At 38.4% G+C, this 144,179-nt stretch overlaps 2 protein-coding genes and 1 long non-coding RNA gene across 4 annotated transcripts in view; all 3 read right to left on the reverse strand.

Annotated features, from left to right (window-relative positions):
* Positions 1–31,204: 31,204 nt before the first annotated feature.
* LOC129057980 (uncharacterized) lies at positions 31,205–101,918 on the reverse strand. Its single transcript, XR_008522765.2, has 5 exons — positions 99,441–101,918; positions 45,604–45,671; positions 36,102–36,224; positions 31,998–32,046; positions 31,205–31,611 (listed from the first exon to the last, which is right to left on the reverse strand). It is a non-coding gene; the product is annotated as an uncharacterized LOC129057980 (long non-coding RNA).
* A 34,129-nt stretch (positions 101,919–136,047) lies between these two features.
* GTDC1 (glycosyltransferase like domain containing 1) overlaps positions 136,048–144,179 on the reverse strand; it is a gene marked incomplete at its 5' end in the record, with an annotated part of 284,050 nt that continues 275,918 nt past the window's right edge. Inside the window, 3 exon segments of the mRNA NM_001133298.1 lie at positions 136,048–137,169; positions 142,020–142,111; positions 142,812–142,882.
* Positions 136,048–144,179, reverse strand: part of LOC134759345 (glycosyltransferase-like domain-containing protein 1) — a 190,449-nt gene continuing 182,317 nt past the window's right edge. For both annotated transcript variants that reach the window (XM_063712772.1, XM_063712771.1), the window contains 3 exons: positions 142,812–142,882; positions 142,020–142,111; positions 136,048–137,169 (listed from right to left, as the gene is read on the reverse strand). In XM_063712772.1, the coding sequence (XP_063568842.1) occupies positions 137,086–137,169; positions 142,020–142,111; positions 142,812–142,882 (247 nt within the window). In that variant the 3' untranslated portion in view covers positions 136,048–137,085. The remainder of the gene's footprint in view (positions 137,170–142,019; positions 142,112–142,811; positions 142,883–144,179) is intronic.

Raw genomic sequence — 144,179 nt, forward strand, 5'->3', positions numbered from 1 at the left:
CACCTACTTGGAAAGGCAGCTATGCTCCTTGCTTCCCTATACTAACTGTCATCGTAATCATTCAAGCCTACCTAACATTTTCTTTATTGCACTTATTGCCAGTGGGATGCTACATCCAAAGAAGGTGCTAAAAGTTGGTTAGTGCTCAAACACAAATCTCCAACTCAGAGCTACTAGAAATTACATTTATGATTCAATAAATGGGTTTTTGTTGTTTTTAACTATTGCCCAAACTGTGCCCCAGCATGACCTGGCTGGACTAATCCTGATAGAGGTACTATTTTGGGATGCCATCAATATAAGCTTCTGGCTATTTCTAGTCACTAAACATCTCATGGAACTTTTCATAACACTAAGGTTTTTAATCCTCAGCTTCTGGCCAAATTCCAACTGGAAACATTATGTTCTGCTTACTGTACCTAAACCGTCTCATATGGAAGCATGAGGGAGCTCTTTTATTGTATCATCTCCACAATTAAACTGCAATCTATAGATGTCTGTGTCGTTTTTTAACATGGTAGAATGCAAGTTTATATAATTCCATAAGTTGCATTCCTGATCAAACTCAATTCAGTCATTACATTTCTTCAGGGTCTTTGGCATAATTTGTGTGCTAACATGCATTTGATAAGTGCTAAATGTTATGTCGTCTGGAATCACAGGGAGTAGAACCCAGGAGTTCACCATAAAAGTCTCTTTTCTAACAACAGGAAAATAGAACCTTTCTGCCTGAATTTCATTATTGCTCACATAGTTGTTTAGGAATTTGGTTTCAACTCAGAAACACACAAAATGTTACAGGCAACTTGAATTCATTAGGTTCTTTTGATTGTATGGGAAGTTCAGAAGAATGAAAGCCTGGTCTTCCAATACACCATACCAAAATGAGTGGAGTTTCCAGTTTATAGTTATAAGGGGAAAAGAATATCAGTTTTTCAAAAGGTCTGGTCACCTAACAATCAAAAGTTAAGCAAAATTATCTCACTGAGGAGTTCCTAAAACCTAAAAGCCCTTTACATGGGCCCAAAGTAATAGCTGTTCTCACCAGAGAATGGATTTGGCAGGCATCTAGTCTCGAGCCTGGGATGGGAACTAGAAACACTGGCACCAAACTAGGGCATGAGTGGAGGGCACTGTGATGGAGCCTGCCAACTTTTGCCAGTCTCAGCTTCATGGATGAAAAGGGCTCAAGTTGTCCCCATAAGAGAGCAATGAAGGTGAGTGAGCCAGGTAGGTGGCCTTTTGTTCCATTTCTGTTCAAGTACTCTGACATCTCTTGGGCAGTATGGGACGGGTAATGAATCATTTTACAGCTGAGGCATAGAAAATTTTCTTTGCAAAACACCTAGACTTATTCTTTCCTTGTGATTCCCACTCAAATGATTTCAGGAGGTTCATGTGTCTATAGCTGTCACAGGTGAGGTCTGCATCTGCGTGATCCCACAAGGACAGAGCAGCCAAACTCATAGAAAAGCTTCTCCAGGACAAAATTCAATGGTGTCTCTTTGTAACCCTTTTTAAACTCTTAAGAATACAGAATTCATATATCCAACCTGCAATCCCTCAACACATTTGGAGCCCTGATTCCCTTTTTCCCTGTACAGGGACAATGAGGAACAGCAATCCTGCAGCTTCAAGATCCAGTTCATTTACAAAGACATTTTTCTCCTATGTAACTTTGTTTTATTACTATCAAAATAGCACTTTTACATGACTGAACAGATCTTCAAATGGAATAGAGCTTCAAGTATTAGATGGATTTCCTTCTGGTCAATAGGACAGTAAATAGTGTGGCTTGCCAAATTCAGATGCAAGACAGACTTGATCTAAACTAAGATAGCTTAGAAAAAATAGAGATACAAAGCTTTAAAGAACTAGTATATATGTGGTATTTTATTGTACATTTAATTCCAAGAATTTTCACTCCTTCTCAAGAAGATATAACAAACTGGAAAACTATGAAAATGTATTTGGTGAAAGCCTAGGAGTGATATTCTCATTTAAGCTGTTTCCACTTTTTTCCCTCTTCAGATTTTGAAGCACTGTCTTTAAAACTGTAACATACCCAGAAGGGTTGGCAGAATTGGGACTGGAATAAAATAGGATACAATTTGTAAAATCATCTTCATATATTTGAATAAGGTATGCTTCCCCCTCTCAAACTTACTCTGTAAAATGGCTCTTATAGCAGTTGTTAACACCATAGTGTGAATATGAGGCAATGTGCTATCTCTCTGAGTAATATTTGCATTTTGGATCTCATTTCTAATTGTGGAATGAAATAATCTGTTCCAGATAAAAGAATTTTAAGTTTAAGCCCAGAAATTATTTTTAAGCTCTACTTGATCACCTTTTTTTGGTAGCTTGAAGGGAAGACTCACAGAAAAGTATTTTTTCTTGAGAGAATATTCTCTTCCTGCCAATTTTGCTTTACAAAACTACATTGTTTTACATTATGTATGTTAATCAATGCACTTGGAGACTGTAGGGAGCTGGAAGGACTTAGAGCTGGAAGGACTTTAAAGTTTATCGAATCCAATAACCTCATCCAGAGTTTTTAAAATAATAAATCTACAGCTGTCTTTAAACTAATCTTTGATACAAACTGCTGTTTCATAATGGTGTTTCCCCAGACGAATCTCCATCAGTGACATGATTAGTAACCGTCTCTGGTGTGCATGTCTTTACATCCAGACATGTCCATTTTGCACAACCACAGATACAGTCCTTGAGGTGATGTTACAGAACCACCCTCCATGGGTTATGTGCTATGAGTTGTTTTCCTCAATGTGATGATGCTTTTGCTTTAAGCAATGCATGATCTCTAGTCACATCTCCTTATTGGCCAGTAGTGAACATGTGTGTGACAGCAGGTTGGGGTCAGATATGAAACTCATAACCCATAAAAGACAGATGTTGACAGGGCCCCATGAGGAGCACCTAATATGGGTTTCATTAACCAGGTGTTCTAACCAAGGAGTTAACCAGCTGCAGATACAGACAAATAGACACATACCCTTTATTTTTATTTTTTTTTTTTTTGAGATGGAGTCTCGCTCTGTTGCCCAGGCTGGAGTACAGTGGTGCAGTCTCAGCCTCCCAAGTTCAAGCGATTCTTCTGCCTCAGCCTCCTGAGTAGCTGGGACTACAAGCGCATGCCACTACGCCTGGCTAATTTTTGTATTTTTAGTAGAGACAGGGTTTCAGCATATTGGCCAGGCTGGTCTCGAACTCTTGACCTCACGATTCATCTGATTTGGCCTCCCAAAGTGCTGGGATTACAAGCATGAACCACCACGTGCGGCTGCACATACCCATTTTAAGATGAAATCGTTTTACCATCATTGGCCCACTTTTCAGCAAATGAATGCTAACACATTATCAAGTTTCCAAGCAATTATTCAAATCAGTGGAATATACAAGATTTCTATTTTTCTATTACTAAAGATTGTGTTGAGTTGTTAACTGGTGATGTGAATGAACAACCTAAGGAGTAGGGTAGAATTTATTCTTATGATTAATAACATATCACGTGGGCCCTGGCATGCTCTGCAAGGCTTCACATTCCAAAGCAAGAGATCACAAGTTATCCATGACATGATGGCATTTGGTTTTTAATGAGTGTATTTCATCTTAACTCATGTTGTCATGTGAAGCCATGATGTCACCTAAATGTAGTTAAGTCAGAAAAGGTGTCCTATTCTCCTAGTAAAATATCATTAGCATTTTACTAGTCTCTTGTATCCTACAATACAAGGCAAAGAGGGAATCCAAATGTCTATGTTTTATGAACTTAGCATATTTTCAAGAAAAGACTACAGCTGTATGATTATATAACAAAGGCAATATTGTTCAGGATTTAGAATGAAGGAATTCAGAAAATAAAATGCAACCAATACATAAATGTCTATATCTTAGAGAGTTTAAAACTTACCTAGTTTATGTGTAAATCAAATGTATCCAGTAATACTGTGTCTTGAGGAAGTACATGAAAGGTTATCCCCAACCCTGAGGAACACTGGTGTCCCAACCTTGTTTTCAACTGCAGCCTAACAGGGACATATTATGCAACATTGCACATAACACAGAAGGAGGATGCCAGTAGCTTGCCAGAGGTCCAGAGCCCACCCCCTTTCACAAGGTCTGATCCAAAGCAACACTGAACAGAGTACAGTGTCATTTGAGGGGAATAGGGCTGATCTAAGACCTTCAGTAAGCTTCAAATCCACAGAAAAGTGACCCAGATCTTCACTGCAGTGTATCTGTTTAGAGGGAATGTGATGCCAATGAACCATTCTAGAGGATAATTTCCATGCTCCAGAATTTCCATGTGTTCCCTACGTCACCGGTGACAGCAGGTATCATAGTGTAGTACCGCATGTTACCACAGGGTCTAGACCATGACCTTACATGAGGTAGGTGCCTGACAAAGTTTATTTACAAATTTTGCATGTATAGCAACTTGTTGACATTATCACCATCTTCATTCACTTTTATTCCAACTGCAGCCAAGAACCCAGCAGGAGCTGAATGGGAGGGGGACACTTTTGCAACAAAGTGCTTAATTAGTTCCCTCAGTTAAGAAATACAGTGAGTCACAGGGTAGGATTAGAAAGAGAATGCAGATCTGTTTGGGCTAGTATGCTAAATTTAGCTAATGGTTAATTTGGTCCATCCTCAAGATAAGATGGAAGAGAGAGATATTAATAAGTTGAACAGGTATGAAAAAATGGGCTAGGGACACTCAACAGCTTTTAAGTTCTCTTGAAATTCCCTTCCATAAAAACAGTTTCATTGTTTATAACTATTTGACAGAAGATTCCCTAGCTCCAAAAGGACCAATTTTTAGTGAAAGCAAAATACTAACATACATTAATGCAGATAACTAAAATCCAACCACTATGCAAATGATGGTGTTTAATTTATCTGCCATGCCCAATTTTTGCTGAAATTATTCTGTCCACAGTTCCCTGCATGAGAACTAGCACTAGGCTGCTTTGTGCATAAGGACGTCCACTGATTCAACCAGCAATGAAGACAACAGGCCCACCAGGAACCAGGGAGCTCCTTTCTGAGACAGGTGGTTGCGATCCCTCGTGGATCATAAATAGAGTCAGAATCAGGGACCATGTTGGATCATGCCCAGAACTGCTCAGCTGAGAAAGCCTCTCAAGTAAGAGCCTGCCCTACTTTGAGTGGATGTTTTCATGAAGTCAAAATGCCTTGATGAGAGAAGAGCATGCTCTATAGTTTCCAGTGTTCAATCCTCAAAGTGCCTAAACTTTTAAAGAAAATGTTTCCGGCTAAGGAAATGATAAAAGGCCTTAGGTGTGGAGAGATAAAGATGAATTTTGAAATTCAGAAATAAATTAAGTCAAAAAAATTGAAAAAAATCAAATTTATTTTGTGTGTGTTTGCCCTAAACACATGAATAGATATAATCTGATGAAAGTAGTGCAAGTACTCCAGCGATAGCACCACCACCAAAAAGAAATGACATCTAATTCTGTAAGTTATTTGGGTTTTTAATTTACGTAAACACTGTTAGTACACTTCACCTTGAACTATAATTTATTGAACAATGAAACTTCAATGCCAAGATACTAGTCAAGGAGATCTGGAGTAGAAGTTCTAGTAGACCCCTCTAGCTATGCTGGAGATAGTTGCAATGCCATTGAAATGATGTGCACATGATTTTGCAGAAGTAGCATCAGCACCAGGCATTTGCAAATGTGCTAAATTCTCCAGAACTTCAATGCAGGCAAAATGTTTAAGGACAGAAATAGAAAACTATGCTATAAACTAAAAGCAGCCTTGCAAGTAATTACATGCCCACTTCTCAGGGTGATAAATTACACTTGCTCATGCTTTTTATACTTTTTCTATGATTTATGAGAAGATTATAGGTAATCTTTTTCTTTCCATTGATACTAGTAAAGTTGCATCAAGGCCATACATGTCAGTCTGGAATAAAAAAACTTTGAGTATGATCTGTAGCCAAAACAGGTGGTGAAAGAATGTAGCAGCTAGGATGTGAGACTGAAAAATAAGCAGGGTGGGGGGGAGTAGCAAATCATTGAACACCAGTTTATGCCACTGGTAGTGCAGCTGTGAGAAATAAAACTCAACTGTGTTCACAATTGCAATTGACAACCTGAAGAGAAATGGAAGACCAGAGACAGACAGCTCCTAGAGATGGCTTGGCACCCACGAGTTTAGCCAGAACACTGTGCAAGGAAAATAGAATGCAGATGGGGAGAGAGGCAGCTGAGACATGATAAGGGAAGAGACTATAGGTATCAAGTCCATTAGGTGAACTTCAAGGCCAGGTGGTGGGCACGGGGCTGTGTCTGCTGTAGATGCTCAGAAATGGTCTCCTGGGAATTAAACACGACCATGACTTTCTCCCATAGCTACAGAATTTCCATGCCTGTAATATTTTCACCACTTTCCCAGGTGAATTGCAGTTTACTTCGAGACAACTCATCCCAGTCCAAAGTTTTTCTGTGGTCATGTGCTCTTTCATAGTGACCATGCCACCGTGAACTTTCCAGGCAAATGATCACTTTTGCCAAGTCACCCAAATATGAACTTCATTGATATTTCTCTCACAATTCACAATTTTTTGAAGGGGAGTGGGGGGGGCTGTCTTTTCATTGCCAGGACCTCTACCTTAGTCCATACCTTTTTAACATAAAGTTATTCCAATGACTTCTCAGAGGTTTTTTTGTTTTTATTTTTTTTCCATTTCAGAATCTTAAATTTTAAAGAGTTGTTTGTGTTCAACCTCCTTCTGCTGTAGGAAATCCTTCTAAAGCAATCTTGGTCACTCAGACTCTATTTACTGTCCTCTGAAAGAGAGAGTTCTTGCTAGAAAGTTTTTAAAATATTGATTCACAAATAGTTCTAATTGTCCTACTTCTATTTGTTGACTGAACAAACATATGCCTTTTCTTTATAATAGCCTTACATACATATAAAGATGACATTTATTTCTCTAATCATCTCCTCTACAGGTTAAATCATCCTGGTTCCTTCTCTCATTTAATTCATAAAATAATTTCTGTATTTCACCATCCTGGCCATCTTTTTCTGTGCAGACTCCATTCTGCCATGCTTCTCTTCAAATGGGTACCCAGACATAATATTCTGGCATAGTCCAAGCCATACTAAGAACCAGGGCATTGTAATTTCTCATAAGATAATTTCAAACTATGCAGCCTAAGATATTTCTAGCTTTTTAATTGCTACTTTATGCTCTTGGCTTAAATTTAGTATGTCATCAATGAAACCCTCCAACTCCTTTATCTTTGCTACATGATCAATAGTATTACTTTTCATCTTCTGAAGATATCCATGTGGATGAAGGATTACTACTTAATGTTCAAACATGACCCAAAAAAGAAGTACAAAACTAACAGATGGAGCAATGCTGAACCTAAAAATTTAATGATAGCCATCCTTTGCCAAAGAATGCTAGATATTTGTTCAGCTTATTTCCCTCTCACTAGGGCAGAGATAGTCTGGGGTTGGGTGGGGGGGGGGTGGGTAGAATGGCATGAACCCGAGTTCAAGTAAACAAAGAAATTGAATGTGTCCAACACATGGCAAGGCTTTCAGCTAGATAGAATGTAATCCACTGGGATTAGTAGAAAATAAATCTAGAAAGGCAAACTTAGAAAATATTACAGAGGATCTTAAAAGCTAGACAGTGACATTTTGTCTTTATTCAGTAGGCATTGGGGAGAACTTAAAGATACTTGACCAAGTCAGTGACAAAATAAGATGAACTACTAATATCCATATAGAAACCAGATATTATAAAGTAATTCTTGCAGACATCATCTCATGAATTAGAACCCCACTCTAGAAAGGTTGGTCCAATGGTGACATGGAAGATGGAGTCAAAGCAGGTACAGGAAGAACTCAGAGCCAGGAGAAACCATGCAAGCCAATGTGGCTTTCAACTAAGAGTATGAAGTCTTTAACCAGAATAAAGGAAAGCCAAGATACAATTGACAATGAAAAGGAAGTGACTGGGTGTGGTGACTGATTGGATGTAGAAAGCAGCAAAAATCAATCAATCATGACCACAAAATTTTAACTAGAAAAATGGTAGTTTTTAGAATAGTAGGGAGACAATAGCAAGAGAAACTGGTTTTTCATGGTTTTGGAAAATGGTGGATTGATTGGGTGAATTAATATGTATGTGTCTCTTGGACATCTATTTAAAAAAGCTCAAGAGTAGAGAGTTGTAAATGTATGTATAGCCCTTGGCAGTCATATCGACATTAGTGGTACTGGACATATGAAATATCTAGATAAGTTACAGGAATAAATGAGAATTCCAAACAAGAGAAAGTAAAAAGAGAAGAGAGAATATTAAGAACAACCAAAGAAATAAGACCACCACCAGGAAGACAGGCAGAGAACTTACATTGGGTTGTCATTCAAGGCAATGAGGGAGAAAAGACGGGTGGGGGCAGAGTGTGGGAGTAGCAGCAGGATTTAATGCTTACAAGTCTGCAATTGATAAAGCTCATGATGGGCCCAGGCATGGATCAGTTAAACACATTAGCATAAGCCATCTAGAAGAAACTGGGATCTGGAATTTGACCTCTCCCTAGCACTAGAAGGACAAACCTATTTGCTGGGAGGAAGTTTACTAGAGCAACAGAACATTGGTGTGGTTCAGAGATGTAGCTGGCATTCTTCAGAATTAAGTGTCCTGCTGGAGAACCAAGAGCAAGTGATAATGAGAGACTCAAAAAGGTAGAGCTAGTGGAGGCACATCCCAGTTATTCATCAACCAGGGGTTAGGAGAATCTCAGTCACCAGGCTGGAATGCAGGGGTGGGATTCTGCTTTCTAGTGACAGTGGCAATGTCCCAGGAAACTAGATGATATGGGATTCTAGGCAGATTCCAAAACATATATTCCAGTACAAGAACTAAAACTGGGAGGCAGAAATTGGACAATATAAGAATTTGGAAGAAAGTCAAGGCAAAAAGGACAACATGGATAACTAGTTGTATAGTCTCAGAGCATGGGGCTAGAGACCCAAAAATTTCTGCCTAAGGTTAGGAATCTGAGTTTAAACCTGCAGGGGCTTCTAGCAGCTGCAGCTGTGAAGACTTTTTGAACTGTAGAGACTGAATTTGACAAACAGACTGTATCTTTAAGAATGAGTTTCAACTAGGATATATGGAAGCTGGTGTGAAAGTCAAATTGCAAGATGTGAAGGGATGAGTGAGTGAAAAAGAATGCAATGCATGGAGGCTGGCCGTGGTGGCTCAAGCCTATAATCCCAGCACTTTGGGAGGCCAAGGCAGACGGATCACGAGGTCAGGAGTTAAGAGACAAGCCTGGCCAATATGGTGAAACCCTGTCTCTACTAAAAACACAAAAATTAACTGGGCATGGTGGCACGCACCTGTAGTCCCAGCTACTCGGGAGGCTGAGGCAGAAGAATCGCTTTAACCCAGGAGGCAGAGGTTGCAGTGAACCGAGATCATGCCATTGCACTCCAGCCTGGGCGACAGAGCAAGACTCCATCTCAAAAAAAAAAAAAAAAAAAAAAGTAGTGCATGGAAACAACTAACTGATGAAATTTTGCACTGAGAGAGGGAGAAAGAGAGGCAGAAAATTAGCAAAGTCCAGAGAGAGCTTTCTGTTTTTATCTCTTGGTAATGAAAATAAAAACTTCTGTAAACAGGTTGGGCGGGGTGGCTCTCCCATTTAATCCAGCACTTTGGGAGGCATAGGCAGGTGGGTCTCCTGAGGCCAGGAGTTTGATACCAGCCTGGCCAACATGGTGAAACCCCGTCTCTATTAAAAAAAAATACAAAAAATTAGCCAGGCATGGTGGCACCTGCCTGTAATCCCAGCTACTCAGGAGGCTGAGGCAGGAGAACTGCTTGAACCCAGGTGGTGGAGGCTGCAGTGAGTCAAGATTGCAACATTGCACTCTGGCCTGGGTGACAAGAGTGAAATTCCATCTCAAAAAAAAAAAAAAAAAAAAACTTCTGTAAACAGAGAGAAGGAACGAATGGAAAAAGGAATCATTCATTAAACTACGGGACTGGAAGATAGAAGGAAGAGAAGGGCAAAGGAGTACACAAAGGGTATCTTGGCCAAGAGCCCATTTGAAAGTGCAGCCTCTAGGAAGCAGCTCTGGGCAGTAAGAGCACTAGACGGAGGATCCAAGGCCTGTGGTTTAGTCCTCATTTAGCTTCTACTCCACCATGGAAGCCTGGACAAGTGCTTCTTCTCTCTGGGTCTCTATGTGCTCAGGAATAAGGGAGACAGCCTAGGTCTTCTGGCTTATAACTCATTACAAACAGGTAGATCACAGATGTGTGGAAGGGAAGAAGAAGGGCGATTGGAAAGGAAGATGTGAGCAGCTTCAGTGTTCTCAGTAAGTTAGGAAGCAGCATAACCTGGTGATGGCTATGACTGGTGGTGGAGGGTGTCACCTGGACTACTAGAATCAGATGAGAATCAGCTCAAGGGATGGCAGAGAACAGAAAGGCCACGAGAGACTGCAGGGCACAGTGGCTGAACTCTTAGCCAGGCCACTTCTGAATGCTTGCTCAGTTACTCACACAAGTCTAAGTTATGAGACCTTAGACAAACTACTTAATTTCTCTAGACATGTTTCCTCATCTGTAAAATGGGAGTAATGGTTCCCTCATTATTTTCTTAAGGAATAATGAACACATTCAATAAGATAATGCATGTATAGCATTTCATATATTGCCAGACCTATCAGTGTGCTCACACAAGCTAATGGTAGTTGAGACCAAAAAGAGGAAGACAAAGCCGATAGGAAATAATAGAAATTCATAGTGATTTCCAAGATTAGAGTTTTGTAACTTGCCCTTCTACTACCACTGTCTTGAAGTGAGCGTAGACAAGCAGTTAATGAAAAGAATTCATAGCATGGCGGAAGAGGAGGAGGAAGTGAAGTGTTTCTGGAGGGCAGGTAGATGGGTGACTGAAGGACTGACCAGACAGGCAGAGAAGAAAAATGGAAGTGCCATTTGATGACTAAGAACAGAGAGGGTGACAGTCCCAGGGCCAAAGGCCTGGGGAATGTGGTTCTAGGTCAGAAGGAATTGGGTGAAGCAGGAGCTTTGGACCATGTGGTCAAAGAAATGAAACACAAACCTTAAAGAATTGAAAGGAGTCATAGAGAAAAGTTTTTTTTAGAAGAGAAAAAAATGAAAAGCAAGAGGCAAAGAAAATTTCTAGAATGAGGGACAAAATGCTGTGTTTTCTGGCAAAGAAGGAATTGGGGGTGGGGAGAGACAATGTCATTATATATTTTATATTTACTATTTTGCCACCTATATATCTTATTAGTTTAATCAAGACATTGAATAAAAAGGAAGTAGTAATAAAACAAAAACAAATAGAGACCCTGGAAAGGAAATGGCTCAAAGGATGGCTTGGCCCTCTGAATCGTACTAATGGTTGAAGAGCAGGGGAAGTCAAGGTCACTAGAGACTCAGAAGCTAAGGTTCTGAACCCTGCACTGGGTGTTTTTGTCTTCCTTGTAAAGTTATAGAGGCATTTCACAAGTATTTATAGTGAGGATGTTAGGCTAACCATAGAACTAAGCCTAGTGAAAAATCACCATCAAGATTCATGAGCAATTGCCTTAATTATCATAACTTACAGGGTGCTTACTCAAGTGCCAGGCACTGTTCAACACAATCTTATTTAATCCCCACCATAAGACCCTATGAGACTATAGTTTTGCACATCTTACAGATAAACTGAAGCTCAGAGATGTGATTTCACTTACCTAAGGTCACTGTATTAGTCTGTTTTCATGCTGCTGATAAAGACATACCTGAGACAGGGAAGAAAAAGAGGTTTAATTGGACTTACAGTTCCACATGGCTGAGGAGGCCTCAGAATCTTGGTGGGAGGCAAAAGGCACTTCCTACATGATGACGGCAAGAGAAAAATGAGGAAGAAGCAGAAGTGGAAACCCCTGATAAATCATCAGATCTCCTGAAACTTATTCACTATCACGAGAACAGCACGGGAAAGACCGGCCCCCCCACCGTGATTCAATTGCCTTCCCCTGGGTCCCTCCCACAACACGTGGGAATTAAGGGAAATACAATTGAAGTTGAGATTTGGGTGGGAACACAGTCAAACCGTCACACCGTATCAGTCACTGAGGTGGTCAGTGGCAGAGTCAGGATTTAACTCCTCAAGCACTTTCTCATATTATAGATAAATTTCAAAGTGGAGGCAAATTGTCAGACAATAGTTTATATTTTTCATTCAAAAGAAGATGCATGAATCACAATTATTTTTCTCTTAGTAATCCACTTTGTGAACTTCTATAATCCATTCTCCCCTGAATAACTTCCTATATTAGCTTGCCATTTTAGAATGTTCTCTGGAAACATGTGTTTGGAGGTCCAATGTGGGAAAATTAAAATGGTAATTTTAAAGTATGGAACAAAAGTTGTACAAAATCTGTTTTCTGAGCATAGCAAGTATTAAAAACCTTAGCAATAAAGTCCTAAAAAATGTAATTGTTGCTTGGTGGCACTGTTAAATATGTATACTGTGGTCTTTTTGACAATTGTATTAATCCCTTTACAAAGCCTTCAGAATTTCCATCACAGAAGCATGAATGCCGTTTTGATCTATTTATTACTCTTAAGTGTTCAGAGGACTGTCCCTATTTTCTAATTAACACTTTTAAAGATAAAAAGCCATGTATTAAATCAATCTGAATGATGGTTGTTTGTGAATCCCACAAGATAAGGCAATTTGCATGTTCACTTTGTACTTCCAAACTAAATCTGCACATCTCCAAAGCAGCCCCTTATAATGTAAACCTTTTGTGAGTATTTGTAACTTGAAAGAAAGTTTGGCCTACTACAGAAGCAGTGCCAATTATCTAAAGGGCTTCATTACCAAACGTGATTAAGATACAAATATATTGGGTTGTTATTTTATATTGTTTGCTGTGGAGTTCGAGGAAACAACTTTTAAAGCATCCAGGATTACAGATTATTACCTTTTTATAGAGGACTAACACAACTCATTTCCCCCAACAGTTAACAGCTTTCAAAAGTAGCCAGTTGCCACTCATTTGGGGCAGAATTCCTTTGATATGAATTAAATTGCTTGCTGATGAAATGCACCTTTCAGCGACCTGTTTGAGTTTCAGCTGATGCTGTAGCATGCTTCGTGATCTGAATTCTAGCATCAGTGCTAAATCACGGTGGTGATTTATTATTGGATTTTCAGGACTGATGAGTCAGCACTGTAAGATGTTTACAAAATTAGACTTTCAAGAACAATGGCACTTCTCTCATTAAATAGAAACCTTTGTTGTCCATATAGGCTATTGTTTCCACATGGTTGTGGTGTGATGTGTTCACACTTGGGGTTCACATCAGCTAGGGTTTCTTTGCGTTTGCAGAATCTGTCTTCATTGGACTTAAAGTGCTCAATCGACTTTGAAACCATGTGTAAAGGCTCCAGTCCTCCAAATTCAAGAAAGAATCCATTATCTTTTCTAAACAGTTCAACCTGTGCTTTCCCTTTGCCAAATAATTCAAGAAACCAGAAATATCACGTTGGCTAGTGAAGTTGTATTAGATTTTTCTTTTTTTTTCTAAAGAAATAAAAAGCAATGCCTTATATCTATTGATCTCTTGTGAATGGCTCTGTAAAAGTTAAGACCTGGAAAAGCTGTGAGGCAGTGGATGAGATGGCAGAAATGTGATGCTGACTTTTTCTGGGGGAAATGCAGAGGGGTTTTTTGTTTTGTTTTGTTTTTTCTTCATTCAACAAATGTTTGTTGACCTTCTGTTGAGTAACAGGTGCTGATATATTATTATAGGTGCTATCAAAATGAACATAAACATGACATTCTTGTCTTCATGGAGTTTACTTTCTAGAAAAGAAGATGGACATAAAACAAACTCAAAAACACATAAAATAATATCAGCTCATAATTTTTATAAGCATTAGATACATCCCCTAAAATTGAAATACTTTAAACTTCAGCAAATGCAAGCAAGCTAAGGCCTGCTTATTCCCAAACCAATTTTGAGCTTATTTTAATAAGCAGCAGCTTCCTGGCCAGGCACTGTGGCTCACACCTGTAATCCCAGCACTTTGGGAGGCCAAGGCGGGCGGATCACCTGAGGTCAGGAGTTCAAGATCAGCCTGGCCAACATGGTGGAACCCCGTCTCTACTAAAAATACAAAAAATTAGCCGGGCGTGGTGGTGGCCACCTGTAATCCCAGCTACTCAAGCTACTCAGGAGGCTGAGGCTACTCAGGAGTAGCTGTAAACTCAGCTACTCAGGAGGCTGAGGCAGGAGAACTGCTTGAACCTGGGAGGTGCAGTGAGTCAAGATCACACCATTGCACTCCAGCCTGGGTGACAAAGTGAAACTCTATCTCAAAAAAAAAAAAAAAAAAAAAACCAGCTCCCTTTATAACACAGTTTTTATACAGCAACTGCTTCTTAAGAGCCCATGCACAGTTTTCATACTTTAGGTTCCATTGCTGACTCTTCTGGGCATGTTTAGTATGACCCAACCTACAGAAAGAACAACTCGACAATCTTTTGATGCCTCCTCTATCACTATTATTAGATAATTAACATGATCATAATTTTTGCTGTATTGTGTATTGATTATAATGAGACTAAGTATAGACAAATAAAACATTATCAACTCAAATCCCAAAGCAATGGATTTCAGCGTTTGGCTCTCATTCCTACGACAAAACACATGGCAAATGATGTTCACACGTGGGACATAGTTCCGTGGACGTGTCAGGATGTGTGCAATCCTCAGGAAGTTAGCGATACCTCCAGCCTTTTCTCATTCACTCAAGAATGCAAAAGGGAATATCAGTGAGTGAGAATGAAATCATTGTAGGAATAACCTTGACTCCTCTGCTCCAATTTATTTTTGAGTAAATCAGTTGAAAACTATTCTTTTCTTTTTTTTTTTTTTCTTTTTGAGACAGGGTCTTGTTCTGTCACCCAGGCTGGAGTGCAGTGGCATGATCTAGGCTCACCGCAAGCTCTGCCTCTCAGGTTCATGCCGTTCTCCTGCCTCAGCCTCCCAAGTAGCTGGGACTACAGGCGCCCGCCACCACGCCCGGCTAATTTTTTGTATTTTTAGTAGAGACAGGGTTTCACCATGTTAGCCAGGATGGTCTCGATCTCCTGACCTCGTGATCCACCCGCCTCAACCTCCCAAAGTGCTGGGATTACAGGCGTGAGCCACCACGCCCCCGGCTGAAAACTATTCTTAATCCCAAATTACTTGTGAACCTCCTACAAAGAATCACAACAAATGTATGTGCCACAACAGTGCACTTAGAACCACTGACCACAAGGAACTAAATTGTTCTAAAATTAGATAATCATATGTGCTCTTTTTAGAAATTCATTATATAATTATAAAAAAAATCTTAGAAATTCATTATATAGTTACCAATAACCAAAGCCAATCACTGCCCTAATTGAAACACTTAATTTGCTTTATAACTATAAACTTCTCCTTTCTCTCTTCAGTACTAAAGATTTGGTGGTAGAAGGGGGAGGGAGCTCTTAGCTCTTCCTAAAGCAGGTACTTCCTTTTCTCTACAGCCTGTGTGTCTTTCAGATCTCCACTGACAAGGTGTTGATATGTGGAAGTAGTTACCTCAGGTCAAGTGTTCCTGAAGCCAGGCTGCAAGTACTCACTTCAATGGAAAGCTCTGAGGTCCCTGCCAGCCCCTCTGGTCTACAGATGTCTTGGGATGCAGCCCCACCCTTTCTTAGTCACAGCAGTGGGATTTGCAAATGAGCAACACACCAGAGTTGTAACTAACCTTAAGGTGGACTTCAGCAGAAGGTAGGAAACTTGTTGGCTTCATAAAAGTACTTTTTAATGTTTGATATACCTCAAACAAAATTTACAAGAATTCCTTCATTGTCAGTTCAGGTGGGACATTTTGTTCTTTCTGTGAATGAGTCCTTTGCTTATTTTTGGGAAAATGTGGTTTTACATATCCTAAGTTTAACCATAAATCCTTCTGAAATGCAAACTGAAAGCACACTTTCCGTCTCATTAAATTCCATTATACCAAAAAAAAGATCTAAGTATAACTGTAACAGCATCTACGCAGGGCTGTAAACCAGAAGTACAGGACTGCCTTGTAAACAGTGCTACATAGGAAACTTGGGAAGGTCTGCCTCTCCGTTGTGACTCGACAGGCAATCGTTATGTGAAGGCAGATTTATGCATTAGACTAGATTCTTAAACCCAAATTTTATGACTGTTTAGCCTTGTAGGAGTTTTATTTTTATCATCGTGGAACAGGAAACATGTCTGATAGAAAATGAAATCAATAAATATCATTTCTATAGAATAATGTGACTGCTTTTTGATAGGCAGCATCCTTGGAGTTTTGTTTTTCTGCATTTTAGTGAATGAATGAAAACTTTGTCAAATTTAGGACTTCCATGGGCATGGTAAAAAAGGCAGATTTTAAAAATTCAACAAGGAGAAGGAAAATATAAGATAAGAAAAGGAAAAATGAAAAATAAAGGAAAAGAAGGGAGGACAAAGACATCAGGTGGAAGAGGCAAAAACTGAACAAGGAGAGAAGAAAGGAAGGAAAGAGTAAGGAATGAAAAGAGAAAGGAAAGAAGGGGGAGTAAGGGAAGGATAAAATAAAATATGGCACTTAGGTACACTAGCAATATGGTTATTTAAACACACTGAATTATCAGAGTGGATCAGCAAAAAGTTAGAAAGCACAGGTGTCTCTGTAATTGTGATACATTGGGAAAATTCACACTGTTAAATGAGCCTCAAATTCTCACTTGTACCTGCGTGATACAGAAATACACTGTGAGTACACTGGGCCATAATCCAAAAGATGCCAAAACCAGTGCGTGAGGATGGAAGACTTGAAAAATTCTTCTGTCTTGTGCTCCCCTAGTATCAAATCAGAATTTGTACGTTTATGTTTTATATGCTCCTTAGTAAGGCACATTTGTTGCATGTTTGGATTGAATAATTTTAAGAACACGCCACTATTTTTATAAGAAAAATATCCTTAAAACATGATCAAGATTCAGTGTTAATTTTTTTCATAGAGACATGGTTTAAATCAAGTTCACAATCCTGGGGGTTGGAAGTCAGCAAAATGCTGAGAAAATGATGCAGAACTAGTAAAAAGGAAACGATTTGCATGAAGGCTAAAATACAGCCCTTGGAAGGACAGCCTAGGATACTAAAGAAGAAGATATAAAACAAAAGAAGATATTTGGTCTCCCTTTTCCAACATAGATGTAAAACAACAAACCTAACATCATGCTTCAGATTAACTCTATTATAGAAGCATTTGCTGTATGAAATTTCTGTTTACAAAAAGACATGCTATATCTGAATGCACAAATCATTCTATTAATTACCAACTTACTTTGTACTGAAAAATTTTCATTCTGCTGTAAATGTTTTTGTTAATGGAGATAACATCAGTGAAAACTTTTCCATCTCCATAGTACTTGTTTAAATTGACCACATGGCTAGAAATTAGAAATCTAAGATTTTTGTCAAACACATATACAAATTTCAGTTTCTACAACTATCAAGTATTTATTCTTTTGGTTCTCCATTCATCAATCTCTAAATGCAGAAAATGTATATATTATGGATTTGCTTGCCTGCACTCTATTATGGAGCAATCCTTGCCCACATTTAAAGATGTATTTAAAGAGAATTTAAATTTAAACAGATTCATATGCACGTGCATACATAATGAAAGAAAGGAAAAGGGAGGAAATGTTATGGAATTTCCTTTCTATTTTTTTCTGCAAAACACCATTTCTTACATGTGTAGGTTTTGGGGTATTCTTTCTTAAGCAGATATTCTTTCTTTCCTCTTATCGGGGTAGGGTACTGAGAGCAAATGATGTGGTATTTATAATATTTAGGACTTTTTTTCTTGGTTTTATTCCTGCTCAACCACAAAGTTACTATTGTAGCAACATGTTGGCTGATCACACTGTCCAAAAGTAGTTAAGTCTAAATTTCCAAAGGAAATATAAATTTAAGACACAGATGGATGTTTTTGTATGAGGGGCCCTGGTCTGTGTTTCCAGGGTGGTAGGGAGAGAGAGAGGGAAGTGATGCTTTGTCTCTTTTAACCTGGTTTGTTAATGCATCTTTGCACAATTAATTCATGTCTAATATTTAAATGCATTAATAAATTCTCTGAGGGTTAAGTAATGTCATTATTGCTTTGTGGTACATTACTGTTGTGCATCTATACGAGTTTTGCCCCGAATTTCTCATTACTCTCCTTCATTAAATAACAACAAATGGTGAAGGTTAGTTCTGCATCAGCATTTCAATTTCCTCACGAAAAATTGGCCTTCTTTCTTTTTGGTTTGTGAGCACCCGGGCTGATATCACTCATGCCACGTTATATAACAAAAGGCAAAAAGGCAACTTGAGCAATCGTCTGGTATCACTTGCTTATTTTGGATGCCATTTTGATCCACACAACTCAGACTATGGGCATTGTTTCCTTGTGCCCCTGTAAATGGCAGAACAAGGCAACCAAATACACCAATCTCCTAGTTCTAGCTCTTTGCCAAGTCCACTCTGAGATTTAGGCAAATATCCTCATCAGTTTATAGTATGACATATTCCCTTGCTAAGAAAATTCTTACTGCCCCATCGAGTTTCATTCTCTTTTAAACCAATATACAAATCACAGCCAGCTAATGGACATAGTAAGGGTTTTCTTGTGGGTGTCAAAGATCAGTGGGTTTGCGGTTGCTTCTCTGAAGGGCATCACTGGCATCCCAGGTACTTCCCTGGGGAGAGTTATGGAAGTCTGGCTACAATCAGCACCGTGTCCTAATCCTGCATATGAGTATCATATCTCTCGAACAGGTGCTGAACCAAAGACCGAGACCAGCTATAACTCCAGCAGCCTTTTTCATGAGATAATAAGATTTTAGGCAGGTTTCGCAAAAATGTTGAGATTCACTGAATCGATAAATGTCAAATAAATAGGGAAAGTAACTGAGTGGTATACGCGTTGATCTGTCATCAATAGAGCTGTAGATCAGATGGCGATGTGATCATTTTTAGCGCAGCTCTTCCCATCCTCTGCTCAAATGCACCAAATGAAGCGCCCATTTGCTGACTAGAAATTCACAGTTGAGGTCGACTGATGATGCAGTGCAAAGAAGCCTGTTCTGTTCCTCTGCTCACAAATAAGCCATGCCAACCTTCACCTTTAAATAGCTATGTATTTAATTATGTGATATTTAGAAATAAAGTTCAGTCACAGTTCACTAATAATTTGTACCCGCTTAAGAGAGAAAGAGTTAGCAATCAGCAACTCAAAAAAAAAAAAAAAGACAGCTCAATGCCAGGTTGCAATATAAAATAAAGCATTTATTTAAGGGCAAATTATAATAAATTAAACTGGACTATAACAAAAATACCCTGGATTTTTTAAAGGGTGATATTATTTTTCTATTTCACCATAAAACCTTAGGAAGTTATGAATTAACTTAAGCAAACTGAACAATAACTGAACCCAAGAAAGGTATAAGAGCTACTTTCTTGAAAACAAAACAAATCTTTTCATTCCTGCCATTTGTCGGAATTCTTCCTCCGGGCAAGCTGGACAGCTGCACTAGTAGGTTTTTTAGTCATGGGTTGTAAGCCCCACCTGGCTAGATTTGTTTAGCAGACAGCTGGCAGAATTAAATAAAAAGAATGGGACACAAAATGCTTCCAAAAAAAAAAGCTGAGCGAATACTTTTTGGATGTTTTAGCCTTTTGGAGGTTTATGGTTTCCCTTTCTACTTTTTCTTGCCTATATCCATGTACTACTATATGTGAACATATCTCGTGGATATTTTCTCCCAATTATAACTCCATAGCTGAGGTAAGAATGCAGCATAAATGAAAACATCAAGTAAGCATGTCTTAAATGACTTTTTTTTTTAGTTAGAAATACCAATTTGCAGTTTATAAGTCCCCAAGAATGACATCAGTTTTAAATTACCATTTTTTATTTCCGCATTTTCTTTGCTATTTTTTAAAGCCAATGAAATAGATTTTCTTCATCTGGAATGTTCTTTCTAGCTTAAAGATAAGAAGGAGTCTAAATTGTGGGAATGGCATCCTTCTGCATCTGTTTCTCTCACAAACCTATCAAATATCTAATTTTTGGCATGACTGCTGACTCCGACAGGGGGATGACATAAACCAGCTTTGTGGTTACATGTTTCACTTTTAATCTCATGGAAATAAAGATCAGCACTGAAGTGTCCCTTTACATGTGACAATTTGGGACTCTTTTCCAAAAGCCCAGGCAGAGGGGCGTTAACCTGGTTAAATTTAACACACAGCATATGCAGAAGTGTCATGGATTTTTATGCTGAGGCACAAGGCAAACCTGCCTTCAGCAGAGCCTTGTTCCCCTCTGAAGCACAAGCCACAAACAATGGGAACTGTATAACTCAGTGGCAGCAGGGTACCAAAGAATGATGGAAAATGCATACAAGAATGGGGAGATGAAGTAGCTCACTCAAGAGCCACACATTTTCTGTTTATTTTATCTCTTTCCATAAATGCGATGGACTAGTGGAAGATTTCATCCATCCTAGATTCACTACTTAGCATGGGGAGAATCCAGACTTTTCATTAAACACTGTAAATATAGTACGGAAGGTTCAAAAAAACCAAAATGGTTTGGATATGATCCTGATTGGAAGAACTCCATGAAAATAGATTCCAACTGCTTATAAATGAGCAAGGGGGAAGGGCATGCTTATTTTAAAGGCAGCATGGCAGAGAAACATTAATGCTGATAGCCCAGCTAGCATCTATGAGATGACCATGAACGGCCTTGACAGCCAGTGTAGAACTACTCAGAAGTTCATCACATTTCCATAGCCCATGGAAATGTATCGAATATTAAGGGCCAAGCTAGGAAACAAACTCTTTAGTTCATTACCTAATACTTGCTTTCCAGAGCAAAGGCCTGACTTGGCCCTTCTCCACCCAGCCTATACATCTCTCCATGCAATGTAGACTTTATGGAGCCAGGCATGATCTGCTCATTGCAGAGGCCTGATTCTCTCTAAGCACTGATATCAATATCATACATTTCAAATACAAGGGAGGCCTGGGCAGGCTTAATCCCCCGAGCCCAAGTAAACTGAACGTGGTCTCTAGGGAGGCTGTTGGCATAGAACAAAAAGACAGTGTTACTGTTTATGCTTTTACATGGTTAGCAGAATGGGTTGCCATCAAAGACTAAGAAAACAGGCATGGTGAGAAGGGAGGAGTGAGGTCACTCTAGGTTTCTGTCTGACCCTTATGTACAATCTAATCTTGGCTGTCATCTAACAGTGTTGTATTTAGTTTGATAGATACAATTACATCTATCTAGCCAGATAATTACAGTACTGTGCATCTTCCATGCATTCGTGGCTTAGCTGAATTAAAAACTAGAAAATCTTTTTGTATGTGCTATGGGCTTTCCTCTTCTTCCTTAATACAGATTTCCTTTCCTCCTCTCCCTCCTGCCCAAGAAAAAGAAAAGGAAAAGAATTCCCTGTAAATTGTGTATTCTGATTCTGAATTATTTTGTTAATGTTTCATATGAATCCATCAAGTCTACCCTAGATCAACTTGCATCTCAGCCAACTTCTTTACTAAAGAAAATTGATTCTTGTTTACTTCTTTCAGGAAGGAGAATCATGATGAATTTTAATAGGATAACTCCCTACTATTAGAAAATCTCCCTCCGTTGGCTACAGGAGCTTTGAAATTCGAAAGTCAGAAGTAAGCCTGGATTTTTTAAAAATATTTTTTTAGACAAGAAAAAAGATTTCTACAAGTTTCAAGCTCAACCTTAATAATTGCTCAACAGCCATATTTTTTCCTGTTTTCATCACCCCAATGAGCAGGACGTTATTCTGATACTTTGTTAAAAGACCCTTTAATTGCAAATTGACCTTCAATTTTTAACAGAATCACCCACCACCAAGCAGTATTTTATTTCTGGATGAAAATTAATATCATTCCTTTCTATTTTAGCACACATAAGCATTTAATTGGGGATGGTGTAGACTACTTATCACAGTAAATATTCCTAGGAGAAAAAAAGTAGTTTTCTAAATGTTAATTCTACTCATTGAAATCTACTAGAGAAAGAATTTATTATTTTGGATAGAGGTAAACATATCGCTATAAATATATAGCAAAAAGCCCATAGACATCATTGAATACATCATCACAGAATCTCATATTTGGCAACAGAAAATGTACTCTATTATTTGTTGGGTCAAAAGAAACTACATATCCTTGAGAAGATTTTTTTTTAATTTTTAGAGTTAAATTTATAGCATAACAGAAAATTGCTAACTTCTTCCACTACCTAGAGTTTCAAGTCACTAATTTTACTAATCCATTAAATGTATGTTTTCTACGCTTAAGAAACCAAAGAAACCTGCAGATTCTGTATATTTACCCAGGGATCACTTTCCTGGTGGTGAAATGTAACCAGCTCTTTTGCAGAATGGAACAATCACTGGGTGCCAGTAACACTATGCTACGATGTGCAGAGAGGGAAATGAAGGCTAGCTCATCCGAAGGAAACTACAGGGGAATTTTAGATCAGCAGAATGCAATTATCCAAGTTGGAATTGTTCCAGAACACCAAAGAGAACTCTAAAGGTGGACAAATTGAATAGCATTTCTCCTCAATTGCAGGACAAACAACTCCATCTCACAAGACTGGTGCTTGTTCTGTTTATTTGTCTTTATGTTGTGAGTACTACTGGACACGTGCTGGCCACCGTCACAGGAGATGAAGGGTGTAGAACACTTGATCAGAATCAGGGGCATCAGATCACTAATAGGCACCCTATACTCTTCTGCTATCCAAAAAGTGAAAGATGTTTTTAGAATCTGTTTCAACATACAATTTATTTATCAACTGGGTACTCAGGGAGACTCTATTTTCCAGTTCCTCTTCCATCTACGTGTGACCACATGACTGAGTTCTGGCCAATGGAATGTGGGTGGAAATATATACTTGACTTTGAGCTTGGTCATAAAATAAATACACCACTTGGCCCCCTTCTCTGCCTTTCTCTCTCTCTGTCTCTCCACACACACACACACACACGCACACTTATGCATCCAGAAATGCAGCACTCAGAGATCTCAGAGATGGTCGATTAAAAGAGTTCAAATCCCCGAGTCCCTGCTTAGAGGGTTGCTATCCAGAAGAGTGGCTTGAGCTACATCAGACCATGACATGAACAACAACAACAAAAAAACTTTACTGTGTTAAGATTTGGAACTTTTTGTTCCAGCAGCTAGACAGATCTTGACTAATGTGATGTCCACAATAGAAATGAAATTCCTTCAAATTCCAGAATTGAGAAAGTTGAAAAAAGTTACTACATAAAGCAAGGACAAGTTACTACATAAAGCAATGCCCATTCATTGCTTATGGGAGTGTAAAACTTTTACTAGTGTTCTAAAGGGAAAAAATGGGCAAAAAATATTAAGCTGTAATGGCTTTGTATCTTGTTATGCTTCATCCTAGTAAACTCTACATCTAGACTCTATCTTGAAGGAAAAATCAAAACTAGTGACCAAGATCTTTGTTCCTCAGAACACTGGTTATGTTAATAAAAATATTATCTCACATTAGCATTAAAAGGGATAGTTAACTAAACTCTGGTTACACCTCTATTAGGAAATACTATTCAGTCATCAAAAAGTATATACCCAGTGGATATTTTAGTCATTTATTTATTCAATAAACTAATGTTTATTTAGTATCTATTATGGCCAGGACTTATTCTAGATGCTGGGGATATAACAATGAACAACAATAAAATGTGTCTGTTCTGATGATGTGTATTTTGTGGTGGATAAGACAAACAATATACAACAAACAAATACATCAATAAATGGATACTCACAATGAACTCACAATGAACTGGAAAAATGCTCCACTGAGAATATGTAAGAATATAACATGCAGGAACTGTATATACATTGTACATACACAGGCATACAAACACACACATAAAACACCCCACATACAGAGTTAGAGAGAAAAAGGCTAGACAGAAAAATAATAATATTCTAACATATGCATATGTAACTTTTCTAATCATGAGCAACTCAAAGTTCATAAAACATACAAATTAGTTGCACTGCTGATGTATGAATTTGAGATGTTAAATGTGTAGCTCTGGTGTGGAGGGATGATCAATTTACATAGAGTAACAGGGCAGCCAATGAGCAGCCACTTGTAAGAAGGATTTTATTATTACAAAATCAAGTAACACTCTGCAAAGTGATTTAAATTATTTAAAAGAAAACATGATATCTTTTTCAAAAAAATCTTAAAAAGAAAAAAAAGAGGGTGATGAGTTTGGATAGAACCCAACCAGCCAGTGCTGATCATGGAAGTGGAGAGACTGTGGCAGGAGCAGAACAGCGATGGAGGATGGTTCTTGTGGAAGTTGGGAACCTGATGAATGAGTTCACCATTTTTTCAACCCTGAAAGTGACAAAAACTAACTCATGAAACTTTTTCTGCCTGTATTCCAGAGAATGCAAAAATTACTCATCAAGTAAAAAATTAGAAGGAATTTTTAGTGCTCTGAAGTGGGCACTTAAATTTTCCACTATAATTTACTCTATTTTCAGAGGAGACTTATTTGCTGTGGTGGGATGGGTGAATGTGTCCATTTTTCATGTGCTCAGTATGTCCACTTACAAGTTTCAAGTGTCTGCTGTATGCCACAGTGTTAGCAGTGAATGTTTCTAGGCTGGGGGATTTAGAATTATTTTTGTTTCAGTTTTCATATATTTCTACTTTCCTAAAATTTTTCTAAAGAGTATATGGCTTGCTTTAAAACTTAAATAAAAACAAAAATAAATATGTGCATATATAAAAACAAAAGTGTATGGCTGTCTCTTTACTCATCAGGCTTGTAAACAGGACTTTTTAGCCATGAATGGGGTACCCACTTCCGTTATAAACTTACATTGCATCTGCACAGGTGTAACTGCCATCAACAGCGTCCAGTTGTTGGCCCATGTCCATGATGATCCCACTGGGCCATCACCTGGCAGGGGAGCTTAGGTAATGCCTTTGGGCTCTGTGCCACACCCCTTAAAGATGCATAAATCAAGATGCTTAGCCCCCTGAAAGAGTGACCTCTCCAAAAAATCCATTAGTGTTCATCCATTCATCATTTCTGATTAGACCCACATCCTCAAATGAAGTCTGCAAATAGCATTTCAGAAGCAGCCTATATCCATACAGATGGAAAAGGGAGCTTATTCTTCACTAAACTCAACAAAAAATCTTGGGGCATTATGCACACATGCAGAAGGGGCTGCAGTCCTGGACGTATCCCACCAAAACTCACTCTGTTGGCAACAGAGGAGGGCTCTGAATCAGAGGGTTGGAAGGAATCTAAGTAAGACATCTAGTCCATCACCCTGCCTCCAGGCAATTTTCCAGGCAGATGGGTATTTATCCTGTTCTTAAAGCTCTCCACTGATCTGAGGGAAAAAGACAAGGGTATTTATATCCATGATGTTTTCTAACCAAATGTGTAATATTTGCCACCTACACCATCTGCAGCAGTTCAAAATGTAGTAAGATTGAAAGTTAAACTCATTGATCTCAGCAAAGATAATGAAATAAAAATGTTTTGTATTATATACTATAATTTTTCCCAAAGCTTTTGATGAAGAATTCATAAAATGGCATCAGTAGTTTAGGGCAAAGAAGAAAGAATTTGTTTGACGATTGACAATCAGTACAGTTTCCAGAAATCAATAGGAAAAACTCAGTTGCTAGTTATTGCTCTTAGCACAGCTGTGTGCAAACTAACACCATGGTCCTAGACTTACTCTCTGGGGAATTCATTTAGCTGTGTTTTGTTCCATGACTTTTCACCACAGCTCACCTGTCTCTCAAATGTATATCCTTAATCCCAAATAGTTTAAGAGAAAATAAATTATCAAAAATTCATGTTTTGCAGTGGGGGCAAGGACATCCTTTCTCTGCCCCTCCAATTATAAGCACAATTATTTTTAACATAAAATAAACATAATTCTTTGTTTAGTGTTTGGATACAGAAATGAAATTTGAAGATCTGGCCAGATTTTATGAAGAACTGCCCAAACTCCAATCCCTTAATCCTCTTATTCACAGAACCTGCTTCTTCAGATTTTGGAACCTGAGCTATTTAAGATTCAGTAGGTCACTTTCTCTGATGCCTGATATACTGATGATGGTGCTTAGCAACCTCTAGTGATTTTGTTGCTGCTTGGCCAATCCTAGGTTTACTCATCAAGTATCCTAGTTCTTTAACTGGCCTCAGCATACCAAGCCAATATTCAGGTATTTATCGTTGACATTTGCTGGTGAGCAATGATATGATCTCCACCCAGACAGGGTTCAGAGCCCCCAGAGATCACAGTTAGCCCCAGTTTCTGTGCAGGAGCATGGTCAAGCCAATCAATGTGAGGTACATCTGTGAGAAACCCCACTATATGGACAAGCCTACAGGCAAACCAGAGAAAACCCTGTCTCCAGCATCTAGCCCTTAGTTCCAGGTGTCATATAACCGGCCTAGAATGGTCCTTACATTTTCTCTGGGCTCATTGCTAGAGGCATTAGAGACAACAAAGTCTCTTTATTTAGGAAAACTCTTTCTCAAAAGCTCTTCCTTACTGGGAGTGAGTCTGGCATTCAGAGGTTACCCTAGAAAACTTCAGCCTACATTTTATTGAAGGAACCATGATTTCAGACATGAGTCACTGAGAAGAGTCAGTTTTATAGGATTTAGTCTCCCTAATACACAGAGTTGGTGAAAACGGCCAAACTTAGTTATACACTTAGTGTGCATAAAATGGCCAGAAAAAACCTATGGCAAAACTTTTCCGTATGAGTTATCTTTCCTTCCCAGTAAGCAAGACAGAAATGTAATAATTGTGTATCGAGTATAGTAGCATAGTGGAAAGCGAATCACCCTGGTAGTCTAGAGACCAGAGTTCTAGGCATCTCCTGCCACTTGACACTGATATAAGTATGTATAAATTTATTCATATATAAGACACAGTTCTGGAATATTTCCAAGATAATCAAAATGCAAGGAGCCCTGGCCATGTAGCAAACCAGGAGTTCCTATCTGGCAGCATAGAGTGAACCAAGACAGACGAGGTAGTAGCTGGGACATTCTACACCCAGTTGACTGAGATAGTAAATGCAAGGCCAGATCAAGCCAGCATGAATATCTAAAAGTTATTATCAAAGAGTGAGACACAGTAGCACCTTTTCTAGGGGAAAGTGGTTTTCAACATCTAGCAGTACCTGAGTTGTCACTCGAAGAGGATGATGGACAAAGTAGTAGAAGTAGGACCAGGCCTAGCCCACTGGCTGGCAGGGCCTAAGGAAAGAGGAAAGAGCATGGCCCAGCTGATGGGCGTGGAAGGCAAGCTGGCCTCTAGCTCCAGAGAGGATTGACTAAGGGAACCAGAGCCAAGGAACCAACCCAGGTCACAGCCAGATTAGAAAGCAAGTCACCCTTGGAGGGTGATAGGTAGAGAGGCTGAGGCCTGCCTGCTTCCTATGTGTTGTTAGAGAACACCAGTTGCTGTATCCCCACTGGACACCCACTATGCTAGGCAGTAGCACCAGCACACCCCATTTGTTTGTTATAATAACTCTTAGAGGTAGCCTTTGCTGTACACACTAGAGGAAAACAATTAGCAAGTATAACATTTCCCAAAAAATGCTCCATGGACTAAGAGCTCTAAGGCTAAACAGATAGCTTGGGAAATGTATGCTTTAGCCTTTCCTTTATACTTTTAGAGAATCACAGTGTACATTAAAAGCTCTAAGATGTCCTGTATGAAAGAAATCATTTTTTATTAGCCCAGAATTTCCAATAAAACCACCTGTCTACCACCCCAACAAATAGGCACACATACTTGTTCTTTCAGAAACATTTACATCTTTCTGACCTAGTGTTTTAAGGAATAGACTCTGAAAATGTATGAGAAACGTGTGTGCTTTGTAATGCAAAGCATTAAACAAGTGTAAATCTAAGTGCCGTGGTCGATTTATGCTGATGGAAATGAGGAAAGTGGTGGTATTAGAAGCCATGAATGAAGTAGCCGCTCTTGAGATACTGGTTCGGTGTACATCCACCAAGACATTCATCTTGTGTAGCTGAACATCTAAATTTCTGGCATGATACAGACCACAGATGGGGGATATATTTGGGTTTATAAAAAATATACAAAATGAATGAATGAATGGGAAAAAGTAGAAACAATATCATATTCCATCCGTGTAGAATAAATTTTATTTGGGCGGGGGGACAATAAACTCTTCCCATACTACACTCAAAGAGTGGTACAGTTGTACCAGAATGGATCTCCCATCATAATCATGTGCTCACAGAGTTCTCTGCCAGCCCCTTCCAAGCTGACAATGCCTCCTTACAGGGACTCACTGATTTTCTCTTTTCTACCCATCTCCAAATCAGTAATTGCTCTGGGGCTATTGCCTCTGCAGGAGACTTAGCTCCTAGGCAGCTGGGTGTATGCATTTGTTGGGGTGAAGGAGGAGGGAAGGTGGTCTCAAAGGAAATTCTGGATTAAAAAATAAATAAATAAAAAGGTTGTTTTAATAAGGAGCTTCTCAGAGCCTTTAATGTGCTAATGTGCACTGTGGTTTTCTAAGAACTGACTGAGGAGGACAGGACATACTGTATAGAATCTTCTAAGCTATATATTTTTCCATAAAACTCTTTGTCCATGAAGCATTTGTTGGGGGTGGGGGGAGCTGCACTGGCTTCTTTAACTTTCCTTAGTGTTCTTAGCCATAGCTACCTCTAAGGGTTATTTTAAGGAATGAATGAGACAATGGGAATGATATTGCCCGGCACAATCATACATAGCACAGTGTCAACAAATAACCTTCCTTAATAACTTGCAGGTATTGGGAGGCATTATTATCCCCATTTTGTGAGTGGGGAAACTGAGGTTCACAAGAGTTTAGTGACATGACTTCTTCAGTAAACAGCCAGGCCTAGGGCTTCTGCCTTCAAATCCTAAAATCATTCTCCTTGCCACTCCTTGTGGCCCCGAGCAGCTTTTACCTTGTAACTATATCTTTACCTTTCAGGATGTCACATCCACCCAGAAATCGACTTCCCATGAAGCACTCTGAGTAAAGCCAGTGGGAGCCTCGCATCTGTGGATTCTATTCTTTTGAAGGCGTGTGATCAGCAGACATATGCTGTCCAATGCTTCCCACACATGCCACTTCTGAGCTGGCCTATCACTGGGGGCCTGTGCAGTGTGGTCTGTTTGAGGCCAATAATCATATCACCATTGTAATGAGTGGCAAATCCTATGTAATTTACACATTAAAAGGAGGCTGAGATGCATGGAAAAACCCAGCCCCCATTTGTCTAATGAAATTAAAGCTCTTAGCCAAATACTGGTACTGAAAAGAGATGTTTGGGAAGGGCTCTCCCGCCCCTGCCTCTGAAGAAGAGGGTGAGTGTTCTTTATTCATGATCCTGCCTCTACCTAAATCACTTCCACAATGGGACCTCTAAACCAAGGGGCCCTGTCTGGGAGCATGATTTACGCATAGCTGAGACCAGGCAAGGCTTACAAAGGCATTATGACTAGTTATTTTCAATGACAATTGAAGGAAAAAATAAAGCAGCAAAGATATTCTGTGGTTTGGAAGGCAAAGCACTAAACTGCCCTCTGCCTCCTCCACCAACTGACACAAAAGAAGGTTTTGAGCCATACCTGATAAAGCAATTATTTTAAGATATTTTCATATTCAGTGGTAACTGGACAGTATCATGAAACAAGTATGAATGATACAGCCTTGGAGCAACTGGGCTGAGCATAAACTCTGGAATAACCATTGGTCCCATGATAAGGTAAGAAGAGGTGACAGGCTCTTGCCTTCAATGGCTGCCCGAATACTTATGCGTTCCTCCTTGGCTTTGAAACTGCCTGAAGTCATGTTGAGTGAGATAAACCAAAACACACCAAATATAATTGGATTTAAGTGTGAAAATCAAGAATCTACCATGATTAAGCCAGTTAGCATATAGGATGCTCTTGTTTCATCCATGAATGGCAAATACATAGACATACTGTGAAGTATTTGGGTCTAAGAATATGAGTGGAGGCATTGAGGCAATAATCTGTGTATAGGAATAGCCAAAGCATATAGAAAAATAACTAAGAGCCTTTATCCCTGGGTTAAACAACTCCTCAAAGGCAAACACATTTGAAAAATATAATGCAGTGTGCACACACATACTCACACCCACACCCCTGAACCAGAAAAAGAAGGGTGTGTTGAGAAGTATCTTTGTCCATTTTCCTTACACTGTGTAAAACTTTGCACAATCCAGTCACTGCCTGATTTCAACCTCGTTTCCTACCAGTCTCCCTCACTCTCTCCTTATTCACTGGCCGCATCTTTCTTTTTCTTCCTCAGTCACATGGAATTCATTTTTCTGTTTCAAGGCATTCTCTGCTTGTAATATTCCTCCCCAAGATTTTCACACAACTAGCTCTTTCCCATCTAACAAGATTCTTGTGGGTTCTAAGCGCATCAGATCAAACATATTAAAATATACTCACATTGCATATTGAGTAGAATTTATATAAAATGATAACAGTTGAGTTGCAGTTGATTAGTTACAATTGACATTTTGTATGCATTTAAATAAATATTGTTGATTTCAATTTTGCTGTATTCTTTTCATAAATTAATGCCAGTAATATTTTTCCAGGCCTGAAACACTTTCCCAGGCGCTGAAAAACTCTTAGTCACAGGCATTATGCTTATAATTCCTAGTAGATAAAATAGTCCTGCTTTCATCATTCCAGTTCTGGTCAAATGTCATCAGTTGCTCAGAAAAGGTATTTTCTAATTATCTGTTACCAAAAAAAAAATCACACACACACAAAGAAAACCGCTCATTCCATGCTCAATCACTCTTTACCATCACTTTATCTCTTTCCTGCTGTTCGTCATTCATTCAACTGATATTTATAGAATGCCTACTATATGTCAACTCATTCATTCATTCAACTGATTTTTATTGAATATCTACTATGCTAGGTCATTCATTTATTCAACTGATATCTATTGACTGTCTTCTGTACGCCAGGCACTCTTCTAGGCAATGGGGATGCGATAGTGAAAAAAACAGCTATTTGTGTCTCTGTTCTCACTAAGCTTACCTTCTAGCAGCAGGAAACTCATGGTAAACATTCAATACAGGATAGCTTCAGATTATGAAAAGTATTTTTTAAAAAATAATGGTAGACAATAACAGCATGCAATGAGTGGTTATTTTGGACAGAGTCCAAACTTAGTAACAAAAGCTTTTAAGTATAAATTAGATGCCTTGATGCAGATCATGGGACAGAAGAATTTGGAATTCACCCATGAAGCTCCGGATGAGAGAAGTGTGTGAGTATCACCAGCCCTGAGGAAGAGAAACAGGAGACCCATATGACAGCCTATCATGGCAACTCATTTTTACATTCAACTTACATGCAACTCTCATTATAGAGCATGAGCTTTAATCACTCTCAAGAAATCATTTCGTCTTTCTAAAATCTTTAAACAACATCTCCTTGTGTTATGATAGAGAGAGAGATACCTGGGCCAAATGAATCTTATGATATTGTGAATTATAATTCTTGAATCCAGAATAGTTCAACTCAGCCATTGCATAACTGTGACTTACATAGTTTGTGTGTGATATGTTAGTTATCTTCACTGATTTTCTCAGGAACTTCATTATGTAAGTAAGAAATATATTATCCCTGTTTTGTGATGAAGAAACGGATACTCAGAGAGATTACTTACCTATTTTAGATAGGCTTGGTTAGACTCATGGTACAGTAGCAAGCAACTCCTAAAGAAAGAAACAAATTTTGTTTCTGTATCACACAAAGTTCACCACAGGTTAGGTACCTTCCAAGGCAGTTGTTTTCCTTGCAGTGTGTGTGATGGTTAATTTTGTGTCAACTTGACTGGATTAAGTCAACTTGACTCACATAGCTGGTAGAAATTATTTCTAAGCATGTCTTTGAGGGTGTTTCTGGAAGAGATTAGCATTTGAATAAGCAGAACCAATAAAGAAAAGAAGATCCAAACTCTCTCTCTCTCTCTCTCTCTATCGCTGGGACATCCATCTTCTCTTGCCCTCAGACATGGGAGCTCCTGTCTCTCAGCTTTTGGACTCCAGACTTACACCAGCAGCCCCAACCTGGTTCTCAAGACTCAGCTGTGGACTGGGACTTACAGTGTCAGCTCCCCTGGTTCTAAGGTCTTCGGTTGGAATTACACCACTGGCTTTCCTGGTTCTCCAGCTTGCAGACAACAGATCATAAAACTTCTTGGCTTCTATAATTATATGAGCCAATTCCCACGTTAAATCTCTTATTTTATGTCATCTTTTATATCCTCTTGGTTGTGTTTCTCTGAAGAACCCTGACTAATACACAGGGACTCAGCAATCCAGGCTGTTTCTATCTTATGGCTCTACCACCCCAACATGAGGCCGCCTTGTGGGCAAGACAGGACTGAAGTAGTACATAGGAAGTTTCACTGGCTTAGCCCAGAAATGACACACATAATTTCTACACACAATTCATTGTCCAGGACTACTCATACAGCCCTATTTAAACGCAAGGGATTTGGGAAGTATAGCTGTCCATGTTCCCAAGAAGAAAAGATCTGAAATGAAATTTGCCTCTGCCACTGTGCCCAAAATCAAATAACAAAGAAAATTTGAAAACTAAGATTTACTTCAACCTGATGTCAACCCCAGTACTTTTTTTTTTTTTTTTTAATAGAATCAGGGTCCATTTATGTTGCCTAGACTAGTCTTCAACTCCTTGCCTCAAGTGAATCCTCCTGCCCTGGCCTCTGTAAGTGCTGAAATTACTGGCTTGAGCGTCACGCCTGACCAAGCCCAGTACTCTTTTCATGATTCTATCTAAGCTAGAAGGTAAGGATTAATATTTTTTGTTCTTATTTCCAGGGCCCAGGCCACAATATCACTGACATATGGAAGATGTTCAAACAGGGAGAGAGGGAGAGAGGCAGAGAGGGACAGAGAAGGAAGGAAGGAAGGAAGGAAGGAAGGAAGGAAGGAAGGAAGGAAGGAAGGAAGGAAGGAAGGCAGGGAGGGAGGGGAGAGAAATGGAGGAAGTTATTACTTCTTAACTTCAGGATTGACTGATTCTTTAATGCACAGTAGAGGATAGATTTAATAGAGTCATTAGTTCCCATCCACACAGTGTCTTTTGGCATTATTAAAATGAAAAAGTGAAAATGTAAAGACCAGTGTAGCCATCTTCTAGTCTTTAACCCTATACATACTACAAATATCTTTATCTATGAAAGAGGAAAGAAGATTCAGAAAAGATTACATGGTTCTCATGAAGAGAAAATAGAGACAAAAAGGAATCCATTTGGAACTAGATTGGTGTGTATAATTTGCCATGAGATCTTTGGCAGAGGTGATATGCAAAGTAAATGCTACAGCAAAATCATTGAATAATAAGAGTACTGTATTTCTTTCTCTCTACACAATTTACAGTAGAATCAAAGCAGTATGCTTTACACAGCCCTTACAGGAAAACCAAGACAGAGACAAGCAGAAATAAATTAAGTATCTGCCATTGATTGTCAGGGATAGCACCAGCTTATTGAGCTAAAACTTTATTAGTGTGCTATAGTTGGGATGATGATGGTCTTTTTATTGTTTTTGTGGTAACTCTTTATTTTAAGTATCTTATCATTATGAATTCATTTAGTATTGATTGCAATAGCACTGATCATAAAGAATTAATTTGGCATTACCATGGATGTCATATGCACTTATACAAGACTTCGGCTGTAATTCAAAATTAATTAATATGGTAAAGTGTTATTACTTTTGCAATTTTGCAATTCTTATAATGTATCTAAGGTATTTTTTTTCTAGCAGGTGGATCCTAGCAGAAAATCTATGCAGGCATTCTCCTTTGGAGGGGAATTTCATTTAGTGATAAACAGGAAATTTCCTTTTGTTTAAAAAAAAAATATTTTCATGTCAAAACATTTGGGATTCCAGTCCCAGCATTCAGGGTTATGGAAAACCAAAAGCCTTGAGTCCTGGAAAATGATCTTGTGTACTGGGTGTTCCCACTTGCTTGGCACAGCTGGGATGAGCTGCATAATTGAGAGTTCATCTTCCTCGACATCTTCTGTCTCTCACTAAGAATGATTTGTCCCTGTTAGAGCAAAAGGCCTCCAGCAAAGGAACTCCATTTACTTATAATGATGTGGAATTACCAGAAGGTACAATTCAGGACACACTTCCAGCAAGTTGAGATTGTTCAACATAGGCATTAGTGGGAATCCAGCAAGAAGAATCGGGGTCTAAATCAAATGGCACGTGTCTGGAATGCCCGTCTGTCATCTTTAGTTAAAATCCACTCTGCCATCCCCTGCTGCTGCTGCCATTCTGCCCTACACGGGGGGCATGCACAGACACATTGGGATATCATGCTGTAGATAGATAGCTGATCCTACACATATCTGGATGAGGGTATTTCTCAAGGGATGCTACAAAAAACACCAGTGTCTAAATGTCCTCCCTTGATCCCCAGTATAGAGAAAATCTTTGCAGCTTCTCAACATTCCTATTATAAGATGCAAATGTTATGTAGTTGCAATAGAATAATTCATTAATTCACCAGGGATCCATCATCGTTAAGCAATCCAACACATAGAATTGCTCTGACTGAATAATATTGGAGCTTTAATAGAGAGGTGGGTTCTAAGGGACAATCTGGAACATGGGATTGCCCAATGCCAGTATGGGAGGTTCCAGAATCCCGGGAACCATGGCGGTGACTGACAGGAGGCAGAAGAGCACATATAACTGAAATGGAATCTGGAAAAAAAAAAACAATTGACCAAGGACAGTGGAAGATCAGCCAAAGAAGCAGGCCAGAGACCAGCTAAGGCGGGTTAGCCCAGGTGGAGTCAACAAAGAGTAGCTGGGTGCTAGGAAATTCACAGGACCCTGACAACAACCGACAGCTACCTATTCTTAGTGGCGATTCTTACCAAAAATGAAATTAGAATACAAAGTAGAAGGTTGGCAGCAAAAATCGATAGGCCTTTGCCTTCTAATGACTTAGCTAGTATCTAGGCAGCCAGGAAGGCCCCTGGTCAGAGCCCAGAGCCAGGTCAGCAGATATGGGCAAGGCAAGATGGTCAGAAACTCACAGTTGAGCTGTTTATGGCATCCTCAAAATAAGGGGCCCTGTCATGAAGTGAGCTGGGGATATCAGATATAAAGAGACCAGTTCCAGAGTGGTCAGGGATTTCTGGGCTATTACAAAGAAATTTTTCTTAGGATACCTAAATTTGCTTTATTAAAAGCACCTTTAGAAATATTAGAAGTCAGTTTCCTCATGTCAAATACGTACCACTTGTAGTTTTAAAGGTATCCCTCAAGGAAACCCAGGCTCAGAGTCAAAGCCAGTTTCAGACAGCTCCTCCAAGCTGTCATCCCTCTGTCCTAACTTCCACTGTGCTTTGTCCTGGGGAAGTCAGAAAAATAGAGAGAAGCCACAGCATTCACTGGCCAAACCCTTTTTCACGGTTGTGTGGAAATGCTATTATCACCCTTGTCTTAAGTAGTAAATACCAGAAATTTTTTAGTTGGTATAAACAACAAAGATTGTTCTACTGTTTCTGTCTGATACCAAAAGGGTATCTAAAAGTCTATTCTTATCTTTCTAATTACTGATATTTTCTTTGTGACAGTTAATAACACGCTGGAAATCAGATCCCACAGCTGCAGAACAGAAAAATCTAAAGTCCAGAATTCGCCTGTCCCACCAATTGGTTAAAGACTTCAGAAAAAGAGAAGACTAAAGCTCACTGAAGTAATTTGGTTCTTAATACCTGAAATTAGCCTGTTCCTTGATTATAGGTGTTTCAGGGTGTCTTCAGTGTCAGCGACACTCCACTTGCTGACAAACACGAGTTCAGCAGCTCGCAGCGCCAGTGGGAGAATATGCATCCACCCTTTAAAATGAGCAGAGGATGTCATGGAGGTAAGAGGGTATTCTTTATCTGTGCTGTGGGAAGCAATAATGGAGATTTACAGTTCTCCAATATAGCATAGGATTTCCCAGAATGCTGACTAACGGAACCACTCGGAGGTTTATTGATGTAATGCCATGTTGAAAACACAGGGTTATTAAAAAATAGCTTCATGAGAGTGGAAGAAGCAAAAGCAGGTAGCAAACGACTAGCTGGCCTGCAAAACAGGAAGACCATGTGAAAAAGCATGTGGCTTGAGGCACGGGACCAGGAGATTAACTGTAGGGATCACCTAAGAAACTTAAGCATTCAGGGAAAACATTCAAGTGGAATCTATGCGAACAGAGCCTTTTCCTTCTGTTTGCAGGTTTTAATAGCCACAAATGTCTCTCAGCATTTCCCTCCCTTAGGAAGACAATATCAGAGTGCTGGCATCGATTTCTCAACATTATACTGGCAAAAGATAAACAAAGCTTAAGATATAGAAATATATTTTACACCAAAAAAAAGGAAAAAAGAAAAACACACTGAAACCAAATCCTCATATTTCTTGGCTCACAGTAGCAGACTGACTAGTTACCCAAAATGAGCTTACTGCAAAATCACTCTGTTCTCACCACAGGCACAATTTACCAACTGGGTGCAGCAGACACCGGGCTGGCTCCTGAACTTCTCTCCTCCAATTAAGCTGCACAACCTGTTACCATTTTGCCAATGGATTCTATTTACTTAGGTTCTGCGTAACTTGCCAAGTGCTCACTCTGTGGAATTCCCAGCAAAGAGAAAGGAACAATTGGGGGAAATTTTTGTTAACATCCTTTCTTTTAACTTTCCATAGCAGAGGGGAATGCATCAACATGGAGCAGATGCGCTGAGACCAAATGCTCTCTTCCTCATGATTACAGTTGGTTATACCTGTGGATAGGCAAGCTAATTCCACTGCAAATGTGCAAGAGAGGGTAGTACTAACGTACAATGTGGGGTCCTGGAGGCTTTGTTCCCACGTGATATGGTGCTTCGTTTCACAAGACCTGGCACACAGAGAAGAACACTGAAGCAGACAGCCTCGTGCAGTTGAAACCGTGGTCTCTCTGTACTGCTTAGAGAATGCCCTGGTTCTCAGCATTGTTGACACAAATATTGTGGAATGCCTTTGTTGGAGTTGGAAAGTAATGATTCTTTCTGCTTAGTGTGTTCAGTGACTCCTTACCCTATTGCTTTCTGCCACTTGAAAATGCCCGAGGATGTCATTATAACTACATGTATCAATATTAAACCTTTACAAACGGTTGACTAAATGAGCATTATTATCTTTGTTTCTGAAAATAGTGTACCTTTTTACTTCATTTATCAGTAACTAGGTGTAGTCGATTGCACTCTGGTATTGATCCCAATATCTATACCCGTCACAGACTACCTTTCCTCAAGGTCATTGCGAGGTCAGCTTATGATCAATATGAATTGACTGTCTGCAAATAAATTTATATAGCTGACATAATGGCAAGTAATACCTTTTTCAAATTAAGGTGGACCATTTTATGAAGCATATGTGTTTGAAACATTAGCTGCAACATCATCCAACTCTGCATAATGAACCAATCTCACTAGAATTTACAAGTCCTCTTTGTGTAACTGAAAGCTGTGTAAGCTCCCCGATAACCATTTCTAAATAACACCTGCAGAGTTTCAAGCTTTGGGTTTAGCATAGATGCTAATTATGTTTTCCAAGCAATGGCATTTTCCTATGTAGCCCTTACATGCAATTTTATTTCCAATTTTCAAGTCTCATTTCTATCAATGTTATTTCAAAGTTCAGGGTGGAATGTTTAGTCAACCTAATCAGAGGGCCACATTTGGTAAAACCAACTTTCTTGAGTAGAAACAACAATTATCAAATGCAGAGCGGTTTCCAGTGCCATCTCTATCTCTGTACCATGGGCTCCTCACACTGCAGGGAGATGCACTTGTGATCAGCCTGCTAGCCACTGGATGTCACTGACGCTTACATAAATGGAGCTTAAGGGGCATTTATCTGACTGTAAAAATCATGACTTCAGTAGAAAGCAGTTTAGCTAGAAACATTTCACTCAGGCAATTTCTAATTTCAGAAAAATAGGCTCATAAAGCTCACACAGGCGATACCCAACTTCAAGCGTGATTAGTTTCAGTTGTTTGTTTCAGCTTTAACTGGGATATGAATAAACAGCAAGTTTTGGGGGTGCATTCCATTTTGACAGCAGCTGCCAGTCTGATTTTAAAGGGACACTACCCAATCAGGTTTGCAATGTCCTGAAATGCTTATCGGCAAGTTCAAATCATAAAACAATAACGTAGAATATCTTTTTAATTCTACAATTATTCTTTTTTGTTTAACAGCATTTAACTGTTTTCATGAAAACATACTCTTAACCAAAAAAATCCAAGGTTATTTCAAGCATTTAACATGCACATCTTTTGGTACAAATAATTCAGATTCAGATTTTAAATAAGAAGTGGGACTTTGTGTAGCATAATTAATGATGACAAGTGTCAGAAAAACACCATTGAATGTACTGTAAAATGGCTTCCACCATAAAATTCATTCTCAAATCAGATTATGGCAGAAGAATATAATTTTCCTTGACAATTTCATGAATTCTTTTTCCAGGACTTATCAGGGAAACCAATCAGACCTATCAGTACATAGTGCAGTGTAAATATGAAAAGATGCAATAGATTGGAAAGTTCAAACAAAATGAGGATTTATCTTTTGTCTTGAATATAGACACAAAGCAAATGTAGTATGTGAGTGGCTTGGAGAAAAGGCACTATATAAGAGCAAAGAATTATGACAAATGACATTGCAACAGACATGCTGCCATCCCAGAGCTTGAGCCATTTGAGAAGCTATTTTGAATTAATAACGCATGCCATCGTGATTACATTTGCTTAGCAGAAACATTTTAAAAAATAACAGTCTGCAAAAGGAAACTGAAACAATGGTTCTCTATCCTGATATAACATAAAATTGCCATGCTTCTTCAGAGAGAAAAGATTCAAAATTCTTAGTAACCAAAGCCCATACATATTCTTGTTTTTAAGTGACTATATATGCGTATATGCAGCAAAATCAACTTAATATGCCCCCCGAAATAAAGTATTATATGACTGGAAATATACATTTATGGGAACTAGATCCACCACTGGTATCTTACATTGTTAGAACTGAAGTTGCTCTAGGGGAAGTGAAGTAATTAAATTCAATCAACTTTTTGTCCAAGTTACCCAGAGAAGGCTAAAGCAGCAATCCTATCCAACTCATCATTCCCCTTCTCTCCTCCCAAAAAAGCCAAAGTCATGAAAATGCATTATGTGCATTTAGGAAATGTTATCTGTTGCTAAGTTGATTAAAAAGCAAAGCTCTCTACTCAAATAGTGAAGGCCAAGCAAGTATGACGCAAATTGCTCACAGTTCAGGTAGCTGGGAACAGCTGGAATCCCACCTTTAGGCAATTTGGTGCTTGGCAAAAGACAGAAGGTAACATTGTAAGGAGTTCCCTCACTGTCTCTTAAACTATATTTCCACCTTAAATAAATTAAAGTATGCAGCAGCAGTAGGTAAGGTGGTCAATGCAATTAAATTCAAAACCTGAATGTATTGAACTTTCTGCAATTATACATGGGTCATCTCTGGACAATATGTTGGCCATCTGGTAGCATCTGTGCCGTTCCCTCTAATAGAGTTCCTGCTGTGGCTCGAGGCCATGGCAGGCAGCGCTAAGCAGGTCACATGTTGTGTCTTTCAGCCATATTTAGGTCACAATTTGGGGTGGGAGGAGGCAGGAATTATCTTTTTGCACAAAGGCAATAAAAATGAATAATCCCTTGTAGGTATCTTGTGTTTTGTTAAATAGATAGGGGGTAGATTTTACAGTTTCATTCCATGCTTCCCAAGTTGTACAAAAGATAAAGAAAAATATCATATGCTGAATACTAAATGTTTGTCTATCAGTTTCCTTTTCCCAAAAAAAGAAATGTATCTTTTTAAATAGTGGTATATCTGTTGTTGTTGTGGTTGTTGTTGTGGTTGTTTTAACCAAAGGGAGGGATGGAAGAGGAAGTTGGAAATCTATTAATTAGACTTTAGATAATGGAGGGTCCTGAAGAGCCTAGAAAGCTGGGTATATTATAGAAAAGTTTTTTGGGGGAGGGAAGGTGATAAAAATATCAAAAATATATAAAAATATCTATGCTTGTCTTTCAAATAGGGGTCGTTGCAAAGTATATACACATATTTTACCTTCCTCTAGATAGCTATTGAAAGCTTACATCCTTATATTAGGCGACTCACAAAATGTTAAAAGTGATATATGCAAGCCTTAAACGTGCACAAAAACTTCAGCAACACTGAGACAGAATGCTTTTTTTCCAAAGTAAAATCATTCTGGATATATGAATATAAAACTACAAGTCCTGTTACTTGTGACATCAGCATAAAGTTTCAACCTGGCATATTTACCGATTATCCCCACAAAAAACAATTACAACGAGGCACATTTTAAAAGTGTGAACCTTACATGTATTATCCGAGTTTGCTTGATATAGATTTTAAAATGCAATATGGACAAGACTCAAGTACGACATAAGCAATTCCAGTTTGACATCAATTAGTGAGTAGCTTTTACTCTTATAGACATATTTATAATGGAAAGGAGTGCATTTAGACTTTAAGGTCCTGCCAACTAATCAATTTGATGAACTAATTGATAATAAATGTTAATTGACAACTAACAGCAGTCAATTAATTGCATTTCAAATGGAGCTCCAGGAAGCTGAGTTGAACATTATTCTACCTCAAGCTACTCAAATAATAGCTCAGCAATGACTTTGCAACAGGCTATAAAGGTCAAAATGGGCTAGCCTTTTCCTTATTATGGGCTCAAGGATCCCAGGGCATTGGTTTACAAAAACAGCAGCAGCTCATGACCAAGTCTCCTCTGACTGCGTCAGTCCTGAGTCTCGTTCTGTGAGACTGTTTGCCAGCTTCATAAAGATCTCCTGTGGCATTCCCTTTGGGTTGCAATGCGGAAAGTCAGCACTGAGCTCCAAAGAACAGTTGGTTCTGCTGGTTACATAAACTTCGTCTATGACAGAACCACTTAACTAAAAGCTAAACCTAGATTTTTAGGATGGTTCTGTTTAGTTATGAAATTTCCACATTCAAATATGATTCTCTCTACTGTGTCTTTGTAGCAAGAAGGCTATGCCCCACTTCCTAGATTTTTTATAATGAAAGCCAATGAACAAGTGAAAGGTAAAACTAGTGAATCTGGCACAAACCAGTCCTAAAAGTGTTGTCTGTTAGAATTCAAGTGTTCTTGATTTTAGTTAGTTGATACATAGTTGACACACAGTTGAAAAAAAAAAAACAAAAAAAAAAAACCTCACAGCGTAATCCGAAAGCTATGCCTGTATTCTCAAAATGAAACTCATTTGTATTCCCACCCACTTGAGGCTCTTTGCGTTTTCTGTTCACTTTGCCTGGAATGTTCTTTCCTAGATGATCGCATGGGTCACTCCTTTAGTTCATTCAGACCTCTGCTCAAATGTTACCTCCTCAAAGAGGTCCACCCTGGCCATTCTACCTCGAACCCACATACGCGTGACAGTTAACTTTAGGCGTCAACTTGACTGGATTAAAGAATACCTAAAGAACTGGTCAAGCATTATTTCTGGGTATGTCTGTGAAGGTGTTTCCAAAGGAGATCGGCGTATGACTCAAAGGACTGAGGAGGGAAGACCATCTCAATGGGACTGGGCACCATCTGACAGGCTAAGGGCCCAGATGGGGGGAAGAAAAGGCAAAGAAAGGCAATTTCCTTTCTCTCTGCTGGAGCTGAGATATTATTCTTTTGCCCTTGAACAGCAGAACTCCAGGTTCTCCAGCCTTTGGACTCCAGGACTTACACTTTTTGCTCCCCTGGTTCTGAGGCTTTCAGGCTTGGACTGAACCGCACTACGGGCATCCCATTGTCTGAAGCTTGCAGGCAGCCTGGGGTGGAACTTCTCAGCCACCATAGTCAAATGAGCCAATTCCTGTCATATCTCTCTCTCTCTGTCTCTATCTATCTCTCTCTCTCTCTCTGTGTATATATAAATATATATATACACATATATATATCTCATCTGTATATATATATCTGTATATATATATCTATATATATCTGTATATATATATCTATATATATATCTGTATATATATATCTGTATATATATGTATCTGTATATATATATATATCTGTGTGTATATATATATCTGTATATATATATATCTGTGTATATATATATCTGTATATATATATATCTGTGTATATATATATATATCTGTATATATATATATATATACACAGAGAGAGAGAGAGAGAGAGATCCTATTGGTTCTGTCTCTCTGGAGAACCCTGACTAATATACAGAACCCTGACTAATATACAGAACCCTGACTAATATACACCCACCCAGTTGTTCACTCTCTATTCTATTCCATCTCTTATATCTCTTCATTTGTCCTCACAGCTCATACCACTACCTGGCATTCCAGATTCCCTTGTTTATTTGTCATTGATCTCCTTCACTTTAATGTAAGCTCCATGAGAGAGGGACATGGGACTATTTAATGAGCATCCCTAGTGCCTAACAAGTGGCCATAGTGGGTCCCATTAATAGCTATTGAATGAATGAAATCATTCCAGAAACCATTCCAAGTGAACTGCTATGTCTCATCACTTCTGGTTCAAAGCAAACATCTAGGAAAAGCAGTATGGTGGAATGGAAAGAAAACTGGAAAGTGAGTGAGAAAATCCAACTCCAGCCTCAGCTGCATGACGTATGTCACTTTGGAAAAATAACTCCAACTCCCTGGGATTCAGTTTCCTCATTATCAAATGACGGTCTTTGACAAGATGATTTTTAAAAATTCCTTCTCACTCTAAGATGTCTATGTTTTTGTTATTAATTTGTCCTATTTGAAATAAAACAGTTCTTCATTGTTCTTTCTGGCTGTGTTCTCCTTTGGAAAAAAAATAATAATACAATAGAATCATGTGTGTTTCATAAAAGATTGTTACCTCAGAAGACTTTATGGCGTCAGAAAATGTCACTAAAAGTTAAATAAATGGCAGCCAAGGGAGAAATGAGTAGGGAGAAGCTAGAGATTTTAAATGAAATTTCAAGTGAGATGTGAGATTTGAGGAGACAGCTGGAGCAAAGAAGACCTCTGACAAGGATGAGGGGAATTTGGGGTCAAAGTACTGACGGGGAAAATATAAAGGTAAAATGGGCAAAATATTGGGGAACTTCTTAAAATTTTGGATTGCAAGCAACTCAATGTAAAGAAGTGGTTTAATTTTAAGTAAAGGGAAACAACCATAATTCTGAAAGAGATGGTGAAATGGTCCCCTGTGGGAGTGTGGGGTGAACTGCAGAGGTGACGTGAGTGGTGTGAACAATAATCCCACGATCTCAGACAACTGTGAGCTCTTCCAGTGCATCAGAGAATAAATAAATGTAGCTGAAATCAAAGCTTCTGGCTATGATGACATGGATTTTTATGTCCTTGTTGCTCTTTCTTGGATCAGACCCAAGCCAAACTCCCTAAATCCCTAATATTCTGACCAGAAAAGATGTGGTGCCTTTCAAAAATGACTATGAGGTATAAAACTCACATTCTTCCCCAAAACAGGTTAATCAAAAAGCTTAAACTTACTTGCCTTAGAAGGCAGTTCACTCAGCTCTTCCCAAATTTTTTTTACCAGTTCCCTTCACTTGCTTTCAACTGTGTTTTTGTTTTTGAGAAAAAAAATCATTGCGAGAGAAGCTGGTATAGTGACCAAAAGTCCCGCTTTCATTTCTTCTGAATGTTGAAATGATACACAGATACCCTGGGGTAAGGTGGGAAATCCTGTTCCCCATGGGATAGAGCCATAAACTCATGGAATGTCACTGTCATGGACAAATTCAGATATTATTTCAATAAACTCCTTTGAGCAACCTAATCTATGAGTTTATTAAAAGACCCTCGGGTTTATTTGGTGGACTATAAATAATCTATATGCTCTTTCAAACAAAAACATTCAAATGGCACAGCAAAGGCATTAAGTTTTCCCATCAAGTACATTAGGAGTGGATCCGTTTGCTGCCAACGCAGCCTCCTGATACGTTAGCAGGGGCTGGATCAGGTCCTAATGGAGCTCTAAGAGAACAACAACTGCATCTGGATTTCCCACAGCCTCTGAATTAGTGGAGGGTGCACCAAGGTTCAGAAGCACACAAATAAGCTGAGGCTATTTGTTTTCACCTCATCAAAGGGAGCAAGTGAATTTCATTTGCTCCTCCTTCATGCTCCTCCACAGAACTCTTCCTGACCTTCTCAAGTTCCACTTGCTACTGAACAACTTGGATTTTCTTCCAGTCTCTACTTCAGCTCTACCCACCCCCCTCACTCTCTCTCTTGCTCCCTCTTTCCCTCTGTCATTCTCTCTCTGCATCCTCCCTCCGTCTTTCCTCACTCACACACCTTTAGATTCTAGCAAATTGAATAATTATTAGGCCAAGTGCGGTGGGCCCAGGCCGGCACTTTGGGAGGTGGCGGTGGGAGGATGGCTTGAGGCCAGGAGTTTGAGACCAGCCTGGGCAACATAGCAAATCCCCATTTCTACCAAAAAAATAAAAATAAAAATTAGCCAGGTGTGGTGTCTGGAACATACCTCTAGCCCCAGCTATCTGGGAGGCTCCTGTAAGCCCAGGAGTTCAAGGCTGAGAGCTATGATAGTACCACTACACTCCAGCCTGGGCAATTCAGTGAGACTCTGTCTCTAAAATAATAATAATAATAATAATCAATAAAATCTGCTAATTTCCCACTAGAATGCAGGACAATATATTTATCCTCTATGGAATTTTTAATATACTCTAAGACACATTCTAGCCTTCCCCTAAAAATCTGAGATTTCATTCAAAAGCCAGCCCAGATTCAAAGAAGATGTTTCCTCAAAAATGTTCTCTGATGAAATGTTTTGGAAAACAGGAATCTGACTCATTTATCTTCACATTTTTTACCTAGCCTAACCTATATTTTACATCAGCACAGATTGAAGCAAGTGAATGAATAAACTCAATGTGTGTCTTTGGGGATAATTTGAGTGTAATGACAGAACATAAATACATTAGTAAATAATGTAGGGGTAACATCAGTATATAAGTAAGTGAATAAAAACTAAAAACAATACATTCAAAAAGTAGTTAATTATAAGCAATAAAGAAAACACTTGGTACTAAAAGTCTAGAAGTCTTTGGGGAAGAGGAGTGACATATGGCAACAACTTACCCAAGTCAACTCTATTAGAAAGGACGATGCAGCAGAGGAGGAGACAGTTGAAGCAGATATCCAGAGTACTAAATAAAAAGAGATGGAGAATTCAAACAGAGGGCCATTAGAAAAATATTAACTTTGAAAATAACATAATTGCATAGCAAAAGAAAGATTTAGACCTACTTTTTCCCAAAGCAGTTTGTCCTTTTCTAATTAGGATCCAGTGCAGTTACTGCTAATGTATCCTAATTCATTAGTAGTAAATGGGCCTGATTTTAAAGTAACTCTTCTCAATAGCATTGGAATAGAATTCTTGAGGCAGAATAGGATATTCTAAGATGAAAGCTAAGAGTCTACTTCTGAAAAACTAAGGAGTTAAATGTTGGTGAATATAAATTCACCAGCATTAATATACATGTATCTGCATGTGTTTAGGCCCACGGCCAACTACAGAACACCTTCGTTGTACTCTGGCTTTAGGTGTTTTTTGGTTTTTTTTGTTTGTTTGTTTTTGGTTTTTTTAGTATTACTTATCCCAAGTATAATTTACGGGAGCTCTTGTTTTCATTGTCAACCTATTTTTTTCCCCACAAAATTTGATTAAAGAAAATGCTATATCTTTCATGAACTTCTTTTATAAATCTAACTAACAACAGATCAATACCTGTTAAAGACAATCTCAAATATCAGTCTCTTTTAAAGGAATTACTCAATTTATAGGACTGATTTTTAGATGATACTGAGCCGAGTCCTTCAAATGATAAGAAAAGGGGACACATAAAAAATGAAAAACAAGGTATTTGCCTAGTCCCAAAGTATTATTGATTACTATGGAAAAAAAAAAAACAGTAAATTTACCATGGAAAAACCCAGAAAAATACTATTCTAACCAAGTGATTAAGGTTAACACCATGAGTAATGAGTCATATCAACATCAAGTACCCCCCACTGTGATAACTGAGGATACACCATTACTCCTGTGGTATTCTTACCAAAATGCATAATTTCAATCTAATCATTGCAAAATATTAGTAAAATCCAAATTGAGAGACATTCTACAATACAACTGCTCATCGAAATGTTTTTTTTTTAAATGTCAACATCACAGAACACATACACTGAAGAACTGTCACAGACTGAAAAACCTAAGATGACACAGCAGTTAAACACAGTGTAGGATCTTGGACCAGATCAGGAAACAGAAAAAGAACAGTTGTGGAAAAACTGGTGATATGCAAATATGAACTATAATTCAGAAAAAAGTATCAATGTTAATTTCCTCATTTTAATCATTGTACTTTGATTATGTTACATTGTTAACATTGGAGGAAGCTGAATAAAAAGTGAACTCTTTTATTTTCATTTTTGCAATTTTTCTGCACACTTAAAATCATTTCAAAATAAGAAGTTTTAAAAAGGAGTATAAGGTCTAATGCAGGTAAACTTGCATAAATGTTTTGAAAGGAGTAATTGGGAAGGCACACAAAAAAGGTGCATGTGAGCAAGAATTTTAAAACCCACTGAATTTTTTTATTAAGGAAAACTTTGCTTTGGGATATAGAATGGTATTAATAAATATTTGTCATTAATCTCCATCTCTGCTGGGAGACAAATTAAGAAGTAGGTTTTAATTGAAGAGAGTAACAATATAGACACTGTTATAGGTTTTGGAAAGAAGTTGTCAGATTCCCTTCTTTCTCAAGCTTTAATGGAAAACACTTCTTGCATGGCAGTTTGAGAAGCGAATCTTTCTGTCACTAGTTCAGATTTGTATTCCTTGTGCTCAGAGCAGTGACTGGCAAACAGGGGATGTTCTGTGAATGTCTGTTGTGTAAAGAAAGGAATTAATATTTTCAGAACGAATTCTGAAATTTTTATCTTACATACCTGCCAAATCATTGGGACCTATCCATATATCAGTCCAATCTTCAACACTCCCCTGCCCTAAACAAATGATTTTTTCTCCATTAATTACAGACTATAAGCTGTTCCCCCACAAACTAATATGCCAGAAGTCCAAAAGTCTTTTCAGTAATAGTAAAAATTATCCTGATAAAATGAGTCTATTCATAAAAAAAGCATCAAACAAATCCCCATCGAAGGACACTCTACAAAATACTTAACCAGTACTTCTTAAAACTGTCTAGATTGTCAAAAACGAGGAAAATCTGAGAAACTGTAACAGCCAAGAGGAACTTAAGTAGACGTGACAACTAAATATCGTGGTATTTTAATAAGATCCACAGAAAAAAAGACAGCAGGAAAAAACTGGGGAAATCTGAATAAGCTATGGACTTTAATAATGTATTAATATTGTTTCATTAACTATAGCAAATGTGCCATAGTAGTGTAAGATGTTAATAATAGGTGAAACTGAGTATGGGGGATATGGCAACTTTTTATACTCTCTTTGCAATATTTTTGTAGATCTACAACTGTTCTAAAAACTAAATTTCCCTTTGAAAATTTCAATGTCAATAAAAATGTTTATATATAATTCAGTTTTGTTATATTTTGTTTATTTATTTATTAGAGACAGGGTCTCACTCTGTCACTCAGGCTGAAGTGCAGTGGAGCCATCATAGCTTACTGCAACATCGAACCCCTGGGTTCAAGCGATCCTCCCACCTCAGCCTCCCAAGAAACTGGGACTACAGACATGCACCACCACGCCTGGCTAATTTTTTTATTTTTTGTAGGGATGGAGTCCCACTTATGTTGCCCAGGCTCATAATTCAATCTCATAGAAACCTTTTAAAGTCTGTAACAAATATCTCTACTTTATTAAACAATACTTTCAAGCATAATTTCATTTTTTCTGTAAAACTAAAGTACATTATGAACACGTTTTCAACCCTTGTAAGTATACAATTATTCTTCTTCTCTGACAATCTGATGTCAGTATGCATTTTAGCAAAACCTTCCTTTAGCAAAATCTCCTCTGTTAGTACATAGGAAGCCTTTAGAACCATGCCTGGAAAATAGAATGTTTATGGAAACATGAATATTATTATATGAAGACAACTGTCACTCACTCACTGTAAACATATTATAAGGCTTGGATAGTTCTAGTAACAATGATGAACTAACTGTAGTCCATCTCCGCTTGTTCACTTGTTGCTGTTATGACCAAATATGAAAACTGTTAAATGGTCATCCAAGGTCATGAATCAGGTCTTTGACCATGGAAGGTGCTAAATGACCCACCCAGCAATGGACTGTACCTCTGTTTTAGATCCCACTGACTCCACCAAACAAGCATGGAGGCTCCCATATGTCCCTTCCCCACCGTATCACATATACACCATCTTCTGTCTCTCAACTCTCTATTGGCTTGCCTCCATCCTCCAGATCAAAATTGACCTACGATACTAAAGAAGACAGACACCCAGTGGCAAAGTACTAAAGTGAGCTAACAGCTTGTTTGGGAAGGTGACTGTACACTTCCACCTTCCCACAGTCTGTTTCCAGCTTTCAAATGTCATGACCTAAAGCCCTTGAGCATGGAACATGGAGGAAGCCACGGGTGACTGGTCCGGGTCACTCTCAGACAGCATTGTACTTGGAAAATTCTTGCAACGCACTTACGGCAACCCTCTGCCTGGCTCTAGTCCTGCCAATCAAAACCGAGGCAGGCATCCCCTTTTGGCAAGTGGCCAGAGGAGGGTGCTCTATTGTTAGAAGAAGACCCTGCAGGAAGACAGAAACAAACAGGGATTCTCTTTCTTTTCCATCTCCCTTCAAACCTGTAAGTGAAGCTGTGGTGGTGTTTCTTCTTTTTTGTCTCATCCTGTCACTCTCTAGTCTTTGAACAATAGAGGCAACAATGGTCTTGTCTAAATGATTTCACAGGCTATTATTCAGACACTCAACTTTTAACATTTCAATTTTGTCATTCTGTTTCCACACAAAAGGTGCACTTCTACAATATAATGTTCTCAGAATTATGTCAATGAGCAGTAATGGCTTTCAACATTAAGTTGATCATTAACAACTACATTATCTGAGGCATAATCAGTACTTCAGTCTTTTGTGCGATTATGACACTACAGAATTGAAGCTAATAGGAGGATTCACTCATAACAACATAGGAAAATATTTGTACAGTAATAAAAGGTTAGTGAAAAGCAAACAGTCTTAAACAATAAAATGAATAAAAATACTAACATTTTATTTACAAAAAGTGGGCTTCTAAAGGAGAAAAATAGGTAAACAATATTGCTATGATCAAATTTCTTTGTCATAAAGGTCTTCATATTGGATCCAAACTTTCTATATAGAAGTCACTATAAGCTTTATAAGGGCATATTCCAAAAAGTGTATATTTTAGGAACAGAAAATAAAATAGCAGATTCTGTGTCCTAACTGTTATTGTATCTCCTTACATTTTCAAGCTATTGGCAAAGAATATTGATTGCTAATCTTGGATATTGCTTTAAAATTGTTTTACTCTGCCCCTCCCACCTCTTGAGTGGGAAATGACTCAGGAAAAAACTGTGTCTATTTGCTCATAATCCAATGGTTGCAACCCACAATACTTGCAATGGCTTTCAGGATGCAGATCCATCAACGTGGTGACACCAAGTTCAGAAGTCTGGAGAGAAGCTCAAGTCTTTTTTGTTTGTCTGTTTGTTTTGAGACATGCTCTCATTATGTCACCTAGACTGAGTGCAGTGGCACAATCACAGTTCACTGCAGTTTTAACCTTCCGGGCTCAATCCATCCTCTAGCCTCAACCTTCTGAGTAGCTGGGACTACAGGTATGCACCACCACGCCTAGCTAATTTTTGTATTTTTTGTAGTGATGGGGTTTCACCATGTTGCCCAGGCTGGTCTCGAACTCCTGGGCTCAAGAAATCCACCTAGCTTGGTCTCCCAAAGTACTGGGATTATAGGCATGAGCCACCACACACAACCTAAACCAGAGTCTTACCAGACCATGTCTTTTATATGATTTTAGATCTTGATTAGAGTATATGAATTGTAAACAGGAAATATACCTCATCAAAGAATCAAGTCAATGCTCATATAATCATACTATTCCTATCCTTTGATGAAATAATCAAATGTCCAGAAATGTATCCTTTAAGAAAATCCTAAATTCAGAAAAAACATGGAGAAATTAATCATGTTATTAATAGCAGTGAATATCAGATCATTCTAAATACCCAAAATGACAGAGATGGTTAAGTAACCAAGGGCTACATTTTCATACACAATGAGAGATAGCATAGCCATTTTTTGTGATGTTTACAAAAAAATTAATAAATAATATAATGTTAAGTGGAAAAAAGAAAAATTCAAAATCACTTGGAGTATTTGTGCTTTGTTGTGTGTGTGTTGCATGTAAAGACCAACGCACAGAAAATAAGGGAGTGGGGGCTGGAAGAAGAAAATACGTCAAATCAATAATCTGGTTTTGTTCGGCATTTTTTTTCTTCTTATTTTTACTTCTTACTTTTCTGTTTTTCCAAATTTTCTTCAAAGGGGATACATTATTTTACAGTTTTAAAAAGGATGCCTATTAAATTCTGTCATTCAATTCTCCTTACTGGAAGATACTGAAGCAAATACACATATAACAAGGACAATCTGCCACTCACCATGGTTTCTACTCTTCAAACACCGAAAGGTACTCCTTTGATTGGAAAATACAGAAACTTTGTGCAGAACCCATGGGCCATTGGTGTGACTTCATCCTGGCCCCAAATCTTCTATCCTCTGATTAGCCCCGCCCACACTGATAAACCACTATTATTTCCAGGTGTGCCTCACCGTGACCAGAGTTTTGCCTCAGTGCCCTCTGTTAGGAGCTTCCTCAGCATAGTTTGCACGTATCTTTTCCAATTCTACCTCCCAATATCAATCCGAGAGGTTTTATGTAGGGAATGGACGCAGTACATTTTAAGGACGGGTGGAAGGCTTCTATTGCCTCATTCCAGGAAGCAGGGGAAACATGTAAAAGAATGCATGGAGTCTCATTTGGGGAGTGAAGCTGACAGGACAACCTGCGGCATGAGAAGGCGTATGGGCGAGTGGTGATTGTTCAGCACACTCTGTGCTCCAGTCAAAGAAATCGACTTGCTGACCTTTGAAAGTGTCTCGTTCTGTCTGTCCCACTTTCCTTGACACTTCATATGTTATTTGTCCTTCTTGGAGTACTCTCACTAATGCTGTCTATTCTTCCTCAAACTATGCTTCTATTTCTTTCTAAATTAGCCCATTTAAAAACAATACATATGAACTTAAGACACACAGCTTACTTAAAATTCTGCTTTTGATCACAAAGCATTCTTCCAAAATGTTCCAACTAGAGACCACTTCAACTCTGTAATTTTTCTTGTTATTTTCCATTCCACAATTATATATTGGAAAAAATACTGATCTATAGAAGCATGATGCCAAAATTGTATTAATAAAATATGGTTAAGGTTCATTCTGTTGGATATCTTTTTTAATACCTCAAAGATACAGGGAAATATTGTGAACTATAAAACACAGGACAGCAATTTGAGTTTATGACTAATTTTGAATTTGCTAAGAGTTTCTCATGTGAGTGCTCTTTTCTGATTTCCACTGGTATTTCTTTAAAATACTTAGGAAAAAAAGTAGGCGTATCTTTGATTTGAAGAAAGAATAAATGTACTGAGAAGATACAAGAACAAATTAGCCCTGAATCCATGGGTAGCCATCCTAGCAGAACACAAGTCACTGAGCAGAGACCGGGGCTTTCTTTGAAGAGCAAATCAGTTTTCCTGCAGACCAGTTTAATCGCTTTATATGAAAGAAGAAAAAACAATGTGCACAAATAGGAAGTCTTTGATACAGTCTTTGTAGTCTTCAGGATGCTTTTGGTTTCTCAATTCTCCAGTACAGGTCAGGGTTGTCAATGGTCTTGTCACATTGTCAAAAGGTGACCATCTACACTGTTGGAGTGGTCTGTCTTTGCTTGAAGACCATGCTGCTTTTGCACCTGGCATCCCACCCCCACTACATCATGCTTCCTGGCACTCGGGATGTTTGTTCAACCTCCATTCCAAGAAGCCATGAAATGACAAGGCTCTTCAATGACTATGACATCATGGCCTTCTTTCTTTCATGTATTACTGAACTGTGAGTCAGGTACTATACTGCGTGAGATGCATTAGTGAAACAGACATAAACACTGCCCTCAGGTTACCTCCAGCATTGCCTCTGTATTATTTATCTATTGCTATGTAACAAATGACCACAAAACTTGACAGCTTCAAACAATAATAAATATTTTTTAAATCTCACAGTTCCTGTGAGGCAGGAATCAGGAACCACTTGGATGGTTTAAGCCTGAGGTCTCTCATGAGGCTGCAGTCGTCTGAAGGCTTGATTAGGGCTGGAGAAGCCACTTCCACAGGGGCTCACTCACAGGGGTGGCAAGTTGGTGCTGGCCTCGGTTTCTCTCCACTTGGGCCTCTTCAGAAGGCTGGTCAGCATGGAGGCCAACTGTCTCCAAAAGAGTGATCTGAGAGAACAAAGTAGAAGCTGCAATGCCTCTTATGACCTCGCCTGGGAAGTCACGGGCCCTTGTATTGGTTATACAGGTCAGACCTGTGGAAGGGGACTCTACATGGCATGCTCACAGAAGGTAAAGATCACAAGAGGCCATCTGGGTCATCTTGCCATTGTGTGTGACACCCTCCACCACGATGCAGAATTCACTCTTAAACAAATTTGAATCCACACTGGCCTGTGACTGCTTTGACCAATTTAATACAGTAGAAATGATACTATGCTAGTTCCAACTGAAGAGTCCTTCAAGAGGACTGAAAGTTTTGATTTCCTGTCTTTTAAAGCCCTGAGCCACTGTGTAAGACGTCCAGGCTGCTGTGCTGAAAGGAATGTGTGCTACATGGAGGTGTGTTGACATATCAGGCCTGTGTGCAAAACAGGCCATGTTGGTGGATGATTCAGATGACTTCAGTATCTGCTACTGCAACCACATGAGAGATTCTGAGAGAATCCCCAAGTGAGCCCAGCCAACTCTTAAAACCAGGAGACATAATAAATTATCGTCTTTAGCCACTAAATTTTGAGCTGGTTTGCTATGCAATGTCAGAAAAATAGGATGATAGTTATGCAAACTTTTTTAGGTATTCTTGGTACTTTATGTATAACTTTTGCATTACAACATAGGTTCCACAAGTGCAGGGATTTCTATACCAAAGGCCTAGAACAGTACCTGGATCACTACAATGGCCTCCTAACCAGTTCTTCACATTCCTTTTCCCTCCTACCTTCCATTGTCCAAATAGCAGTCAGAATGACTATCGTCAAAACTTGTATCAAAGTCTTCCCTTATCCTGACTAGGCTCTATCTGTATTATGCATTATCATTGCAGTATACATATCTTTTCCATAGCACTTATTGAACTGGATATTTATATTGAAATGGATATTTAATCATAATTTGTAGAAATTATTAATTAATTAATTAATTTATTTTTTGAGATGGAGTCTCACTGTGTCACTCAGGGTGGAGTGCAGTGGCGTGATCTCAGCTCACTGCAAGCTCCGCCTCCCAGGTTCACACCATTCTCCTGCCTCAGCCTCCCGAGTAGCTGGGACTACAGGTGCCCGCCACCACGCCTGGCTAATTTTTTGTATTTTTAGTAGAGATGGGGTTTCACCATGTTAGCCAGGATGTTCTCGATCTCCTGACCTCATGATCCACCCACCTCGGCCTCCCAAAGTGCTGGGATTACAGGCGTGAGCCACCACGCCCAGCCAGAAATTACTTTGTAATGTGTGTCTCTCTGACTAGATCCTAATCTCCAATGGGCAAGGCATATCTTCTTCATTGGCCTATCCCCAGTTTCAAATACAGAACCTGGTGCATGGTAGGTGTTCAATAAATATTTGGTCAGGAATAACTTCTCAAAATGTCTAGTGCATTTCACTTGATTTTGTAATAGAAACTTATTTCTTACTGCTTTTAGTCTGCCTCTTTGGGCTATTTCCAGTTGCAAAGAAAAAGTAAAACCAATTAATGTTTTAGCTCATTTTTCACAGGCTTCTGGAAATTAGCTGTGAAAATACACATCAAAATGTGACATATACTCATCTCTTTCAGCCTTTAGATTAACTTTGGATTCTCTTATAAAAAGCAAAGATTTATTGAGAATAGACCCTCAGATTTTAACTTGTTCATCAACGCAAGATAAAAAGCAATAATTATACTCCTCCCCTTTCTCAGTTCTCATTTTACTTTTTTAGAGATGAGGTCTTGCTTTGTTGCCCAGACTGGTCTCAAACCCCTGGGTTCAAGCGATCTTCCCCCCTCAGCCTCCAAGTAACTAGGACTATAAGCGAGCACCACCACACCTAACTTACTTTCTAAATTTACTGTAATACTAGGTTTTATTTAAAAACTGACTGCATTCTCTGTCATGTATGTATTAACTTATTTATACTATGAATAAAAGTTTCTCCAACTCCCTCTTTTAGAGACCTTGGAAAGCATAAAGCCATGGTTAATGTAATAATACCAATCCTTGAAAAACAAAATCACTACCACAAACTCTTCTACACTAACAAAAAAATGGAGCCAGACAGGCTGTTAGGTAAAGCATATGCTAATAAAGCACAGAAGTGGTTAAACACAAGGACATTTTTCTTATATAGGAGACCAAAGGCCCAAATATTCAATAACAAAAATTTTAGCCATATGTGCACTTATGTAGAACAGATTATTAACTGTTCTCCTTCATAAATATAAGAACTCAATTACAATAAATCTGAATAATTTTAAATTATTTTTTCTGAAATCACAGGCATTAAGCAGTGATGATCATTCAGTGGAAATACTCATCAAGATACATGTATGACAGAAATATCAAGTTCATTTTGCAGTGTCAAATGGAGGCAAATTCTGCAAATGCTTATATTCAAAAACATTTTTAGAGTAATTACTTTTTTTGGACAACACTTTCAGTATTCTTTTTCTTTTTTTTTCTTACATATGCTTCTAAATCTGTGTTTGGAATCCAAATTTTAAATTTAATTACAAGCAGAGGAATATGCCTACTTAACATCCATGTAGGCCTAGATTACTCTAACATTCATAGATACTCATGTAAGTTTCCAGTTAGAAGTTTTCTAAAGTTTATTAATGTATATTAGATTCACCTAAAGAGCTTACGAAAATACAGATTGCTGAGTTCCACTTTCAGAGCTTCGGAGTTGGGCTGAGGCCCAAGAATTTGCTTCTTAATGAGTTCTCAGATCATATTAATGTTACTGGTCCAGGGACCAGACTTGGAGGATCACTTATCTAACCTACCACCTACTTACGTTTTACAGACAAAGAAATAAAGGCCCAGAAATATTGAAAGACTGATCCAATGTTTCTGCCACAGTCAATGGCAAAAATGACAAGACAAGGTAGGACTAGAATCAAGCTTTTCTGATTCTAAGCAGCATTTTCTTTGACTCGACTGTCCCTGTCTGAGGTGTATTCAGTACCATATGAGGTGTTAATGAATAAGCTATAGGAAAAAATAAGTCACAGCCGGGGGAAAGAGATGGCAACATAAACATCCTCTCTCCCAGTTGACAAAATTAAAGACATGCAGAACCACACCAAAAATTGTATGATTCAGGTATTTCTTTGTGGCCACTACCCCTTTTGAAGTTTATTTCCCTCTAAACATCTAAGGACTTACTTTGCATTCTTACATTGCAACGTCTTTGTTGATAACTTTTCAGTAATTCCATTACAGCAAATCACAGGGTTGTCAAATCTTCAAGGATCAGAAGATCATGAGTTGACAAGTAGCAGATGCACAGAAAGAAGTTTTAAATAAAGTGTATTCATTCCCCATGTGGAGCAAAGTAGAATACCTATTACTCGATGATAGTAAAACCAGCCGGCAAGTAACAAAGAATGTAGTTATGCCACGATATTTACCGTTTTTACCACTTTTATTCAGTAAAGAATCAAAGAATTCAGAAGAAAGAAAACTCTTAGCTTTTCAAACAAGCTGTTTCTGTTTAAGGACAGAAGTTTCTGTTAAAATTTAGTATAATTTTGATGTCATTGAGCACAGTGAAAGCTGCAGGCAAACAGAACATTCTCATTGTAATACCATGACTGTAGGCATACTTGAAACACTATCACTTCTTCAGACTATAATTATAACTGTTTGTTGCTTCTGTGGTTTCAAAGATAATAGAAGTTGTTCACAAAATTTACACAACACTGATGTGTTGCATATAAAATATAGACAATCACGTGCAAAATATCCCATTATACATTTTCTCATAGAGAGAAACAGCTGAGAAACCTACAGACCATCAAATTATGACTCCAGTGTTTCATTACAAGCAATTAGACTCCGGAACTCAAAGGTACAACCAAAATGCTCGATGTAATTTGGTTAATACCATTTAAGAGCTGGGCCACAGGTGCTTAAATCTACAGAAAAGAAAAATTCTAGTGACTATATAGGGTCCTATTACTTTATGGGTAATTTCTTGTATAGCCAGAGCCTCAAAGGTGGACTCAGGAGAAAATAAATGTGAAGTGAGGAGAAAGACTGAAAATTACACATTCATTCCACAAGTGATGACTGTGGAATGGCTACCCTGTGTCAGGCACAGTTCCTCTCCTCAAGGAACTCAAACCCCGACAGGAAAGGTGGGCATAAATTCTTTCCTTCAGCAAACACTGAATAGTGCTGTAAGAAAGAAATATCTATATGACCTGTTAGTAACGTTGTAGAACAGAGTGCTTATGTATTCAAACACTTAGGAAGTTATCACTAATAAATGACATTGATCTGTGTCTAGAATTAAAAGGAAGTTTCCAAATGGAAAAGGGCATCACCTGACAGGAAAGACAGCCAGGAAAGGCAAGCTGAGGTGAGAGCCCTTAAAAATTATGGAATTTGGACATGGTTTCTAGATACTAAGAGTCATGGAGATTATTTGAGGGTCACCAGGCAGGGTCATTTCTGAGAAACCTCTTCTGGGAAGCACATCCAAAAACGGTAGGTAAAATATAAAAGACGCCATTTTGCAATGCCTAGATGAGGTTCTGTAATCATAAATGAGTCTCTAGAAACCAAAGACAAAAAACTCAAGAAGTTAAAGAGATTTGGAATGGACTTTTGCCTTGCAGTATCTACTAATTCGTGGTGGCCTAGAATGTCAATTTCATAGTCATGCTTTAGTGACAGGACACAAACCTAAGGCCAAGGCAGAAATGGGATCAACACAACAAGGCAAATGGAAGTAAACGGTGAAGTGCAAGGATAAAATAACTAAATGAAAATTAAAGATACAAGACAGAGCATCAATATAGCTAAAAGTTGGTTCTATGATGAAACTAATAAAGAATATATCGCTGACAAAAATAAGAAGAGAGTGAGAAAGCAAAATATACAATGTGAGGAATGAAAGGGGTACTTAATTAGTGATGCAACACATACTAAAGAGATGGTAGGACAATATTACATCAACTTAAAAACAGTACATGTGAATGATTCACTGAAATGAACACATTTCTAGAAAAATATGTTATTAAAACATACAAAAACCTAGAAAATCTAAACCGCCTTAGAACTCACTCAAGAAACTAAAAGCATGGATTGAAATTTTCTACAAAGAAAAACAACTTATTGAAATATTTCTTTTGATGCATTCTATCAAGCAGTTAAGGATCAAATTATTTCATTCTTTTAGAAAAGGGAAAAAGAGGACTTGCTCTCTAATATATTGGATGAGGCTGGCACATCCTTTAAACCAAAACCACACAGAGTCAGTTTGAAACATAATTATGAGTCAATTTCACAGGATAAATGAAAAATGCTAACCTACATTAACAAAGTAAATCCAGGGATATATGAAAAAGATAATACATTATCACCAAATGGTGATTATTCCAGAAATGCAAAGTTGATTCAACATTAGAAAATTACAAAATTAATTCATTACATTAAAAGATTAAAGGAGAAAATTAAAATCACCCCCATAGATGCAGTAAGAGCATTCAATAAAACTCAATACCCATTTAATAAAACTCTGCAAACTAGGAATAGAAGAAATTTTCTTTATTCTGGTAAAGAATAACTGCCAAAGCACATACAGCAATCATAAGATTATCTTTAAGTTCAAGAATGTGACCAAATTGCTTTCTGTCACTACTTCTATTCAGCATTGCACTGAAGAGTCTTACAATAAGACAAGATAGAGTAATAAAAGTTATACGAAAGGAAATAAAAGGAAAAAATACCATTATCATGATTCAAAAACAATATTACTGTCTACATTTTAAAAGTCTAAAGACAAATTGTTAGAACATATAAGAAAATGTAATGAAGTTAGTATATACAAGTGGAACATGAATTAAACTACAATCTATACATCCCAACACAAGATAATTTTTAAAATACTATTGACAATAACATCTGAAAACATAAAGTACCTAAGGAATAAATCCAACAAGATATATAAGACATTCGAGTAGGATATTATAAAACTTTATTGAAGAAATATAATAAAGGCTTAAATGCAAAGGCATACTATGTTCATGGTTAATCATCAAGATTTTTATTCTCCCAAATTGATTTTTAGATTCATTATGATTCACAACAAACCCCAACCAGAACATATTTCTGCTTTTGGTAAAATAGAGTGGCTGTACTTTTTGCTCTAAATGCAGTACAACTAAAAACCCTAAACACACACACACACATGCACACACACACACCAGAACACTCTAGGGGTGGAGAGAAGAAGGCAGACTGGCCAAGAAACACAGGACCTGAGGTATAATATGGTGATAAGATCCTTGGGTTTTCTTTTTGCTCATATATCCCAAACTTGGAACTGAAGAAGCCAACAAAACAGTAAAGTCAGTGGCCACAGTCCAAAAATGTCTCCAAAATGCCTACTGGTCCAAGGACAAAGGAGCAGCCTAGCAAGACAGAAAACTTTTGAACATTAACCACTGTACTTCCAACAAACAATACAGAAAAATTGGTAACCCCACACCCACCCCACCAGCAAAGACCAAGCTAATAACTTGAACTTCTACTTTTGCCAAGCTGTAAATAGGTACTTAACATCCTGCTGGGTTAACGTCAGAGAAGAACAAGTAGGCCTTCATAGAAGGCCACAACATTTTTCCCACTGGCTGGATTAGATTTCCCCAATGTGCTGACAGTAAAGACTACATGGGGGGAGCCTGGACTTGTATCCCTACCATTCTCTCCCCACTGAGGTGGTATCTGAAGATGTCCACTGGAAATTCAGAACTTTCACCATTGCCCCACTCTGGACAGTTTGGCAGTTTCTTAAGAAACTAAGTGATGGTATGCAGTTACCATACAACCCAGCAATTTCTCTGCTGAGCATTTATCTGGTCATAAATGAAGACATATGTTCACACAAAAACCTGCACACAAGTGTTTACAACAGTGTTATTTGTAGTAGACCCAAACTAGAAACAACCCACATGTCCTTCAAAGGATGAATGTTAAACAAACTATGATACATCTGTACCAATAAATAAATAATTCAACAATAAAAAAATTGTTATACCTGGAACAACTTCAATAAATTCCCAGACAATTATGCTGAGTTAAAAAAGAAATCCCAAAATGTTATATACTGTATGATTCCATTTGTATAACACTCTTGAAATAACAAGATTATAGAAATGGAAAACAGACTAGTGGTTATCAAGGGTTAAGGAAAGGGTGGAAGTAAGAGGGAAGTGGGTATGACTATAAAATGGAAATATGAGTGATCTTTGTGTTAGGGGAATGCTTTGTGTCTTGAATATCGTGTCAATATCCTAGTTGTGATATCTACTATATTTTTACGAGATGTTTTCTTTGGGGAAAACTGGGTAAACGGTATATGGGATCTATGTATTATCCCTGCATGTAAATCTACAATTATCTCAAAATAAAAAGTTTAATTGAAAAAAAGCAGGTTTTTCATGAAACTTGACAAACTGATTTTAAATGAATATAGAAAAGCAAAATAATAGTATAAAGGAGCAATGCCAGGGAAATGTCAGACTAGGAAACCACAGGGCTTCATCCTTTTCTAAAAGCAACTAATAAGCTAGCAAAAACTGTCAGAATCAACTTTTAAAGAACTTGGAAAACTAGTAAAAAAAACTTACAACAACCAAGGGATGACTTGATAAAGAAAGAAGCTTCTATATGTGGTAGGAGAGTGGTACAAGAGTGGTGTGGCATTTTAAAGTGCTTGTGTACCATCCTTCACACCCCAAACTGCAGCAGCCATGAGAACAGCAGCCTGTACTCCTGATGCAGGTTGCTAGTGCCAGAGGGAGCAATACAAACTGTATTATTAAAGAATTATGGTGTGGGTTTCACCCTGTCTGGTAGTTTCATCAAAGACCAGCACAAAAGCTTCCTTGTGTTTCACCCAACTCAAGTGTCCCCAGAGCTGGGATGCATACTAGAAAAGGTGTCAGAAAACCTAAGCTTTCACCTCTGAGTACCCTTTGATCTCCATTCATGTAGGAAGTGAATGCTAAGGCAGAGTTTTAAACAGCCTGGCTAAGGATTGAAGAAGTGCCCAAACAAAAAGCAAATGTACAAAGACTGAGAGAATTTTATCTTTTTATTTTTCTTCTCCCTCTCCTCTTCTCCTTTTTTACCTCCTCCTCCTTCTTCTTCTTCCTTTTTTTTTCAGTGCCAAGTGTCTAAGTTACCTCTGTGAAAACACAAGCTGACCACTAAGCTAGAAGAACATAGACTTCAATGGCTACATGTGATTAGAAAAAGAAAAAAGAAAACACTCAGAGAGACTTAAAACTAGTTTAGAAAATTCACGGAACAAGCAAACAACCACAACCCACACCAAGCAGGAAAAATAAGCCTCAAGGAAGAGGAAAGCATCTGATTTTCAGACTTGCCACATTTTAATATTCAAAATATCTAGTACTCAACAAAATTAATTATGAAGCATGAAAAGAAATAAGAGAGTATGGCCCATTCACAGGGCCATTTCCATTAATTAAAAAATTAATAGAAACTGTTCATGGAGATACCCAGCCATTAGACCTATTGGAAGAAGGCTTTAAATAAACTGTATTACATAAAGTTAAAGAAGTAAAGAAAGCATAAAAATTAACTTAAGGAAATGAGATAAATGCTGTCTCAACAAATAGAGAATAGCATGACATACAGCTGTAGTCCCAGCTACTTAGGAGACTGAGGCAGGAGGACTGCTTGAGACCAGGAGTTTGAGGCTGCAGTGCACTATAATCATGCCTGTGAATAGCCACTGCATTCCAACCTGGACAACATAGTGAGGCCTCATCTCAAAAAAAAGAGAGAGAGAGAATGTGTCAATAAAGATATAAAAAATGTAAAAGGAAATCACATAGAGATTCTGGAGTTGAAAAATTCACTAGAGGTTTTCAACAACAGATATGAGCAGCCAGAAGAATTGATTAACTTAAATATAAGTCAACTGAGATGATCCAATAAGAGAACCAGAAAGAATGAAGGAAAATGAGCACAGCCTAACAAACTATGGGGCACCAACAAGAAACTAACTACACATAATGGTAATCCCAGAGGGCAGGGGAAGAGAGAAAGGGGCAGAGAGAACTCTCGAAGAAAGTGTGGCTGAATATATTCCAAATTTAATGAAAGACATGAACCTACACATCCAAGAAGCTCAATGAACTCTATGCCTATGGAAAATAAATGCAAAGAGATTCACACCAAGGCATATGATAGCTAATATTTCAAAAGATGAAGGCAGAATTTTGGACCAGCAAAAGAGAAGCAACTCATCCCACACAAGGAATCCTTCATAAGACCATAAGCTGATTTCTCTTCAAAAGTCAGTGAGGCCAGAAGGAATGGGATAACATGGTTACATATTTAAAGTGCTGAAAGAAAAAAAAAATCTGTCAACCAAGAATTCAATACCTGGTAAAACCATCCTTTAAAAATGAAGGGAAAATCAAGATATCAGATTTTAAAAACCTGACAGAATTTGTCACTAGACTTGCCCTACAAGAAATGCTAAAGGAAGTTCTCTAAGCTGAAATGAAAGGACACTAGAAAGTAACTTGAAACCATATGAAAAAATAAAGAACAACAGTAAAGAAAGCCATATAGTAAACACAAAAGCCAGCAGTGTGGAGATAAACCCTAGACCAGTGGAACAGGACAGAGATCCCAGAATCAGATCTATGCACCTAGACGGAAAACTGATAAATGAAAGAACTAGCATTACAAATCAGTGGCAATGGGACAAATTTATCAATAAACTATGCTGGGACAATTGATCATACGTATGGAAAAAAATGTAGTAGTATCTTCCACCCTGTAAACAATTAATTCTAGATGGATCGATAAATAAGAAAAGAAAGATTTTAACTTTAAAAGGGAACATAAGAAAACATATCTTTCACTTCAGGGTAATAAATAATTTTAAAGTAAACAAAAAGCATAAACCAAAACAGAAAAGATTGATAAGGGATTACTATCTGAAATCAGTTTTTAAATCCCGTGAATTAAAATTTAAAAGTAAACAGCCTGCCAGATGCAGTGGCTCATGCCTGTAATCCTAGCATTTGGGGAGGTAAAAGCAGGCAGATCGCTTGAGTTCAGGAGTTCAAGACCAGCTAGGCCAACATGGGGAAAACCTGTCTCTACAAAAAGTACAAAAATTAGCCAGGAAAAAAAAATTCAAACATTTTTCTTACTAAAAATGAAAAAAAGATACAATGAATAGTTTTTCACAGGAGATGAATAGACAGTAAACATGAGAAATTTCTCAATGCCAATTGTGATCAAGGAAATGTGTATTAATTCTACCATGAAATACAATGTCACATCCAAATAGACCGCAAAAAATAAAGTCTAAAAATGCCAGGTATTGGTAAGGTTGGTAGGTTGGTGCAAAAGTCATTGCAGTTTTTAACCATTACTTTTAATGTCAAAAACCACAATTAGCTTTGCACCAACCTAATATATAGACCAAGGAAAACTCCCATACACTGCTTGTATAGAGTAAATTGGTAAAATCACTTTGGAAAACAAGTTGGAATTATTTGGAAACTGTGAATTTGTGCATACCCAGCAATACCGCTTCTAGGTATACATCTTAGAAAAACACTTAAATACATGAACATGAGGAAACCTATGCAAGAACATTTATAGTAACATGTTTGTGATAATAAATCAAGCCAAACACCCAATAAAAGAAGAATAAAAAAATTAATTGGGATGCATTCTTGAAATAGAATACTATGCAAAAGTGAAAATACACAAATTACTGACATATGCATCAAGATAAATAAATTCTCGAAAACATATGAGTGAAAATAGCAAGTTGTAGAATAATACAAAGTTCAAAAACAGGCAAAATGAAACAACACTGTAACACATATTTTTATTTAAAAATATGCATATCATCTCTACATAGATTAATATATACACATATATGGTAAACTTTAAGGCAAATAAGGAAATAAACCTAACTCCAGATGCTGATTACCTTTAGGTAAAGGAGAGAGGATGTAATGGGATAGAGGAAGGGGGTGCAATTGGGCAGGACCTCACAAAACAAAGGCTTTCAAAAGTAAAAGTAGTATTTTATTTCTTAAGCTGAATTGTGAGCACTGATCATTTTATTATGTTTAGATGCTACTTACATATCATATATGTATTCTTCCAGTATGCTGTATTTCACAAAAGAAATTATTATATTCACAATAAAATATTAAGCATTTTATTTATAATAAAAAGTGAAAACAAAATCTGAGTCGGGAAAATTGATCAAGTCTATGTTTTAGAAAGATTATTCTGATTGACATAAAGAAGAGAGACTACTATCTAGAAGGGAGAAAATAAGATTCTAATCTGGGCAATGCCAAACACAGATTTAAAGAGAAACCTGCAAACATGTAATTGACAGAATTGCTGATAGAATGGATGCAATGACACTGATGTAATTTGTGCCTGGCATGATGTAATTTGTGCCTGGTTATGATGACCAAAGAGAACTGTAGGAAAGTCCCTAATTGAGAGGTGGGAAGAGAAATAGGAGCAAGCAATGGAAAGGTAGAAAGATACCCACAAGAGAACAGCATCCCAAAAGCCAAGTGAAGATTAAGAAGCTAGAGTTTGGACTGGATAACTTCAATCACTGAGAAGTATGTTTTGAGGTCTTCTGCTGATACAAAATGTACAGGAATAGTTTTCTGAAGTTGAGGACAATGGAAAAGGTTTGGAATAGCAGCTGTGGGAAATACAGTAGGGAAAAAAACAGAGACTAAAAGACTGTCCCATAGCAAGGAGGGTCCATAGCTGAGGTCGGATGGCATGAATTTGTAGAAGAAGCCGGCTGGCAGCATTCATGACCTACTCCAACAACCTTGGCTACCATGAAGCAGCTATCAAGGTTGTAAACGTCATCACATCTAAGACCTACAGACACACAGGTTTAGGCTAACTAGTCAGAAGTCTATTAAAAACCTTAGGCAAAATAAACGCATGAAGGTAAAATCCTTTATACCAGGAAATATCATTTCTATGGATAACTAAATATTTCCACTTAGGCATAGCTTTTTCAGGATTCTGGTTGGTCGGCATTTTCAGGAAAACTTTGCAAGAGGAAGGTTACATGGGACAGACTACAGCCCCCACTGCAGCAGTTGACGTCAAGGCAATAGCTGACATTCATCCTCTCTCCTTAAAATCACCCATCTCAGTCCATTTTGCATTGCTATGAAGGAATATTTCAGGCTGGGTAATTTATAAAGAATAGAGGTTTATTTGGCTCGTGGTTCTGCAGGCTGCACAGGAAGCATAGCACAAGCATCTGCTTCTGCTGAGGGCCTCAGGCTGCTTGCACTCATGGTGGAAAGCAAGGGGAGCAGATGCTACATGACAAGAGAGAAGGGAGGCAGGTGCCAGGCTCTTTTTAACAATCAGTTGTCATGGGAACAAATGGAGTGAGAACTCACTCATTACCATGAGGATGACACTAAGCCATTCATAAGGGATCCACCCCCATGACAGACACCTCCAACTAGGCCCCATCTCCAGCATCTCCAGCACTGGGGATCAAATGATATTTGGAGGGGATAAATACCCAAACCATAGCACCACTCATGGTAGAGTCTCTCTTTCGGTTAGCACTTTTGCTGGTAGGTGCTACTTGCCTGGTGCGTTGACCCAGGTTCTCATCTCTAGGATCTGTTTCCATGTCCTTCTCAGACCTAGTTACTGTGATTGCTCTTTTACAGTCACAATGGGCCTGAGAAGCAACATATTCCACATTCTGTAGCAGCAGCCCTGCTTCTAAGATTATTCTGTTCAATTACACCTGCCAAACAGAGAAGATTGACGTACCTCAGGGCAACTGCTGCTGCAGGGGCTGCAGTCTCCTCTGCCTGCCATTATGACCTTGTTACCCAGTGTGGTAATTCTGTACTTTGCTTCTGACACTTAATTGCTGCCACCTGACTTCTGCTCTTCAAGGATCCAATCATCCCCATTGCTAGTAGGGAGCTCAGTTCTCTTACAGAATCTCCTACCATTAGCCCCCGCCTACAAAGAACATTCCACCACTGAGCTTCTTGAAAACTCTGGTATCTTAAAAAGCAATGCATCCCTGTTATTTTGACAAGCAATTTTAAAAATATGATCAGAATTCTTCTGGCCCTGGAGAAATGAATAGCATTTGTTGCTTCCAAAACTTGACTCCATAATCTTTTCAGAGGCAGCACAGGACTTGCTCTGAAGGAGGTGTTTCAAAACCGAGGCAGCTCCCGCCCCTTGCAGTCCATCCATTTTCTCATCCTCATGCAGGAAAACTTGTTGAGGTCAGTGCCTTCATCCTTTTGGATGTTTGGTGGTTTGCCTTTTCAAGACTTTTCTATTCCAAGTCTTTTCTGTTCCTCCTTTTCTTTCTCTCACGTCTTTTTCTCTAACCTGCTTCCAATCTGTCCCGGGAGTTCCACTTCAATTTTCATCCCAGCTGCACTTGCTTGTCCTCTTATTACTACCTTTGGCAGAACACTCCACTACGGTCAAACTGTCGTTGGTCTCCACTGCCATAAACATGACTGACTTTAGAAAGCAAGGGTGCTCTGATAGAAAGAGAGAAATTAAAAGATGGCTCTCCATTGCCACAGTGAAAGGTACAATTACAGTGACAGGGACAGTCATAATGATGGCAAAGGCACCAACCTGAGCACCTTACTGGTTCTTGGAGAAATCAATCAATGTGCACATATCACATTCACGCACTCACACACACATGCCATATGACTATACTGTTTGTCTTTTTCCTAACTGAACAAAGAAAAGGCAACAATACCTTTCAAAGGGTTTGTTCTGAGTAAAATTTTGTAAGACTGCAATCAAGGAAGGTTTGTATATGAGAGACAAAGACCAAAAAAAAAAATCACTTGCTCCGAGAATTTGCTAAATGATTTCATATCACTGAATTTCACCCATTAACACGTGTATTTAGATCCTAACAATGACTGACAGACATTTGGAAAGCAAAAGTAAAAGTTGACCTGCAGACAGTTCAAATTTGCCATATGCTTGCTGTCACTGTTAACAGTTTGTGGACCATCCTAATTTATTCTTCAACTGACTAAGCCAATGTATTTTAAAGAAAACGAATACCTGTTCCTTTTTCAAACATGACATTTTATTTTTCCTTATTACTCATAAATATGGACAGCAAAATAAATGATTAACAGCCAATCTCAGCTAGTTTTAGGGGGAAAGAATGGGTTTTCCCCAGGACCTATCACAAATGTTTTCCATTTAAATGATTGCCTCACTGAGGAAATTCTCAAACAATATTCATCAGTTACAATTTCAGAAACAAACATTATTTCCTTGAACATAACCTAACACAATTTTTAAAGGGAATTTATTAGTGCTCAGAAATCACACAATTTAAAGTGTATGTGTGTGTGTGTGTGTGTGTGTGTAAACATAAGGCTAAAAATACTTTTTTAATCTCTAATTTTTTACTTTAAAAAAAATTCATTATTCTCTTTTGTCAAGTGTGTTTAAGTAATCACATATCCCGTTAACTGGTGGCCCTGTCCTTTTCTTTCTTAAAACTTCATTTCTTAGGCAATTTTATGGATGGAAGGAATTTTTGATGGAAGGGAAAAGAGGAAGAAGTTAGTGTTTGTTTTCAATTTTGACACAGTACAAAGCTACTCACCCTTTTATCTTCGTGTATTTAAAGATAGGTCTTCAACTTTTCCAGTTTCAATCAGATAGCTCAAATGGTCAAGCTTATTTATAGTAAAAAATGTCATTAAAACCTGAGTAAATAAAATAATTAAGATATTTGCTAATTAATTTTTAAATATTGTAGATTATGAGCAAGGGCTGTGGGTTGTGTTATACAATCTTTGTCCCTCATGCTTTTAACATAGTGTTTGGCCTGTGGTGGGACTCCATAAATGAATTTTAATTGGCCAGTTAGTAAGTCACTAATATTTATAAGCCATAATGTGTATTCTGCTTTTAAGAGTGCCATATTTATGTCAAAATGGAAAACAAACCAAACATCTAAGACATTTATGACCATTAATTATTTTTAGAATAAAATATTTTATTGCTTCCATTTTAGCAAACTTTACTTTTCTTCAAATATCTCTTCTGAGGACTTTTAAGACATGAATCATGATAATAAAAAAAAATTTGCAGTAGGTCCTAGAAATTCGACCTAAAAATAGAATTAAAATGGTTTCGTTGCAGGCATGTGCTCATTTTCATACTGATGGACAAAGCCCTTGGGGAATATTCGAAAGATGATTTACAACTCGCCCAACACCATCTCACTGGTTTTTCACAGCAGGTCCTCCTTGTCCTTTAAATTCTCAGACAGAGGAGGATGGGACGACGCGCGGCTTCAACTGAAGCCCCCAGAAGACTTTCCGCTCATCTGCAGAAGCGAAGGCCTGGGCAGCTGGCACCCTTCCAAAGGGAGCTACAAACACCACTTCGCCACATTGCAAGTTTCCCCAGGCAGCAGATGTCTTGTAGCTGCCGTTCAGGTCTGCAACTCTACCAAGCCACCTGTACAACATATTTAATGTACCGACAATGATTTTGTTGCTACTTAGAAAAGATTTTTTTAAATTTAATTTCTCTCTGAACTCCTGTATGGCCAGTGGGATTATTAGATAAAATCAGGCCTCATGTTGCAAAACTTTGTATTCAAATACAGGAAAAAAAAATCAAATCAAACCCTCCACATTTTTCCCTTTCCCACAACTTCCCCCAAATGATTCAGAAAAATGCATTCACCTTCTATATTATCATAATTAAATTTTGTTCCTTAAAAAAAACTGATGTTTCCAACAAGCAGTTTTGCTGAAGTACTGTACAGAAAAGTTAAACAACTAACTGTTAAATTGCTCACCCTTTTGCATTACTCTGACATACCAAACTTTAACGTGCCTCTACCAAAACTTTAAACTGTGAGTGCAATCCTCTTAGAACATTATAAGGAAAACATTCTGACTTTTTCGGCTGCTAAAGTGATACTTACAGTACCATTGTGTCTGTTTGGTTTAAAAATGAGGTTGATAATGATAATGTTTTTCCATAAGATGATCTTCTACTTTTTAATGATACCCGTTGTTTCCCCTACATAAATGACTAAATCCTTACAGAATCTCTGTCTTGATTAGCACTCCTGCTAGTAAAATTTCACATACTAAATCAGCACCAGCTGTAGCAAGAAAGAAAGAAAAAGGCAAGTGTAAATGTTCCATATGCCCCACCAAATTGGCATCTGTGTCAGTAACCCTTTTTTTCAAAACTATTGTATACATACATTCTCTTAAGTGTTTTGTTCACAGAATACTGCTAACAAAATTCTCTCTGTTGGCATATCAAGGAAAGAGCCTGTCCTTGGTACCATTCAACTGCACAAATACAATTGTTTCTTCTCCTCTTGTGGTCACAGACATACCTGAAGGTTCTATTTATGTAAGTTGCTTCAAATTAGTGAACCTTTATTTTGACATCTGTTCTCTGTAATGTGACACTGCAGTGTTCTTACAAAGCTGCTTTACAGTTGGAGTTTAATTGGTAGCAACACCAAACAATGTCAGAGAGACAAGAGAATTTATTTTGGTCACCTAGAAGGTATCTCAGAGACCAGGCTCAAAACAAATAACCTGGAATGTGGTGGTGGTGGTGGTGGTGGTGGTGGTGGTAGAAAGTATTTGTGATCACTGTCATCTTGTCACCTGTATTTTCTTTAAATGATGAAGTGCCTCTCTACAGATAAAGATTTATAGATACAGATATATCAGAAATAGTCCCAAAGATATAAATGCTATGTTATGGTAGTTTAGGTGATTTTCAACAGTTTACCCATTGAGACCTTATGAATTGTTGGAAATCTAGTAGAGATTGTTCTCCAGGAATATATTCAAACTATCACTATGAATCCTAAAATATCCATGGGAAAGCTACAGAGAAGAACATCCTAATTAAATGATCTACCTACAAGGATCTACATACAGGCTATGTCCCAGAGATGCCTGCCTCATAGGTTAAAGAAAATTATTTTCTCCTCTCATCAGAACATGATTATCTTGGCCAAGGCCAGTGCACGTGGAAAAAGAGAACTGGCCGTGCCTTTCTTGGTGGTGGTGCCCATCCATTCCTGCTCATGCCCTCTCGCAAGTGTTTACAACACTGTGTTGCTCTTATTTGCTTACATTTCTACCATTTTTCATTGGACTATAAGCTCCTTGAGAGTTGGGATACTAGGCCTTTATCTATTCCAAGACAGATTTCAGTAGATACTCAATAAAATGTTTACCCAAGTCAAAATTGTTAAAAAATGCAGAAAGTTTGTGTTATAAGCTAAATGAAGTGATTAGTGAACAACTTACCAACTGGGTTCAAAAGACCAAAATAAATGAGGACAAGGGGAAATGGATGAAAATTTCCTTTGCTACCCTTAAGTTTTTCTGCTATATAAATACCCTTCCGTGGCAGGACTCGGTGGCTCACGCCTGTAATCCCAGCAACTTTGGGAGGCCAAGGCGGGCGGATCACGAGGTCAGGAGACTGAGACCATCCTGGCTAACATGGTGAAACCCCATCTCTACTAAAAATATAAAAAATTAGCCAGGTGTGGTGGCAGGTGCCTGTAGTCCCAGCTTCTCGGGAGGCTGAGGCAGGAGAATCGCTTGAACCCGGAAGACGGAGGTTGCAGTGAGCCGAGATCGCGCCACTGCACTCCAGCCTGGGCAACAGAGCGAGGCTCCGTCTCTAAATAAATAAATAAATAAATAAATAAATAAATAAATGCCCTTTCAACAGATGTAATCCTATGGCTATTGAGATTTAGTGAAAGTTACACTTGATAACTCTTTCCTATTTAAGGGTCAAAATCAGAACACATTTTGGTTATAGGTTAAAAATCGCTTGGATCTGAAGAGGCAGTTTACCTAAATTCATAGTAAATGGTTTAGAAAAGGGCATGTAGGGAAAATCCACAATTATAGAATATCTTACAAACTGCTTTTTAAAAATATGAACATTCTTTTAATTAAAAACATGTAGCTTCCTTTATGAGGCAATAGCCCCTCTCCCAAGTATTGTGAATAGTCAAATCTGCTAACCTCTTCTCAGGGAAGCTGTGATAGGAATTCCTGCACGGGGAAGTTTGGAGGAGACGATTCGTTGTTTATATACATGAAATTCAACTATGCTTACCGACTCTAAAGTGATCTTACAGCTGTTAAAATAATTATAATGGGGGAGAGATGAAAAAGGTTGGTTAATGGGTCCAAATATACAGTTCAATTGAAGAAATAAGCTTTAATGTTTCATATTAGAATAAGGGATGATTATAGTTAACCACAATGTATTGTATATTTCAGAATAGCTAGAAAAGAGGGCATAAGTTCCCAACAAATAGAAATGATAAGAAATGGTGGTGGATATTCCAGATACCCTGACTTGATCATTACGTATTCTGTGCATGTAACAAAATATCACATGTACCCCATAAATGTGTCCAAATATTACGTATCAATACAAAATGTTATAACAACTTATTCTTAAAACATTTGGACACATTATATTTGATGGTAGTGGTGATGAAATGTGTATTTATACTCATCTACATGTTCCCTAAGTAAATACATTCTTTTTATCTGTATTCCCAAGGATAAGCACAGTAACAGAGAGTATGTATTTCAAAATGACTATTAAATACATGCAAATTTTATTTTGAACAACTGATTCTTTACTTGTTTGCCTGCTTATTTTTCAGTCCCTACTCCTAGGTCTGTAATTAGCATGCTTATTTTAATACAGTTGTGTGGATGATAAATTACACACTGATATGGGATTTCCCCAAATGACAGACAAGTATAAAAATGAACGTGGGGAATCAATCAATCAAGAAGTCCTTTGTTTACAGTCCTACTATACTTCCTAGTTTAAAGTCATCAACCGAAAAGAAGGGGGGCAATGGCTGGACCAGCCAGGATGGTGTTACAAACTAGCATTCTGGTTGGTCTTGACCTGTGCCATGCTGGTGATTACTTATTTTGAACATCAACTTTGGTTTCTGTTCTAAGGCAATTTGTGATCCTGATGAGAAGACACCATGTAATTATAATTTTAAAATAATTAGACAATAGACAGTATATGAAAGACGTAGGATTTTATACAATGGCTACAAGGCATTTGCAGAAAATGGTCATATTTAGGAGGCAAATTTCAGGAAGAGGTGACCCATGGCATTTTCATTTGGAGCACTGGCCTTTGTGTTCTGAGGCGATTCCCAGTGTTAGTTTGGATTAATACAATCTGTGTATCGGGACAGGTGGCACCAGCCGTCATTGCCTTTTCTACTTCCATAGGCTTTGTTCACCCAAAGCCACCTCATTCTCTAGAGATGCATGCCAGGGTAGTTTGTGTGTGGTGGTTGCTTCTCAAAAGGCCACAGCTAGGTCACACATTATTTAAAGCGCTACTTTATTTAAGACAACTTTCAAGTGTTTCTTCTCCCTTTGCTATCTATGATTGCCCCATTTCAGTTTGCCATAGAGCAGCTGTTTCGATATCCAGCATTTATCCGTTCTCCACATGCATCCAGCCCAGAGGGATTGTTAAGCAGATCATTGTTTTAATTCTGGCTACATTCCAGGTCCCCATTATTAGTGATCCTGTCTTAACATTTACTGTTCAGTTTGGCTCACAGGTGATGTTGATTAAATTGGCTATGCCATCTGGGGTGGGTTTTCATCTTGTAGGCACACTCCAAGCTGAGCACACCTACGGCTTCATTTTGGTCTGAAGTTTCATGCCACATTGGATAGCATTCTGGACATGATTTTCCACCACCTGGGCATGACTCTTGGCTAATTCACTTCGTAGCTGTGTTGAAATTAAGCAATTCACTTCACTATTAGGGTCTTGGTTTCCTAACAAATAAACCAAATAATAATCATTCATTCATTCCTTCACTTAGTTCCTTGTTCATTTTTTAACCATTTATTGGCCAGCCATTTTGTGTCTGATACTGTACGAGCATGCAGAAATCAAACAGGGAGTCCAAGCAGAGGCGGTAGGACACACAGACAGAAAGGCAAGAACACCTCATGTACTGTTCACAGAGCAGCGCTCTCTACCAACAGATGGGAGCGAAGAGCTCTGGAGCCTGCAGGACATGATCACTGAACAGGATCTTAAAGATCGAGAGCTCCGAACTCTGCTTTCATGCATCTCATCAATTAAAATATCCATGTGAGGGTAACACATAACAATTTTATCCTATTATTGGGGGAAATAAACATATATGAATTACTTATTTTCTTATTATTTCATTATTTAAATATGCAAAGCAGACTTGAATACGTATGCTTCATACCACATGGGGTTGTTCTGAGAATCAAATGGCATGATGTGTAAACAGACACCTTCTAAAGTGGTGCAGAAGGCTCTTTTGAGCATGTGGGTGATGCTGCCTGCCCTGCCTGTCCCACTAAGCTGTCACAAGGACTGAATTAGAAAAGGAATGTGAAAAAATGTTGGAAATGTAAAGCACTGATAATAATAAGAGCAGTAACAACTAACACTTACTTAGCTCTTACGATGCACTAGACATGGTTCTAAGTGTTTTACTTGTATTAGCTTATTTAATCCTCACGACAACAAATATGGTATGGCTTAGAGGTTAGCCATATGAAAGTGTTAATATTTGACCATTTCCAACCTGCCAAAATGACAATTTCATATGGTTCAATCTGTTATTACTTTCCTATTTTATAGATGAAGAAATGAGATGCAGAGAGTTAAGCCATTTACCCAGGGTCACAGAGTTACTAAAGGCATCTTGTTTTTCCCATTATTTATGGACATTCTGAATCTGTTGGTGTTCCCGGGTTGCAAGAATAAAAATCCAAAATGTCTAGCTTTAAAAAGAAAAATGGAAAGTACATGGAGTTTCTGGTAGAGTCAAAGGAAAGCTGATAAACAGAACAGAGTCATCCCTCTGTATACTCAGGGGACTGGTTCCAGGACCCCCACGTATACTCAAATCCATGCATACTCAAGTCCTGCTGTGGCCCTGTGGAACCATGTATACCAAAAGTCAGCCCTCTGTATAGAAATATATATTATATTTCTCACCCCTCCATCTGTGTTTGGTTGAAAAAAGTCCATGTATAAATGGACCCACGCAGTTCAGACCCATGTTGTTCAAAGGTCAGCTGCATTTCCAGAATCCCACTGTTTCTCATCACCTCAAGGTCTGCCGCTGTGTTCCAAGCCACTGTCATCCCTCACCTGGATGAATGTGGGAGCTTCCTAACTGGTCCCTCCACTTCTGCCCCAGCCCTTCTTCGGGCTATTTTCAACCTAATGGAGATAGATCGTGTTTAAAAGTTGGTCAAGTAATGTCATGTTTCCACTGAAACCTATCAGCGGCTCTCATCTCTTGCCGAGGTGAAGCTCATATCTTCACTCTGTCCTATGTGGCCCTATGTGATCTGCCCCCAGCCCCAGACCTCTCTGACCTTGCCGCCTGCTACCCTTCCTCCTTCCCTGTGTTCCACTCACACATGCCTGGTGCACCTCAGACCTCTGCATTTCCAGAGCTTTCCCAGATCTCTGTGTGGCTCACTCCCACACCCCCTCTGGTCTCTTCTCACATGTCACCTTCTCAGAGAGGCCTTCATTGATGTCTACTTAAAATGTCAATCCTAACCCAACAGTGAACTTATCTTCCTGCCTTCCTTTATTTTTTCTCCTTTGCACTTACGATTGTCTCGTAGACTTCATGCTTGCTGGTTTGTATTTATAATTGGCTGTCTTCAGTAGAATATTAGGACAAGGATATTTTACTATTTTGCCAAGTACTGGGCATAAATAAATACTTGTTGAATAAGTGAATGACAAGGCCTTGGAAAAGTTAAAACACAAATAAACAGAACAAAACAAAACTAGGCTTCTGGGGATGTAAGAAGCTCTAATTATTCCCTGTGTAATTGTGTACAAAAGTTCAGTTCTTAGTAGAGATTCACGGATGTAGCTTCAGCCCCATGTCTACCCACTGGCCAGAATAGAGCAGGGCCCACTGAACCACTAAAATATGGGAAGCAGCTGGCATTATTATGTCTATTACCAGAAGAAGGGGAAACAGAATCCAGGCAGGTAAAAATCTATAGCTGTGCCACCCACTACACACACTGACCTTCTTGATTGGGTTCTCTACTTTTTACTTCTTGTCATTTGATACATCATCTAGTATTCTCCAGAAATAGGAAGCTTCCACGAAAATTTGGATATAAAACCAGCCTTCCCAGTGCAGACTATGATTACTTCCATTTTCTTTTTCTTTTCTTTTCTTTTTTTTGAGATGGAGTCTCGCTCTGTTGCCCAGGCTGAAGTGCAGTGGTGAGATCTCAGCTCACTGCAACCTCCACCTCCCAGGTTCAAGCAATTCTCCTCCCTCAGTCCCCTGAGTAGCTGGGACTACAGGTGTGCACCACCACGCCCAGCTAATTTTTGAATTTTTAATAGAGATGGGGTTTCACCATATTGGTCAGGCTGGTCTTGAACTCCTGACCTCGTGATCTGCCTGCCTCAGCCTCCCAAAGTGCTGGGATTACAGGCGTGAGCCACCACACCTGGCCGATTGCCTCCAATTTCCTTAGGTTGATTGTTTTCCCATAAAGGTAAACTTCAATATGTATATTAGGAGAATCTATGCATCTTCTATAGATTTTTTAATTCTTGTATTAGGATTTTATTTTAAAGAAAATAGAGGAATTATTAGCTTCTCATGTTTCTTTTATTCTTCTCAGAATAAAATAATTATACTGCTTTTGCTGATAAGAAGGTAATTTAAAAAAATTGAACAATGCAGAAGTATATAATGTTCAGCTGCCTCAACCATGCCACTCTCCTTGTTTCCATTGTATCCTACAAATGTAATCTCTTTTTAACATATGGAATATGTACTTTCAGCATTTACTATTTATGATATTTTAATCATAAAAGGCTTTTATAAATACACTAGATAGAATAATAATATGCACTTCTCTATGAGCTGCACATTAAACAAATTAATACTGTGCAAACTGTTCTACAACCTGCGTTCTTTATTTTACATTGTATCAAGAATAGCTTTTCATGCCACATTGGTCTGCCTTATCTAATTCAAAGACTGCATAGTGTTCCATTATATGAATATATTATAACTTATTCTATCTGTCCTTTAATGATGGATATTGGTACTAAAAACAAGGCTGTAGTTGATATCCTTATATGTAAACATCCACTTGTATTTTTAGGATAAAGTCCAAAAAGTACAGTTACTGAGTCAAAGTGTAGATATATTTTACTTTTTGGTGCACAGAACTAGATTGTACTACAGAAAATTTATAGCAATGTACACAGCCCCATCAACAGTCTATGATGATGCTCACTTACTAAAACCTACCATCATCTTTGGCATTCTAATAGATAAGGCACAGAATCTGTTAGCATGTTCATGAACTCTAAACTCTATATAGCAGATATTATACAACGCCATCTTCAATGGTAATTGGAGATGAGTCCAACAAATTAGTGTAAGTCTGACCTAAATGAACACAGCTCCAAAAATAGCAACCAACTGCTGCACAATAGAATGGTACTTATTGGATCAAGGGTATGGCCTTAGATGGGTTTCACCATTTTCAGTAGGACTGGACCCTAACCAAGGTAGATGCTGTGTTTAATATTCTGAAACGCAGGGTTAGCCAGCAATGGGCAACGATGTGATACACCAGCCTTTACTCCCCACTCTCTGGCCGTTGGCAGACAAAGAGAATTCCAATGAACTCAGTCACCACCTCTGAGTCCTTCACAACACAGTGCCCTCAGCAGCCACTGCAAACTCATTGGGTAGGTACATCAGGCACAACCTGAGATACACAGTGATTTTCCTAGACAAATGGAATTCAGAAGATATAGAGTTTTCAGCAGGGTGTAATTTAGGGGCAAGGGGAAAGTATAGGTGGCATCTAATCAGGACCTTTAAATCAATTTTCCCAGCATTTGATAGTATTGAAGATGGAAACAGGTTGAAGTCTGAAGTCCTTTTGTGAATTGTGGGTGTGCCTAGTGGAAAATATTAACTAATAGTCAATTTAGAAAGATTCTGACCAGAATCTTGCTGTGGGAGACAAAAGCGATCCAATGATAGCAACTACATTAGACTTCTTAAGATGATTAGGCAAATGGAAATTCTGTATTTTTGAATAGTATTTCTTAAACAGTGTGTTATCTTTCAATAGACAAAACTTAGGTTGCTGTCAAAAATTCTTAAAATTTTTTTCTTAGTATTATGTTAGTAAAGACAATGTTATCTGCTGTAACAATCCTCAAATTTCAGTGGATTCACAATAAAGTTTATTTTTTGCTTCCCCCAAAATCAGAGGGTTTTTCTGAATTCTTCTTTCAGGTGATAACTATAAAACTCAGGCTCTCGTGTCATATGATTTCAATACATGGCCTCCATTGTTGCTATTGAAGGAGAAGAAAGATTATGAAAAATCACACAGTTTTATAGCCAGTCCTAGAACTGCTGTACATCATTTCCATCCACTTCCAATTGGCCAGGACTTAATCACATGGCCCATCCTGAAGGAGCCTGGGAAATGGAGTCTCCCTGTGTGCCCCAGAAGGGGAAATGGGATTGGTGAGCATCCAGACAACCAGTCTTCGAGTACACAGCCAGGCTTGGGAATTTTATTATTCTTTGTAAATCTGGTAGCAATAGTCACTTCTTTAAAAATTTGGAGGGAGAACTACTTTGTTATATGTCAATGGGTTCTGTATACCATATAATTCTTCATTCTTTAGATATAATTGTAAGTACAACCTGAATTCATAGTTTGATATTGCAAAACACATATATTTTCTTCAATCTCATTTCCTGACATACAACTCCTAAAATCATTAGAATCTCCAAAGTATGTTATTGAGTTTACTGGGGCTGGCTGCCTCCAGGTAGCTTCAGGATGGGGCTGGTCACAGGAAACACCAAGGCAAGATTAGAGGATTGGAGCTTTCAGCCCCACTCCCCCTCAACCTTTGGGGAGCGAAGAGGGCCGAAGGTTAAGTTGATCCCCAATGGCCAACGGACATTCGTTTAATCTATCATGCCTAGGTAATGAAGCCACCATAACAACTCAAAACTAAAGGGTTTAGAAAGCTTCCAGATAGCTGAACACATGAAGGTTCCTGGAGGCTGGTGTCCCTGGACAAGGCATGGAATCTGCACACCCCTAACCCCATACTTTACCTTATGCCTGTCTTCATCTGTGTTATTTATAATATCCTTTCTTATAAACCAGCGAATGAAGTAAAGTGTTTCCTGAGTCCTGTGAGCCACTCTAGCAAATTAATTGAATCCAAGGAGGGGTTTGTAGGAACCCCAATTTATAGCCAGTGGCTCTGAAGCACAGGTAAAATAATCTGGGGCTTGCAGTTGGCATCAGAAGTGGCCGCAGTCTTGTGGGAGCACCCTGTGGGATCTGTCACTAACTCCAGGTCGACAGTGCTGGGATTGAATTGAATTAGAGGACACCTGGCTGATGTCCCCTGTAGAACTGATGGCTTGCTTAGTGTAGAGGGGTGAGGGGGAACCCTACACACATTTGGTCACAGAAGTCGTCTGTATTGATTGTTGTGGTGTGACAGCAGAGAAGAAACAGTCTACTTTTTTCCACTCAGACACAGACCCTCAGCTCTGAAAGCTGAATGTGATCTCAAGGGACTCCCCGGTTAAATCCACCTCTGAAGGCAGGTAGTAGACTCTCCAGTGACTCCCAACCCCTTTTAACCACCAAGAATTCCTTTAATTATTTTTTCTTCAAAGACCCTATGTTTAGAAATAATTTGTCGACCAAACCACATTTATAGAGTAACAAGCATTCATTTTTCCCATATGTTGTTAATCATAAACATAAAAAATTTCAAATCAGAACTTCTGATCAGAATGTGGAGATGATTCTTACACTGAGTTGATCTAAAGCTGGCCAGAAGCAGAGATTCAGAGCTCCAGTGAGCCTGTGGGTTTATGTCAGTGTTATAAACTCAATTGTACCCTACAAAACGCGTATATTGAAGCTCTAACTCCCAATGTCTCTGTATTTGGAGATAGGTCCTGAATGGGGGTAATTAAGATTAAGTGAGGTCATTTGGGTGGGACCCTAATCCAATGGGACCACTGTCCTTATAAGAGAGGAAGAGGCACACCAGAGATATTCCCTGTGCTCACACGAGACAAGGCCATGTAACAGCACAGCGAGAATGTGCTGTCTTCAAACCAGGAGTGCTTAGACCTCCTGCCTCCAGAATGTGAGGAAATAGATTTCTGCTGATTAAGTCACCCAGTCCGAGATATTTTATTATGGCAGCCATAGATGACTAATACCCTCAGTTAAAGGTAAAATTTCTATTGTAGATCTTTAAAACATGAAAATAGACAAATGTTCACATTGTCTTAGTAAATTCAATTAGGAACAACTGTATTATCATCTTTTTGCAAAAGAGCTTCATTTATGAAGGGTAATATTATTTGTTTGGGTTTTTTTTATTGAGTCGGGGTCTCACTCTGTCAGGCTGGAGTGCAGTGACTCAATCACGGCTCACTGCAGCCTCAACTACCTGGGCTCAGACGATCCTCCCACCTTAGCCTCCCAAGTAGCTGGAACTACAGGCGTGCATCACCACACTGGCTAATTTTTGTATTTTTTGGTAGAGATGGGGTCTCACCACATTGCCCAGGCTGGTCTTAAACTCCTAGGCTCAAGGAGTCCACCTGCCTCAGCCTCCCAAAGTGCTGGGATTTCAGGTGTGAGTCACCACGGGAAACATCAGGGGAGATATCAGCTTCATCTCATTTCCAACAGGTGAGGTTTTGTACATCAAGTGCTATGTATCAAAAAGCCCTGGCTGAAGGAAGAATTCGCTTCATAAACAAAATTCTATATGATTTGGCATGTGTTTGTTTTTTACTATAATGTCTCACCTACTGGAGGTTCAAGTTCTATCGTCAATATTCTTTTAGGCAATTTTTGCATACAGTCATACATGTGCACTAAATGCTGTTGAAACTGTCAACCCCAGTTATTATTTTTAGATTAGTGCAGAGGATGGGATAAAGGAATCATGACACTGAATAAAACTTATTCAGATCTGCCACCAACACATCATTTCCCCATCCCTCTTCAAGGCAAGAATCAGTACTTGTAAGTGCAGGAAAAGTTATTGAGGCAAAATGCCGGGGTCATTTTTAAAATGCTCAGAAACTTATTTTGCAAAGAGTCACTGCCCATGGGTGTTTGCCATTGCACTGGCTCCCTCACCTTCATGTATGACTTTCACACACACACGTCATGATTCTGCTTCTCTATGACCAGTACAGACTTAAAGAATGTGAAGACTGTTCGAAAGCAGGATTTAGCATCCCCATTTTAATAATAAATACAAACACACACTTACCCAGTACGTTTTACGCCTGCCTGCAACAAAAACAGCTGAACAGATTGTGATGAAATTCAGAGACTGACAGTCTGACAAAAAAATCCCTTTTTGTCTAAAATCTGGCTTCCATAGGTTTGTGCAAATCTAAATATTTGATTTTGCACTGGAAAAGGAGCCAGTCTTATGTACAATTTATAAAATAAATGTGTAGATACATGTTTTAAAATCTCCAAATTTTGTCAACACATACTGTCCAACTTTAAAGACTTTTCTCCCCCATTTTTTTTTCTATGACTTGGGTGTATTTTCCCCCTGCTTTTTAAGGCTTTAACTATATTTATCTAATAAGAACTCTTTTGCAAACCAGTGTTTCAATAACGATTTAACAGTAGTTTCAGTGTCAAATTGCCCTTTCCTCAGCAGGGAGTTTTAAGCCTTGCTGTATTATACTTCCAAGACACTCAGGAGCTGGAGTTGGGAGATATAATATTTTCTTTGAAGTTTGCCTTCACAACACACTGGGATGCAAACACGCTTCAGTTACTCAGCAGTCAAACAATTCCATCACACAGCGACCAGGGCTAAATATTGCACCCAATTTTCTAATTATATCTTTGTGATATAGACTACATGAGGTTAGGTGAAAACAGACTGGAATCACTATAAAATGCCTTGTCTAAACAGGACATCTGGACTTTGAAATATTTTGCTTGTTGGCTTCAAATCCCCCTTTGGCAAGTCATAATAACAATAAAAATAAAAATAATTTAATTGATGCAAAATTTTATGGCATAAATTCTTCACATATATGTGAAGAATAAATACCTAATAAGGTATTTATTAGGCCAGAGATATATATGATCCACTATATATGCATGTGAAGTTCTAGGTTAAGCAAACACATTTTACTGTTCTACACATTATTACACTGCCTTTATGGTTTATACATCATAGCAATTCAGCTGCCTCAATACTATTTCTTTAAGGGATTTTTTAAACGTTTCAGATCCCAGAAGTGGGACTTTCTCCTTTTGTAAGTTTTCTAAAGTTTATGCGTGATGCAATCATTAATTTATAGCAGCATCTAGAGTGATCTGTATTTCAGAAAAGAAAATTCAGGGGTTTCAGAAAGTTATCTAGGGTCTCACAGATAACTAGTGCTATCGTGGAGAAGCGGGAGAGAGGGCCTGACTCATTAAAAGTTGCCACCAGCACCATTTCCTTGAGGACAGCCTTAGCTCAGAGCACACCAGACCACCTCCCTGCCTTCAATGAGCTGATACTTAAAAGCAATAACAGATGGGAAAAGGGGATGAGAAAGAATACACACTAAAAATTATTACCTGGCAGTCATCTCGGGGAACTGGGACTCAAGGATTTTTATTCTCTTCTTTCTGCATATTTATATTTTTCTAATGCTAAATGACATTTAGGGGAGACCATTGTTTTGAACGGAGCTCCTGCACTAGGTCCTAGCAGACCAGAGAAAACCAGAATAGAGTCACTCATGCTAGGTGCCACACAATCAAACTGAAATTTTAAAGAGGCCAGTTTAAAACACACACGGACACAGACACACACAAGCAATAAAACAGCAGCTTCACAGCAACCAGTCAGAATGAACTTAATTTACCTGAGCTAGCATGGTAAGAACATGCCCTCTGTTTCAGCACTAAGGAAAGTAACTTTGAAATGACCAACCCATTTCTGGTTCTGTGTCTACTTTCTTCAGCCCTTTTCTGTGTATAAAGCCAACTTCCTCTGCTTGGAGTGCCTTTTCTAAATATTTAGATGGAATGCGGCTGGATTAATGAATGACTAATGAAAGCCAATTTGATCTCTAAATTTGTTATAATTTTGTCTTTTGACACTAAAATTATAAAAATGAGCAGGTATGAATTGTGTCATCAAAAAAGCACAAATAACTAAAAGTCAGGATGAAGAAATTTCATATGCTTTGGGGAAAATCATAAGCATTGTCATGTCCTGTATCTCTTGTATCTAGTAACTTTTGACATAGACCAACTTGTCCTCCTCTGCAATCTCATACACAGAAAAAGTCAGCTACGTGTCGTTAAACACCTCCTGAGGATTAAAAAGGTGAATGCTCAAAGGAAGTCAACCATGCGTTAGTGTTTATTCAGAAAAGTCTATAACTATAAAAATAAATATTACTCAAGCCATATTTAGAAGAATTACAAAGATGCACAGAAAACTCAGTCTCCAAGAAGTTGCACAAATTAAGTCATTGACCCACACTGAGTTGAACACCAAACAAGGTGCCCCTTCTTCTAAAGTAATGAGTATTCTTCAAACGGCAAGGGAGCACAGGCTGCTGTTTGATGCTGATGACATTGAAAATTTAGGAGAACAGAAATCCCATCATTTTTCATTTGTATGCAAATTTGTCTGTTCCAGAAATTAACCCCTGGACCCCACGTCAGTTTTCATCTCTAGGAATTTTCTTTGCCTGCACCACACGGTGTAGTCTTGTCACTATCCTGAGGTCACCAGGCTTCCTCAGTTTAAAAATAACAACTAGCACCACCAAAGTCATAATGGTGCTTTGTTTATCCTCATTACTGGAGGCTAAAGAGCACTAGAGGAGAGGCCTGTTGTAAAATGCGCATCTCCAATGGCCGGCCCTGCGTGCTAGTGGCATTGAAATGCAAACTACATCCTACTTTGGCCAGTCGGCATTCATGGACCACTTCTCCTAGTGTTAAGGTAAACCTGGGACAATAGATCAATCCGATTACCCTCCTTTTCAGCCAGGTCTTCAACGGGTAAAAAGTTTCTTTGTTACTTCCCACCTTAGACAAATGTCTTCATCTACATGTGAAGGGGAGAGAGGTGATTGAGGTTTTTAATTGATGTGGACTTAATTATGCCAATTTAGACAGCCGCAATGCATTTCAGGATAGCTGCATAATAGGGTGAGCAAATACAGGTGGCCTTCTCCGTAGGGGCTTAATTTTTAACCTAGGTAGCTTTAAAAGGGAAAGGGAGTCCAAAAGTGTAGACAAGTTAAGATTTGTAAAGGGAAGTTCACCCACTCTCCGAAATATTTAGCAGGCTTTACATGCACCTAAGACAGAGCTGGTTAAAAGCCTCAAACTGGTCTCTAATTAGAATAGACCATTTTAAATGATGGGTTTATCAAGAGTTGATTCGAGATAACACTAAACTAGAATTTTGGAATTAAAAATGACCTTTACTTCCATCTCTGGAAAAAAAAAAAATCACACAATGGAAATGGTGATTTAAAAAAAAAAGTAGCAAGAATGTTTTAAAATATTTTCTTAAAAAGGAAGGGGATTTTGACTTTTGAACTTTAACGACAAGGTGAGTTTCCCTCACCATGTACAGGACATGATTTTCATCCCGCTACTAGCAACGTGGAGACATGATACTCAGTGTCATCAGTGGGAAAAGGGTATTTGTTTGTTTTTTTTTTTAAATTGCTGCCTAATACCAGTTTTTTTGATGCGCATTGCCCACACCCTATTTCAGTTGTTCTGGTCTTTTTTTTTTTTTTTTTTTTTTTTGAGACGGAGTCTCGCTCTGTCGCCCAGGCTGCAGTGCAGTGGCGCGCGGTCTCGGCTCACTGCAAGCTCCGCCTCCCGGATCCACGCCATTCTCCTGCCTCAGCCTCCCGAGTAGCTGGGACTACAGGCGCCCGCCACCACGCCCGGCTAATTTTTTGTATCTTTAGTAGAGATGGGGTTTCACCGTGTTAGCCAGGATGGTCTCGATCTCCTGACCTCGTGATCCACCCGCCTCGGCCTCCCAAAGTGCTGTTCTGGTCTTAAACAAGATGTGACACAGAGTCCTATGAACCTCTCAGAGGCTCAAGAAACCCTGGCTGGTTAATATGCTGCTCTCAAAAGAGGCGGGGTCTGACAGGGCAATACTGGACAAGCCAGTATGCAATGCTGTGAGTGAAGAGGAAGAAATCTGAAGGGCTTTTATGACTTTTTTGTTGTGGCTTGCTGACGTAGGGAGGTCTGAAAAGGCTGCACCTCTTCTGTTCCCTTTTGCCTCTGGGTGACGCTTTCTTCAAGGCCCAACTTGTCTCCATAGACACAGATTTTCCTCCTAGGAGGCCTATTGCGTTTCTAGAGGACAAAGAGCTTATAATTGAATCATCTTCCTTTCTCCCAGCCATTCCCTTCTCACCCCTGTCAGGCTTCTCTTCTGTGCATTTTCCTTTGTCCCACACTATTCAGAGATGTAATTAGCTGGCAAAGATAAGAAGAAAGAAGTAGGGCATCTGGCCTCCGCTCCAGCGAGGGTGCAGAGTGACCTTTCCAAGCCCGCCCTAGTTTTTGGTGAAAACACACAGATTTGGGGTGAATTTTGGCTCTGGTTTTTACTGACTCTTCAGATCTTGGATGAGTTATTTCACTTATCTGACTTAATTGATTTACCTAATGGAATACTTATTCACAGTCCATGCATTTGTTGAAGCTACATTGGAAGTAAGGTTGAAAAGTGCCTAGGACTACGTATATCCAGCACCCAGTAGGCACCAAGGATGCTGTTCTGCTATTTCTTCATCACCCCCAATGCGCTCACTTTCTCTATCCAGCACCTCCCGCCCCTTTCTCTTTGCATTGACCCATAGCGTCTTTATTCATGCTCTTTTGGGATACCATCATTGTATTTTCTCTTCTCTTTAATCTTTTAAAATGTCTTTCCTTCTGCCAATTTATAAGTTTTTTTTCTGTTGTTTCTCACAGATTCTTTCACTGTCTTCCTTTCACCTCTTCCAATTTGGGGGCTATAACAGGAGAAGAAAAGGGTGGACACAGATAAAATTAAAATAGGAATCATAAAGGAATGAAGAAAAATAAATATTCAAAAACTACATAGCTAAAATTCTGACATTGTTTTGGTCAAAGGAATTCAAAATAGTATGTGATGGATATCAATTTATAAAAGCTATTTCTTTCCATCTGTATGCCATGAGTGTAATCTAAGTATGAAACCCAGTCATCAAAAACAATATGGAAATGTTGCAACTTGGATTAGCTGTGGATTTGATCCCAGAAATCATATGATTCTGTTCTTAAAAATCACCTAAAAATGACAAGAATAGTAAGAATGGTCTTTTAATAAATAGTGCTTTGGTCAAATTAATCCATAACAATAATAATAATGAGCTTTTGTTTCTAGCAACACAGCAAGCCAAACTAACACAAACAACTTTCTCCTCCAACTCATGGAAATGCTGGATGAAATATGACAAAAAAATGGAATACATAGTTGAGTTTGAAAGACAGAATAAAGTTTCCTGCATCAGAAATAAAGAAAAAGTATGGACAGAGTAGTGAGCACATGAACGGACACAGTAAATGTGAGAAATAGTAGTTCAAGTAAGCAACAAGGAAATTTGTTTCTGCTTGCTACAAAAGAAGAAAAAAATCAGCAAATATTAAAACTCCCTCAGATGCACCTCATGCACATAGAGAGTATGCATTCATAGTCCTGAGTTATTTTAAAATCTCAAATAAAGAATCTAATGTACAAATAAAGGAAATAAACTTGACAAAAGCAAACCCCAAAACCTATGTTTAGGGTCACTGACACAACCTGGTGTGTCCAAGAATCCCACAGAGGAACAAAAGTCCAAAATACAAAAATGACAAGCCACACAAGCAATTTTTCATAAGGAAAAGTTAGAAGACTCAAGAAACAGGAGGATTAGAACCCTAATAACTTAATGTCATAAAACAGTCTGAGAGACACCATAAAATAAGTATGCTTAGAATGATAAAATAGATAAAAGACAGAATTACCATAAAAATGAAAGAACAGAACATAATGAAAAAAGGAAAGGCAAATTTGAAAAATAGCCAAATAAAACTTGCAGAAGTGAGAAGTATTGTTTATTAAAATTTAAATCCTTAATGGACAGGCTAATCAGTAGCTAAAGAACTAATGTGTGAACTGGAAGATAGATCTAAATAAATTACTTCCAATTAGTACAGAATAAATAAATAAACATATATATAATTTTTTAAATGCTAAAAACTTGGCATATTGGCTGATATCTGTAATCCCAGCTACTTAAGAGGCTGAGACAGGAGGATCACTTGTGCCCAGGAATTCGAGACCAGCTTAAGCAACACAGTGAGACACCCATCTCAAATTAAAAAAAAAAAAAATGCTAAGAGACATGAAGGAAAGAATAAGATGGTCAAACGTTATCCAATGAGAGTTATAGAAACATGAAATAAATGAAAATAAATTCATAGCTAGAGACATCGCAGTAAACATAAATAATGCTAAAGTTAAAAACACACATATATATTAAAAACAACCACAAAGAAAACTCAGATTATCTGAAGAACAAGTTAGACTGAAACAGAATTTTTGTGCAAAAACAGAACCAGCAGGGAACAGAATATGCTCAAAGTGCTATGAAAAAACAAAAAACCTTAGAATTGTATATCCAACTAAATTAAAGATTAAGAATGTGATAGAGAGATTTTTGAGTAAAGACTGGTAGAGTTCATCTTCTTCAGATTCCTTAATGAAAGAACCACCAATGGTGTACTTCAGTAAGAACACTGAACCAGAAGAAAGGAAAGGTACAAATTACAATGATCTAAGAAATTAGAAAACATTCAAGTAAATATTGAAGTAAAAATAATAATGGCTTAGTATAGAGGGTAAAAAAATGAAAAGTGAAATAATATATTGATACTGGAAGACTGTAATGATTAGACATTAAAACAAACAAGTCAAGTGTGCTTGTTAAAAACCTGTGAGAAACCATTGAAAATAGAAACAAAATATATAACTCCCATTTAAAAACAAAGAACATGAAAAATAATTAAATAAGAATGGGGGAAAAAAACAAAGTAAAACATGGTAAATAGAAATTATGAACCCAATTTAAAATCGTAGAATGTCACATTTTCATTAATTACAGCAAAGATATGTGGAATTAGAACTAATATGTATTGCTCTTGCTGCCACTTGTCGCAGCTAAAAAAAAAAAAAAGAACTAATACTTATTGAAATCGTATTAGCTTACATTTATATTTCTGTAACCAACTGTAAGGAAGGGTTGGAAATACTAATTTTGGGGATTCCAGTTGGAGAATGTGGGATTCTGAATGTGAGGAACACCTAAACAGAGGGAATTCAGTGGAGCCACAATTCCAAATCTCCACTCTAGACAAATTATGCAGGAACAAGAGGCCAACAATAAAAAGAGACAGTGTGGTACACAAAAAAAGTCCTGGCCTGAATCAGGAAATTAGTGGGTTTGTTCTAGATCTGCCACTAACTAATTTTATAATCTTGATGACTGATTTATCCTCTCTAGCTGTCTATTTCATCATGAATAAAATGGGGAGTTATAGTAAGCAACTGCCAAGGTTTCTTCCAAGAACAACAATAAAAACACGGATTCTTTGACATGGTAACAGAGAAGGGAAAGAGACACGCTGGGACCTCCCTTGTCACACCCTCATCAGGCCTCTGCACCTGGACGATGGGACTTCACTAATTGGCATGGACATCAATCAAAACAAGGTTTATTTTCAAAGGTATCTAGGGAAGGCATCATTCATTGACTCTCCAATATCTGTTTTCTTCCTTCTTCCTTCACAAAAAGAATACCTGGTTTGAGGTTGGGTGTAGTGGCTCACACCTGTAATCCTAGCACTTTGGGAAGCCGAGGCAGGAGGATCACCTGAGGTCAGGAGTTCAAAACCAGCCTGGCCAACATGTTGAAACCCCATCTACTAAAAATACAAAAAAATTAGCCAGGCTTGGTGTTGCACACCTGTAATCCTAGCTACTTGGGAGGCTAAGGCGTGAGAATCGCCTGAACCTGGGAGATGGAGTTTGCAGTGAGCTGAGATGGCACCACTGCACTCCAGTCGGGGTGACAGAGTAAGACTCTGTCTCAAAAAAAAAAATCTGGTTTGAGTGTAATAGTGTTTACAACTAATTAATCACAACCAGTTACACATTTCTTTGTTCCTTCTCTTTTCCTACTGTTTCATTTGACTAATCTTAAATATAATAAATAAAAGTGAAAGAACACCAATTTTGATGAGAAGAATAATACACTCATCTCAATACTTTCCTGATTCTTTTGATGCTAGGAATGGCCATGTGACACAGATGCATGCACTGAGGTATGGTGGGAAGGATAATATGGATTTCTTGAGTCTAGAAGTATAGCAGCCATCTTGCTGCCATGAGACAATATGGCCAAGGGATGAGCCAAGAGAACTGTATTGACAACTGTCTGACATTGTTAGACTGTTTATCCAAGGAGCTATCTACCCCCAGTCATTTTGCTAGGGAAATAAGGAAACTCTTTATTTAATGCATGTTTTAAGCTTTTCTGTTACTTACAGCTGAGCACATTCCTAACTGACAAAGAATTATCTATTAAGGTTTAATTAGGTTTGTACAGAACACATACTTAGGCTAGACCAATTAAAATACGAATTTGGAGAAGCAAAACTGAATTTTGAGTTCCATCCGAATTTTGTGCATTGTCAGTTTTGTTTTTTGTATTGTTTTTATCAAGAGACTGGGTCTTACTATGTCGCACAAGCTGGAGTATAGGGACTATTTGCGGGCACAATAATAGCACAGTTTAGCTTCAAACTCCTGGCTTCAGGTGATCTTCTAGCCTCAGCCTCCCAAGTAGCTGGGACCTGAGATACGTGCCAGATCAACACACCCAGGTAAGATCTTTTAAATGTGTTACTGGAAAATTTAAACTATATATGCTGGGTTACCAAGATACCGAGAATATAAACTTAAAACTGAACCTTTAATACATGAATACTGTTCGAGGTTACCTGATAAGTTTGAAATAGATGCTACAGTGTGGTGAAACATGTGGTGCTTAAACTTTCCAAAATCTGGAAAACACTTCAGTAAATGGGCAGGGCAAATAAAAAGTATAGAAGATGTGATCTTTGATTGTATACACTTTGATGGTTAGCTTTGCGCTTTCTCCTGGAGAGCCAAAAGCACCAGCAGAATTAAGGTATTAAAAATCCATGTTCGGTCGCGTGCGGTAGTTCACGCCTGTAATCCCAACACTTTGGGAGGCTGAGGCGGGTGTACACCTGAGGTCAGGAGTTTGAGATTAGCCTGGTCTACTTGGCGAAACCCTGTCTCTACTAAAAATACAAAAATCAGGCGGACGTGGTGGCACGTACCTGTAATCCCAGTTACTTGGGAGGCTGAGGCAGGAGAATCACTTGCACCCTGAAGGAGAGGTTTCAGTGAGCTGAGATCATGCCACTGCACTCCAGACAGGGCAACAAGAGTGAAACTCCATCTCAAAGAAAAAAAAAACAAAACCAAACAACAACAACAAAAACCCATGTCACTGAGATGCAATCTGATGTTGAATAGTGTGAATATTTTATTTCCTACAAGATATATTTATATGACATTCATAATCAATAAACATAGATTACTGGAATTTTGATATGTTTGCTTCGAATGCTTTAAATATACAGGTTCAACTAATGTTCTCACTCAGGCTCATTAAGGACCTTTCCATATATCTGCGTGTTTCTAATTCTTCTTGAACTAATCACTCTTTATTCAAAGATATATTTGAGATACGTTTTAATGATTCTTTTAAAGCTGTTACCCTAGATCAAGAAAAATCACTGTCACATATTTTGTATACATGTTTTAAAACCTGGTTTGCTGGGGTAAAACAGAAGAAGAGAAAAGCCAGATCACATTCTAAGGTTTTGTGCCTGAGAAGATAAATTCCACTGATAATAAAATAACATTGAGGTACTGTTTAAAGAATGGGGGCTTCTTTTTAGTGTTTGAATTGGGATAGAGCTTAGAATAAAAGGTCAGGTGCTTTCTTATTTCTTTTCAAAAAAGTCAGAAATCTTTAAGTGTTTACTTGAAAGAATCAAAAAGCAATATGATCCAATGGAAAAGAGCATGAGTTTTGCCCTCAGACATACTTGATTTCAAATTCATTTAAATGTATTTACTCAACATATATTTATTGGGTCACTACCATGTTCTAAGTAGTACACTAGGCCCTGGAGATACAATGATAAACAAAATAGATGCAGTTCCCTGTTTTCATGCAACTTACAGTCTATTGTAGAGATTTAATTTAAAAAGTAATCGCCCACAAACACATAATTACATGTGCTATAAAAGAAAAAAAAGTGCTAGGGGCTAGGAGAGCAAAAATAAGGGGTCCTGAGCCAGCCTGGGTGAGAACAGAAAATGAGTTCTTAAAGGGAGTGTTCAGGCTCCTATTTAAAAGATGAGGAAGCATGAACTAGGGGCAGCTGTCCACACCGAGGGCATAATAACATGTACAGAAGCTCTGTGGCAAGGGCAAGGCAACAAACAAGCAAAGAGCAACTTTGAGGTATCCATAGTCACAAAGAAAGTCCATCACTTACTTTCTAAGGAAATCAGTTGCAAGTTACTTGATCCCCTTACATTTCAGGCTCTGACAAAGCAGGATATTATAATAATTAAAGGAGTTCAGGTACACAAAAGGGCCTGATATCTAGTAGATGCTGAATAAAACTAAGATCCCCATCCCTGTCACTAGCTGAATTTCTACTAAGCCACCCTCCCTGTTTTTCTGTTGCTGGAAGCACCAGCTTTAGATATAATGGAACTTTTCTTATGATTGACTGTCTGATACTCCATGTGCCAACTCAAAGCAATCTCATGTTTATTTATTTAAGGTATTCTTAGTCTTGTCACTCATTTCTCAGATCAACTAGTTAGTTTTCATTCTTATCGCCTCTCATTATATTGAACACAATGCCTTTTCTTATCAAAGGTCACTATCTTCATGAACCTACTACCCTGGTCTATTAGTCAGCGTTCTCCAGGGAAACAGAACCAACAGGATATATGGGTGTGTATATATGTGTGTATGTATGCGTGTTTGTGGGTGTGGGTCCGTGTGTGGAGAAAGAGAGAGAGAGACAGAGACAGATTTAAGGAATTGGCTCATGCAATTGTGGGGGCTAGCAAGTCTGAAATCTTCAGGGCAAGCCAAAGGCTGGAGACCCAAGAAAGAGTTGGTATTATATCTTGAGTCTGAAGACAGTCTGGAGGCTGAATTCCCTCTTTCCCAGGAGACCTCAGTCTTTTCTCTTCAGGCCTTCGACTGATTGCAGGAGAACTCCATACTCCCATTATGGAGGGTAATCGGCTTTACTCAAAGTCTACTAACTTAGATGTTAATCACGTTTAAAAAACAGCTTCACAGAAACATCTAGACTGATGTTTAACCAAAAACTAGCTATCACGGCCTAGCCAAGTTGACATAGAAAAGTAACCGTCACACCTGGCCATGCCAATTCTACATGACCTCAGCTTTACTCAAAGACTGATGCCTCCTGAGGGCCTGGGTCTCTGACGTGTCCTGGAGACAGAGTCACTTGACAGAGACAGAGACATGAGCACAGTGTATGTGGTCCCCAAGCCTGTTTCCAAGGCATATGAATGTGAGGCATCAGGGTAGGCAATGGGAAGTAGCAGGGTTCCTACAAGAGCAGGGATGGAGAACCTCATGAGGATAGTGACAATCAAGAAAGGACAGCTACAAACCCTGGCTGTGAGGAGACCGGGGGAGAAAGGGGTGATCCCTTTCCTCACTCCCCTAAGGGTCACGGCCAACACTCCTACGATAAAGACAGGTTCACGAGAGAAGAGCATAGCAGATTTATTTTATCAAAGTTTTACATGACGCGGGAGGCTTCAGAATGAAGACCCAAGACCCAGGGAAAAGTGTCAATTTTTAATCTTAGATTCCATGAAGAGTGGACAGCCATGTTGAAATGCAATTGGATAAAAAATGAATAATCTAACAGTAACAGACAGAGGGGGAACCCACCAAGGCCTGTCTGTTCAGATTCTTGGCTCCTTTGTGTAGTGTTCTTTCCTCCTGGGTATCAGGCAGGAGCCCTCTGGAATGAGATCTTACGACTATTGGACATATTAGGCCAGAGAATTTCTTCTGACCAGATCCTAGACGGAAAGGTGGAGAAGATTAAAGTCATATTTCTACATGTTGCGATTTGCTTGGAAGAAAGAGGTTCTCCTTTCTATGACCCACCTCAAGGAAGGAGGAATTCTAGTTTCTGTGACTCATTTTAGAAGAGAAAGAGGAGCAGGAGACAGAAAGGCCAGAGAAAGTCAGAGAGAGACTTTGCTTCTGAGGCTGTTTCTGAGGCATTGCAATTTCCATAGTTCAAAGTACTCATCACACCAAAGTGCCATATTTTGGGGGCCTCAATTTCTTGGCCCCCAACAGGACAAAAAGTTAACTGAGTTCCTAGAGATACACTCTTAGCCGAATGATATCCCATTTCTCAACTAAGTCCTAAATATGCAGCTGTGGTTATGCCTGAAGAATGTGCCAAGACTTCAAGATTTATGACCATAAGGTTCCTGTTTTTTCATATGATTATATGTCCTTATATGAAGTATCTGAGCCGGATTTTCTGAGTGCAGACCTCGGCTTGCCTCCCTACTAATTTTGGACAATTAATTTGACAATGTGAGCCCTAGTTTTCATATCTGTAAAATGGAAAAAATAGTATTACCTATTTTAAGTTTGTAGTGAAAATCAAGTAAGATAATCAATACATCTAAGGCATTGGGCATGGCCAGTAGAAATTGTTTAATGAATGTTAACAGTTATCATAAATTCTAGCCATCTCTTCCATAACTTCCATCTGGAAAGTTAACCTCTGGCCACAACAAATGCCTTTTATGTCTGCATATGTACATGATACTTTTCAAAGTTATTTATATGTTAGTATATTTCTATTATATTTCATTTGTATTTGTCCTGTACCTTCCATATCTCCCATTAAAAGGTAAGAACTGATGGAAAGGGGGAGATATTGGTAAAAGGGTACAAACTTGCAGTTCTAAGATGCATAGGTTCTGGATACCTAATGTACAGCATGGTCACTGTAGTTTAAATAATAATGTATTGTGTGCTTGAAATTTGCTAAGAGAATAAACCTCTAGTGTCTCACCATAAACACATGAAGGTAACTATGTGAAGTGTTGGATTTGTTAATTACCTTGATTGTGGTAATCATTTCACAACATGTACATACATCAAAACATTATATTGTATACTTTAAATATATATTACTAGGTGTCAATTATACCTCAATAAAGCTGGTAGAAAAATAAAAAAATTTAAAAACCCATCTTCAAAAAAGTAAAAATAAGCAAGTAAATAAATGATAAGAAATTATAATGTCTTTCATACTCCCCATAATGTCTCACAATTCCTAGTGACTACTATTCAGGTTAACAAGCATTTATTGAGAATGTGTCAGGTTTAGGGTCCCATACCAGGTGCCACTCACTACATTGGACTAATGTGTGTATCAATAAGGGATATTTTCCTAAAGTAATTATGCCAAATCTCAGCACCAAAGTGACGGTGCAATAATATAAATCTGGAGGTCATACAACAGGCTGATTATTCGGGCAGGGATATAGACTGCAAAGGCAAGTTCAATATTCAGCAAACAACACTCATTTTTCAACATTTATGAAATGCCTGCTCTATGCATGCCGGAAACTCTGCTAGGTCCAGACTCCTTAGCTGCAAAGGTGTCATTAGACTTGCTATAAAGATGTATTCTCTGTTTATTCATTTTTGTTTGGGGAGGTGACCTCATGATTATAAATTTTTATTAGTTACTAATAGCATTCTCAACACTAAACAAACACAGTGAGTTGCTAATCACAGAAAGGGTCATTTATTTTCTATTTTGGGTCACTTATTTTCTCTGTTGAAGGAAAGGAACATGACAGCTCTCTGTTAATAATGCCAAATTCAAAAATCCATTTTCTTCTTAAAATCTGAGTATTACGTCCCTTCTGACCACACCTCCCCTTTTAAAGTTAGTATTGACGTCTCACCTCATATTTTGCAAGACCTTGCTTAGCAACCAAAACATGCCACTTGCAGAAATCAAAAAGCTAAAGGAAAACTGAACAACCACAACCAGCTTCTATGGGCAGAGGGGTAGATTCTGCTTGCAGAGTTGCAACATGCATTCTCCCTGGGCCCTCCTTTCCTAGGGAACCTAGAAGCAGAACAATATATCTTCCCAGGAATATATTATCAGGACCCACTTGACGATCTTGCTGTTGACAATATTGATTGTACTTCACTTCACTCTCCTCCTGTGGTCCAAAACCAGATTCAATACCCCTGGGCCCCTACCGGGGCTGTACAGCAGCTGAAGGGCCAACTGCCAATGGGTCTGGCACAGAGTCTTTCCAGCCTCGGCACCTGACTTCCCGGCTGCCTCCCTTTCAGTCTCATTGGTTGATGAGGCAGCTGTGATTCTGACAATGAGCTTGGTGTTGGGTCAAGTTTTCTGTTTGGCTGACATACTCCCTTAGATGCCATTTTCCTTGACTCACCCTTGATTACAGGGAATGTTCTCTATTACCTTTTAAAATAATATGATATCCATAAGCAAAGCTTTGGATTAGCATTTTTGATAGCATTACCCATCACTGATTTTTTTTTTTCAATGCTGAAATGCATAAAGTAGGGCTAGAGCCAGCCTAAACCTAGTGCTTAGCCCGGTAGTGTATTAAATATCTTTTGTAACTTCAGAACAAAATGCAGAGTTTTCCTCCCTAGGAACCTGGAATGCAATGTTTGCTCATGTAAGCAGTTTATAAGTGCAAATGTGAGTAAGTGTTTTTATATATTGGGAAGGTTGAGAGAATCCTCCTTCCATAAAAAATAAAAAGCTTTAAAAGAATAAATATTCATGTTCTAATACAGGGAATGTGAAATAAAAATAAGTATAACTCTATTGATAAAAAAGTGCTTTTATTCAACAGTTAGAAGACAAATCACTTGCAAAATTTGCTTATACAGGAAAAAACTCTCAGTGTTGTAGCTTTCTTTATCATAGAACACCAGCCTCCCTCAAACACCAACTGTGATAATTAATGTCCATATTATGAGCATTCTATGTGATACAATTTGTTTCTGCTTTGTTAAAAAAAAAAAAGGCCAAACTGACTGCCAGCACTTGAGATTCTGAAAATAATACTACATATGTTGATAAAATAATTCACTGCTGTTATTAATTTTCCAATTATATTTTGATATTTTAAAAAACTATCTATTGTTATCATACACTTTTATAACATATCTAAATATTACAGATACATAAAATAGAAATGGAGACTCCCACCCACAGAAACTCTCACATAAACAACCTGGTGAATAATTCTTTAGATGTCCTTTCCAAGTGTTCTAATATGTATATAACTTTTACCAGAATGACACCATACTATACCTTCTGTTTGTGACTTCATTTTTTTTATGTCTAATAATTCTTGGACATCTTTTCCATTTGAAGCTGTCAAAACTGCCTCATTCTTGGAATCTCTATGGGCATCATAGTAGAAGGGACAAGATCGCGGGCTTTGGGACCAAATGCCTTAGCTGCATTTGAATTCTAGCCCCAGCATTAGTACTTCTGTGACTTTGACAAGTTACTTAATTTATCTGTGCTTTGCTTTCTAAACCCATAAATGTCAAATTAATAACATCTACTCAAAGTGGCTGCCATGTCCATTAACTAGTTGCTTCTTGACATTTCATAGGCATGAAACCACAATAGTACCGTTACCAAGGATATTTGATATCTTACTAACAATCTCACATTGATGGACATTTAGATTGACCATGATTTTTTATTCTCACACATAATGCTCTAATGAACATTCTTCTAAGTACAGCTATACCAATTTTGTGAGTATCCCTAGAGGCTAAATTTTTGAAAGTGTCATGCTTTTAATCAAAGGTGATCTATATTTTTAAAATGATAAATATTGCAAGACTAACTATCTCCAAAATTGTAACTATTTATACTATGAATAAGAGTGATGAGGGTAAATTTTGGGTTATGAGAAATACTTTATTAAACCTTTTGCCCACACATTAAAAATGCATAGTTTTTGTTTGTTTGTTTGTTTTTACAAAAGAGCAGAGTATTACTGGAACACAACATATCTTAAGTAACATTTGTATGATGTTATCCATAAAAATCCAAATTTTTTTCATAATTTCCCCCATTCTCACAGTTCTGCAAGTCTTTGAGCCTATTTCTCCAGAGAAAGAATTCATATCACTTTATCTTCATATAATCAGTTATTATTAAATGCAGAAAGTAACATTCCACTAGGCAGCTACTCATAAAGATCTACAAATCAGATGTGTAACAAATGTTTATGGAAATTAATAAATCAAGACATTAAACAATTATGTCATGTTCTACAGGTATGGTAACATTATTCCTCAAACCTAGACTGAAAACATTCTCTGACAACTCTACCACATATTCAGAATTGAGATTGTTCAAGACTGGTTTTCTGTAGTTACACGAGAGCCCAAAGGGGTGAAACCACCCTGAGATGGATGAGCCTCTGAGGTCTAGTAATGCGTGGCGCGTGTACAGTGTGAGAGAATATGCCCTCGAATCACAGTGGAACTAAATGGCAAACATTTTACAACTTCTGGAAACACATATTTCTTTCTAGTTCTGTGATATAAAGCTAATTTGAGGCTTTGTCCCAGATAGTAACATCTGATACAAAGAAGTAATATAGGAATAAGTTGATTTCTATTTATCAACATAGAATTTAAATAATTTTTTAATAATAAAGAGGCTTTACATCAGGTTAATAGAAAAGTAAAGATAAATGTTTACACAGGAGAAGTGGTCCATAGCTACATCTGTTCTTCCCACACACAGCAGCAAATACTGTGTTCTTTATGAAGTTTTATTTGCTTTTCATGCTTACTGTTGTCTACATGTTCTAAAATCTCTGCACGATGGAGTTTTCAAATGAAGTAAAGATATCTAAATACTATAATTGGGAATTTTCTTAGAATTATTTTACCCTTTCTAAAAATAGGTTAATATTTGGCATTAACATTTTTCAATTTAAAATACAAAATTGTTCTAAAACTGGGAGTTGAGGGTTAAATAGAAAATTAATGCATATTTGCATTTTTAAAAAGATTTCCAGAAACAGTATTTGTTTTATCTAGTTTTATATTTAACACCTTTTAAGCATGAATCAATTCTCCACTTCTCTCTTTACCTGATCTTTTAAACTAAGATTTTTCTGTAATAACATAAGCCTAATTCTTTGGAAATAATATTCAGTTAGCATAATTTACATTATAGAGTTTTAAAGTACATTATAGAATATTCTGTCACTAGACACTAAATTGAAGTTTTAAAGAAAATGATGGAAATTGCTGTAAGGGGAAAAAAGTAGCCTTTTAAATCTAATTTGTTATGCACTGCAGTAGGGTAATGGATGCAATGAAAGTTCTTTTATTGAGTTCCCATGTCCAAAAGGTATTTAGGTAGCAAAGGATGTTAAGCAGACCCCCTGCTATCCCCCTTTAACTGAAGATAGCAGGAAACAAGGTATATAGGTCTGTGTCCTCCTGATTTTTATTTCCTCAGGAGTACAACTTCTGCAAAGGACACCTTAGGCTGCTTAGCGATCACAAAGGGTACACGAGAACCCCTCGCTGTCTGCTTGAATAGCACGATCTGAAGGGTGGCTGAAGCCATACAGGGAGTTAAATCCTTCAGGTGGGTCTTTTCAAATTCCAATAGTGAGGAGTTACTGGAGAATTGGTAAGGATTTCACTAGGCCCCAGCAGGTTTGAGATCAAAAGCTTCAGTTAAATAAAAGCCTATTGGGAAATCTTAAAACCTCTTTGTAATGTAACTTTAAAAAGTTAATACAAAGAAACCTTAGACTGAAGCCGGTAACAGCATGAACAAAGAGTATATCAAAACTGATTCCATTAAGAGAAAGCGGACATACAAATTCACTTAATTTAAAGAGCAATCCAGTTATATTACTGTGCGAGAGAATAGAACTTATACCATACCATCCAGCCCATTTAGAAGATGTGCTCATTTCTTGATACATATGCCAGACTTCATTCTTTGTCATTCTGATATGCTTTTTAAACAACATATATATTCATTTTCTGAAAGAAGAGTGATGTGCATCTAAACTCACTCCTAAAGAAGATCCTTTTAAAACAAATTAGAATTAAACTTGATGGGGACCCATCAGTCAGCTGGTTATCTCTTTTTCATGGTGTCAAACTGCTAATTACCCATCCTCCTTAAAATAATAGACCTTCAATTGATATTGATTGGTAGATCATTAATGAGTGCATTAATTATAATGTAATTTTTATAATGAATACTAATCCATTCCTTGGCAAGTCACACCCTTTTATTAACTGAAGTCATTCATTAATGGTTTAGTGGGGGGAAAATGAACTTTATTTGGTTCTGAGGTTTGAATTTTGCATTGGTTTTGAATTTTTCAGAACACTTGTACTGAAATGTCTCATGTACTCAATGTCTCTTACACTTTCACATTAGGCATGTGAGATGGGTAGCTTAGACAGTTTCCTTTTTTCAACAAATAGGGATACTAGAACACACATAGGACATATAATGTGATACGGATTGCACAGTCATTTAACGAAAGCTTGGACTACATAGACCCTCTACAGCTTGATTTCAGCCTAGAGACTTTTCAACCAGACAATGTCTCACTGGTCTCACAGATTTCAGAATGTAATTCGAGCTAAGTTGCACATAGCTGTATTCATCCCAAAGAACTCTTTTTCCAAGTAGTCATTACTAACAATGAATGTCCTCACATTTTCAGAGTGATAGATGAAGAAACTGAGGCACTTGTACTCACATTCAAAATTTCAGCTCCTTTCTCTCTTCTGTTCTTCAGTTGTCTTGTCTTTTACTTCTCTTCTTCCACCTAATTTTCTTTCCTTTGTTTTTGTTTTTTTTTTTTTTTTTTAAATAGAGACATGGTCTGGCTATGTTGCCCAGGCTGGTCTCAAACTCCTGGCCTCAAGTGATCCTCCCATCTCAGCCTCTCAAAGTGCTGGGATTACAGTCATACCTCTTTTCTTCACTCAGTGTGTCATCTGATTGATGACAGGAAAATGAGAAGAGAGTGGGAGTTCTACCATTCTCTGTGCATAAGACATGAAAACCTTTACAAATGGGGCAAGTGCTTCCTGAATAAACTATTCCCAATAATTTTTTTTTCCAAGTACCATCATCACTTCAAAAATATAAACAGGTCTGGTGCGGTGGCTCACGCCTGTAATCCCAGCATTTTGGGAGGCCGAGGTGGGCAGATCACCTGAGGTCGGGAGTTGGAGACCAGCCTGACCAACATGGAGAAATCCCCTCTCTACTAAAAATACAAAATCAGCTGGGCGTGGTGGCGCATGCCTGTAATCCCAGCTACTCGGGAGGTTGAGGCAGGAGAATCGTTTGAACCTGGCAGGTGGAGGTTGCGGTGAGCCGCGATGGTGCCATTGCACTCTACTCTGGGCAACAAGAGCAAAACTCCGTCTCAAAAAAAAAAAAAAAAGAAAAGAAAAAATACGAACAAAGATACCAACTAACTGGCTCCACTGAAAGTGTTGCAGTAAGTAGGTAGTCAGGCAGACATGAGCAGAGGAGACGCTGCCGCCCTCCCAGGAATGTCAGGTGACGGCCAGGCGGTTGTTAAGCTGTCGCGCTAAAATAATAATTGGTTGCAGCTGGTGCCAGGGAACGGTCCTCTCCTATTAGACAGAAACACCTGAAACTGGTGATCAGCAGCTTCCCTATAAAATCTCAGGAGTTGGACGAGTGGGCTTAAGCATGCACACTAAGAGGCAAAATGGCAGAGTTTAACTGGTATATGACCTTCCTCTAGGAACACCAGACTGGTAAGGGAAAAATGCCTCAAGTCACTAAGAGGCAAAATGGCAGAGTTTAAACACTCAACTGGTAAGGGAAAAACACCTCAAGTGAGCATGCGCACAACTCTAGTAAACACACTGCAAACGCAGCCCCTCCCAAGTGCTGGCAGGCCGCCGTGCATGCAGACAGCCCACCCCAAGGGAACAATCAGGGGCGAAGGGACGCAACCCCCCAAAGCATGCCAATGTATAAAACCCCAAGTCAGAGGTCAAACCACACACTTGACTGTCTCAAGTCGCCCGTTTGGCCCTCTTCTAAGTGCACTTTACTTCCTTCTATTCCTGCTCAAAAAACTTTTTAATAAACTTACACTCCTGCTCTAAAACTTACCTTGGTCTCTCATTCTGCCTTATGCCCCTCGGTCAAACTTCTTCTGAGGAGGAGGCAATAACTCAGATTGCCGCAGACCTGTACAGATTCGCTGCTGCTAACAAAACAAATAGATGCAATAGATTTGCGACAATTCTGCTTCTGCACATAGTCTCTGGTAAAAACACCCTTTAGTGGTGTGCACTCCACCCTGTAGGGGTGTGCCGTCAAACGTTGGGAATTAGCTTTTATTGATGTCTGTTCTGATGAAATGTTGACTTGGATAGTTGCTCTTTCATCCAATTTGCTGTGATAAGTAAAAAAACGTCAAAGCAGTAATAAAAGGTGCATGTGGTTACTAAACCTTTGCTTCCTGGATATGCATGTATGAGTATGCATTCTGTAAGTGTATTTACATATATATTCTATATGAATTAAATATGTGTTCCTACAAATATAGTTAACCTACGAGTGTTATTAGAATATAAACCTTTTACTCTAACACTGATTGAGTGCTCAGTGGGAACTATGTGACTAGCTTATCTTGGATACTCTGGGTACTTTATAAACATACAAAGAACTTATTATGCCTGAAGTTATTACTTACTTGTTTAGTGTGCTTCGAATTTTTAAATCCATTCCAATGTACCACTGCATATTCTAGTATTTGAATGTGAGTCTTAAATTCCAAAAGTTCGAAAAGCACTACTGCAGCAATGACTATCTTGATTGAATGCCAAGGTATTTTTTTGAATACTTGGCACACCATCAGCAAGACTCTGGGCCTTATGGAGATGATATTAAAAGTATATGCCATAAAATCAGTTTCAAGATATTTGTAATTTTGTAGTGGATGGAATACCTGCAAAGATGACACAGATATTCATGAATTGTTTCATAATTTTAAATTGATCACTGTCTTCTGTGACCCCCACCTTATCTTGCATCTACTCTAACAGAGCATCTGTAAACCTTATTTCATGTGAAATTCACGTCTTCTTCATCTGAGTCAGAGATTGTCTCATTTATCTGTTTCTTTAGTGACAACCACAGTGCTAGCTAGACACATGATAGGTGCTTAATAAATGCTAACTGATCTAAGAAATAAAAAATAGATGAGCCACTGGAGGACAAAATGAAACAGATGATTATGTGTTGAATTTTTTCAGTGTCCAAAAGAGAAAAGACAAAAATTAATATCTAGAATTTTTTCAAAGTGAAAATAGCTGTTTTCTGAGTAATAAATAATACATGCTTGCTGCAAAATATTCAAATATCTCACAATAATTTCTCTGTTAGAGAAAACCAGTTTTAATGATTTGGTGTAGGTGTATGCTCTCAGTAGTTTGCCCATGATTATATAGGGTTGTCATTTTTTTAAACAAGGTTGGAGCCATAGTGTGTGTGTGTGTGTGTGTGTGTGTGTGTGTGTGTGTAGTTAATACTAACTAAAAATTAATAATAGATTGCTGATACCACTTTTTGGTACAAATGTTTCTCATTAACTGGTTATTGTAGCCTTTATTTTGTATAATTCATAATGTATTTAAATCTATTGACAGATATTTAGATTGCATAAATTTTTTATTCTTATAAACAGTGCTTTCATAAACATCTTTTAACATCTTTGCAAGTTCAGATTTATTTTCTTGGCATAAATTCCTAGACATGAAATGGACTTACAGTGTTGAAGTAGTTTGTCAAATTGCTCTCCAAGACGGTTGTGCCAATTTACACTCCCACCAACTGTGCATGAGCCATTTTCCTTATAATCTAAACGGAGTATAATTCATTTTAAAAATATTTGTTAATCTAATAAAAAGGTATTTTTTTCATTATTGTTTTAAATCCTAGCATACTTGGGAACTTTCAAATAAATCAGTTCTTGATAAATCACACCTGGCCCACCCAGGGACCATGTCCGGTACCAAACTGACTTCCTTCTGCCAGCCAGCTCCTGACTGAGTTGTCTCTACGCCAGCAGAGCTAAGAATCATTGAAACAGTACATTCGTAATATTAGGTTAAAAACACTCAGCAGAGATTTAATACATGTATTAAATCTCAAAATAAAAAGTGTTTGATTATTGACTGTTGTAAATACTGTTCATCACTGGTGGCCTCTATAAATGTGGATAATTGAGTAAATAATAAAATATTTCACAAATTATATAACCCTGTTGTAATACCTATTCTTCAAATCATCACAGAAGACAATCTACCTCATTTTTTCAAGCTTCTAGTAGAATTGTCAAAAATTCTACCCCAAAGCCTAGAATTCAACAAGCTGCCAACGTAACGTGAGGATGTGAGAAAGAATCTATAAAGCAAGACAGGTGTGTCTGTGTAGCACTGGTGACATTAATACATACCATGTGATATTTCCACAGTCCCAGTATGTCAAAACTTGCATTGGAAAAAGAAAGGGCAGCTTCATACTTCAACACTTTACAATCCTAACCCAAAGTGTAAACACTGGTCAATATTCTTGCCCATGAATGATGGTATGATTTTTACTGGAAGGTCATAGAGACTGCACATAGGTCTTTGTGGACCTGGTCAGCATTTCCACAAAACCTGCCAGTAGTATGAAACCTTCCATATTTTGAAGGCTCAAGTGTGACGATGCCTACCCCCTGCACTATTTTACTCGTCACTACAAAAGAAGCTGCGCAGTCGGCCCTCTACACCCACGGGTTCCACATCTGTGAACTCAACCAGCCAAGGATAGAAAATACTCAGTAAATAAATAAGTAAATAAAAATAATACAACAATAAAAAATACAAATTTTAAAAACCAACACAGTATAACAACTATATCCACAGCATTTACATTGTATTAGGTATTATCAGTAATCTAGAGATGTGCACAGGTTATATGCAAATACTACCCCATTTTATTATACAAAAGGACTTGACCATCAGTGGATTTTGGTATCTGCACGGGTCCTGGAATCGATTGCCTTGATACCGAGGGACAACTGAAGGTGTGTTAGTTGTCTATTCCTGTGTAACAAATAAACCCAAAGTTTAGTGGTTTAAAACCACAAACATGTATTACTCCACGGACTCTGTGGATTTGGAATCCGGGCACAACTTAGCAGGGTCCTCTGCTTTAGGGTCTCTTACAAGGCTGTAATTCAGATATCAGCTGGTGGCACAGTCACATCAAAGTTCAACTGAGACATGATCCCCTTCCAAGCTTACCCCGTGGTAGCTGAGCAGGATTCTGTTCCTCATAGGTGACTGGAAAGAGGGTCTCAGTTCCTCCCTGGCTGTTGGCCAGGGGCTTCCCTCAGATTCTTGCCATGTGGGGCTTTCTAACATGGAAATGCACTTTATCAAAGCCAGCAAGAGAGAAAGGGACTCTGCTAGCAAGACTGAAGTCACAGTCTTTTATAACCTAATTTTGGAAGTGGCATCCAATAACTCTGGCCATATTCTATTCAGTAGAAAGAAGTCACTAGGACCAGTCCACATTCAAAGGGAGGGGATTCCATAAGATCAGGAATACCAGGAGACAGAAAACATTGGGGCCATTTTAGAAGTCTGACTATCACAGCAATAATTGCTCAGTTGATAAAGGAGTGAAGGACACTGGAAAAGTAGGAAGGATGCCAGGAGTCATGATGAGTGAGGAATTCCTTGGGAAAAGGTCCATAATACTCTGGTGATATAGACAATCAACAAACATATGGTTGAACCTGGTATTCGCCTCCTTGGGAAAGTGTGTGAAGTCTCAGGTCAAGGTCGTAAAATCATGTATTACTAGGTGATGATGGCAAAACCTAAGACCAAGACAATAACAAATAATAAATATCTTCAAACAAGAGGGAAATTATTTCATAGCCGATGTAAAAATAGATCACAATTCTTATTTCCTCAAAATGCTGTGTCCATGAACCTTGACAATGTGAAATTAATGACATTCCAAAGACTGATTTTATATTTACCACATGTAAACATGTCCACATGCTGTTATTTGTCATTTGTCAAGCTTAAATTTTGAGTTTTGTTGAGACTATAGACCTGGTGATAATCTAATGTTTGTCCTTACTTTCCACCTATCTCTCACTGTGATAAGATAGTTGGTTCAAACCAGATGTATATTTGGGATCATCAAACAAAACACGGAAAAGATAGCTTAGTGATCCATACAGAGGGGCTCACACTTACAATATTTTTATTAGCATGGCTGTTCTAACAAGTTCAGCTAATCAGCTGAGTGTATACATGTATGGGTTATATACATGATTTTATGATAACAAAAATGAACAGCGATATAGAAGATACATTGTCTTGACAGGTTTTGCTTGGTTTTAGTGCAAAAACTTACTAATTAATGCAAGTGTTGCAATCATTTTTATGACATTCCCCAAAGATGGCACTTTAAGGGTTATGCCATATGCTGATTGACAGCAGCCATAATTCCATACAATGAGTCTGTATCATATTGTTTGAAGTGAGGTGATATTCATCTCTTGAAACTGATCAAACATACGATTGCATCAAACAGTATTACAATATAATCACGCTGTATGTGGGGACTGCCAAGGTTGATCAGCATGTTGTACTCTTTTCCCTTGGACTTCTCTAATCACAGTTGTGACACACCATTGCATTCACATTTTCCTTTAAGAACTGCAGAATCTAAGACAGAGAAAAAAATCTGCATAAAATTGTGGTTTGGTTATGCTATGTGAGTGTACATTTGTAGACTGCTTTAGAATTACACATTTGCTCCCACTAAGATCTCCCTAAGTATACAAATAAAAACCAAGAAAGGCCAAGATAAAAAGATAAGATTCCAAACAGGGCAGAAAATAATTCCAATGCCCTTTATTTTTCTTCAATAAAAAGCAAACTTGGAAAACACGTCTTTTTTTAAACACTTGTCAGTTTCTGAAGCTCCCAGTGATTTTTTTTTTTTTTTTCTAATGTGCCGTTTGGCAAAGCCACTTGCTTATTGACTGACCTTCGGACTATTTCAGCTGCAGAACAATAAAGGATATAAGAACCTATTCTTTTCCCACCCTTCATTGCTGCTATCTTGGAAAGCAGTGTGAAGATGGGAACGAGAGAATGAGGGTAGTTGGGATTTATACTAGGTGGCTTTCCCAGGTGAAGTCCTGAAACACAGTTGCTTTTAAATTGATGTACTTTAGGGATTTCCCTTTTATCATTCATTTGTCCATCCATCCGTCCATCCATCCATCTGTTCATCCATTCATCCATCCATGCGTCTCATAACTTATAAAAGAGCCATTGGGGTATTTTTAGAGCTCTGTTGAAGGTAGCTTACGGAGGAACAAGGGGACAAGTCATCATCTCTTCATGCTGACATCAACAGAGATATACTGCCCATTCTGGTCCCACAGTGTCAATTCAAGCAAGTATCTGAGATGTTACCATCCTATCTAAACCCACCCTAACCCTAACCTTACTATACCCTCTATGAGGCCTCTTAGGTCAAATCCCACTCAGCATTTTTGGCCTACAGAAGCTATGTGACTTGTTCAGAGACCCACTGGGATGTCGGGACTGCAGAAGCTTTCTCAAACTGGTTACCTGAACACCCCACATAATCACCTCTCTCCTACTGCTCCTTTGCTATGGCGAGCACAGAGGAATTCAAATTGGTGAGGCTGAAGGCCTCCTTGGCCTCCCAAGATATAAGACCATAGAGAGCTTTTTCCTGCCAGATTCTCCTGCCCTATGAGCATTTCTCCCAACTTAGGTGAGAGGGTCAGGGCACAAAGTCCCTTCACGGAGATGCCACCAACATCAAAGCTCTGTTCTCTGTGCTTTCCTTCTTTTGTCCATGAAATTAATGTCATGTCTTGAGATCTTTAGGGCCTTCCTGTGTAATACACAAATGCCAAGGGGCTTGAAATTCAAAAAGCTGAGAACTGACTCTTTTTTCCTCTGTCTTTCTGCTGTAGCATCCATTTTTTACACAAGTAAAGAAGAAAGGCTTAGCTACTGCCCAAAGGTGAATAAAGGTCATCACTTATCCTTTCTCTTGTTTCTTTGTCTTCTAGTTCATTAATTTTGTTGTTTGGCATTTTAATTTCCTTTTCTTAGAGTTTATAATTTTTTCCCTAACATATTGACTAGAACAGTTAATTCACTACTTTGCTTCCTTCCTTTCTTTCTTTGAGACAGGGCCTTATTATGTTGTTTAGGCTGGAGTGCAGTGGCTATTCACAGGTGTGATCATAGTGCACTACTGCCTGGAACTCCCGCCCAGGCTCAAGCAATCCTCCTCAGCCTGTCTAGTGAGTGGGACATGCCACCTCATCTAGCTCTAATTTTCATCTTTCTTCTTTTTAATTATAAATTGTGAAGGCTGTACATTTACCTCTTGGTACAACTTAAACCACATCATGCATTATAAAATTTTGCTATTGGATGTTTTCTTTAAATTTTGAAACAATAAAAATTTACAAAAAAAGTTGTACATATAGTACAAATATTTTGTTTTTCCTTGTAAATTAACCCCATGGTTCATTAGCCCCCAAACACGTTCATGTGTGTTTTCTACTAATAAGAATTTATTATCTGCAAAACAACCAAAAAAATCAGATAGGAACTTGGATACAATTCTCTTTAATCTACAGACCACGTTCCAGGTTCACCAATTAATGCAATGATATTTTTTGAAATAAAAGGATCCAGTTCAGAATCACACAATGCATTTAGCTAATATATCTTTTTAGTCTCTTTCAGCCTAGAATATTCTTCAGTCTGTGGTTGACTTTTATGACTTCAATGCTTTTGAGGATGAGTTCAGTTACTTTCTAGAATTTCCCACAGTTAAGTTTGTCTGATGTTTCCTTATGATAGATTCAGGTTATAATATCACAGCAGTGATGCTGTGTTCTTCTCAATGCATTTTACCAGGTCATGAGTGGTTTCAGTAACTGATACTCACTTTGACCATTTCATGAAAGAGATGTCTGCTAGGCTCCTCCACCATAAAGTTACGTTTATCCCTCTTTGGGGGAAGGTACTTTGAAACTATGTGTCTTAGTGTGTTCATGCTGCTGAAACACTGGAGACTGGGTAACTTACAAGCAACAGAAATTTATGTCTCCCGTTCCGGAGTCTGGGAAGTCTAAGACTGAGGTGGTGGCAGATTTGGTGTCTGATGACAGCTGCTCTCTGATTCCAAAATGGCACCTTGTTTCTAAGTCCTCAAGGGCAGAAGGCAGAAGGGCAAAAAGAGGCAAAACTCACTAGGCTTCCTTCAACCTCTTTTATAAGAACACTAATCCATTCCTGAGGGCAGAGCCCTCATGACATAATCACTTCTTAATACTTACAAACTGAGTATTAGTTTCTAACATGAATTTTGGAGGAACACATACATTTAAACCATAGTACTGTGTAAATATCTCACTCCTCATCACATTTTAATTTGCTCATTTATTTATGTTTGTAAGGCCTCATATTTTACTTAATATCATAAGTTACTATCACTGATACTATCAGTATCAGTTTTGGCACTCAAATTATGGCCAATTTGGTCAGTAAGAACCCTTTTAAGTTGGCTTCTAAGTCCTTTTGACATATCTTTATCATTATAAAAATACTTCCTTGCTTCTGGCACAATAAGTTCCAGGCTTTCTTGAATTTTTTTTTCTCCTCTAGGCCCAGAACCAGCCATTTCTCCAAGTCCTATTTCCTTTTATGTAAAATGGTACCTCAAAGCCAAGATGTGGGTGCTGTACATGCTCCTGTTGGAGTATTGCTACTTCCAGGTCCTGTCCCAGATAGGTATATGTGTGTGTAGACCACATATTTACATCTAAATTCATTTCTATGTCTATCTCTATATATTGAATACCATGAGTCCATGCTGACACCTGCAATTTCACATGTTCAATCTAGTTTTCTCTCTTGCCATATATGTAGATCCCTTCTCTATTGGTGAGAAGGCTAGCTTCCATAATTTTTCTGATATTTACTTATGCAATCAACCCCACTTTATGCAATCTATCTCCATCCCCACTATGAACGCTTGCCCTACACAGATGTCCTCCTCTCTCTGTTTGGACTCTGACTTCCCCAACCACATCAACTGCCTGTGTGAATATTTCCTCACCCTGTTAAGGCTGATTCCCCATGCGAGGATGCCTGCCATCCCAGAGTGATGTTCTTATTGTCCATGGGCTCTGATACCACCTCTGGACACTGCAGCTCCTCCTATCTTGGTCTATCCCACCTAATGGCTTCAGGATTGAATTTTTCAGGAAGTAGAAGGAATATCACTCAAGTTTTGCCATTTAATATTTCCATCTCCTGAAATTCTTCAAGTCGTAACTTACTTTATATATATTTTACATTTCAAATATATTGAGGATTTTTGTTTTTTATTTCTCATTTAGTAACATTGTGTTGAAATCTACTTTCTAATTTCTAAATTAATAATATTCAGATCACCTCTTATATTTGTTGAGGTTTTCTTTAAAGCCCAATTAGTGATTGTATTAGTCAGGGTTCTCCAAAGAGACAGAACCAATGAATACACACATACATACACACACACACACACACACACACACACACACACACACAGAAAGAGATATAGATATATGCAAGGGGACATATTAGGGATAGTGGCTTATGTGCTTATGGAGGTTGAGAAATCCCACAATAGGCCATTGCAAGATGGAGAACCAGGAAAGCCAGTAGCATGGCTTCATCCAAGTCCAAAAGCCTAAGAACTAGGGAAGCCAATGGTGTAACTCTCAGTCTGAGGCCAAAGACCTTGGAACCTGGTGGGTGCAGGGGTAGCCACTGAGGCAAGTCTTGGAGTCCAAAGACTAGGGAATCTGGAGTTCTGGTGTCCAAGGGTAGAAGAAGGGTATCCTACCTCCAGAAGAGAGAGAAAGAAAAAGAGTTCACTTTTTGATATGGTTTGGCTGTGTCCCCACCCAATCTCATCTTCAGTTGTAACTCCCACAATTCTCATGTTTTGCGGGAGAAACCTGGTGGGAGGTAATTGAACCATGGGGGTGGGTCTTTCCCATGCTGTTCTCATGATAGTGAATAAGTCTTAGGAAATCTAATAGTTTTAAAAATGGAATTTTCCTGGCACAAGCTCACTCTCTTTTTGCCTGCTGCCATCCATGTAAGATGTGACTTGCTCCTCCACCATGATTATGAGGCCTCCCCAGTGACATGGAACTGTAAGTCCATTAAAAGTCTTTCTTTTGTAAATTGCTCAGTCTCAGGTATGTCTTTATCAGCAGTAAGAAAACAAACTTATACAATAAGTTGGTACCAGGAGTGGGGTTCTACTGAAAAGATACCCAAAAATGTTGAAGTGACTTTGAAACTGGGTAACAGCCAGCGGTTGGAAGTTTGGAGGACTCGGAAACTAAGACAGGAAAATGTGGGAAAGTTTAGAACTTCCTAAAGACTTATTAAATGGCTTTGCCCAAAACGCTGATAGCAATAAGGACAATAAAATCCGGGCTGAGGTGGTGTCAGATGGAAATGAGGAACTTGTTGAGAACTGGAGCAAAGGTGACTCTTGTTATATTTTAGCAAAGAGACTGGTGGTATTTTGCTCCTGCCCTAGAGATTTGTGGAACTTTGAACTTCAGTGAGATGATTTAGGGTATCTGATGGAGGAAATTTCTAAGCAGCAAAGCATTCGAGAGGCGACTTGGGTGCTGTTAAAGGCATTCACTTTTAGAAGGGAAGCAGAGCACAAAAGTTCAGAAAATTTGCAGCCTATGTGAAAGAAAAGAAAATATCATTTTCTTAGGAGAAATTCAAGCCAGCTGCAGAAATTTGCATAAGTAATAAGGAGCTGAATATTAATGACCAACACAATGGGGAAAATGTCTCTAGAGCATTTCAGAGGTCTTTATAGCAGCCCCTCCCATCACAGGCCTGGAGGCTTAGAAGGAAAAAGTGGTTTCATGGGTGAGGCCCAGGGTCCCTGTGCTGTGTGCAGCCTGGGGACTTGGTGCCCTGTGTCCCAGCTGCTCCAGCTGTGGTTGAAAGGGCCCAACACAGAACTCAGGCTACAGCTTCAGAGGGTGTAAGCCACAAGCCTTGGCAGCTTCCATGTGGTGTTGAGCCCGATAGTGCTCAAGAAGTCAAGAATTGGGTATTAGGAACCTCCACCTAGATTTCAGAGGATGTATGGAAATGCCTGGATGTCCATAGAGAAGTTTGCTGCAGGGGTGGGGCCTTCATGGAGAACCTCTGCTAGGGCAGTACAGAGGGAAATGTGGGGTCAGAGCCCCCATGCAGATACCTTACTGGGGCACCGCCTACTGGAGCTGTGAGAAGAGGGCCACCATCCTTCAGACCCCAGAATGGTAGATCCACTGATGACTTGCACTGTGCACCTGGAAAAGCCACAGACACTCAATGCCAGCCGTGAAAGTAGCTGTGAGGGAGGCTGTACCCTGCAAAGGACCTGGCAGAGCTGTCCAATACCCTGGGAACCCACCTCCTGCATCAGTGTGACCTGCATATGAGATGTGGAGTCAAAGGATGTAATTTTGGAGCTTTAAGATTTGACTGTCCTGCTGGATTTCGGACTTGCATGGGGCCTGTAGCTCTTTTGTTTTGGCCAGTTTCTCCCATTTGGAACAGCTGTATTTACCCAATGCCTTTACCCTCATTGTATCTAGGAAGTAATTAACTTGCTTTTGATTTTACAAGCACATAGGCAGAAGGGACTTGTCTTGTCTCACATAAGTCTTTGGACTGTGAACTTTTGAGTTAATGCTGAAATGAGTTAAGACTTTGGGGTGCTGTTGAGAAGGCATGATTGGTTTTGAAATGTGAGGACATGAGATTTGAGAAGGGCCAGGGGTGGGATGATATGGTTTGTCTCTGTCCCCACCCAAATTTCATCTTAATTGTAACTCCCACAATTCCCACATTTTGTGGGAGGAACATGGTGGCAGGTAATTGAATCATGGGGGCGGGTGTTTCCTGTGCTGTTCTCATGATAGTAAGTCTCACAAGATCTGATGGTTTGAAAAATGGGAGTTTCTCTGTAGAAGCTCTCTCTCCTTTTTGCCTGTTGCCATCCTTGTAAGATATGACTTGCTCCTCCACCATGATTGTGAGACCTCCCCAGCCACGTGGAACTGTAAGTCCGTTAAAACTCTTTCTTTTGTAAATTGCCCAGTCTTGGGTATAGTCTTTATCAGCAGTGTAAAAACAAACTAATACAGCTTTCCTCTGCCTTTTTGTTCTATTTGGGCCCTCAGCTGACTGGATGGTGTCCACCACACTGAGTAAGGGCAGATCTTTCTTACTCAATCCACTGATTCAAACACTAATCATTTCTGTAAATGCCCTCACAGACATACTCAGAAATAATGCTTTACCAGCTGTCTGGGTATCCCTTAATCTGGTCAAGTTGACACCTAAAATTAACCATCATAGTGGTCAATTTGGTAAATGCTTCAAGTGTACTTGAAAATTTTCATATTCTCAAACTGTTGGATTCAAGATTCAATATATATCCATCATATTAAACTTAAAATTTGTGTGTTCAAATCCTCTATGTCCTAAGATTTTGTCTGCTTGATCTACCAATTAGTGAGAGAAGAGTGTTAAAAATTTTCCACTATGGTTGTAGAATTTTTAAATTTTCCCTCACAATTTGATCAATTTCTGTGTCACATATTTTGAATGTATGTTATTTGGTGCATACAAGTTTAGAATTGCTATGTCTTTCAGGTGACTTATACTTTTCTAAATTATGCACTAGCCACTGTTATTCTTAACAATGCTTCAACAATGGTTTTTGCCTTAAAGTCTATTTTTCTAATATTAATGTAAGACTTTCCTTTTCCAGTTAGTACTTGCTGGTTTTTCTTTTCCTAGAATTTTGCTTCCAATCTTTCTATGCCCTTAAGGTTTGGATGTGTCTTTAGTAAACACCATTTACCTGAATTTTTAAAATTCAATCTTTCAATATCTGTTTTAGCTGGCAACATTAGAGTGTTTAATTTATTGTAATGCTTTGTGTATTTGGACTTATCTCCACCATTATATTTTGTGTTTCTACTTGCTGCCCTTATGTTTCCTGCTTTCTTGTTCATTTGGGGGCCAATTAAGTTTTTTTCTTAATTTCTTCTTGTTTGGAAATAACATTTTATTTCTGTTCTTTTACCCTAGCTTTGTAAGGCTTAGAGTTAATGAATATGTCTACCCTTCATCTAAACAATACAAGAATATAAAGACACTTGAAGTCTGATTATCCCCTACCTGTCTTAAATGTTACTGTCTTTCAGACCTTTGTATCCACTGAACTTTAAAAAAAAAGTCATTTATTTATTTCTAAATTTCTTATAGTATATTTAAGACAAAAAGAAATAAAGAGTTATAGAATCATAGCCTCTGTTTCACCCTTCAACTTAAGAAATAAAACATTACTCATAGGGTTGACCTGCCCAGTTTTGCCTTCCTCCCCTCAGAAAAAACTACTGTAAAGTTAAAAAATGTTCCATTTTGTTTTTATTCAGAAATACTTGCTTAGATTTATCTACTTATTTGCTATTTTATTTTGTCACTATTGCTTCTTTTACATTATTCTTTTCTGGATTCAATTTCTTTCTATTGAAGAACATTCTGACTTGGTTTTCAACAAAGTTCTGTGAATCATAGCTTCTCATTTATTATCTGGAAATTAATATTTGTATTGTATCTAATTCTTGAATAACATAGGCATAGGATATAAAATATATAGATATAGAACTGTTGATTGGTAGCTACTTTCTCTCAACATTTTGCAGATGTTATTTTATTTTTTCTAGTATGTTGCTATTAAGAAGTCTCTTGTCAATCTTATTATTATTCATTCAAAGGTAATCTGCTTTGATATGCAAAATTTCTCTAATTCCCTCTACAGAGTCTTTGTGAAATTCCTATTCAGAAATTTCTTTATTCTAAACTTTATGTATATATTTGTGTATGTATGTATTTAGAAAGAAATTTATATACACATTGGATAGACTAGATGCCTTATATGTACATATAGTTTGTGTGTGTGTATATATGTCTTTATATATGTATGTTTTAATAACCTTAGATTTATTTTCTAGTTTATGAATTTCCTCTAAGCTGTATCTAATATGCCCTTAAAACCATTTAATGTACTTCAAAAGCTTTATTTTACCTTTCTAGAATTTCTAATTGATTCTTTTTCAAATCTATCTGCATCTTATTTTTTAATACTTTTTATTTCTCTCCAGTTTTAATCATTTTAAACTTTAGGTATCTTATAATCCACCTTTGGTAGTTCTATTATCTCAAATTCCTTGGGGGTATGATTCTGCTGTTTTTACTCTTTTCTAAGTCTCTCAAGGTGGCTTGTTTCCCTGTGTGTTTTTTAATTTTGAATGGTGAGCTCATCTTTAATAGGCTTCATCTGGAGGAATCATGTGTGGCCTGGGATGATGTTTTATCACACCAGATTTGTTCTCCGTTTGCTTCTGCTGGGAAACCGTTGACATCTGAACATGGGATTTTTCGGGGCATGAAATCTGGACACCGAGCTCGTAGGAGGTACACGTCTGTGATTACAAATTCTCTGGAAAGGCTTATTTTCCACTCTCTACCAAGACCTAGGTAGACAAGCTTCCTTGTTTTCTGTTTGTGCTTGTGTATATATTATTTTAATCTTACCAATTCACTGAAGGGATAGCCCTTAAATGATTCTGGATTTACATAAGAGGTTCAGGCTCAACATCCCACCCCACCTCCCTCCAGAATTTCCAAGGCCTTGTCTTCTGTCTCTGTGAGTTTGAAAATGAATGAAAACCTCTAGATATATTTATTTATTTATTTTTTGAGATGGAGTGTGCCTGTGTAGCCCAGGCTGGAGTGCAGTGGCGTGATCTCGGCTCACTGCAAACTCCACCTCCTGGGTTCTCCTGCCTCAGCCTCCTGAGTAGCTGGGACTACAGGCGCCCACCACCACGCACAGTAAATTTTTTGTGTGTTTTTAGTAGATACGGGGTTTCACCGTGTTAGCCAGGATGGTCTTGATCTCCTGACCTCATGATCCACCGGCCTCGGCCTCCCAAAGTGCTGGGATTACAGGCATGAGCCACCGCACCCGGCCGAAAACCTCTAGATTTCTGAGACCATAACAACCTCCCAAGCCCAAGCCAGCCATACTCCTGCCATGTGAGCTTATGCAACTGCTGTTCAGGTTCTCAGTTCTCTCTTCCTTTTGGCAACTCTGATGATTTCTCTTTCTTCCAAACTCAGCTATTAAGATTATTTATTTTATTGTATCTAGCATTCTAGCATTAGTAGTGGGAGAATACTCAGGGTATCTAGACCACTATAATCCCATAACTGGAAGTTGCTTCAAACACAATTTGTCCCAAACCAAACTGGTGAGCCTCTTCCCAAATCTGGTCCTACTCCATGTCTCCTGTTTTACAAACCAGAATGTCATCTTGATGGCCTCTTCACCTTCCTTGTCTAATCAATCACCAAGCCTGGTTGATTTATCTACTGAATGTATCTATCTTCAACCAATCCACTTGTCTCCATCTCCACTGCCCCACCTTGGTCTAAGACACCATCATGTTCCCCTGGACTACTGTGACAACCTCCTCCTGCTCCCCCTTTCCAACCCATTTCTATTGCAGCTAGAGAAATCTTCCTGATATCTAAATCCGGTCAATTCACTTTCTACTACGTATGGGCACCACACTTAGACCCAGGCATACTGTGTTTATTAGTTTCTGAGAGCTTCCCTAGCAAAATACTACAGACTGGGTGCCTTAGACAACAAATTGATTTTTTATAGTTCTGGAAGCTAGAAGCCCAAGATCAAGGTGTTGGCAGGGCTGATGTCTTCTGAGGCCTTTCTCCTTTTGAATGGCTGTCTTCTCTCTGTGTCTTCACAAGGTCTTTCCTCTGGGTGTCCTAATCTCCTCTTCCTATAAAGACACCAGTCTTGGATTTAGGCTTACCCACATGACCTCATTTTACCTTAATTACCTCTCTGCAGGCCTTATCTCCAAATAGTCACATTCCAAGGTGCAGGAGGTAGGGCTTCAACATGTGAATCTATGGGGCGACACAGTTCAGCCTGTCACACAGAGTGAAACTGAGCCTCATCAACTTCTCTTCCGTCATTTGTCTGATTTCTCTCTGCTTTCCGGATACTTCTCAGTATACAGTGAGCTCTTTTTTTGGTCTCAAGGGCTTTGCAAAAACTGCTCCCTTCAGAAAGAATGCTCCCCATCCTCCAACCTTGTTTAGCCAAAGGCTAGATCTCAGCTTCAACGTTACTTCCTCAGAAAAACCTTTCCTGACTCTCAGATTGGGTTACATCTCTGTGTTTTGTGTTTTTTGCCCCCTCTCATACCACTTCTCATAATTCTAATTAAATGATTACCCATGTAATTACTGAATCTCCTTCATCCTACAATGCTGTGAATTGTTAGATATACCATCAATTTCAAAACACTTACAGGGAGAGGGAAAAAATACTAGTCTCTCAGTCAGCTATTGCTACAATAATGCTACATAAAAAACCACCCCAAAATTTAGTAGCTTAAAACAGCAAGCATTAATGCCTCCCTCACAGATCTGTGAGATGCTGCAGTTTGCTTATACAAAACTCAACTTCAGGTTCCCAGCTCTGGGCTCCAGGCTGAGTTGGATTTAGGTTGGGTTCATGTATCTTCAAATTTTCCACGGGCCAGTAGCTACCTAGGCTATGGTATTATCACGATGGATGATAGAAGTTGAAGAGACTTGTAGTGCCTGTTAAGGCCTCAGCTTGGAACAGGAACACTGTCCTTCAACCCAGTTCCAAAGGTTACAGCAAGTCCACGGTCATGCCTGACGTAATGGACTGGGAAAGTACTATGCTTTCTCTAGAGGAAGCACAAAGTCACATGGAAATGGCCATAAACGTAAAACGCACAATTCTAGAACAAGGAGGAATAAGGAACAATCATTCACTCTACTATAACTATAGTAAACAGTATGTACACAATTTTTTATTTTGTTTACTTACAATAGATTATTCAATTACGTTTACTATACGATATACCACTTTCTTCCATAGTCTGAGCAAAGTCTTACAGAGCTTCAGGTATCTTCTTAGGCACTTTTGATCATCAACAGTTATGCACATCATCCTAGTGACCTGTCCTTCCTAGAACCAAGGCTTATGACCTTGACCTCTTTAACACCTCAGAACCAATACGTATATTTTAGGCATATGAAAGAATACCAGGGTTCTACTTGCACTCCCAATCTGGTTAAACTCAGACATGTCCCCCGGCCCCCACCATAACTGACTCTCTTATCCCTGGAAATTGAAAACTTTTCATAGAAATCAACAACTAGTTTTTAACAGATACTTGACACCTGAACTATAGTCCACAATGCACTAAGTGGTCATACCAACCTCTGTAGTTTAGAAACTCTACAATCTCTTTTCAATGTCTCTAATTGTACTGTTTGGTATGTAACAGGGAATTATTTTGAGCATGTCTCATTAACAAAAGATTTATCTCCTACTAAGCATCTTCCCTTCTTAGGAAGTCTGCAAAGGACTTGAGTGTTTCTAGATGAGGCTTAAATTTAAGTCCATCATTTTTCCAAGGGGAGAATATTTGCTTCACTTATTGTGACTTTGTTTGCAGCTCTATTCCCATGTTTTTTTTTTTCTGTATATCCAATAACTTTCATTTCAAAGCTACCTTGGAGTCTAGTCCTTTGGAAGACATTTAAAAAGACCACTAGAGATCTATATTTAAGTTAAAATTCAACCCCATATGGTGATAGTAGTGGAAATAACTCAGTGAAGAAGAGAGACTTGTTTAACAAGAGATACAATGTGAACTACAGCACAACTTATTCCTCTGCCTACAGCTGGAAAGTTTCTTTTAACCTGGATTGAAGGATCCATTCCAGTGTAACACTGAAGTGGTCATCTGAAATTATGCCTTCCTTAGTTTCCCTAATCCCCCACCACAAGAGTAAGAAAGTGACCCGAGCAGGGTGAATAAATGCCCTTTTGCCAGGGTCTGATTTGGATGCTGGATGTGAAAGGTTCTCTTTTCTGAGGCTGTAAGAATCATAGGTAATACACACAAGTTAACTTTCCTACCACATCAACATAGCCTTCTAGAGAAAGAAATCAATATAGAGGAGGGGAGAAAGGAGAGAGAAGGAGGGAGGGAGAGGGAGGGAAAGTAGCGGGGGAGAAGGAGAGAGAGAGAGAGAGAAAGGGAGAGAGAGAAAAAAGGGAGAGAGAGAAAAAAGGGAGAGAGAGAGAAAAGGAGAGAGAGAGAGAGATGGAGAGACAGAGAAAGGGAGAGAGAGAGAAAAATGGAGAGAGAGAGAAAACTGGACAGAGAGAAAGGGAGAGAGAGACAGAAAGGGTGAGAGAGAAAGGGACAGAGAGTATGGTGCTTGAGCACTGGGTCCTCGTATTCCCAAAGATCATCTCCTAGGACTTTTCAACACATAAGCCAAATTTAATGCCTGAATAGTGTGAGTTAATTTCTGTCACTTGCAATCCAATAGAGCCCTGGATACTACAAAGTAATAACCCATATGAACAACATCATGATTAAAACAACAAATAAAAAAAACCCCACCACAGTGCAGCAACTAAAAATAATTTCAAAGTGACTCAAGTTCTTCATTTATTTTCTTGAACACTATGAAGGGCACAGAGTCCATAGCTATTCTTAAAAATCCCCCTCTGCCTCCCCCATCTAGTGGTTCACACACAGCAGCTGCTGCTTCTCCTTTATATCTGTCTTCAAATTCCACTCTCACGTCAAGATAACCTCCTCCTCCAAATTTAATCTTTTGAACTTTTGTTCTTTCTCCCTTTCCTTCCTATTCTCATCCCTAAAGCCCAAAAAGAACTTGTCTGTCAAGGCAAGACTCACCTCAGAACAAAAAGAATGGAGAAAACCAAGCAGGCAAAGCAGGGAAATTTGTTAGCAAGAAGAGAAGGCTGGGAACATCCACAGGTTCCTCATTTTTGTCCCATTGCTCCCCTTTTAAAAATGTTACAAAGTGAAAATAAATGTACCTTCATTTGAGGTTCTACAAATGTTTTAAAATTTTTTTTCTTTCTAATCCAATGTCTTCCACATACATATCAGGTTCCTAATAATAATTTTTGAATAAACAAACAAGAAGTTAATGACTATATGAATTACAGAATGAACAAAAAAGGAACACATGAATAAATGTCAAAGTAAGACATTAAACATATTTAGAAACTTATTATTGAAAAAATTTGTTATGGCCAATATATGCTGGGCATCTAGAAGAGTAAAAAAATAATATTTCTAAAACCCAAGTCATCTTTTCACATACATTAAATGAATAAATAAAAGTAAAAAATAACTTTGACAGTAAAAGCAAATTATATCTCTATTTATCAAAAGTTATCTAAAATTTAAACAATCTCAGAATCTCAGTAGTAGCCATAACTGAGGATATTCATTTGGATTATTTGCAAACAACAAAAACTCAATCTGACTAAACTAGACACGAATGTATTTATTGGGGGAAGTTGCAGTGTGGATTAGCTACCAAATAGTCATTTCTTCTCTTTTGTCTTTGTGAACTTCATTCTAATTTTTTTCATGGTCTATTCATCCCTCTACCCCTGTATGGCTCAGGGTTAGGGTCTAATTGATAGATCCAATTCCCATTCCCCCTGCCAGTTTACGCATATATGATGCAATGAGGTTATGTCGGGGATTCTCTTAGTGGGCTTCTGGCAAACTCTTCTTGACTGCAGAAAGAGAGACAAGAAAACAAAAACAAAAACAAAAAAACCCTCTCCTGCATCTGGAAATAGATATGTGGTGAGGATGTGATGGCTGGATTGCTGCAGCCTTCTTGTGACCATAAGGGGTCAGCTGAAGAAAGGCTAACATGTCAGGATGAGAGAACGGAAAGATGTAGCCACTCTACGTTCATCCTTCTTGCTATCTGAAATAATTTTTCCTTGCTGAACAAGTCAGTTGAGCCAGGGCCTTCAGTTTTCTGCACCTGACAGAATCCTAGTGGATAGAGAACAATATCAAAGGGAGGGAGGCTGGACTTTTGAGCTTGGGACTGGCAGAAACCCCAGCAGCTGCGTAGGTTAGGAAACAGACCCCACCCGCCATCTTTTGGTGGAAATAGTCTGAGTGGGTTCCTCCATGCAGGAAGGACTGGTATACAGACGTTGTCTTTTTGTTCCTCTCTTCAAGGCAAGATTCCATTTCCAGGACTGATAATATCAGTAAGAAATAATTATTTCCAGGGCCAGGCACCCAGCGCGGTGGCTCACACCTGTAATCCCAGCACTTTGGGAGGCCGAGGTGGGTGGATCACCAGGTAGGGAGATCGAGACCATCCTGGCTAACACGGTGAAACCCCGTCTCTACTAAAAATACAAAAAATTAGTCAGGCGCCTCAGTGGCAGGTGCCTGTAGTCCCAGCTACTCGGGAGGCTGAGGCAGGAGAATGGCGTGAACCCAGGAGGCGGAGCTTGCAGTGAGCTGAGATCCCTCCACTGCACTCCAGTCTGGGCTACAGAGCGAGACTCTCTCAAAAAAAAAAAAAAAAAAAAAAAAGAAATAATTATTTTCTCACATAGAATTTCAGATTCTGACAGAAGGATAGGTAGATGTTGAATAGCCAAAAATGTCCAAGTGTCCACAACATCAACAACCAGCTGCCTGGTTTTCTCCAAGACCTCCTGCATTATGGGTTTCCTTGTGACTTAGCGTTCATCCTCAGAGGGCTTCCATTTCTCTTAATTATCTCCTGTCCCTATTTTCCACTTCCATAACATTCTCTGTCTTTACTATATTTCATTTTTTAGAGATAGGGTCTTGCTCTGTTGCCTTGGCTAGAATGCAGTGGTGCAATCATAGCTCACTGCAATCTTGAATTCCTGGACTCAAGTGATCCTCCCACTTCAGCCTCCCAAGTAGCTGGAATGACAGGCATGTGCCACCACAGCTAATTTTTAAGGGTCTCACTATGTTGCCCAGGCTGGTCTCAAACTTCTGGCCTCAAGTGATCCTCCCACCCTGGCCTCTGAAAGTGCTGGGATTACAGGAGTCAGCCACCACATTTGGCCTTGTCTTTATTTTAAATCATTTCTTCCACAGTGTCACCTTTGTCCACCCTCCCTGTACCTTCGTTCCCCAAATGTGGAACTAAAGCAAGCGAGTTTTAGTGTAGCCAGCTTTCAGTGGAAGCTTGGGATCACAGGTAGAGATGACATTGGGCCACAAGCTTAAAACAGAGTGTAATCCATCCCGTGAATAAAAAGAATGTAATAATCCATTCTATCCCACTACGGGTTGCTGCTGGATATGTGACTTTTAAGTCCTTGCTTATGTCCTTCTACTCTGTGACCATTTTCTTTTGCTCTCTACAAGGTATTTTTTTCTACAGTCTTCCCAAATTCCTATTCATTTCTTTTTCTTTTCTTTTCTTTTTTTTTTTTTTTGAGACGGAGTCTCGCTCTGTCGCCCAGGCTGGAGCGCAGTGGCGCGATGTCTGCTCACTGCAAGCTCCGCCTCCCGGGTTCACGCCATTCTCCTGCCTCAGCCTCCCGAATAGCTGGGACTACAGGCGCCTGCCACCGCGCCCGGCTAATTTTTTTGTATTTTTAGTAGAGACAGGGTTTCACTGTGTTAGCCAGGATGGTCTCGATCTCCTGACCTCGTGATCCGCCCCCCTCGGCCTCCCAAAGTGCTGGGATTACAGGCGTGAGCCACTGCACCCGGCCCTATTCATTTCTTAAGCAGAGTTGTTCTTCACCTTTTATTCCAAATCCAGCTTGTGGTCAACTCATGCATATCCCAGAATCCATTAAGGAGCTCTGGCAATGGATTATCGACTTTGGATTTCTATCTGTTAAAGCACACTGCTCCATGATAGCTTTGGAATTCATTTTTCCTTTACTGGTTACAAATTTTAGGAAGTGCTTCCCTCCTGACTAATCTTGGTAAGCAGAGAGGGAGTTATTTAAAAACTTAAGACTTATTCTTCTCCACTTCACAGAAAAGCCCGAAGAGATTTATTTTCTTTCCTTTCTTTTTCCCTTCAGCTCTTCCTCTTTTCTTTCTTCTCCCCACCCAATACAAAGACGGTAATTGTAATGTATTCACATACTCACAATTCAAATGAAGAGCAAAGTATGAAACCCAGTCTAAGGGGAAGAAGCACACTGGGTGTCATGTGCTATCACATCTAGTCCCAGTTCTGCAATGTCCTAGCAGTATGATTTTGAGTTGCTCCTTCTGACATTTATGACGAAAGCTATGGTTTATCTATGTCACAAGGGCATTCTAAAGACTAAATCAGAGGACAGATGAAGAAGTGCATCTTAAATTATAAAGAGCTACCCAAGTATAATGGAGTGAATACCAGATGGCAGATTCCATCAGTAGAAGGTCCAAGAGAACGAGGCAAGAACCCAGCTGCTGCTGATCTCTGAGTAGAGGCAAGCATTCCATCAGAGAGCAAAGACTCCAGGGCCTGAGATTTTTGGGGCACCAAGGTCGGGGGGGTGGGGGGCCAACGAGACTGGAGCTTGAGTTGGGGAGCTAGTGGGAATCCTTTTATTTATTTTGTAGAGGCCGATTTGATCTCTGTGGTTGCTGCAGATCTAAACTTAAAAGAAATCTTACTCTACTCTCTCTTTTCTACGGCTAAAGGAGCAAAGAGTTAATTACCTTGTTACATTCATCTCTTTCCAAATTTTCCACATGAGCTTTTCCCTTCATTAGCCATCAGATGAAACTGAAGAATATTTATTATTTATTGTGTGTATTAAATTTTATGTCTTTTCTTCTTAATGTTTAAAATGCATGAGTTTACTACTGTCTGTATTCTCTCCTTAAAAAAGCAATATTTTTCTTGTTGTTGTTTTTATTGTTTGTTTACTTGCAGTCCTCAAATGACTTTTCTTAGGGTCAATAATTCTTCATAAAAAGCAAAATGAAAAGATACTTCTGGCATGCTTTAGATTAATCGCAAGAAGCAAATAGTTTCCCATACATTTTTCTTATTCTTAATTCTTTTCTTTTATCTTTTATCTGATTTAAATATAATACCTATAAATGCCCACTCAGTAATGGTTAAGTTATATGGTTTTACTTCAGGGCTCAATAGTGACTTATTAAAGTGTATTTTATAAAATGATTTGGCTGTCAAGATAACGTGACTATAGCAATGACTTACGTGCACACTGTGGGTCACTGCTATGGCTCTAAGTCGGTTCTAAAGGGAACATGATATGCACACCTACATGCCAATTTCAATCTTGATTATCTACTGCAATTTATTAGACTAGAGGAGTTCTGAAGAGTTTATTCATTTTAAGCCTTGTTTAACTTGCCTAGAAATGAACTGCTAGATAAAGTATCAGTAGGAAAGCATGTCTGAATAATTCCCCCATTTAAAATCATCATTATTTTTGCACTTACAATAGGCAAAATATAAGAGTGCATTATACATAGTCTTGTTCATTTTATGCATTTATGGCTTATTTCTATATTGTAAATGCCTTAAACACAGAAAATGCCTCTATTTCTTCTCTGTCTCCCACGATGGGAATATGGATATCTTTTAGTACTTGCTTCTCTTAAGAATGCCGGGCTTGAATGAAAAAACTAGTTCACATGTATCAAAAAGGTTTACTTAAAAGTTTCCCCTAGCTGTTTCATATCTGAATGCAAAAATCTAGGTTTTATTTGGAAATGATGATGCTTGTAATGATTATGTCTTATCCCCTCCAAGCAATTTGGAAAGCTTTGTCTGATAAACCTCTTTTATCCCAGTTCTATCTTCTGCTATTCTTACCTCCCTTCCCCCTCCACTTTCTCCAATCTCCTTCCTCTTTATCCCTAACATTATTATTATTTTTTGGATTCACTCTTATACTCTGTACACACTTGAGCAATTATGTAGGATAAAGGAGTCTGGCATTTTCTTATTGTAACCGAAAGAAAAACAAGCTTAAGCATATCTTGATAACATAAAATCCAATGGATTCATTTTTTGGGGAAAAAAATCTGACCAGAAAGAAAACAAACAGACTTTCAAAATATAACATTTAGACTGAAAAAAAAAATATATAATGGGTCAGTTTGTTTACTTAGAGAAGGTATTCTTAATGTTCTTAATTATGTATGAGTACATAATCTAGGTTGGTACAATTTTAGATGAAGCTGCTAAAACTAGAATGTTTGAGAAAACAGATATTGCTAAATAGTACAGAGAAACCACTTTATACAGCACCATTTTTTCATTGAACACTCAACTGAGAAGTAAAACATCCAGAACATGCCCAGTTTATTGGGAGTTTGTTTTCATATTTCTGCATGTGTTTATAAAAGCATTTCAAGATGTAGCTTTTTACTGATTCTACCTTGCTAAAAAATCAATCAAGCAACCATCATTTGGTAATAAATGTTTTTATCACAGCTTTCAAACCTTTTTCAAGACATCTGAGCTCATCTTCACTTCCTCCTTCTTCAAAAAGAGACCCCATGGTGTGACACTCTAAAACCACCTCTGGATTCAAAACTGTGGCTGCCTGGAATTGAAGGCCCAGTTGCTGAGATTCCTTGATTTGCAAAGCAAGGGAGAGCTCCTAACTGAATAACTTGAGTTTGTAACTAAAATCAAAAACAAAAACCTGTTCATCTATTGCAAGTAAGTATACTCCCTTTGTTACATGGTATGCAATTAGATGCCTTTGAAATAAAAGGTAAGTTAAATCATAAGTCTCAGGGACAAGAAAATACTATTTTAAAACAGGGAATGTCAAATGTTTTTCAATTCAGTACCAAAGGGTATTTCACAGGTAATTTCTCAGCGCTGATGTTAGCTAATTATTAGCTACCATATCCTGCCTCCCATTCTTAGTGACTATCTCCTGGCAGAAGGACACAGCTAGGAGTGTTTTGTTTCATTTGTCCTTGGAGTTTTTATCAGCATCAAGAAGGTGGACCGAGCCAAAGTTAGAAGAATTCTGGAGCTAAGCAAAAAGTGACACGTTTAACAGCCCCCATTAATTGGGGCTGTTACATGATTAATTTGAGAAAAACAGAAGAGACCGATTTCTTTACAACTCACAGTTGGATGCAACGCACTAAAAGTAATCCTGTAAATTACATTTTAAATCTCCAACATATTCCGAGCAGATAAAATAGTGGCATGATTGACCAAACTCCTTTTAAAAGTACACATATTACGATGCATCATAGTTATAAACAGATGGTATTTGGCCTCCTTCCTATTCTCAACATTTGGAATTTCTAAACTATGTGAATTAAACAATAATATTTTATAAACATACAAGGGATTTTGCTCACTGCTTTGTTAACATAGAAATTATACAATGCTGACATTTATTTAAATTTTAAAAAGTAAACAACAGTGTGCATCGAAATAAAGCAAACTAAAATCAACATAGAGAAGTATGTTCTGTGTGCATACTACCTACAATGGCACTGGCCTTTTAAAGGGAAGACATAATGGGTTGAAGAACAAATTGTAGCATAGATCGGCCTAATCCCTTGTACTCCAAGGCTCATTTAACACCTCTCTGTAAACAACGGATATTTATACCATAATTGGCTATTTGACCATCAGTGTTCATTTACTATGTAACCTGCTATTATGGAGTTAAAAGAAGCTCCCCTTCATTGGCTCGTCAGCTTTCAGAGTAGCGAAAGTGTCCTCGCAGTTTTAAAAACACTTACACAAACGGGAATCAGTCTGACACTTGTACTCAGAATGAGAAACATTATCATGATATCAATAAGTATATATATATTCTTTGGGGGATATTATTGCCAGAAAGAAAAGGAAATATATTAGATCTGAGTGTCATTTCCTGAGATTCTTTTCTAAAATTATAGCTTTAACCCTTTAGCCGCAGTTTGGAAGGGAGACCCATCTGCTGATTTGATGTACTAAATAGAAGGCACTTGGTTTCCAAACACTATTCTCAGATTTGCAAAGTTGCGCTGTGATGAATAAATAATGAATCAGTTATTTCAATCCGTTTTATGATTTTTGAAAGCCCTGATTATCATTGTTTGCAGTCTCTTCTTAATGCACTTCCCATGCGTTCTTGTTCAGCCTTCCAAGAGTAGGTTTTTGTAGGCCACCCTCTCCCAACCTCGCTTTACTTTTGGACTGCTCTCACGTGTTAACCCACCCCACCCGCTCACACCTTTAAACCAGTTTGGGGAATATTTCACATCTGAGGGGGGAAATCTTGAGCGACAGATGACAAGGAGTATTCGCAAACACTCCAGGCTAATGTTTCTTATATTTGGTCACAGGTGTGCCCTGCTTTTGCACACTATAATATCTCTATTGGTGAGAAAGAGGGAGAAAATTATGCTAAAACCACATGGATAGAAAGGAAAACGGCACTGCTGAAATCAGGAAGGATCAGCATTCCTTTTCTCCTATACATACATGTGTATACTCAGATAAATAATGATAAATCACGGCAGTGTGAAGGAGGCTTTTAACAAAATACAAGCTTCAAAATAGGAATATCTTCACATGTTTTCAAAAAGTTAATCAGAGCAAATGAGTGACAAATCAATGTAATGCTTCTAAACATTCCCCTGCCCCAATATTGCTTAACTCCTCTTCTCCACTCCTCCTAAATAACCAGTTGGTGGTGAGGAGGAGAAATGAGGTTTGTATTTCAATATACAGGTGTGAAGTGAAAAAGAAAGCGTCCGGGGGGTGAGATTTAAATCACGTATCCGAACATACCAGAGACAGGAGTTATTCTAAAGTGTGTAGATAAAATCCCTTTCGGAGAGTCTCCGTGCCCATCCCCACTCCCCTTCCCGGGATTGCTGAGGGCAAGTTATGTTTTTTAAAAAGGTAGTAGGCATCGGTGTTTCTGGTTTTGCTTAGTGCGTCTTCATCGTATTCCCTCGCTGAGGACTGAGCCTGGCCGACTCAGGGAATCGAGTTCAATGAAATCCTCAGACGCATAAAGCACAGGGTGCCGGCCCACCGAGCTGCGCTCCCTTCCCGGGGGTGCCCGAGAGAGAGCACGCGAACCCGGCGCAGCCAAACCCGGGAAGGAGTGGGTCCCCAGCGCGTGTGCCTATGCCAGCCTGGGAGTGTCGGCGCGCGCGTGGCGGGTGCGTGCCGGTGTGTGTGCGTGACAGCGCGCGCGTGGCAGGGTGTTCGCGCGCCAGGGTGGGTGCGCGTGCCAGCGCGGGTGTGCGAGGGAGTGCGCGCGGGTGGGACCGCCGGGGGCTGGTGGGGCCCGCGCCCTGGGACGAGCCCCTCGTGCTCTGGCTCTGCGCTCCCGCAGCGCCCAGGCAGCCGAGAGGAGTGGGTGATGACTTCGTGACCTCAACGTCCTTCCCCGTCCCTCGACATGTTCCCGCGCCTGAAAGGTGCAGAAAACTCCCCCCACCGCTCTGGACGAGACTGAGCTAGGCGTCGAGGGCGGGCGCCGCCGCAGACCGAAGCTCGGGCTCGCTGGCCGCTCAGGCGCCGCGGTGTGGAGGGAACGGACGCGCGGCAAGGCGACCCGCTCTGGGCAACGCGGGCGCAGCTGCCCCGACGCAAGGCACTGGCTGGTCGGAGGCTCGTGCGAGCCGGGGCCGGCGTGCCGGGGCGTGCGCTCTCTCTCGGCAGGCGAGCGCCGGGCTCCGCGGAGGTCCCTGCGCCCCCTGCCTCCCTACTGCCTGCTTCTCCGCCCAGCGACCCCGAGCCCCCAGGCTGCGGTACGCCAGGCAAGACGTGACCGAGAGCGGAAGACCCGAGCGGCAGGGAGGCAGAAAGAAAAGAGGTAGCAAGCCCCAGACAAGGGATCCTTAATTACAGATTAAAGGCAAACAAAACCGTACACCACATTTTCCACGTGTCAGCTGACGGCCGCGACAAAAGGAAACAGAACGCTGGGGGTTGGGGGGAAGGCCCCTTCTTAGCTGCCCCCCACCCCTTGACAATGTGTGCAAATGTAAAATGCATTAGGTAGTGACTCTGGATAGGTGGTGCCCGGGGCCAAATCGCAGCTGCACGCTCCATCGTGTAGGAGGACAGTTTGCTGATGCACCCAGAGGTCTGGGGAACCTCTTACAAAAAAGGGACTACAAATACTCCGCTTGAGCACATTTTGCTTCTTAAAACTTCATTACTCATACATTTTAAGTTAAAAATTTTGTGCTTAAAGTGTTGCAGTTATCTTCAGTAAAATTCTAATACACACACACATACACACAATTTTGTTTTGCAATTTTGTAGATTCGATTTTATTGGCCTGGTATCACAGCATTAGAAATACAAGGGGAAAAGCCAAGCCGATGAAAGCCAGGGAACATAGCTGCAAGCACCAGAGAGCACAAGTTCCCCTCCATGGCTCTGCGGCTCAAATGGAAAAAGGAGAGATGTCTGCTTTGATTTCTTTCCTTTTAATTAATCAGGATCACAAAGCAATCTCCACCCTGTCCCTGGGATTTAAGATACTGGTTAAACTCCACCGTGTCCCGAATTCTCCATAGAAGGTGGAGGGGTGTTCAGAATCTAAAGTCCACCCGCGGACCATTAAAAACCTCTAGGTCTGTGCCCTCATTTTTAACACTTAAATTAAAGGATCACCCTGAGCCACCACGCAGTGCACTCTTCTCCCTCTTGTTGCTGGGCCAGTTTTGGAAATTAGAAGGGGTTGTCTCTTTGTTAGCAATCTGTTTACTTTCTTCTGATACAATGAAGCATCAGGTCGAAGGTGACAATTTGCTTAGTCATTTTTACCCATCTTACTCTTTGTAGATGATGTTTTTTTCCATTTTCAATTATATTTTTTCATCAGTGCCATCTCCCCAACAGCATTTCAAAAACAAAATTTTCAAGTCCTTTTTTTTTTAACGTGGTTCCAGTCAAATGATTTACCCACACCCCAAATAATATTATTTACATCCAGTATTAATAGCTGCATATCAGTAATTCTTAAAGATCTTCTGATCCATATTTAACAATTTAAATGATGGCTAACATTATTGCCAGGCAAATGCCTGAACCAATAGTTTGTGGACTAGTTGCCAGCCAGATGACAGCCAGGTATACAAAGGGATAAGAACATAATTCAGTTTCTGCCCTAGTCTCTTCAATTGTAGAAGGCAGACAACACTCTTTCTCACCTTCCAGGGAAGTAGATTAGCAGATTAACAAAATGATGTAAATCACACAAGCTTTACATCCCCCTTCCCCTTCTAATACCTATTTAGGAAAACTTTAAAATTTTTCCTTTAGGCATCTAGTCTTTCTGTGGTTTAGCCACATGCTCTCCCCTTTTTGGCTTTCTCCTTCTGTAAAATAAGTAAGGTAAAAGAGCAGATTAGGAGTTTTTCTTTTTCTTACAGCTTTCCTGTGTTTGAGTGGATCATCCTGTTGCCATCGTTTTAGTCCAGTTGTTGTTAGTTCATGTTCTTACCACCCACCAAAGAATAGCACAGGATTAAGTTTATATTAATAAATGATGTTCATGAGTAGGTTTTTAAATGCCAGAGTTATGATTTATTTTTTTAAATGGGTGGAGAAAGGAGAGCGGCAATAAAACTAGCTCCCAAGTCATTCAAAATCCTTGGCTTCACACATCTATGTGGGCTTTTCTTTCTTTGTTTTGGTCTTTAAGTTTTTTGGACATACCTCTTATTTCCCTTTTAGTCCTATTATCATGGACTAAATGCTTTTTTTGACTACCTTTGTCCATAGCTTGAAACCCTGTTTATTACAGTTAAATTTATAGAAAGTATTATATGGTCCTCTTTTGTACTTCTTAAGAGTTTGTAATTGTCCCTGTTTATCTCCCCACCCATTAAGAATTCTGTAATAAATCCCTGCACCAAATAAATTAAAATCTGCAACTTCAGACACCCGAGGAAGAGGACATTAATCCACTTAGTAAAATACTCAAGACCTCCCCCTCTCAATTTCAGCTCTTCTTAATGTAACATTCAGTAATTACAGCTGGCTCCTTATATTTCCCTCCCTCCCTTTTATTCTGAATCATATTGGCCTTGCTTAACCTTCATTTCCTTTTCTACCCCCCACATTTGTCCACATACTTTTCTTTGACCATGTTTGTCTCTTTCTCTTTCTTTCTGCTGTGTGGATTGAGGGCAACAAATGAAGCTGTCCAAGAGCTTAATACTTGCTCGTAAAATCCCATCCTACCTCCCCATTCCACTATTAACGCTTTGTACAATTTTTATGCATCCTTCAGTTGTGTAGTTACTGCTCTATATTTTTCTGATTGATCATTAAGTTATGCTGGCTTTTCAGAACTGTCTCCATAATCCTGAAGCAAAGGCTTTTTACTTGGCATGCTCTCTGCCTTTGGAATGCCTTTCCTGGCAAGGACAGACGTTTTGGTTTGACTACGATTCTTAAGTTACAATTCAAAGCTAATTTGTTCAGTTAGGTTTCTACTATGAGCAGCTCTGTTTCTCACCGTTAAGTGCTCCATGATGCTGCTTAGTTGAAGGGTGTGTTGTAAGTGCAAGATGTAATATACTTATATTGTACTTGATTATCAGTTTTCAAAAACAGCTGCATGCTTTGATATCTGTGTAAGGAAATATCGAAAGATAATATACCATTGGTATTTATTACTCTATAATTAAGGATGTGTCAGTGTTTCCCTTCCAAAAAAGCCTCTTATTTTCAGAAATTCATATCTCAGGCATAAATTTCCCTATGAATTACAGTCTAATACCATATTAGAAGTTTCTCCTTTTTAAATTATCCCTCCCCTTCCTTTTCTTTCTGAGGAAGTAAGTCTCAGGATGTAATTTCTGGGTTATTGCTTTGGGATGAGGGGGAGCAGGCCCAGTGATGCACAGTTCAAGGTGCTGCCACGTTGCCACCTGCTCCCTCTGCTCTTCCGCCCTGTGTGAGGAGACACTGGGGACGCCTTTCTGATGAAGGGTCAGCTTTATACATACATGGGTGAGCAGCTTTGTCACTGTATGATTCGAAAGGCAGTAGAGAAGAGTCAGTTGTCCAGAAATATCACAAGTGCCACAGAGTCTGAACTTTTAGTACAGAAATCAATTCTTCTGCATTCCTCTCCTTATGGTCATTGAGAATACAAGTACTGGCTGGTGTAACATGAAATACACCTAGAGTAAGGTATTAGCAACTTATTAACACGTTTCTTCTTACAGTGAGAGGCAGAAGGAAGAAAGAGGAGAAAGAGATGAGAAGACAAATGTCTTTCCCTTCTTGAAGAGGTGGTCCTGACTACTGCTCAACCACAGCCTACTGAAAGAGCCCTGGAAAATCTGAGTTCTAGATCTGCCTGTACCACTGTGGGACCCAAGGCAAGTCAACTTCTCCTCAGGCCCCAGTTTCCTACATCTCAAATACAGGAGGTTACAAAAGTAAGTGCCTCTCAGGAGGGCCAGGGAAGTTACCTAAATGTATGAATTCAGCAGAGTGTAAGACCATAGGGAGTGGTGGGGGCCTGTGACAGATGGGGTATACTCACTGAATGCCTCCCAAAGGGAGAACCAGAGCAATAATAAACACACTTAAAATAATGGCCATATTCCGGGCGTGGCGGTTTACACCTGTAATCCCAGCACTTTGGGAGGCCGAGACGGGTGGATCACGAGGTCAGGAGATTGGGACCATCCCAGCTAACACGGTGAAACCCCGTCTCTACTAAAAATACCAAAAAATTAGCCCGGTGTGGTGGTGGGCACCTGTAGCCCCAGCAACTCGGGAGGCTAAGGCAGGAGAATGGTGTGAACCTGGGAGGTGGAGCTTGCAGGCAGCCGAGATGGTGCCACTGCACTCCAACCTGGGCGACAGAGGGAGACTCCCTCTCAAAAAAAAAAAAAAAAAAAAAAAAAAAAAATTGGCCATACTACATAGTCTCTTATGTCCCTTTTAACGGCAGAAATGTGGGCCACAAAATAACCACCTCCACTGTCCTTTGCTGTCTCCTGCCAGCTGGAGAGGGAAATAGAAGGGAACTAGGGGTCCAACTGAATCATGCACACTGCACTTGGTGCTTCCTGAAAGGCACATAGGTGACAACGACAACATCCCATGTAGGGAAAGGCTTATACAAAAAAACTTTGTTTCTGTAACACACTTCAGCTCCTAAATATGTCACTATATGTGCCTTAATTTTCTCATCTGTGAAATGATATTGAAGACATTAAATTTTCAGATCTAAAGGACTGCTTGAGAAAGGTCATACCAATATTCCTAGGAGTCACATCTTCTCGCACCCCACCTTAGGTCTGCTATTTAAATGCAGTAACTAATAGGAAAGTAATATAACCATTTAACATTGTCTTCCAAGAATCACCAATTCCTTCTATCAGTTTATAAAAACAATTAGGATCCTCTCCTTGGGGCTGGGAAAGGATAAAGAATAACTCAGATAATGATAGATGATGGTGGGACACCTGAAGAAACCGATCCCAAATTCCAATTTAGAAAAATAGACTGCAGAGTGAGTGAGGATCCTGGTCCCTGAAGCCATTTGTGCCTCACATGCAGCGAGGGCATCCCACAGATACCAGGGAGAACTCTTCCCCTGGGATAGATTGCAATGAAAGCACAGAGACCACGATTCGCTCCTGCGTCTTAAAGAGGAAAGGGGAGAGGCAACACTATGGGGAGTGGGCAGTGTGGCTGGGAGCTCAGAGAGCTCTTGTGCTCTAACAGGCAGCTCTGAATTTTTTGAGATGAAAAAGACTGGGCTCATTTAACATCTGCCTTCATCTTCCTTTCCTTACCCTTCAGAAGGGAATTTAGAGCTATCGTTTTCCATCTTGTGTTTGCAATGCCACAGGCATCTGTTAGAAATGGTGATCAGCGGCCCCAAGAAACAGGAACCTGTGGCCAGTTGAGTCTGACTTTCTCCACAGCATGAGGGTTGAAGTGAAGCCCCTGGCTCCTGTTAAGCAGAGGAAAGTCTTCTCAAGCAACATTGGCAGTAGAGTAGTTTCTATCACTGTCTGAGGCAAGCGGTTTTCTGACTCAACCAATAATTGTGGAAACCAAGAAATGTTAAGGACAGCCTGATAGCAAAACTAGTAGCATGCTTCCCAAAGTATTTATATCTCCTATCAAAAGGTATATGCAATAAATACACTGAAGACACGTGAAATGTCACAAAGAGTGGCAAGAAGCCTTTGTGTATCATGACCCAGCTTAAGAAACAGACTTCTCATCATGCAACGAATGCACCTCTCCCTACTTCTATGTCCTTTTTTTCTCTACCATGGCCCCTCTGACATAACCATTATTGTAAGTTTGGTTAATTCCCAGGTTTTCTGTAATACTGTACTTTAATCACACATGTCTGTATCTTTGAGCAGCATGTAGAATTGCTCGCATGTTTTTCAAACTTCCCCAGTTATATTTTAATGAATAGCTTTGAAGAGAGGGCGTAGGATAGGAGCATTAGTTGTCTGTATCACAATTCACATTTTAAAATGAAACATGTTCAAGTCAGTGGTTTATAATATACTCTCTTCATTGTTAAACATAAGATCTGATATTGAATAGTCCCAAATTTTCCACTGAAAAAGAAAGGCAGTTGGGTTAATAGTCAATAGAAGAATAAGACTCACAGTGTATGTCAGCATTAAAAGACAGCATGGACTATCATTTGAAAACTGATTCTATCATCCACAGAAAGTATCTTGAGACTTCAGTGAAATTTCTTTCGTGGCTCATAATATTTCTGGGTAGCAGATGCTTTCTCAAAAACAGATTTTACTTTTAAAAATATCAAATATAATTAACACCTTCAATATAAAATGAAATCTTTGCTTCCAGATGCATTTCAAGGTGTTGAAATTAATCTCTGCAGCCCTCTGTGGCTAAGAGTTTCCATTGACTTATGGATTCTGCCTGCCATATTGATGTCTGAAGGACTGAGAACAGGAGCAGGACATTTAAACTTAACTGTATTTGAAGGATGCTTATTAAACCAGGAGCATTTTTAAAAAGGTATTTGCATCTATTTCCGATCAACACAGTATAAACGAGAAGGTTAAGAACCAGGTGCCCTGATATTTGTTATAGAAACACCTAGCCAGAAACATAGATTAAGTTTAGGGCAAGCTGTATTTCAAGACACCGTGTCAAAGTCTTGATAATGGATGGACTTTTAAAGACATTTAAAATTAAAATTGACTTTATTTTAAAAGAAAAAACAATCAAGTGTTAAAAAAAGAGAAAGACTAAGTTTTCCATCAAACATACTCAAAACAATAAATGATGGGGGTGGTTTATAAGGGAAACTGAATTAATGAGTCAACGTGTAGTACCAATTATCTGCTGAGATTTCAACAAAATACTGATTAACTTATTTAATAACACTCCATTCCACTAGGTCATGGGTGTTGAGAAGCATGAATGCGCGCATGCACACACACACACACACACACACACTCCCTCCTACATATTTTTAAATGTTAAGAATTACATATTTACAAAACTTTTTATTGCTTATGTGAACTAGTAGCAACTCTGACATTACAGTCTTTATAAGGTTTTTTCTTTAAACTCCAAATCTCAGCATCACGCAAATAAGTGACACCTTTAATGTAAGTTTTTAAAAATTTATCTTAAATTTATTTATTTATTTATTTTTTGAGACAGAGTCTTGCTCTGTCGCCCAGGCTGGAGTGCAGTGGCACGATCTCTGCTCACTGCAAGCTCCACCTCCCGGGTTCACGCCATTCTCCTACCTCAGCCTCCCCAGTAGCTGGGACTACAGGCACCTGCCACCACGCCTGGCTAATTTTTTTTGTATTTTTAGTAGAGATGGGGTTTCACCATGTTAGCCAGGATGGTCTCTATCTCCTGACCTCATGATCCACCCGCCTCGGCCTCCCAAAGTGCTGGGATTCCAGGCGTGCGCCACCGCGCCCGGCCTAATGTAAGTTTTTGTCCTGGAAGGAATGTTGGCCACAGCTAACGGCAAAATTTGATTTGCGTTTATGAGTGTAGAAAAAATGCCCACATACAGGTAACTTTCAATATTATATTTGCCTAAATCAGGAAAATACGTAAATGTTTCAGATGTACTCTCTGAAAGGTGTTAAATGCTTTTTTTTTTTTTTCCTATCAGTGAGAAAAGATCTATGGGTACTAGTTGTGTGTAGAGTATCTTAGCCACTATGAAGCGTAAGCCCATTTATTTTCAGGATAGAAAAACACAGTAAATGAAGCGCTATTTCCCGGATGTGAGATAATATTATTTTGAGAAGATGTCATCTGTGACACAGCAACTGACAGAAGCAAACTGACTCGTCTGGTTTATCTCAGTAGACGGCATAAAGTATAACCTTGCCCAGGAGAAGTGGCAAAGAATTTCTTATTCATATTTATATCTTTAGTTTTGCTATCCAAAGGAACACACCTGCTAGATTCTGAGTTCCATAGTCTTAGACTGGAAGGAACTTCCAAAATAGTTCCTGAGCTCTTTGTTTTCTGGGTGAGGAGGTAATTTGTTCACTGGCTTCCCTGTAAAAGTCTAGAAGCCGGTGCTGTGGTGGCCCATCACACACTGTGAGTCTCATAAAGGTTGGAGAGAGTCGTCTGTTCAGATGGAGCTTCTTGTTTCTGCTTCTTACTCTTCCTGCTTTTAAATTCCCAGGCCTCATAGACTCTGAACTGCTTTCTTTGATCTGCAATACTGCCTCTCTCCCAAGGGCTTTGTCTGGCTCCCTAACCTTGATCTATTTCGTGTTTTCGATTTTGCTACCTGTCAAATGGGCCCTACTGGACTTCTGAATCATTGCTTTCTCTATCTTAGGTGCCTGCTAGGGCCACTCAATCCTTCCAGAAGCTAGAAAGCCTGGCTTGCCCCTTGTCTAGTCACCTTTCCCTGGCTGTGCCTCACTCTGTGGTGTATAGAAGTTACTCATTTCAAAAGCTAGGGAAAGTTACAATTTACCTGTCAGTAAACAGAAGATGGTTTATCAACAGACTTTACCTTAATGACTACAAATGTTTACCTCCTGCTTTCCAGAATGCAAAGAAAATCTTGGAAATGTCATAATATCTTACAAACATTTGCAAAACAGATCCTTGTTCATCCGGAAAAGAAACAATTGTATTCGTTGTCTCTGTCACAAAGAAAACGTTCAGTGAGAAACACATAGGTAGATGTATACATCTATACGTAAATGAATATGCTAATTAAAAATTGCAGTGGGTACTTTATTAAAAATTTATTTTACCATCTAGCCATTCAAAACATCTTTACATCAAAAAACACAGCAGTTTGACTATTGGAATCATAAGCAATTTATCTTGAAAAGGTTATATTTGTAGGTGGATGCAAGTATTTTGGAGAAATATTTCTATCAAAATTGCTGGTTTTATTAGGAGTATTTTGATTTCTCTATTTTTACGCTGGGAAAAAAATTAAAACAAGTATGTCAGTGTTCATTTTATGGGATAGTTGGCTTCACTGTGTTTGTCATGTTTGTCTGAATTACAGCTGTTTATCTTGCAACTTTAAGATTAATTAAATGCAAATGTAACTCTGTGAATCATGGGAATACCTGCCAGACCTCTTATTAATACCTTCACTTAAAACCCCCTGTGCCTGAGAGTCATTAATTTGCTAAAAGAAAAGTGCTAAAGCAGCCCTTTGCCCACAAACAATTCTGCGATGGCTGCCCAATTAGTCCCAAAGCATTCTGATCCTCCTTTCAGGCCTCGTGGCCCTTTGAGGACACAAGAAGGCTCCGATGATAACCTGGCAACCTAGGTAGAAACCCAGCCAAGTGTGAGCGTTTGAAGCTGCAGTTTGGCTGCCATCGTGTCGGCGAAAAGAAAGAATTCAGGCACCATGTCATCCAGTACAAAGGATAAAAACGGATTCAACCGGAAATTCAATGTGGCACCACATATGGGATACATGAGTGCGGTTATACAACAGGCCACATATTTTTTTTGAACAGTCTCCTACATGTGATGCCGAGGACATGTGTAACCATCATAACGTCTCTAGGAATCTGTATTTAATTTGAGTTGGGGTGGTGGCAGGGATTGGAGATCTGAAGCCGCCACAGGTTTGTGGCAGATGGCTCTGTGTCAGCTATGACAAGCAGCCAGGCTCAGCTTCCTCTGCAGATTTTCTTTTCTCTCTGATCAGGTAAATATGGGCACACTCTGGAAAGTTCTTCAGATTCTGCCTTAGGCTGCAAGTTTGTGACTTAGCCCCATCTGTCACAAATCTTCCCTAGGTTCTGTTGTAAGCAGAGACCTGAATTTACCATGTAGGGCTGCCCAAGAAAACGGAGCGATTTCACCCTGCAACGAGGAGGAGGGAGAGAAGAGAAAGAAGTGAAGAGCATTAATGGCTAAAAGATGAAAGTATGCTGAAAATTTATATTGCAGATTTGCATCACTTACGTCAATTACATTTCAAAAAGCCACCAAGTAAATGGTTCTTGAGTTTCATCACCTCAGGAAATCTCAGTTTCTGATTGGTTTAAAGTGTCGTTGTATTTCCAACCAGAGAAGAAGGCTACTGTTTTCTGCAAATGGGTATATTCTGCTGCACACATATTTCTTGGTTTATGTTATGAATGACAACCATTCACAGTTGGATGATGGAAGTTCATCATCCAACTTTTAACTTATATAAACACAAGACACATAACACTGTACATACGAGTTTCTGCCGTGCATTTTACTTTTAAATGATGAAGACACAAAGATAAATGCCATTACTATTATGTGAAATTTAAAAAGTGCTTCATATTTACAACAGGTTTATATTCATTATTTCATTATAGCAGTACCTCAGGGGTAAACTGACATTTAAAAAAATATTCTTCCAGGTTTACAGATGAATCACATAGAGGCCAAGAAAATCACCTAGAATCAGGTTGCAAATGAGTAGCAGAGAGGGACAAAACCTCTGACTGATCTTAATCAGTCAAAGCATATCTGTGATGCTAAAAGGCTTTTTCCTTTTATTTTATTTAGACAAATCAAAGGAAAGCCAGACCAAATAAAAGTGAGGGAGGAGGTGAAGAAGGAGGGAAGGAAGGAAGAGAGGGAAGAAGAAAGGGAAGGGAGGGAAAGGCAGAGGAGGGAGAGAGAGAAAGAGTGAGAGACTGAGACTGAGAATTTGCCTTAATTGTGCTGGTGCAGTTGAGAGCTTTTAGAAGTTCTTAGAACATCACAAACATTTAAGTTTTCATGTTTAAGGAAAAAGTAAGGACTCTGGAGCAGTATTAAAACTAGTGAGCAACACCTTATTCAAATCTAGAGTTTAAGCTCAAATTAAAAGGGGACTATAAGGTGACCAGTTTCTTGAAGGAAACAAAGTAGCTTGTCTGTGGTTCAGGTACATATAGCTTGACATAATCAAGATCACCACAAATGGCTTTTCTGGGCAATGAGTGTGAATTGTAAGCTTAATTATTGTTTGGAATTAGTTTCCGGCAGAACTCTAAGAATTCTTCTCTCTTCCAAATAATAGAAGATTATAAAAGTTTTGTCAATGATGAAGAACTTGAAGAGGAAAACAAAAAAATCAGGAGCTATCACCTGAAAAATCTTAAGAAACTACAAGTCACTCTCAAAAAGCAAGAACAACATCTCTCTCTCTTTTTAAACCAGAGAATACCATTCAATTTATAAATAAAATTAAATGAAAAATAGGATGGGAATGAAAATCTCTTCTGTCAGTCTGGATAATGTCTACCTTACACAACTGCCCTATTTGTACTCTTATATTCATTTCTATACTGGTAACGAGGGAATAGCTATAAAATGTCTTTCAACAGCATTTAAAAATATAATGATCAGGGTTCTCTAAAAGCATGAAATACTAATCTCAAATAATTGTTGAGAATTTTCCATAAGTAAATTCACATAATATAATAAAAGTGAGGCCAAAAAAATACAACTTCACAGTATTAGACTTGCTTGGGTTAGAAAGGAAGAACTATTGTTAGTTTAAGGAGTCAATCCTTAGCTGATTCTTTTATGATTACTTCTAGAAACTTGTGTTCAAGTTAGGCTTAGGAGTCATCGAAGAGCTCCCTATTTTATCTCTGTGAGAAGTATGTGTCCATTGCATCTGCCTGACCTGAAAAAGTACATGTCTCGACAATACAAGTTTATAGTCAATGACTCAACTGTAGACATCAACTTTGTAAGAAGTGATTTTATATTTTCTTAAATTAAGAAAAATGGTTTTAGGTTTTTTAAAATTATTAAGAAACATTTAATTTTTGCATGTATTGGATTTCTCTAACAATCCTAAGGCAAGTGTACGTGTGTGTGTGTGTGTGTGTGTGTAAGACAGAAAGAGACTGAGCAAGTACACACATACATGCAAATGAGGAATTTAAACATTTCAGGTCTGAAACTATTTCAGGTGGGAAGTCATGGACACAAGTGTTCTGCGATAGTAGGAGTCACTTTAAGAAAAAAAGTAAATTCTGTTTCTGCTTTTCACTTACTAGCATTCTGTTTCAAATCCTGCTTCAAGTTATACCCCAAACTCTCACTCATATTGAAAGTATAATGTCTGATGTGAGAAGAAAGCCAAGTGTTAGTAGCCTTATTCTAGTCATTAAATTTCTAAGTGTGAATCCATATGAAAAATCCTATCCTAAAGTGAACTCTATATGATAAGAAGTTGAAATGATTTTAAAATGTAAACTTTTAACAACAAAAAAAGAGTAAGGTGTAAAAATGTAAAAGGAACAAATTAAAGAATTCAGTGACATTCTATCCTTTTAGATCTTAGAAGCATATGTTTTATAAAAGCAAAACAGCACTGTCCAATGAAATAAATCTAAAAATAACTCCCAACATTCTTTTCACAGTACTCACAAAAGATCCTCTCCGACTGCATAAGAAAAGTAGGTAAAAGCTAAAATGCTAATTCTCTAGTATTTAGTAAAAGCAAATGTTACCTGAAAATATGTCTATTTATAAAACACAAGATAAAAAATTACAATAACTTGTTGTATCATTATTATAAAGGTTTAGAAGGCATTTTTTTTTCTGTTTTGGCTTTAAATCCTATAACAACACACAAACTAAATCTGTGGTCCTTCCTGTGCTTTTAACTCTATACCTTGCAACATGCCAGTTTTTCCTAATAATTGTATCATAAAGCTCCTGATTACTTAAAATTTGACTAATTTATTAATTTTTGAAATTAATTGTTAGACAATATCACTAAGCACTATGGATGAAGGCAAATGTGAAAATGTGTTACAGATTTATAAGAGAAAAATCCATGGTAGACAATGCTTAAAAATGAATTATATAAATAAGCTCTTATAAATGCTTTTGCATGAATTACTAATTTATAAAACTTTGAGATGCAGGTTTTTATGGTGTATGAACTAAAATATATTTCAGTACTAACATGTAATAGCTCAATGAAATAACATTTAAGATATAGGTTATCATTTAAATTGTGTGAGGAACAATTTGGTATATTAACAACATACCACTAAGCTGCCATTCTTTTTTTCAGAAGCTGTTTATAAAATAAATAATTATAGCTATGTTATGGCAGTAGCTGAATGAAAATATTTCAACTGGACATCTGCTTTCTTTTCTTACTAGAGGCAACTTGTTGCAGTGACTTTTGAAATGGTTAAAAATTTGCAGAGGTTTAAAATTTGCAGATGCAGAATAACAGGGTTAAGCAGTGTTACAAACTGATACATTTTGATGGTGGAAACATTTATAAATACTTTACCAAAAATTCATCCAAAGAGGGAAAAAAATCAATAATCTGACAAAGAACTCACTGGAAATAGCTTTGTGTCATATATAAAAAATTAATTCATTTACACTAATACTTATATTTCCTCAATTTTCATTATCTGCATATTTTGATAGTCTATCACATGGGAAACTATTTGATTGATATTTCATACAAACAAAACTACTACTGAACTTTAAAAATTAGGAAATATTGAGGTAAATCTTGAACGACCGTTTACTCTGTGGAGCTTCCCATGTATACAATACAATACTATTGACTCAAGGAGTAATACTGAAGCTGGAACTGTTCAGTCAGCATTTTAAACTATTATGAGCTACCTTCTGAACCATTGCCAAGTTAATAGACAATGAAAGATAATGAGCTTGAAATTGGGTGTTAAATTGCATTTTTGGTTCTCTCTTTTTCTTGAAGTTTAACTGTTTCCTGTAGAAACAAAGTCATGTTTTGATGTATCACTATGTAAATATGTATTTTAAGCTACGAACAGGGAAGGGAGAAAAAAAAAGGCAGAGAACTGTATTTCATGTAGAAGGTTATATATTAACATAGGAAAATTAAAATATGTTACATTATAAAACTGCTAGATTGTAAACTATACTGGATTTATGTAAAATGAAGATGCTACATTCGAAGAATATAAAAAGGTATATTACTCATGGCCTAGAGCCACCTTCAAAACTCATAAAGCAGATTTATCCTAGTTCAATTACTTAGACTTTTAGTAGGGCCTCTTTGTGTTGTTATTTCAACAATATAAAATTCTTGATTCAAATAAAGAAAAGAAGATAACGAACAAGGGTAGTGAATGATGATGCTGTTTACACTATTTTCCCTTTGCCATTCAGAGATGAGACTGACATTCTAAAGAAACTGAGGATTTTTTATGTCATTTTTATTAAACTGGACACGAGAAATATTCAATTCTTAAAAATCACCTTTCAAGTAGTTCAAAAATGAACACCAAACTTCACTAATGTCATTCACCTGAATGTTTGAGGACTAAAGATTTCATTATGATGGGAAGAAAGGCTTATCCTCATTAGTATAATTGTAGAATCTTTCCTTTACTTCCTTTTAAACTAATGAGTTACATTAATCCAGGTTCATTTTTATAAGCCTCTAGGGGCTAAATGTAAAGGACAGTCATCTTAGAAAACAATAAATTTAAAAAAAAAGCATGTACCGTGCATTAAGTGCACGTATTTCATAAGACCTAGGTTAATACAACTGGCATCCAGTTTAATTAATCCTTGTTAGTGTAACAACTAATATCCCTCCCTAGCATGTTTCCTTTAAACATTAGTATGTTAATTAAATGTTTTTTTTTTTTTAAGATTTTTCTTTGTACTTCAATATGGCATTTATACCATGTAAATCTCTTCTCAATAACTACCTTATAGAGATGTTTTCTTATAATATCTGGTCTCTTGCAGAAATTCTGGAGCCTTTTTGAAAGCTGTTCAGGTGTAGAATACAGATATTCAGCTGCAGGAAAAACAGATACATTTTTAATGAAACAAAAACCTCAAAGCACACACTCGATATTAGTCACTTTACTAATTAAAAATGCATATTGCTCTGTGCCGCCTCGTGTTTTACATTATTTAAGCATGATTTTATAAGGTTACCTCAGCTCACAAGGATGTTTAATGCTAAATAAGACTGTGTAGTTGTGCTGTTTAGACATCTCCTTTGGGTGATTAAAATACATTATTCTAATGTAACACAATGCATATGTGATATATTTAGTGATGAGATTTTTTTTCAAAGAACTGGTACTATAGCCTTATGTACCCGTACAACAGTTGCATATTATTAACTAGTCAATTGTTTAAATAATGTGGTGTGACTTTCAGTCCCTGATTTTTCTGTGTGTATCATTAAAAAAAATCTGTAAGCAATTGCAGCAACACTGACCTGCTTATAAAAATCCATCATTATGGGATGTGTATGCTAACAATGAAGAATGTTATTTGAAAACTTGCTTTTTTGTTATCTTAAAAGAACAGATGGTAAATATAAGCTTACTCTAATGTATTAAAACACATAAAATTTTCCTTAACACTAACATGTTGACTTGCCAAATAAACAATTGCTCCTGCCTAAGTTTATTTTCAAACTTTCTAATTTAGCATGAATCATATATTAAATCTCAATAAAGATGAATGCACATTAAAGCAGCTACCTGGAAATATTTCGGGATAAACCAAGTCTTTAGGACAAAGTGGGTAACACCCACAGTACACAGCTTCCAACCTAGAAAAATTTTAGAAAGAGGGTAAGAATATATTAAAAAGACATTACCATCATAGCCAGAAAGTGGTTTTGTTTGCCTGAGTTAACAGAATGAGCCCAGAGTTAACTGGGACAAAAAACATGGTCGGCAGTATAATTCTAAAAGCCAAAGTTGCTCTTTTAAAAGACTTTATTGATCATATATGAATTTCATAGAACAGAACCAACAGCATATGTTTTGTTCACTGAATTAATCAAAGCGCAGCTCTGCATTTTTTTTTGTTTTTAAAATACTGTTTAACACATTTTATAATCAGCAGATAAACACATGTAACAACATGGTAAAGTATGGACAGCTTTTCTTAATAATGCTGCAAAGCCTCAGAATGTTCATTTTTCAAAAATGTTTAAATAAAATAGCAAATACTTAACTTTAGCACTGTCGCTGTAGAAAAGATTGGGCACTTTTAAAAGCATCAGAAAAAAATTTACAATCTGTTGTAATGGGGCATTTTCATTTTAAGCTCACGCTTCAAAACAATTTGTTATTATGCAGAATGTAAAACTCTTCCCCCTTTTGTTGAAAAACTCTCATGAAGATTACTTTAATGAACATTTTGCTTTCTTGACTAAAAATTCAGCTCACTTTCCATTTTATCAGCAAAGAATGCTTGTATTATTAAACAAACAAACATGAAAGTTTCACTTTGTGAGAGGATTTCCCCATGGACCCACCTATGGGAAGTTTTTCTTCACGTCACAGTAGAAGGGTTAAGCAGAAGGAAGGTATTGCATCTTCCTTCTGTGTTAGCCCTGCATAATAGCTATTGATCTGACATATAATCAACTTTAAAGATACCACTGTCATTTCTGTTGGCTAGAAATTATGCAGTGAAATTCAAAACACCCTTTAAAATATGTTTATTTTATGAGAAACTTTGAATTGCATCCAAAATGTTGACCAAAGGGGAAATTTATTTTGAACTGCAGATTTTTTTCAACCCAAGAGTACTCTGAAGTCATGTCAGTGTTTACCTTGTTTATTTACAGTGACGAAGTACATGAAACTTAAGCTGTTTTTAAGTGGCTGATGTTTTCCCTATTTTCCTATGTTAACTGAAATTAAATGAAAAGTATTTACTTTGAGCTGCAAATTTTGGAAAAATACTTAGTTCAAAGTTTTGCTTGAGAACTGACAGAAGTTACAAAATAATCTGGTGGGAAGGCACAGGTTCTGGTTACCAATTATTAATTTCAGAATGCAAACTAATACCTAATATTTTTTGATACATAGGGTACACATAGAAATTCTTATTAT

Source organism: Pongo abelii, chromosome 11 (assembly GCF_028885655.2).
Source record: "Pongo abelii isolate AG06213 chromosome 11, NHGRI_mPonAbe1-v2.0_pri, whole genome shotgun sequence".
In the NCBI taxonomy this organism is placed as follows: Eukaryota; Metazoa; Chordata; class Mammalia; order Primates; family Hominidae; genus Pongo; species Pongo abelii.